The 144,179-nt window shown below is 39.0% G+C and overlaps 1 protein-coding gene across 14 annotated transcripts; it reads right to left on the minus strand.

The window, feature by feature from the left end:
- Window positions 1-44,458: 44,458 nt before the first annotated feature.
- ephb3b (eph receptor B3b) lies at window positions 44,459-108,919 on the minus strand. Of its 14 annotated transcripts, none has more exons than XM_077533347.1 (16): window positions 108,246-108,919; window positions 75,698-75,762; window positions 70,954-71,626; window positions 66,540-66,695; window positions 65,331-65,666; window positions 61,744-61,868; window positions 60,950-61,112; window positions 60,674-60,782; window positions 59,063-59,115; window positions 58,452-58,574; window positions 55,933-56,180; window positions 54,454-54,669; window positions 52,875-53,024; window positions 52,409-52,608; window positions 49,218-49,373; window positions 44,459-45,997 (listed from the first exon to the last, which is right to left on the minus strand). In XM_077533347.1, the coding sequence occupies exons 1-16, from the start codon at window positions 108,307-108,309 to the stop codon at window positions 45,889-45,891; spliced, it is 2,946 nt and encodes a 981-aa protein (XP_077389473.1). In that variant the 5' UTR covers window positions 108,310-108,919; the 3' UTR covers window positions 44,459-45,888. The 14 variants fall into 14 exon arrangements, with proteins under 14 accessions (XP_077389473.1, XP_077389467.1, XP_077389464.1 ...); XM_077533341.1 differs by having other exon boundaries at window positions 58,368-58,586; XM_077533338.1 differs by having other exon boundaries at window positions 52,875-53,060; window positions 58,368-58,586.
- Between the last annotated feature and the right edge of the window lie 35,260 nt (window positions 108,920-144,179).

The following is a 144,179-nucleotide window of genomic DNA, read 5'->3' on the forward strand; positions in this document are numbered from 1 at the left end:
AATAAGTAACCCCAGCCTTTACTGTTGCACCTTATATATGTAAAAAGTTTTAAAATAGGTCATTTATTGAAGGTGCGCCTTATAGTGCGGAAAATACGGTACATGTAGTGTTAACAAGTATGACTAGTGCTGGCACACGCCTGTCAAAATAATGCAGGGTTTCCCCCAGCGCTTTCCTGACAGGCCGCCAGACTTTTCTTGACCCCCGCCAGGCTAAACGTCGCCCCCTCATGGCGACCCACTTTTGAGTCCTGACCTATCAGTTGAGAATCACAGGTTTAGAGTTTGTAAACCACAATACCTGACACATCTCCAGTCAGAGGGTGCTCAAAAAAACTTTACAGGATAAAGAGAAGTTCTTGGTAAAGAAGAATGATACTGACATACTCCAGTGACCATTGCTGTAACTGAGGCCTTAACTCTCAAGTGAAATGATGTTTTGACTCTCTTAAAGAAAAGGCTGTTTTTCTTGATTTCCAATGATAACAGCTTATCTTTATAAAAGGTGCAGACAAGGAGTTGCCTGAGTCCTTGCCTACTGCACGTTTTCAGACACATGCTATGTTTGGTCTCTCACGTTCAGAAACAGATGATCAAAGGCGTAAGATCCCATAAACTAGTAGGCAGTCTGGTTTTGAGGAAACAGAAAGCAGGTGACGTTCCTTGTAAATTCCATCCATCTATTCTCAATGTGGAGTAGTGGGATGCTGGAGCCTTTGGATCCCAGCTGACTTTGCATGGCAAAAGGCAGACTATACCCTGACAAGTCAGTCGCAGGAACTGAACCTTCTGCACCAAAGTAAAAACTCCCTTGTAAATTGACTATTTATTATAGCGTTGTTGTCAAGACCACACCGATCGAGACAAAGATATTATTGAGACTAAAGAGTATTGACACAAGACTTTTTGAGGACGAGACCGAGACAAGACAAAGATTGTATATATCAAGGAAAAATTGCAACAAAAAAAAATATCCAGGATCTTTTTTTTCTCATTACATTTGCAACAAAACAAATTTTGCTATGTTGTTTTTGAAATAGTACAACGAAACAAACCTCAAATCTAAGCACATTTGTTGTTTCACTTCTGATCGCAGTATTACTGGCCTGTTCTCAACCGGTCTTCATCAAAAATACAATTCAAAAGTCCGCCCTGTATGACACTGAGTAAAAATGCCTTTGACTCCGAGATGAGACTGAGACCCTTAAAAAGTTGTCTTGAAACCAGTCTCAAGACCAAGACCAAGACCAGTCTCGAGAACTACAACAGTAACTTTTTAAACACTAAAATTGCAGAAGACATTTAAAAAAGGCACAAGAGTGAAGATGAGAAAAATATACATGACTTTTAAAACCAAATGACTGACACGTGATTTCAATACACGTGATTAAATACAGTATCTGAATTATTGCAGTACAGCTTCCTAGTATTTTTCTGCCTTGCTACTTCATTATACTGCAAGAAGAAAAAAAAACACAGACTCTTCCAAATGATGCATAATGCATAAGCATATTTCTCTAGGGTGGTAGTCAGTTTGTTTCTGTGCTCCGAGTCTAAAACACCAATCTGCATCACAGTAGTTTCCCCTTTCATCTTGATTAATTGATCCTTGTTTGTATCCAGACACATCACACCAGCCCATTCCTGTCTGTTTAATTTAAAACTCAAATGTAGAGCCCAGAATACTGTTAGCACACACAGTATGGCTTTGACGTCCTAACATATAGGCAGGCTATGATTTCAACGTTATCTGGTGTTATCTCTCGCTGTGGGACACTCCCCGGGCCTTCTGATTCCAGCTATGAGGGTGATACATCAGACAGGCAGGGAGGAAAGGGAGGAATAATGATGTGAGGTTATAGGCTGGAGCAGTGCTGGAGCTATCTGTCCGGTCCAGGCGTCAATCCGCTCTGTTTGACTTGGCCAGCTGACGAGAACATCACTATCGTCAAGAATTTTGCAACGTGATATACGGCTGGCCATTGTCACTATCATTCTTGCTCTTTATGACAAACTGTCAAATGATCATGCAGAAAATATGTTGTTTTGCAGCAACATTGCCAATGGAATGGAATGAATATCGTAAAAACAGGAGAAAATATACAGTATGAGTTAGAGTTGACCTGTTCTTGAGCAAGCTGCTGTAAAAATGGTTTGTGGCTCACAACCGTCTCTCGGTCAGGTGTCTGCAAATGTAATTTATAAACCCCACCTTGCACATACAGTACGTTGGCCAACTCGTGATTATTTTGATTCATTTAAGTAGATTTTGAAGCAAGGCTAATTTTTCTCGTAAAGTCACATGTTGTGCATTGCTCAATAAGGGATGGGGGAGCAGCTGCTGGCTGGATCACAATAGCACATTTACGTTTAGATTTCACACTCTGACTCACCTCCTCACTGTGCCCCTGAAAGTGGATAATAAACAGATCATGTTATGAAGCATTATTTTGCATGCACATGTTGTTTGTGCGGCTATTGTTTTTAGACAAGTCACACAAGGAAGCGGCGACTGCCCTGATGAAGGCTCGAGTGACAGCCGGTACTTTTAGCAAGGAAGAGAATTTTCTGCTTACTGGAAAAAAAAAAAAAAAATCTTTCCGGAAAAAAGAAATGTCAAACCTATTTCTAAAAAGAAGACAAGCATTGTCACGTGACCCCTCTTAATCCAACTGTTACATTAATGTAGCAGTTGTTACTTTCTCATCAGTAACTGGTTAGTTCTATAACATTTAACTCTGTGACTAATTCAGTTTTGTTTTGTGAAATAGGCCTATAACATTTTCAAAACTGACATACTGCACAAGTATCAACATGTATCAGTGGTTCAAATAAAAATTAAACTCAATTTTTGTGATTCAATGATTGTGTCAAAAAACAAAATCCATTACAGTATTTTATTTCATTGTTTTCTATAAAATTAAGTCAGCCTATTGGATCAGTGCATATTGCAATGATTCAACTACTTTTCAGGTTGGAAAACTGTCCTAGCTCAGATTCCTGGTCATTTTATTTATAACCAAGTTCCTCTTTTTTCCAACAGTGAAAGTTCCAGTGATGTGTTAATGACTGCACTCACTCCAGCCACCATCTGCTCATGAGATTTTGAGAAAATACAGGTCTAATGTGAGCTTTAAGTTATTAGCAGTGACATTTTCTTCTGGAGAAAATCTGTTGACCATACGCTTGATATTAATTGAAGCTCTTCACAGAATGTTAATGTTAAAACCTGTAGCATTTCTCATGAAACTATTGTTCAGAACAGAGCATATCATTTGGATTCCCCATGAGCATTATATCAGTTTGATTAGTGTCATGTTGCTATATTACTACAGGTCACTGAATATATAAACATTGTCAACTACATGATCAATTTCCAAAACATTCTGTTGAAATAAATTGAGACATAGAAATATAAGCTACTTGTTTTATCTGGCGTTAATGGACGACTATGGGTTGAACCGATTGGTCGATTAGTTGGCATGCCGACTTTACCACACAGAAACGATACTGTGTGCGTATCACGTACATTAATTTTGTAATTTACATTAACACACTGACTATTCGAGAGCAGCAGGTGGGGAGAGGAAAGGTGTCATCACAGAAAATGAGCAGCAGCACCTCAATTGATAATGTGAAAATATTTTACAAAAAAAGTAAGACAGCAAGATATTCAATTCAACCCTGAAATATTGCAGACATAATTTTCGACAGCCCATCAAGTGCATATTGGAGCGTTCACGCATGACATGCAAATGATGCCCGGGGAGAACGCCTGTCTGTAGTGTGTGAACATAATTTTGGACTGTATGTCAAGTACATGTCAGCACATACCCTAACAGTGGTCAGCATAATAAGGTGGAGGAGTAAGTAAATACATAAGTGAATAAATACAATTTCCATGTATGAGTGTGGTCAACGTTGAAGAACCTCAATGCAGTGGGCTATTTGAAGTCAAACACAATCCAATTCAAACGGTTAGACCTAACATTTGTTTAGATTACAAGTTTCCCCTTGTGAAATAAGGAACAGAAAAGTATCTCTTCAATTATTTTTGCAATTGTACAACTTGTATATGCTAAATTAAGTGAATACAATGTACACAAGCAACTTATACAAGAAACTGCTCTTGGTAACTCTTGTGAAAGTAAGAATAAAATCTCAATTTGTTTTGTTTACCACAAAAAAAATACTAAAGCCAATGCAAACATAAATAAATAAATAAATAAATAAAAACTTCACGTTTGAAATTAGGTGAAAATTTTCCATGGCTTTTTAGGTCAAATATTTAAATTCCAACATGACAGTGTAATCACAAATCTTGCCTTGTTTGCATGCCTAAAATTGTTTTGCATCTTCAAAAAGCCGGTCATATCACAGTACAAACGTTACAGACCTTGCATTCCATCTCTCCTGTTTTCAGATCTCTATCAAGCAATCACAAGGTCTTGCCTCAACCCACATATTTTTTTTCCCCAACATTCAGTGCCATAGTACAGTATGTGCAAATCTTTTCATTGTAGCTTAGTACAGTAACAAAAAAAGGTGGAGAGCTTGTGGAAGAATGGCTAAAGTGCAAGTGAAACATAATACAAGTGTTGGGAACATAATCCAGTCTTGGTTGTTCCCTTGTGTTAGTCAAAGATGCTTTGAGAAATACTTTGAGAGTTTCTATAACCTCGACTCAGTCAAAGTGAATTTCTATATCAGATATGATCACTTTCTGATGTGTCTTAAAGGATCCTCCATCCTGAACTTCAATTTCTCACTTATTTATATAGTGTGATCAGTCACGTTGGTTGGCTGTTTGTCTCTAGTTGACGTTATTGGTAAAACCATCAAACTTTGTTATTGAAAAATACATTGAAATACACTGTGTCACTAGCAAATAATGTGCACCTGATAGGCTTAACTATTTCCATTTTATAGCATCGTCGTTTTTATACAATAGGCCCTATGTGCTGTACTGAATTCTATTCTTGATTTGCAGTTTTGACTGTAATTGTCCTCTTTCCTGAATTGTGGAGCTCAGCAAATCCGGCAGACGTCATCAACTCCATAAAAGCATTATCAGTGTAAACTCCCAGTTCACAAGAGGCGCTGCTATCAGTCTGGTATCTGCTGTTTTCATCAAGAGGAAAAGTGACAACAAGAGAACAGGAGAAGATGACGGGAGTACGAACGAGACAGTTGAGTATTATACGTCGTCTCTTGTACCGCCTTGAGCGATACATCTCCCTTGAGAGGTTCCCACTGACAACTTGACATCGAAAGAGGCTGAACATGGTGGGAGACTGAGAAAGGTAATCACCTGCTACAGGCATGAGAGGTATGGAGATGAGCATGGACTAGTCCCATATCACTCAGTCGGCTTCGCTCCAGAATTAAATGACTAACACCCGCTGCATACAGAGTGACCCTCCTAAGAGAATGCATCAATGACTATTCAAAGACACGATCAAAGCATTGTAACCTGCCATCTATGACAATTAAAAGCATAGTCACATTTACATTGGATGTACATTAACCTTAACCTCAAGTCATAAATCCATTCCACATGGATCAGTCATACCAAGACAACTGGGCTCATTGTTTTTGGGGAATGCTGTTCATGTTCCAGCATTACTATTCTCTCGTGCAGTGTTTTTCAAATAGGGGTACGTGAAGGCACTCCAGGGGGTACGTGAGATTGTAAAACAATAATTAAAACGTAGCAATCATGCAAAAATGCTTTAAAATGTAAGTTCATAAAATAAATGGCACGGTAGTCGAGTGGTTAGCATGTCCGCTTCCCAGTTCTGAGGTCTCCGGTTCGAGTCCAGGCTCGGACCTTCCTGGGTGGAGTTTGCATGTTCTCCCCGTGCCCGCGTGGGTCTTCTACGGGTACTCCGGTCTCCTCCCACATTCCAAAGACATGCATGGTAGGTTAATTGGGCGCTCCAAATTGTCCCTAGGTGTGCGTGTGAGTGTGGATGGTTGTTCGTCTCTGTGTCCCCTGCGATTGGTTGGCAACCAGTCCAGGGTGTCCCCCGCCTACTGCCCAGAGCCCGCTGAGATAGGCGCCAGCAGCCCCCGCGACCCTTGTGAGGAATAAGCGGTCAAGAAAATGGATGGATGGATGGATAAAATAAATGTTATTCAACTTCATTGTCCTAAAAAACCTGAATATCCCCATAGCAGAATGGTTCGACCCAGCCTGTCATATGCCATCACCTATCAATCATTTCAAAACTTCATTTAAAATTACAATAGTTAATTATTTTTTTAGAACAAATTTATAATTTAATTTTGTTCTTTTTTTTAGTAACATCTTTTTATTTCCAAAAAAGTTAAAGATATCACTGAAATGAAGTTCCAAAATTTAATAAATCAGACAATGGTGGCACAAAACTCTATTTTAAGTATTTTCTCACCAAAACTATTTTGCGCTGGTTAGGGGGTAATTGGCTGAAAAAAAGTATTTCACAGGGTGTGCATCATTGAAAAAAGGTTGAGAACCATTGCTCTCGTGCACAAAGCAAGCAGGCAGCATAAAGACTTGCAACACCTTTGGGAGGATCCAGTGATCTTGAAGTACAGTACTGGTCATGTCGGTTTGTTGGTACCCTTATATTGTGCTGTTGTTTGCTACATTTCTTAGCATCTCCCCAACACTGAACTCCAGTCAACCCCCCATATTTTCATTATTTGCGGCCTACTTACATGTTTCGACCTCAGGAATGTAATCCCATTGATAATTAATAGCTTAGCAAGGTCTTTTTTGTATTATTTTTGTTGTTATCACAAGCAACTTGAAAATGGACTGTGACTACCTGACTGATGTATTTTTCCAGGTGGGAGTCCTTCAAAGGGTGCGATCCCGTGATTGTGAGTGAGTGACATGCCAAAAGCACATCTGTTTGTCAGATTGACAGACTATTCCTGTCCATCAAGGTGTTTAGGTGGTTATGTGGCTCAGAGGCATGTCACAGCAGTTCATTCAACATTACTTGAGGTTTTATCCATGTTATAATAAGTATTATCACTCTTGACTCAATTAGAAGCTGTGAAACGAATGGAGGAAATATATTAGTTATGCTTTGAGGGGGATTTTGACTGACAGTATAGAATGTTGTCCATTCCGCTCCCACATTGTAATGTGCGTAAGCTAAACAAATGCAGTGGAGCAGGGCTGCATAGTTCAAATAAAGGAGTGACAGTGACTGGTCTAGGATTGTTCAGTTCTGCAGCATTTAGATAGGAACAAATGCATCATATTATTGTTTCTTCCAATGGCTCTTAATCTGGTTAAATTATTCAAACACACACACAAGTGCATGTGAGACTGCACACCTTACTGGAAACTACTGAGACAAATTGCTGAAAGATCCCAAAGTCTTGCCAGATGAGGAGAATGAGGAGGATAGTAGAGGATTAAGAGCTGGAGAGGAGAGGGAAGTTAGCAACAAACTGCCAAGCAAGTATTTGACAGCCCTCTGAGCATCCGCCAGGCTTGCACAAGACCTGCACATGTGTGTGTGTGCATGTGTGTGAGGAAGAGAGAGAATGCTTGAGGCTCTCATCATAAAATACACTTCTCCTAATCTGCTTCCAGCCTCCTCAACTCCACTTATTTATCTGGCTTTTGGGGTCACACTGATTCAGGAAAGTGACAGCTAGATGGAAACCATCACTATGCTGGCCTTTGTAAAATAGAATCACTGTCAAGCAATGAGGGCAGTCAGTGACAGACGTTTGAAAGAACTAATCAAAACAAATAACCTGATGTGTAAAGTATATGTTCAGCCTCGAGATACTCAAAGATGCCATACATTATAAGTATTTTTAACATATATGCACCCTCTGTATGCATAGAAAAACAGAACAAAAAGTTTTTGAAATCGTACTTGACAAATGATTTAATGACATAATGTTACTTTTTTTTTTTTTTTTTTTTTTTAACCAGGATCTACGTTTCAAGTAGCTAACCTACCAAGATAGACTTTTGTCCATCCATCCATTTTCTTGACCACTTATTCCTCACAAGGGTCGCAGGGGGTGCTGGAGCCTATCTCAGCTGGCTTTGGGTAGTAGTCGGGGTACACCCTGTACTGGTCGCCAGCCAATCGCAAGGAACACAGAGACGAACAACCATCCACACTCACAAGCACACCTATGGACAATTCGGAGTGGTCAATTAATCTGCCATGCATGTCTTTGGAATGTGGGAGGAGACCGGAGTACCCGGAGAAGACCCACGCAGGCACGGGGAGAGCATGCAAACTCCACCCAGGAAGGTCCGAGCCTGGACTCGAACCGGAGACCTCAGAACTGGGAGGCGGACGTGCTAACCACTCAACCACTCTCCCGCCCGCCTTTTGTTATTTTATTTATTCATTTATTATGGGGCAGGGAATCGAACCTGCACCAATGCCCTATCTCCAATTTGAGAGCACAGAGCACCACTGGTGATCTAAAGGCACTGAATTCTTCTTTTGTGGGGGAGGAGTGACAGCCTGGACACTCAAGTGCATCAATGGGCGCCATTTTTGCTATGACCAAAAAAAAATCTGGACAACTAAAATGGGGCAAAGCAGTTTAATGCTATGCACATTGTACACATGAGTACAACTGTTCATAGTCCTAAGCCTTGGCACGTTTTCAGCAATCATCTTCAAAAAATGTAGAATTTATTTAGAAACAATTGAATTACCGTAACTTTTTGACATGGTCTTTAACAAAGTAAAGACTATCATGTTTACATGAGTTCCAAATGAAAACACGTTAGCATATACAAGGTCTGTTGTAAACGGTTCTTAACAGATCCAGGCACCAACCTGAACATCTAGATTTATCCACAATGTGCTTTGCCATCCCTCATTATGCTTATCAACATAATTATTTCATGGCATATATATTTTTTTTGTCTAGGTCAAGACTGAAGTAGTTTGATAATTGTTGTCATTTTATCATTTAGGCCCAGAAGTAAGTTATGGATGACTTAAGATTGAAAGACATTGTATCGGCAAGCGCTAGAATCAAGGATTACCTCTTCTGCAAAGAGAACATATCCAGGATCCATATTTAGCCTGCCAGGTATCACTGCTGACCTTCAGTTAAACAAAATTGTCAGCAAAATGTGTAATCGCACGAGCTTTTGTTGTTCAGTTGTCCCTCCGTATTATTAAAAGCAACATCACTTGTAATAGTTTGTGTACCAAATGTTTTCTAACAGCTTGAATCTAGCCATTCAGAAAGGGGTTATGCCTCGACAAAATGGAGAGAGCTGATTGGCTGATGTGAGAGGAATAAAACTGAGGACCAGGTTGAGAGAAAAAATAATAATATACCGCATTTTCCGCACTATAAGGCGCACCTAAAAGCCTTGATTTTTTTCAAAAGCTGACCATGCGCCTAATAATCCAGTGCGCCTTATATATGGATCAATATTGAGCGGCAACAGGTCTCGCTGTCAAGACGCTATCGTGACCCTGCACGATCGATGACGTGCATGCACAGAAGATCCCGCCATCTTGGATCGCTAGCTAATACTAATACTTTACCTCAGAGAAAATAATAAAACAGCTGTTTATTCATTTTGGGAGTGAATGGAGTTGTCAGAAAGCTGGTTTGTAATCTATTAATAAAGTTTGACTGACCTGACTGTTTTGTTGACATTCCCTTTAGTGCAGCACCATCTAATGGATGCATAACGTATCCCCAGCCTCTACTGTAGCGCCTTATATATTGAAAAAGTTTTAAAATATGTCATTCATTGAATGTGCGCCTTATAATGAGGTGCGCCTTATAGTGTGGTGCGCCTTATATATGGAAAAGGTTTGAAAATGTGTCATACATTGACGGTGCGCCTTATAATGAGGTGCGCCTTATAGTGCGGTGCATCTTATATATGAAAAATGTTTTAGAATATGTCATTCATTGAAGGTGCGCCTTATAGTGTGGTGCGCCTTATAGTGCGGAAAATACGGTACATTAAAAACAACAGACAAACAATCTGCTTAAAGTACTTAATGCAAACAATTATTGTTTTTGCACCCAAGAGTCAAACTTGTTCATTAAAGCAACTTTCAGCAGCTGAGAGGTGTCTGTGAAACTGCTTCCCGTCAGACTTGACACATTGGAGTGTCCTCATCGGGCTCATGTTTCCCCGCAGCCGGAAAAACCTGGTGCTACCTCTGGGTCAGGCCTTCGAGGAGATCACCTGTCTGTGTCATGCCTTTGCTTGTTCGTGCCTGCCTCCCTTGACTGCATCTTTTCAGGTCATTCCTCTCTCATGTCCGTATGCTTGTGAAAGAGTTTGCTTCTGTCCTCATCTACTTTCACCTCATTTTTCTCTCGCATACCCCTCCACTTTTATACGTGCTCTGCCCTGCCTTGTCATTGTTACCATGGTTACTGGCAATGTCTAATGCTTTGGAGAGTTTACAGGGGCTGATGTAAAACACAGCACCCTGTGATATCCGTCCCATTCATCTCCAACCCTCTTGCTCACCTCTTAATTCCTTATCTTTTTTAAGGCTTCATTTAAAAGCTGCTAGAGGAAAGTCATCTGAGCTTGTGCCAGACTCACTCTATTTGTCCATTGATTGTTTCCCATCAAGTAAAGCAACACAGGAATTTGGCAGAGGGACCCTTCTTTCATGTCGGGAAGATTTAAAAAAATGAAGTCATGATGTGCTTTTGCTTATCTTTAGTCAGTTGTTAAACAATTTGTGCAAAGTAGCACGAAGCCAGAAGCTGTAATTTTCTCAGAAGTGACTTTGAACATGCATCTATGTTATGACCTTAAAAGGACTCCTTCCTGCCATTCAATTATTCATTTACACTGGTATTTGCGCAACAATTTTGCATCTGTTCCACATACGAATATGCAGATTAATGCATATAGAAAATATCACAATTGAAGTCGGTATGAATGATTGATATTGTGCATATCATGTCTACATCACTTCTGGGAGGACTTTTGCCAACCTTGACTCTAATCCAAAACTGTGTTCCGCTTGTTAGATAACAGGATAAATAAATGCACAGTGCCTGCTGCATGTATTAGATACCTGCAGTGATCCCTCAGCAGCTCAAATGATAAGCGTCTCCCAATTAAGCAAGGAGCAGAGCATGTGCACACAAAGTTGCAACAGTGCAAAATATGATCATTTAAATCTCCACTGGCAAGATTAGTTAGGACCTGGTGCTAATTCACAGCCGGTGTTCTTTTATTCAAAAGATTTGAGATCCAGTAGTCAATGTTTCAGTGTGCATATTTTATTTCCCTGTAGGTTAATTTCAACGGTACTTGCAAACTTGACAAGATGGCGACTCAAGAGGATGCTCAAGAGGTGAATTAAATGTGCAAGTTGTTATTGTTATTGGTGGGAATGTCAGTAAAATCAGCTGGTCCCTCATCGTTTGCCAGTGGCTGGGCTCCATCATCATCAGTCCGTCATTAGACAAAAAATAATATAATAAATTAACTATAACAACATGTGAATTAAAAAAAATGTTTGTGATAAATGAAAAAAAAACATATAAAATGAAACAAAAACATATATGTACAATATATATATATATATATATATATATATATATATATATATATATATATATATATATATATATATATATATATATATATATAAAACAACCTTTTATGGATTTCACATATTGCGGGTATTTTTTTGGGAACGTAACCCGTGTGATAAACAAGACATTTGTCATCCGGCAGCGGCCCGTCCGTCATTGTCAATGTGTAATTATTTATTAAAACAAAAACAAACAAACATATATATATATATATATATATATATATATATATATATATATATATATATATATATATATAGTTAGTGCTGTCAAACTATTAAAATATTTTAACTAATTAATCGCGCAATTTTCTGTAATTAATCACGATTAATCACGATTTATCACAATTTTTTACTTCTGCTTTTCTGCTTTTTTCTTCAAAGTTTGTAACGTCAAAATGGACCAATTCTCAGAACTTCTCGCTTGCAGGTTTAGTTCTGCTTATGAGCATTGGTGTGGCCCCATAGAGGTAACTTGAGCAGTGAATTATTGTGATTCAGCGAAGCAGTGAGTCATACAGCTAATAGCGTTGTGGAATCCAGGTCCACAGAGAACAAATCCTGAAACAGTTTGATTTTAGCCACAGGTGCTTCGATGAGCTTGTTTACCTGCCAGTTAAGTCGAAGCTTTGTGGCTAAAGCCACTCTGTGGCAGGATTTTTACTTTCTGGACCTGGATTCCACAACCCTGCTAATAGGCTATTTGAATTTGGCTCTGCAAAGTGCGCAAATCACTTTAGAGTTCTCCAACAAGCACCAAGCAAGTAAATCATTATTGGATTTATGTTATTGCGGATATATTTCGCCCGTGAAAAAGAAGGGGACCCTGTAACCTGGTTGGGTTGGAGTTGACAGTCGTCAGCGTCACGGGAGTGAGCCATTGTTGGAATGAGAAGGTCCGTCGGTAATGACTAGGTTAGTGATGATTCCAGTGATGGGCGAAAACAACCTCCGTCATTGCCTAGTCCGTCCGTTTTTCAAAGTTTCCCGTCACCCGCCAGCAAAACAGGCGTCCGACAGTGACGGGCTGACAGACCTTCAGTCAGAACTGCCGGAACGCCCACCTCTGGCATTTTGCATTACGATTCTAGTTAAAGGGACTGTCTGCCGGATTCACCGAGGAAAATGCACTTTTTAAATACAGGATGTACACAGTTTAACTTTCTCTCAGTCGACACATCTGTGTTTATGTTAATCTTTGGTGGTGATTTTGTCCGAAACCCCCACCCCCCCAGCCTGTATTTCGCCATTTTGTGTTTGTTTTGTAAACAGCGGGCCGTTTCAGTGGAAAGACGGTGTTTACACCCCTCCAGCCAATCGCAGAACGGGGGGTGGCGTGTCGCAAACGGGGCCGGGCGAACATGTCAGCTGCCGCGGCAATATGAAAGCACGCACGGATTATTTATTTTTTTTCACTCACTCACTCACTCACTCACTCACTCACTCACTCACTCACTCACTCACTCACTCACTCACTCACTCACACAAGCTTACGTGTGTGAATGAGTGAGTGAAGAAAATTGCCGCAGGAGTGACGTCACACAGCCGACACGTTCGCCCAGCCCCGTTAGCGACACGCCACCCCCCGCTCTGCGATTGGCTAAAGGGGTGTAAACACTGTGTTTCCACAGACACGTCCCGCTGTTTACAAAACAAACACAAAATGGCAAAATACAGGCTGGGGAGGGGGGGCTTTAGGATGAAATCACCACCAAAGATTAACATCAACACATGTTTAGACTAAGAGAAAGTTAAAGTGTGTACATACAAAAAAGTGCATTTTCCTTAGTGAATCCGGCAGACTGCGCTTTTAAATTTGTGTAATTGAACATAAGATGAAGATTCAATTATGTGAACACTATTCATGAAGTAAAACTATACAACACAAGAGATCCAGAGGAACTCAAACAGGGGCACATATCAGAGACAGATGAAGAACACAGGGGCAACAAGAAAGGGGAGAAAGACGTCTTAGTCTGTGATGAAGATCAAAGTCTGATACCCAGGGAGCGAGGAAAGAAGAAAAAGGAGGAGAAAACACCCTGACAGTGTTTGTGTGTGTGTGAAGTCACAGGAGTGAATCCTGCGAATAGAAAGGCCAGTGATCAAAAGCGAGATGAGGCGATGGAGAAGGTGAACCGAGTCGAATTGGGGAAGTGTGTCGGAGCTACAACAGGACCATACCAACTTTAACGTTTGGTGTACTACCTTTGCGGGAGGGTTTTTCTTTCATGTCTCTTCCTACTCTGGTTTTACGCATACACATTCCAAACTCTACCTTTCATTAGAGCTTCACATTAGCCATGCACAGGGAGCTCCACAACTGTAAAAGCATACAGTGCCCCACAGCTTTCTCTTGGTAGCCTGACCAAAGACAGTGATAGACAAAAAAGAGGGGGAAAAAGGCAACTGATGTTGAAGATGCTGTTGCTCCCTCCTGTTCGACCCAATTTAGAGTTTCCCTCACTAATGAGCAAGCACACGTGGAGGCCAAAACAGGAGAACAGCAGGAAGGTTTAAATACACACGATTCCCACAAGCGGCAAAGGAAGCGATTTGCATAATGCTTCCATGATTACCCGTCTCCCTGCCTGCCTCCACGTTGACATACTGGTCTTGTGGGTAAGGTGAGAAGGAAGGAATAAAAGAAAGGGAAAAAAACGGGGACAATGTTTTGATTTCCTGTTGCAAGCGATGGGTAATGAGATAATAATCTGCAAACTTGACATCAGTGGCAAAGATCAGGGAGATCCTATTTCCCTCGTCTGCTTTCTGTATTACCATATTCTTATTATTCAAGGCCATGTCGCAAGGTCAGAGCATTCCCTGCATTTTCTACTACTATCATTAAAGCCTTTAAAATGAATAGTTTAACGAGGAAGACAATTGACTAGAGCAGTAGAACCTCTGAGCGAAACGGATTACATTATGGGATGCTATAGCATCCCATAATGTATTGTTATTGTTTTTGTAAGTTTCAATTTTGTAATTTTTTAAGTTCAATTTTTAAGCAATGGAAATATCAATAGCGCCTTTATATTCTATAAAAGATGCACTTTCCCAATTGTCACACAAGTTTAAATTGTAAGTTACGAGTTCAGAAAGTTATGTTATTAAATAAATGTACATGAACTCCCATAATGACAGTAAACAGGATGTTAACATTCATTATTTTGCTGACACTGTATTCATGTGTGTATGAAAACATTGGCAGCACTTGATCAACAGATTATCATTCTGCTAAACAACGAGAAGGCCTGCAAACCTTCCAAAATTGTTCATGACTGTTTTTTGTGACATCGACTTGAACATGATGAGCTCCGTGGCAGTGATTGCAGCCAGATGTCACGTCGGTCCACCCTTTCTGCAGTAAAATGAAAGTTTGTCTTTTTTAAACTCTGGTCTGACCTGAAACACTTCATAGTTGTGTGCTGACATTTAGTTCCTGTTAACCGTGATGACATCAGTGGCAAATTAACACGTTGTCAAGTTTGCAAGCAAGCAAACAGGACAGCTCATCAATCATCAGCATCAGGACTCTGAGGGCCTAACCTTGGGCTCGAGGTTAGACTCTTTGGAGTTGCGGAGATTCTCTTTACACCCCATATGGATGATACACGACTTTGTGGTTCAGTGACGGATGTCAGCCGCAGTGGCAAATGAGTATTGGCCAAGGGCACCGCTGGCCTCTGCGAGTTCTCTGCAGTGTTGACAACTCCCCAGTAAGGAAAGTTGCTATTGGCTGTTCTAAAAGTCGCTAATTTACATCATCGCCTAATTTGCACAATTGACAATTTGCATGTAAATGTATTGTCTGCAGTAGGAGAGAGGAATATCATCGTGGAAGAGGCAAAAAAATAAGTGAAAAAACACCCTCAATATGTTTACAACAACTAACGAACTTTCTTCTGTTGGTTAGTTTTTTGTATTTTGCCTTTGAAATAGGCCATCACTTCTCAAAATAACTTCATGACTTAAATGCTTTATAGAACCACGTTATATAAATCCATCTTGTCTTGTATTGTTTAACTGTTCGAGGCTTTGGAATGTCGCTAGATTTAAGCGAAAAAGTCGCCAAGCTGCCATCACTTGCTCTCTGTAGTGTTTGCCCCTCAAGAGTGGGCTAAATGGCCTCAGCTGAATTAAATGGCCTGGCAAGGTCATATGCGAGTGACACGAGTGTCTACCTTCTCAAGTTTTATTGGCTTTTTGTATACACTCTGAAAAACTGATTCACAAAATTCTGCCTTTACAAAACTAATGTGTACTGGATAACTTTAAACAACTTTAATTTTACAGCATGTGTACCTCTTAGCGTGATGCACAACTGATCTAATGCAAAAGAAGGTTTTGGGGTGCAATGTGGTTAGGCTGATGCGAAGGGATAATTCGAAAGGAATGCAACAGAAGAGAAAGGTGATACAGTCGACAGATTGATGGATGACTAAAAGACACTGAGTGAAAACAGAGCTCACAATACTACAAACTGGAGTTCCCATATTTTGGAAGCTGTTGTGTTAATCATAATAACAAAGTATTAGTTGCTGTTTAAAAAATAATAATAATAATAAAACAACATATGCTAACGACGAGTCTTTCAGATTACATAGCTTGAAGGACTTGACCATGAAAGTCATTTTACTGTTACTGCTTTGATGTAATTGCTCAATATACCATCACGATATAGCTGTTAAGTATTCAGCAACCTTTGAAAGGTCCTATATTAATCTAAGTCATCTTTATTTATTATTACAGAATACTCATTCATGTTCTTCTGCTTATCCTGTTTAGCTGCAGCCTGTGCCACCTTCAAGGCAGAACGCACTATGAACTGGCCACAATTCAAATCAGCGGGCGCATGTACACGCACAGCTATACATATCTCTTAAATCATTGATTCAAACATGAAGTTATACAAGTTATAGAAGCAAATATATACTGTATACAATCCAGTAATGGAAAAATAAATAAATAATAATAATAATAATAATAATAATAATAAAAATAATAATAATAATAATAATAATAATAACAATAATAATAATAATAATAATAATAATAATAATAATAATAATAAGAAGAAGAAGAAGAAGAAGAAGACGAAGAAGAAGAAGAAGAAGAAAGCATTGCAAAACATATGCTCATTAAATTGCATTGCTGGTTGTACTACTGTTTTTATGCTTTACCATTAGAGGTGATCTTATCTTCGAAGAGGATTTTTTTTTTTTTTTTTTTTTTTTTTCCTGGACAGATTTAATTCTTCCTCAAATAGGATCACATTTCTATCTGTCTGTTCAGTCTGAAGGAAGCTCTTTGCATAATGTCTTGTGCATTTGCAACTGGCCTTCAATAGAAATATTTTATTTTATTACAAGATAGGGTCTTTTAACTTAATGATCCAGTGGCATGCAGATTGTTTATAACAAATCAATTAACTTAGGTAAATTACAGCATGAATAAATAACGTACTTACGGTATCTAGAATGCTCACGCTCAATACAGTAATACTCTAAGAAATGTTTTCTAATAAACCTAATGGGTATCAATGCGAAGTGGTACCATTATGAAGCCAATCTGTAATTTTGCCGCAATATATTTACAATTTTGCCTTACATTTTGCACAACTGATGGGAATCTTAACCAGGACACACATTGACCAATTTTTAACATATAAAGCAATATTATAACGACAAGGAACGGTGAATCCGATGTTTGGGCCATGCTGGTAGCATGAAACATATGCTAGATGTAGTTTCATGCTTAATGATGTCAATATAATGGTGCATCTACAAATACAATACATGATGATTTTTTTCATGTTCAAAGACAACATGAAATATAAATGTTTTCATAATTAATAGGATTGTTCGGTATGTATAGCAAATGTGATTTGTTAGAACAGATTTTTCCCCCAGTAGATTTGAAAGACAATATTCACAAGTATTCTGTGTTATATATGGGCATTTGCGTCATTACCCCTGCCATTCAGTTGTTCTCAATTGCCTGCTCTCACGACATTTACTGTGTCTGTCTCGCTCCGTCAACATCTCAGCTTGTGAGGTCTCCGGTTACGGTGCCTAGACGCTATTTCAACTTGGCCGTGTGCCACAAGCCAAATTGAATTTTTTCTTTTCTTTTTTACAGCAGACATTTTGACTTGTTGTTTGACAGTTGTGGGCATAAAACAGAGGTTTAAATAATAACAATAACAACAATAATAATAATAACAATAATAATAATAATAATCATAATAATAATCACAATAATAATATGTAAAAAATACCATCCATCCATCCATTTTCTTGACCGCTTATTCATCACAAGGGTCGCGGGGGGTGCTGGAGCCTATCTCAGCTGGCTTTGGACAGTAGGCGGAGTACACCCTGAACTGGTTGCCAGCCGATCGCAGGGCACACAGAGACGAACCATCCACACTCACAAGCACACCTAGGGACAATTCGCAGCGCCCAATTAACCTGCCATGCATGTCTTTGGAATGTGGGAGGAGACCAGATTACCCGGAGAAGACCCACGCGGGCACGGGGAGAACATGCAAACTCCACCCAGGAAGGCCGGAGCCTGGACTCGAACCCGAGTCCTCAGAACTGGGAGGCGGATGGAGTCCAGCCATCACTACTGTAATTAATCATCATTCCAGATGTAGGCTGCTTCTTCTTTGACATGCCGAAGAAAATGTCTACTGTTGGTTGGTGACCGCCTCCGAAAAACCCAGTTTATATTAATTTACAGCAGTGCTTCCCAGTATGCAAAGTTGCAAACCATTAAACTACTGATGGCCTTCTTTGGTTAATTCATTCATCTATTTCTGAACTGCTTGCCCTCGTGAAGCTCGTGGGTGATCTGAAGCCTATCCTAGCTAATGTTGGGCATTCCTTTCACTTTCACATGCAATATAGGGAAATATATTTTTTTTCTATTTGCAGCCAAACTATTTTGGAGTATTAGCAAATATGAACTGTCAATGCTTTCTTTTGAAACTTATCTGTGCTGTCTTAAACACTCTATCTGTAGAATGTACTGTAGTTGAACTCCATCTGCAGACACTTGAAAAATAAGTCTGTGAAGCCTTCAGTCACTGTGCATGCAACAAATAAAGGAAACCTGTCAGATTTTATTGAAAGTGAACACATGTTTGAGCTGCATTCCATTGTATAAGCTTGCAATGTGCACACACATGAGCGATTTAGCTGTTTGATTGATTACCCTGCTGCCTTTCAGCACCTTTACACTACCACATCTATCGCTTGCTACTCTTGACGCCCACCCCAGCTTACACGTGTGCACACAAGCCTTTCCGGGGGTGACAGAGGCCCAGCTAACGGCATATTAGCCACCTGTGGGCAAGCCAAGTGCTGTGTAAATACCCAAGGGAGAGAGGGGATGAGCTGAGGTCCCCTGTCAACCCTAATCTTGGAGGACACCTAATCTTCACAATCTCCCAAGGATCCCTCGCCATCACTCGCATATAGATAGTAAGAATTTCTGAAGCACTGCTGTGCAATATGAAGGCAGAATTTTTTTTTGTTAGACTGGATGCATGCATTCATTAAGTGTCACAAGTAATGCATATTCTATTCTAAACAGAGAGAAACTTGGCATTTTTTTTTTTTTTTTAAAGAAGTGACAACCTATATGCATGTTTTTAAAGGATTTTGCTTCTTTAATACTGGACTTAATATATGTATAACACTAACCCTAAATTCTAAGCCTTATTAATTTGGTTGATCAGACATCCCGGGTTTAACCGGGAAAGTCCTGTTTTTGAGCCTTGTGTCCTGAGTCCCAGATATCGGCAGCCCTACTGATTTGTTCCACTTTCATATCGGTTCTGTCCCGGTGTTCTGTTTCTTTTTTTTTAGGGTTGTCAAAGTTAAAGCGTTAATAGATTAATTAATCACAGAAAAATGTCACATTAATCACGTATTAACGCAAATTAATCACACTATGTTTTTTTTTTTTTACCAAACATCCCGACATGGACTTTAGATAAAACAAAAGTAATTTGCATTCAATTAATAATAATTGCTGAATTGTACCCAATTGATATGATGCTGTTACATTTTGAGCAATACACGCATGCATGCAATTGCGTACATGCATTTAATCAATGTTTGCAAATGACATTCATATCATAAAATGTGTTGCCAAAATATTACGGTAATTGTATTTATTTTATATTACGCAATTAAATTAGCTTATTAATTGTGATTAATCAAAATTAAAAAGTGTGATTAATCAGATTAAAAATTTTAATCGTTTGACAGCACTAGTTTTTTAGCCTTTTTTTTTTTTTTTTGTCCAGTCAGCAAGCCAAATGTTTGAAGCATATCACATAACGATTCATACGATAAATCAATTAAAAAAGATAACTGTTAAATTCCTTCCTGTTTACCTTCACATTCACGTTTACGCACTCATTCTCATCCGTATCTAATCGCTAGCAGGCATGTTTTTGTCATACTGGAATTAGAACTACTTGCTTCCAAGTCTAAGATTCATAGCAAAGGTAGTCTTACTACCCGAATGCTGAGGTCATGGGTCAGACCCAAATACATGCGGAGCTTTTCTAGTGGCATATTTCCAAAATGCGTGACCAGCGCAAGGTAAACAACACAGCCAGGTTAGATAATGATGAGTGCTTTGACTCGTTTAGTGCTGTTGAACTATAGCATTTAACTTTAGCTAAAGTAATAATACAACCACAGATTGACTATAGCGATGAAACATGTTGTAAATAGTTCCTGGTGAGAATTAATTACAAATAGAATTTCCTGCGAATTTGTAGTCTCCCGGTTTTTAATTTTGAAAATCTACCCTGAACTAAATCAGACTCTTACATTGATGAATGTGATTTTGACTGACTAGATCACTAACTCTCCTTGGTTTGACCCAGTTGCCAGAGTTCCCACACAAAATACTACACAGAGAAACAACTTGTGCTGTATTTACCTCTTGCTTTGTCTATTGCTGGTCATTGTAAGGAGATTACATGACAAAAGAATTTGAGTGCATCAGAAACCAGTCTTTTGCAGCAAAGTGGAGACTGTGTACTTGTATAATATTGAAACATCCAAAGCTAAGGTACAGCAACAGGTTAAGCTCAGGTTATGCGTTCTTTTGTTCGTCTGTTTTGCTTTATACGTCTATGTATCCTCTACAATTGCACTGCAAGGACAAATTTGCTTGACTGGAAACAGTTCCTGGTAATACTTTGAATTAAATGTATTCACATATATAATTTTCCCATTTGACATACTATAGTATGTATGAAATACAATTTAATAAACTAACCATCTGGTGTGGTACTGCCCTCTCCCCCATAGTGCAATTTCTCAGAGGTGCACACTTACCAGACTGTAATTAAGATGGATAAATCTATTTCATGTATTTGAGATGTAGATTGCAATTATCCTGTAATGCAAGATACATTTGGATATGTTTCTAACAGGCAAACCTTTAAAGATATAATTTAATGTTTTTACAGCTGTAATAACCCATTCAGAAAAAGTTGCCTTTTCCACTAAGCTCTCTAATTGTGGTTACTCAGCAGTTTCCTGTTCATAACTCAGTCGAAGTTCAAAAGTGTGCCCTTGACCCATAACCTTGTCTTCTGCGTAAGGATGTGGGCAGGAGAGAGTTGGAGCTAGTGTAACAATAAATAATACATTTGTCTGAATATGCAGCTTGTTTAGTCATGCCTCCAATACAGAATCAGATATGTTGGGCAAGGACACACGTATAATAACTCAATTGGCTTCTTCTGAAGGACATCAAAACATTCCTTTGGTTTAAACATCTGTTAAAGTGACTGGTCAGAGGCGGAGTGGGGAGTGTGTTTTTATTGGAACAAGGACCTTTCTGTGGAAGTGGATCGGAGCTGCATCTCCACCCCGAATGCAGTTAATGCTGTAATAGCGCGGCTGCACTTCAAATAGCACTCAAAAGGTGATGGTGGGGTAGGGGGTGGGGAAACAACAAGCAATTAGCATTTTTCAAGTACCACTCCGACAGTTGGAGTGCTAATAAACAATTCTATGATCCATTAATCTGGAGCTCGTTTGCACACGGCCGCCATCACAAAGTGCCGCTTGAATCTCTGTGGCGCCATCAGAAGTTCTAATGATACAATGGAATTAATCAGGCAAAAGCAAGAAGTAGACAATCTATGAAGTAATAGCCAATTAGGTGACAACTTAAAATATTTTATTGCCTTTCAGCCCCATGGATACCGGTAGTCTTATTTTGAACATGTATTATGCATTCAGGGGTCAACAACAAAGAGAAATGGCGATGGCATTCATTTTAAAATACTGCACTTGCACCACCCTAAAGAATTTTTAAAAATTCATGCAGTCATGATCATGCGCAAGGATGATATTCATAACACATCATGATGGATCCTGGCCAACAATAGGACCTTTTTAATTTGTCATAAAAACATGGTTTGGTTAGATTTTAGTTGTCATATTTTCCCTATTGTCATTGTCTGTCTCGTTAAGATCTACCATGTCCACCTGTGTTCATCAACCCGGTTCTTTGCGTTATCCAATCAGCTACCTTAGCCTCTTGTCTCTTGTTGTCTCATCAGTTTGTTTGTATTTAGTTCCCTGCTTTCGTTCAGTCTGTTCGTTTGTGATGACATGTTGCTGAGGGTTTGTTTGTTACTTTTGGACCTTGCTGATTGTTTTTGTTTTTTTTTGGGATATTCAAGTACCTTATTTGCTTTTTTGTTTTTTGTTCTGTTAAATGACTTTCTTTGAGCCCATACCTACCCATATTCGCAGCCTTTGCTTCCCTGCGTTTACGTCCACATCAGCACTAAACCTGACACATTTAAAATGCATTTGTATTAGACGTAAGCCAGTATTATTATTATTCTGATGGTGTATGATAACTTTGAATAAAAATAATGTGGTTTTATGGCAGGGGTGTCCAAACTTTTTCATTTGAGGGCCACATACAGAAAATCAGAAGGACGCAAGGGCCACATAATGTTATGAAAAGAAATTGTGTTTAGTCCTAAAAATTGTACAAATAATTTATTTGCAATATGGCAGTAGGGTTATTATAGTTTTGTAAATTTTCATTTTAGTTTTTATTTTGTTTTGAGTTTTGTTTTGTTTTTTAATTTAGTTAGTTTTAATTCGTTTTCACGGTGGTTCTGTTAGTTTTTTTTATTAGTTTTAGTTCTTTAATAAATGCTTAGTTTTATTTTAGTTAGTTTCAGTATTAGTTTTAGGTTTTTGCTTTTTTTTTTAAATGTGTATTACTTGTGCGCAATATTTAAAAAACACAGTGGGCGCAACGTCATTATTCCTTTTTATGTCAAAATGAATCTACTCAAAATCACATTTAAAATCATCCCCAAAGGCTCATGCATTAAATTAATTCCCAAAGACTAAAACGAAGGACATTTTTGCTATAATTATAGTTTTATTTTAGTAGTAAAAAATGTAGTTTCAGTTTATTAGTTAGTTTATTTTATTTTGTTAACGATATTGTTGTTTTCAATTTTAGTTTTTTCGTTAGTTTTAGTTAACTAAAATAACCTTTAATAGCAACTGTTTTTCGACACCCTCCCTTCTTACTTTGACCATCTCCAAACATTTTTGTTTTTATTTTATTTGAACTGAGTCAAATGCCATTTTTAGCATATGTCGCGGGCCACTAAAAAATGGACGGCAGGCCGCAAATGGCCCCCGGGCTGTAGTTTGGACATCCCTGGTATAGAAATTCTAATTCCAAAATGTATTAAATCAAAAAATTTTCACAACAATAAAAGTAGTTATTTTGGAGAAAACAAGTACCAGTAGCTTATTTACTTGACCCCATAATGGCATGTTTTTTCAGCCGTCAACATTGCATCATCCGCATATTGAACATTAGATTAGACTGGTCAATGAGTTGTAAAAACACCCACCACACCTTTGGAATAAATAAAAGATTGGTGATATATTTGCATTTAGAAATAATGTAAGCTTTCAAGAATAAAATCTCACTTATATCCAATAGCATATACTTATACAATATAATATATACTTAAGATGGCGACTGTCAAGTATATTGCCAAGTTACACTTAACTGTAAGTTGGCACATCAACACCTTCATAAGTATGAAAATTTTCATATAGACTGTGTAAATGTCTGTACCTGCTCCTAAGAAAAAAACTCAACATAATTTGTGTTGTTTGGTTTGTTCAATAACCTAACAAGACGTGTTTTTAAAGATATTTTTCCTGAAAAAACTAACATATTGCAAAAACAGTATGTTGTACTTGTTTTTAACATTTTTGGCGTGGCCCTACAGCTTTTTTATGTGTTCATAAGCAGTAGTCTGAAAATAAATATAACTGATTTTGACATTAGTCATTACTCTGTAAATTATCTTGACAAGGTAATTGCAATTGATTCATTTCCGCCTTCTATTATGACATTTATTTCACATTCATAGTAAAAACACTTGACAGGGGGCTGGCGTTAATGAGTAAGCACTGAACAACTGTTACACATCTCATGAAAAATTTACTGTTATGGAAAGTGTATTGCTATTTTTTTCATGATATAAATATGTTTATGTGTAGTCCAAAGTACGACTTGAGAACATGTGGTGCTGTACTGAATAATTAATAAAGCCAGTTTGGTGTCTACTTGACCACAATAATGTACAGTTTGTATCCTCATCACACCCCCATGAAAAATCAAAACAGCATTAGTGCCCCATGTGAACTGAATACATTGCCCTCATTGTTCTCCTACCTCACAGAGAACTGCTAAAATACTTGAATTAGATCCCAGAGTAGGCCATGTGTCTCCTCCAACTGGCGTGCAGTGATATGCAAAATTCCTGATCTTCTCAACAAAAAGGGGCAGACAAAGAACACGTCAAACTGTGTGTCCCTGAATTGGGAGTAGTGATGGCGGAGGTGACGGGGGGGATTTTGGTGTCGTGGGGAGGTTATGCAAAATTGGTGTGTGTCGGCTGGCAACTGTATAAAATCCTAATGTTTTTAAGCATGGGTACTTATGTCTGGATGTTTCGATACGCTATCTTCAGTTCCATCAGACGTCACCCTGCCACAACATGTCACACAAGCATCCGCGCGCAAGTTTCACAAAGCTTAAAGGATGGATGGGGAGGAGGGTGTCTGGTGTTACTCTGGGGCCCTAAGCCAGTTAATGATAGCAGGCACCAGAAGCCCCACAGATGGCTAATCTAGCTATTGTCTTCCTTTCCTAGTCCCTCCAAGCAAACTCCATCCCGTTGCCCCCCCATGTAGAATGCTACTTTTTACCCCTATTCTGACCAATTCTAATCTTGTTTAGCAACATAGTAAGATCTCTGAATGGCTTATCCCCCCTCTCTCCTTTGTTTCCCAGCAAAAAAAAGAACAGTATGGCTGTGGGTGAAGGCAGTTATCTTCACAGTGGTGTCAAAGGAGAGATTGGGCTCGATGGTGTGGGCGGAAGGGCACCATCGGGAGGACCAAGGAATGCTCAGAGTTTCTTTCAAGGCGAGTTCATGCCCTCACCTAATTAGCAATTATACTTCATAGTTTTTGCATTCACTAATATATGGGAGATGACAGATATGGTGCTGACATGCTCAGACTCCAGATGTTGGCCTCCCGCCGGGCAGGTCAGCCTTGCTCTCTTCCCATATCATCTGTCACTCTGCATCCACCATGTCAAATCCAGCTACTGTCTTACTCGCTGATACCGCAAGAATTCAGGAAGGTGTCGATGTTTGACAGGTGCCATGTCCATGGACAGATGCACTTTTTTTTTTTTCTTTAGCAAAATAGATTTTTTAATGTGGTTTGGCCTTTTAGGTCAAAACTTCAGAAAGGTTTTCAGTGAATTTGTGTAGTAGGAAAAACTTTATTTTCTTTTTAGTTCTTTTTTTAGTCTGAGGTATTTTGAGTGGTATCAGTGCCTGTTTGCTTTTGTGGCTGTTCTTGGTGATGCAGTTACAAACTGCTGAGAAGTGGGAACTTCTGTCTGTCTGTCTGTCACATACATCTACAGTACATTTTTTTTAACACTACTTCATGCAGGGATTATATAGTAATATGTCCACATAGCAATTTCCATATAGAGCAGATGTTGAAAACTAGTATATCTTAACTGACAAATATAAATATACTTACAATAATAGCAATCCATTTTCTATATATTGTCCTCCCTCATCAGGATCGTGGGTGAGCTGTAGCCTTTTCCCGGCTCACTTTGTGCAAGAGGTGAATCACACCATGAAGTGGTCGCCAGCCAATCACAGGACCCGAGCTTCAGAACTGAAAGCCATTTTTTTCACTTCCCAGTTTTATAAAAGACGAATTACTTCACTGACCTATCAATCGTTTTCTTTGTTTCAATTAGTAATGTTTTACCTTTTCGACAAATGACTTTCTGATTTGCTAAACCGACTTTACAGTTATAGAATAGTGTAGGGGTGTTAAATGTACAGCCCGCGGGGATGATCAGGCCCGTAAAGGGGTTTAATCCGGCTCACGAGATGATCTTGTAAAGTCAAAAAAATGAGTAATGTTGGACCAATTAATCGGACGGCCATAATCAAAACAGACACAATTGTAATTTCAGACGCAATCCTCAGATAAGCAGTGCAACTTGTACATGGACATGGATGTCATTATTTTACACACAACCTTTTGTTATGGTTTGTTCAAAGAAAATAAAAACAAAGACGAATTTAACAAGCAGCAAAAATTGCTTTTAATGATTTTACTGGTCTGGCCCACTTGGTAATATGTTTTCCTCCATGTGGCCCCTGAGCTAATATGAATTTGAAACACAGTAGTGTCACCAGCTCCATCCATCCATCCATCCATCCTACACTACTGATTCTATTCTGGGTTTGTGACATGCTGGAGACTATCCCAGCTGACGTCAGCTAAGGCGGACTCCATCTTGAACGGGTCGCCAGGCAGTTGCAGAGCACATATGTGAGCAGGGCCTCTCTGGCTAAAGAGTCTGCATGTCACAAAGGTTAGTTTCAAGTCATTGACATAGATCACCCGATCTAAAATCCCCAAATCTACATTTTGAGACTTCTACAATAATATCCTCCTTATGGTTTCTATTTTCATTTCCCAGCAGCCCAGAAGTAAAAATTGTAGTCAGTGTATGACAAAAAAAAAAAAAAGTGACTCTCAAAACATGAAATTGAACTTAAGATGCACATAGGATCGTTCCAGCCTTTTCCAGTTTCAGTTTTGTAGTGTGAACAAAATTTCTTTACAAAATACCACTCATCTCAGTGTTTTATTTATTGAAAATGTGTGACTAAGACAGCTACATGGAACATTGTACAGAGTGCCTCAAAGAATTGCAGATCAGGAAGACTTGGCCCTGTGTGTTCACGATGCTGCTCATCTTTTTACTTTTGTTACCATACATATCAAAGCATTTTCAGTTCCTTTCCTCAGCTTGCTAATAGGACACGTTGCCATTTATACCGATTTGAATAAGTGGATAAGTAGCACAAAGGCCCCCACAGAATAGGGAATGACTTGGAACGCTTTCATCGGCTGCTGAAAAGGACATTGTTACTGTCCGACCTCACTGCTGATTTCCACAGACGCCGAAGGGGAGATTACAGGCGACGAAAGAATCCACTTAACACATTTTGTTTTGTATTTCTAGCTTCTCTTCTCCTCCTATTTGCTTGATGTCGGCTGTATGAAAAGGAGGAATTATTGGCAAATGGGATTTGTGCCTGTGTGTTGCGCCCAGGTATCGGCACGCCTTGACATCAAAGGCTGCAGCAGCGCTTTGAAGTTTAGCGTGACGGGCAACACCTGTGTCGTTCTCGTTGTTAAAAAACGTTCGTCACACTTAGGCTCAACACCTGTGCCGGAGCCAAGCTTGCAATCTGGGATTTGTTTTGGTCACAAAATCCATCCATCCCTTTTCTATACCGCTTATCCTGTTCGGGGTCACAGGGGGCTGGAGCCTATCCCAGCTGACTTTGCGCAAAAGGAGGATTACACCCTCAGACGGTCGCCAGTCACTCACACGGCACATAAAGATAGATAAATATTCAAATGCACACTACTACAAAGTGGGAATTGAATTTGTGCTGCCCGCACAGATGTAAAACGAGTAAACCGATATAGCAGCTCCATATGCAAAATATTTGCACATGCGTCTTAATTAGTTAATATGGGATGTTTAAATAGGATCAGATATGTCAACACATCTGCGTTGTCTACCCCTTTGACAATTTTTAAGCCTGGTGAGAAATGGTTAATGAAATTGAAGTTCCTGTGAAGCGCCGTCTCCAAACATTCAGGGTTTGCCTAGTGTCAAGCCATTTGTCTTGACGCTTTGTGAGGTTATCTGACTAAATACGTCCAATGTGGCTTTAAGGTCAAAGTATATCTTCCATACCAATTTTTCTTCGTTATACATACAGGTGGTCCTTGGTTTACAATGTTGGCAGTACTGGTTCTGAACAGTGCACAAAGAACTAGTTTGCACCCCTTAGTACAGTGTGCAAAAATACATCAGTCACTTTTACTGATTTCCATATTATTTGGCCTAGAACTATTTTTCATATAAATGTTTTCTACGATTATTACTGTTTTTTTGTTTTTTTTGCATACCAAAAAAGGTGTTTCTGTTTACACGATATGGACAAAATTTTACATCCCTATATAGATAATTGTATATCCCTTTAACAATATGTATTTTAATAGAGTATTTTTCCTTTCAACAATTACTGTATTCTAATGGGAATTTCCACAGATCTTTTCTCAGGGTATGTATAGAACACATTTTATAAAGAACAACAATTACATGGACCAAAGCTAAATAAAAATACAAGAAAACACAAATGCAGTGGAAAAATATCATTAAAAGTATCAAGTTAGTTACTTTAATGATAACTTAATTTTAAAAGTAACTAGATTACAAGATACTTTAATAGTTACATTCAGGAGATACCAACAGCCCTGCTTAATTAACGTAATTTTTTAAACAGTATTTAAGAATAAAATTTGTTTATTTATTTATTAATAAAATAAAAACAACCCTTTTGGCTTACCATAATTCTTTTTATTTAAAAACATGAGCCTTTTCTGTATTTCACTTAACATAAATGGGTTACATTAAAAAAAATAAATACATAAATAAAAAATGAATGATGAATAAATACAATGGCTTTTCTAGACTACATTTTTTTTTTTACAAATAAATTTTTACGAATATATTTTAAAAAAGGCAGTATTTTTCACTTGATGTAATTATTAATATTGTAATGGTACAACCTAACATTTATAATTTATATTTCTTAGAAATATAATTCAATTTGGGAACCTCCTGCAGTCACACAATCTAGTGTGACTCTTTAAGCATAAATGCATATTGATAACTGCGATCCATTTTTTGAGCCATCCATTTGTGACATAGTGCTATTGAAGCACAGTGGGTGGAACAAACCTGTAACATTCCGTACACCACATTGCAACGTTTGGTGCCATAGGTAAGTAACTGTAGTCTGATTACGGTACTTGAGGAAGATAAATAACTATATGGTGCTTTCATGTACGGCATTTCTTATCATTTATTTGTATTTTTAGGAAGAAGGGCAGTTTGCAAGAAAACAAATGATTCTCATTTTGAATGCTCAGGACAAGTTCTTTGCATTTAAAGTCAAGCTGCTGCTACCTGAGACCTCCAAGAGAGCATGGCAGGCAGCAGCATCAATAGCTCAAACCTGGAATGCGTTTCCCAAGCTTAATGGGAAAGCCCCAATACAATGAAGTTCTGTTCCCTCATTGATGAGCCAGCACAAATGGCCAGCCTCCGCTCTGAATCATTCTCCCAGGAAATGTCCTTCACCACTAGCTTTTTTTTTTTTTTTTATGCAGTAAGTCTCCTTCTGCCCAGACTCCAGGCACTGTAAATGGCATGCTGGGTCAGAGTAATTGAAATCATTAATCGTGTTTTATTCCACTTTGGGGCAAAGGAAGCTTCAATTGCAAGGAGGCTAGTATGGATTATGCTCCAGTGTTTGTGCAAAGTGAGCGGCACAAAATTAAGTTCCGTGCACTATTGAGCTTCAAAGGTGGAATAGATCATTATGTAATCATAGTCAAACAATTGATTTATTGCTTAAATTCACTCCCGTGCTGAACCCAGGCACCTTCAAAGTACATTTTAATATGCACAATATTGCTTTGACATTATGGTAAAAGAAACTGCAATCTTCTGTTTAATGATACCTACTTTATCACAATAACAATTTTGCCTAAGCACCAAATCTCAAACATAGAACAGAATATTCAGATCCAAAGATGAGTTTTGCCCCGACTAAACTGGATTACCATTGCACAGTAGCCCATGTCATCATTTTGTAATACCACTGCAACTTTCCTGAAACTTGTTTCTGAAAAAATAAAACATAGCTGGTTTTCCTGAACAATGCCGAGTGACAATCCTTCCCAGTAAGGCACAGATTTTATATAGGCTTATATACACAAACTGCCGGTTTGGTGTTCCACAGGGGTCTGTTCTAGAACCACTATTTTTTCCTCTACTAATGAACCCATGACCAAACTCCTGTCAGAACATACACACGCCTAAAATACATTGTATGATTTTGTCTTTTAATGTAATGTTTGCTAACTTTTCCCTCCTTTTTGGGCACAGCCTGTACATTCTGGCAGGGTGACTATGGAAATCGGTCATGTGACTATAATATTAGTGCATTTGCATTTTTTAGTAACTATTAAAATGTTTGCACGGTATCTAACGAATACACAATTAAATCAATATTTGAATAGAAAGATCTCTTGAAAAAATAGTTCATTGGTTTTGCAGAGAGGTCCTGTGTATTATTTGATTACTGGAAAGAGGCAGAAGAAGGTTATGGTCCCATGCACCATAAGTTGCCTCAGGATGGTGTTGATGTAAACACGCAGAAAAGTATTAAATACCCCGGCTATCAGCCACATAGTTTCCCATGTTCAACTCAGGTAAGCACATGCTTGTTGACACATTGTCTGAAAGCACGCTAGATAATTTCAAGGGATCGTTGTCCTCTTCATTGCTGCATGGTTTTGTGCTAGTTGTTCCTTTGAAACACTTATGCTAATTGGAAGCACCTTGTGACAAGATAATGTAAGTGCAGGGTAGGCAGTTTTAAACAAAGCAGATGATTCCTCTTGTGCATTCATAGAGAGAGGGTGATGAATTGCATATTGACATGCATGTAGTGGAATATTGCTCACAAATTGCTGTTCACTGATTTGTTGTCTTTCTGTAAAATCCGGACAACGCAGTTCAAAATGACACCAATGACTCATAAATGTTATTGATTCTTGATACAATGGCGTTATAAAATAAATTGTCCTGTGACATCATTTTACTTTGATTAAATTCTATAGATTGATGTTAAACGTTCTCATTGCCAAATTCTTAGTCAGCAACACTCAGTAACCCCAACAACTTTGAAATCTCACACACATTAAGCAGAGCTTCCCCTAAAGTGTCTGATGAACATAAATCATTTTTAAATATGGTCAAAGAGGCATTTAATCTTTTACAAGGTTAGATTTTTTTTTTTATGTGTAGGACAGACAAATCCTATTACATTGAAATTATTTTCTTACAAAGAAATCCGAGTACCTTTTCTTGCTAATGGCTATTATCTGACTAAGCCCCTCCAATAGGTGAGTGAACCCATTTTGCAGCTTGATTGAAAGCTATTCATCACAGTCAGAATTCTCATTTCTTTGGTGCAACATCTCAGTCCGCATGCGACGAGCATCACAGCCAAACGTGAATGTGATTGTGAATAAATACAAATAAAAACAGAATGTTGTTGTGTTTGTGGTAAACATTTTATATTACACCACTCTTGATTCATGATGGGATTCTTTGAATTACTTGCTGGTATTTCATTCTACACTTTATAGGAAGCAAGAGAACACAATAGTGATTTGATCTTGGCTACTTTTTTGAGATTTTAGATCGATCCTTGACGATGTACTCTGTGCTGCACGACTATCTTGTACAACAATGGCTCTTAAACTGGGGTGATTAGTTTATTGTAATTAGTGTTGTTCCGATACCGATACTGGTATCGGCAGAGGTGCCGATACTGCATTTAAACAGTGGTATCGGTGACTACTCACAAGTAACATGCCGATAACATTAATTCCAACGCTAATACAGGATTTTGGATGCAGCATTATGTGTCCTCCTGGTGCACGACATTCATTGATACGTGACATGTTCACTGCATGTCGATTTAAGATATCCTATTGGCCCTTGAATGCCCTGAACCAATAGCAGGACAGCTTTTTCATGTTGAGGAAAAAAAAAACTTAAGTATCGGTTTGGTATCGGCCGATACTGCAAAGGTGGGTATCGGTATCGGTATCGGGGGCCAAAAAATGGTATCGGAACAACACTAATTGTAATCCCTTCATATCAACTAAGTCAAGAGAAAAAGAAAAGAGAAAGTGGTCAGACGAATGTGCAATATGAATTGATGCAGGTTTCAATTCTATTTTTTTATTTATTTATTTTTTTCAATAAGGACGGTTTCAGCAAATATGTGATGAAATTGGTTGGGTTGCCTTCCTGGGTGGAGTTTGCATGTTCTCCCCCGTGCCCGCGTGGGTCTTCTCCGGGTACTCCGGTCTCCTCCCACATTCCAAAGACATGCATGGCAGGTTAATTGGGTGCTCCGAATTGTCCCTAGGTGTGCTTGTGAGTGTAGATGGTTGTTTGTTTCTGTGTGCCCTGCGATTGGCTGGCAACCAGTCCAGGGTGTCCCCCGCCTACTGCCCAGAGCCAGCTGAGATAGGCTCCAGCACCCCCCGCGACCCTTGTGAGGAATAAACGGTCAAGAAAATGGATGGATGGATGGATGGATGGATTGGTTGGGTTTGTTTGTTACTCTGCATTTTAAGGAAGGTTTCAGCAAATATGTGAGGAAACTGGTTGGGTTCGGTACCTCCAGCAAGGTTAAGAACCTACGGTCTACAAAAAAAAAGTCGCTTGGTTGAGCACCCTGCAAATAGGCCTACACTGCCTGGGGTTTGGTTTTGAAGAAACGTACAGCAGCAGATTAGGACAACAAACATGGACAAGCATGTTATTTGTCAGTTTAATAACATGTACTCTTTATTTCCTTAGTCATAAATTTAGGCAGAAAGGATGAGTGGACAAAGACAGTTTATCTGGAGGAACTCGATCAAGGGTTCATAAATGACCCAACCAGATGTGATCTTGCTGAACATGGCCTCTCTTTGACCCTCCGAGGCAGATGGAGTTAGATTAAGAAATAAGTATTTGCTAAAGGAGGAGGCATAGAACTCCGAACATGAAACAACAAAAGATGAGAGTTGTAAGAAATAAGAATTTCTTCAATTGATCATCTGTGGCTTCTTCTTGTATGAGCCATACCAAAGGCATGCCGTCATAATCACAGCTCGTTTCCACTACCATCAAATCCATCCCATTCCTTCTGTTTCTCAAAGTCCTGAACGAGCATCAATTTGTTCAAAGCGAATCATGTGCACAGGCATATATGGTTTTTGCACACATTTTATGTTAAGTGTTGTAAATGTGCACACTTGTGTGCGTGCGTGTGTGCATGTGGGCGCATGACAACGATGTTCCCCGGCAAAGTCAATAAAGTCTGAAGATAATCACCAGCCCACCGAGAGGATGTATGTCCTGGGGAAAGAAAAGCAGTCCAGCCAGTAAATACAACCACATGATGGCAACTACACATAGTGGCAAGCAAAGAGTGATAGAATTGAGCTGTTGACCAGAGGGTCGGCAGTTCAAACCAATTTAGAAGGTCTAAACAGGAAGATGTCTGTTTCTCTCTATATAACTCGCCATGTCAATAATATTCATCTGCCCTCCAGGTATGAGTTGTGAACCCTTAAGTGGTATATGGGTGCACTTAAGCACAATAGAAAAAGTAAACACACATTTTCATGCCAAAGTTATCAAAAATACTTATTTACTGAGATTTTTATTTTATTTTATTTGTTTTATTTTTATTTTATTGTGATTTCATGTTATGTTTAATTTCTGACTTATAGAAGCTCTGTCAGTGGGCTAAAATTTGGCTATCAAAGGTCAGTTTGATGTTCTGCATTGCTGTTCCTAATGGTACAATATTGAAATCTCAGTGAATTTAAAATAATCTGCATCAAAGCACTTCACGAACTTTTTCATGAGAGATCGGCTGATAAAATTGACAAGTAGATTTGATTATATCTGTATCAACGCAGCATAGTTAATGAACATAGACACTAGATATTCATGACTAGAAAATCTGTCTGTATTTTAGAGAGGAACTACCTGGAAAAAACATGGATTGCTGTAGTTGTGATGAAAATGGCTAAAAGTCCAAAATGAAGGTATGCAAAAAATATGTATGCCCATTTTATCCAGATCCTTCACAAAAGATGATTATATATTAGGCTGAGTGTCATTTAATGAGAAGTAATTTTATAACTAACTAGCTAACAAGCTACATTCACAATACCTGTAGCTTGGCGGAACTAATAAAGAAAAAATAAGAGAGCAGAAAAACAGACTTTTAAAAATGCCAAACACATTTTGACAAAAACAATTTATTGATTTTTCTGTTTGACTGTTTGGGTGCATTATAATGAAAATAAACAAACAAGGTCTGTGTGAGTGAGCCAAAACATTTATGAATATGCTCCTTTATCTGGGATCCACAAAAAAAAAAAAAAAAAAAAAAATCAATATGTTCAATTGGTCCATGTCAAATCCCTGTTTTTTTTTTTTAATTTTAACAAATCTTTGTCGAACGTTACTAAAAATAATCTCTAAATTATCCACTTATTTATTCAATCACATCATAGCTGTTATTGTCAAGAGTGAATATGAAAATGCAGACAGCTACGTGTAGATCCGTGTTGCTTTTGGTCTACACTTTCCATGTGTTTAATATGACGGCTCTAACGATCTAGAATGTAATGAGAGGTAATTGCTGCCTCTAACTACACAACTATCGAAAGCCTTTATTGTTCTTTATTGGACACCATTAACATCCTGATAGTGCACTCTGCTAAATTAGGCTTGATGCAAATCTTTGCTAATGTGCGCTATGTGAGCTCTGTGTGTTTAGGCTTGTCGCGCTATCGCGATTAAATACAAAGCTCACTGGTATAGCATGAGGCCAACAACTATCATTAAAGTGTGAACGTCTAATTAGAGTATTCAAATCTGCGCCTCATTTCAATAGAATGATGGCTTTTCTGTTTACCAGCTGTCCTACTTTTTTTTTTTTACTGTACTCATCCTTCCTGGGGAAAAAAAAAGAAAGGACTTTACCCAAGATGCATCACGATATGGCCTGTGTATGACCCCATCCACCATGATGCCAGTATGCGGACGTGGGCGGGGTCACAGTTTTATCCAATCAGAAGCCTCCGCTGTGACCAAAATGGCTGTGAGTGGTCTATTGTCTGAGCCCAATGATCTGATTGGACTGAGTGCATGAGAGCCAGTGTAGACAGTATATGAAAACAAAAAAAAACATTTGAGAAATCGAAAATGCCCTATTTTTTGCAATGTATCTTTTTTTCCCTAAAGACAAAGTGTCTTTCCCACTGTGTTGGCCTCATACTCATTTTTAGCCTCTGCTTTTGTTTCATGACAACTCCGGGCGACTACTGTTTGCAGGTCAAGCAGGATGCTGGAAAGGGAGGTTGAGACTATAATGAGCTGACACCTGGTTCCAAAAAAAAAAAAAAAAACACCACTCTGGCCTCAGAACCCGCACAACTGTGAAGCCCAGAAGAATGTTAGCACATTAGCCAATGCCCCCCGTGGACGCATCTTTGTTTGGCTGCCACTTGACATTAGGCTGCTTTTCTTTGGCCTTATTAGCGGTCTTTACTGAGGTCAAGGGGTAAAACTGGAAACTTGACGAAAGACATGCATGGCTAGTTTATGTGTGAACATCAATTTGGCCACTCAACGTTATTTAATGGCTGCTAGTCACTTATCAAATTATTTAAACAAAGTCCATGCTTACTCTGTTCCTTATGTAGAGTATGTTCTATATGTATTAATGCTGAGACTCATACAGCAAATGCACATTCGCTTATTAAAACTCATTCACTGCCATTGACAAGTATACTTGTCAATTGTATTTTTTAGAGCGGTGCTAAATGGGGGCGAATCTGAGCATGCTCCACAGTAAATAGCAAACTTAGAAACAACTTTACGGATGACCAACCACCGGTAGATGACATCATTGCCCCATTTTATATGAAATAAACACAGTTTCAGAGTCCATGGGAGAAATGGCTGTATTTTGGCAAACCTACATTTTTCTACTGTCAATTATAAAACAACGGGACGGGACAAAATGTAGGGAGTCTATTCTGTTATTTAGTAGATTCGGTTTATATATAATTATTGAACGTAATATCACATGGGTATTAAAAATTTTGAAATTTTCTAAAATGGCTGGCAGTGAATGAGTTAATTCACCATTTCATCATGCCACATAAAGGTTGCCATTTTTAGTTTAAAAATAACTTACTTCCAGGATCCCTTGCTGTAGATTGACAACTGGCAGAACCAAGGATGTATTTTTATTTATTTATTTTTTAATGTTTTAAATCCATCTGTGTCTTGTTTGTCGTAGCCGCTAACTAGCGCTAATATAACCCTATGTGGCATTGTCTCCTCGGTCCAGCATCCAAGTTTGCAACCTTCCTTTGTGCATGGTCGTCATCAGAGGCCAAAAGATGGGGTTTATTTGTTATTGATTGAACAACTTTAATATGATGCTCATTTGCCAGCTAAACATTGCCGTACGCATGCAAACACTTTCGGGTGTCGCATCTCCAAGCGTGGCATGACGCTGTGCATTCCCCACATAAGGATGTACATGTCACATGAGTTGTCATTCAGTCATTCATGTGACAGTGGTACGCACAAACAACAATATGCTGTGATTTACTCTCACTCAAATCAAAAAAATTCAACATTTGTTTTTAATGGCCAATCTGCATCTAAATTCGAGTCACCTCAAATTCATGTACAGCCCTAGTTTGTATGCCTGTCAGGCTGAACAAATGTCATCTTTTGCCTGGGTATGTCCACTTTGTACATCATGTCTGGGCATACAGGGTTTTTCGTGGTTTTAATAAACTCATGAAAATGTCCGTTTTTTTGTTTTTTTTTAAGTAGGTAGGTCAGCTTTTTACATTGTAAAACCTAACTACCCGAATCTTCAAATATGGTGTTGAGCTGTGTTGGCGGGGCAGAATTTTATTTCACTGGAAGCGCTCTGCGCTCCCAAACCAGATACAAGGTTGTGGCGTAGGTTCAATTGTATTTTCTACCAATATAGAGGACAAATATGTTATAATAGTTATCTTTGAGTATCATTTAAGCATCTCGAGGCTGGGCCTTCTATTCTGGAAATCAAAATTGGTCACCTATGCATCCATCTATTATAGGCATTACCGTTATAAAGTCTTTTCATAGCCACTTTCTTTTTGCATGGGGCTCACAAACTATTTCAACCATGCCGGACTGTTTAACACACCACAAATCAAGGACAGCAGGGAGGACGAGGTATGATTGCTTTCCCACCCAGGAAGTAATCACAGTGGAGCTGCCACAGCTCTGATTAAGACTGATAAATATCGACGAGCAGTTAATGAGATGTCAAGCAGGAACAAGGCCCTTACCTTCATGCCTACCGGTGGCACCAATGGAGAGGAAAACTGACCTTGAGATGGCAATGTCCCCACTGTCTTTCCGAAGTGTGAGTAGCAGAGGCAATTTTTTTTCTTTTCTTTTTTTTTTTTTTTTTTTTTTTTATCATTGAAGATTGATTATTTGAATAAAATTTGGGGTATTTATATCTCTTGCACTATTTGTTTGTCTTTTATTATGGTCACTGCATAGGGCACTAACAAATAATTCAAACTTTCTTTTGAAAATTTATACTGTATTTGGTTATATTTTATTAGGAATCAGTGGTATATTTTTTTTCTGTTCTGTTTTCAGCCAGATACATTGGACAGTAATTATGTAAGGCATTAAATGTTTTGAAAATAAAAAAAAGCATTTGTTCAGCAAGTTGAATGCATGATTGTCAATGAGTTTTCATGTAAAGCTATGTAAATTATTAAATCATTAACTATTTAAATTATATAATCATTAATTAGTATTTCTTTTATGCCCCTTTTACTTTAAAATAAAGGGATTACACCGCAATATTGTATATATAGGCATATAATGATCAATTCTTACTTCTTTTTTTTTTTTTTTTTTAATGAAACATGTTTTGCTAGTTATTTTTGTAACGTGGAAGTAAAACCCCGCCTCTCCCCGTGTGATTGCCGTGCCCCCGGAGGGCCGATTGCAGTCTGCTGTTGGAGCTCTGCGTTTCAGCACTCCTCTGAATGCAAGCCATCAATTTTTCAATAAACATTTGAAACAAAACGGCTCCTTGCCGCAAGAAATTGTGGCGTAGGGAGGGAAGAAGAGAGGAAATAAGGAGGGTAAAGAAACCCAAAACCAAACGAGCTGGTTGCGAACCTGGTACATGCTGCTCACAGACGAACCACTACACTGTTCATCCAAGTTCAACAGTGCAAACGTTTTGCTTGTAGTTTACACAGGTGTCAGCCAGCCAGAACGGATTTTAAGACAGCCAATTGTCTTTGCACTTTGGCATTGCAAATGTGAAGTATAATTGATTACTTTGAATTCAATTGGACAGAATGTTTACTGATAAATGCTACTTTTGTCACTATCCCATGGAGATCTCAGAGAACGTGGGTGTGCGTTTAGTCCGCAAAAGTGGTGTGGGTCCGCACCTTATGATGTCAACAAGTGCCAACAGATCGTTTTCTCAGGTTGGGAGGAGCTGATGCTTGGAGAACAGAATGACCTAGAATTTCTCATAGAGACCACTTTGGTAATGTTTTTGGTGAGGAATTAGCATTTTAACACGGCTAAAAGCTTCAAAAAGTTGATTTCTCATGTTGCTGTCCCTTTAAGACTCTAATCTTAATAATGGGCCCCCAGGATGTCTTATCTTCTTGCAGCAGCATTATCATATGTTGTTGAACGGCCCGTTGTACCTGGAGGCTATCGTACCTCTAACATGTGAGACATTCTCACCACCTGTGGAGCTTTGACCGTGAACTTCAGGTCAGATGCTTGAGACCGTGTTGACTGTTGTCCCCCTGCCGAAGCAGACATAATCAACCATCTCTCAGAAAGAACGTGCAGCTGCACCCAAACAGTCAACAATAGGAGGCTTGCAAAGTCCTGCTGCTCTTTTGGAAGGTGAAGGGCATAAGCATAAATAAGATATTTGTTCTATATTTTTTCCTCTTCAAACCAGGGCTGGACAAAATTCAGAATTGAATTGAGAATGACCACTAACTTTTGATACAATTCTTAAATTTCAGGAAGTGGAATTGAAATTCCACGAAATTCAAAGAAATCCATAATGCAAAATTAAAGTGTTTAACAATGAGGCTTCACATAATATAAGCCTATTTACAACATGAATTCTTAGAATTTTGTACACAATAATTATAGTAAATAGTAAAGTGTGGTATTTATTTATGTATTTTCTAACTTTGAAAACCTACTGCGATAAAACAGATAATTAAAATTGTAAAAACTTTCAATTGTTTGATATGATGGTAGAACAGCATTTCATTTCCCAGGATATCTTACTTTCAGCCTTTAAAATCGCTGCCCAAACATTTTGGGCATTTTGTTTGGAGTACACGAGTGACATTCTTACTGTAATGAGAATAGATTTCTCTGAATTGCACTGAATTCGAATCAGTGTGAGAAAAAAATAAATAAAAAAAATGAAAGTTTATTTTTCCCCGCATTCTTCACTTTAGTTGTTGAATTATAAATCCAAATGCTTTCAACCCCAAAGTGGGACCGTTTAAGATCAAATTAGTGAGTCAAGCCAGTCGTGACTATGTTAATATGTCAACATTGTTTATGGTAACAATTAAGGCTAGGAAGCCAAGCAGAGCCTTTTCACTTTACACTGCTCTGTGGTAGTGTAAATTATTATTCATTGCATTGCTCAAGTTTGAAAGCATATTGGCATGAGCTATCAAGCCAAAGTGCATTTGTGACAATTGTTTTTACACGGTAATAAATTCATTTATATTTTAGTTTTTGCAGTGCTGGAGTGCTTCAATAATGGACAAAAACAAAGATCTGCACTCTGAGTAAATCTTTGTTGGGACTTCCTGCCAATTAGCAAATTGTGCAGTTGGAGCGGTAATTGGGTTTTCCAGTCGACTGGAGTCTGTGCACAGCTCGGCTGAGCGAGGTCCGACGCTAAACACCTTGCTATTTGTCCAGCAATTATGTCGGGTCCCTGTGTCACCGTACAGACGTGACCAATTAGCAGTGCGCAACTCCAATGAAAGAGAGGGATTACTGCAAAAGCGCAAAGAGGGGAGGAAAAAGTAGGTTGTTGTGTGAAGCTTGTAAGGGGGAGGATGAGGCGTAGTCAGTTGAGGGATGATTACGAGTGTGTAGTGGTGTGCGTTTCTCTTGTGTGTCTGTTTCTGCATTGATCATCATCCTGACCGGCATGTGGCTCAGGCATGTTAATGCACGCTGATATTTATGCTAATATTGTCCCGTTGACCGAGTGAGGATTAGAAATTAATCTTTATTGACATCCTAATCATTTTATCCCAAATTACAGTATATAACATATTTGGGTGAAACAACACAATCAATAATTTCCATTTTGGCGTACATTATGTCAATAGATTAAGGAATGTTTACAGTGCATCGGTTTATCTTGCAACACGTTTACTGCAAAATTACATATTAAGAAGCACAGGGATGGGTGAGTGCTGAAACCAGACGTCAATATTGGGCCAGTACTTGCAACAGCCACACTATTGTGATCTGAAATTAGAAGAATAGAAATTTGCCATTCATTTCATGACATTTTAAGGGAAATTGCTATATTGGGATGTATGAGTCTAAATTATCTTTTTTTTCTTCTTTTTTTTTTAAGGAAATTTAATGTATCAAAAGTACTGGTGGTGTGGTATCAGTATCGGTGATTAATCAAGAGTTGAGTACACACGCCTGAAATAATTGGTTTTGAACTTCTGTAGTTTTAAGTATCTGCCGATCCAGTTTCCCAATCTGATACCTCAAATGCATAAAGAAAAAAATAGTGCATGCAATTTTTCTCAAATTAATAATGAAATAAATATACATACAGATATGTATGTATAATGTATATGTATTTTTCCTGTGTTTTTTTTTTTTTTTTAAAGCAAGAAATTAGATGATACACATATTGACCAACTCAAAATGTGTATTGGACCATCTTAGACTACATTTTTTGATGTCATCGATTTTTTTTTAACTGAAACTCTTTTAGTTTTTAGCAATAAATGGAATGAAATTTATGCTAATTGCACACTATTTTTAAGCACTAGCCTATTTTGTAGCTTTATGACCTTTTAAATATTAAAAATATGAATAAAACCGATATTTTTCACTCGATACTAGATCAGCTCAAAATCACGATCGGCCTCAATTTCCGATCACGTGATCGGATTGGGACATCCCGACAAAATAATGATTTCTCCAAAGTAGTACAATTCAACACGTTGAGATTCTGATCCTGAAACTGTCTCAAATATAAGATATTTTCCTTTCTGCCAAACACACTACACAAAAATATGTTTGCTGCTTTTACGCTGTACATCAAGGGGTAGAATGTGTTGCAAATATCTGCAGCTATCCAGACTCTGAGGCCATAGATGCAAGGCTCTATATTTTCTGTAATTGGACCGGGAGAGGAAGAAGACAGGAGCCTGGGGACAAGGCGGGGGTTGGATGAGGAAGAATCTATGATCTGAGCATCTTTCTCTTATTAGCTGAGAAACAAAACCGTTGGCTCAGTGCCCTCAGAGACTAACTCATATTAATTGGTGGGTAGGAAATACAATACAAGGAAAGCCTGTGTTGCACCTTATTGGCACGCTGTGGATTTCAATTTTTTTTTAAACCTTATTGCAACAGCCTGAAAAGGTGTAGTTTCACAATTTTATAGAGTAATTTTGTGTTTTTTGCTTGTCCATCCATCCATTCATTTTCTGTTGTTTCTGCTGCCAAGAATCAATACCCACTCAAGATGCCTGTAGGATTTCTGACATATATGTTGTTCTTTTACCAACCATTTAAATGCAGATTTGATCAAGCTAATTGAGAGAACAATGCATTCCAAATGTGTGTTGAAGTGAATCTTAAGTCAAAAGAAAAATTGAAGTGTTATGCTATTAATTCAAGTCATAGCTGTAACATACAGTCCCCCCATTTTTCCTTTTTTTTTCAATTTTCTAAGCATAGACGGGAGATAGGCATGTTCCTTAAAATAGTTTAAATACAAAAGAGTAATTTAAAAATATGACAAAACTTTTTTTTTTTTTCCCATTTGTTGTCTATAACATCGAAGTACCGGTAATTTTGTAATTACTTTTTAAAGAGGGATTTGATCACCAACACTTCCATAGTACATCTTATCTTCCGACAATTTGTACCAAACAATTTGCAATTTCATATTCGTGCAAACTTTTTTCTTTTTTTTAAGTGGACATGTCTGCTGCGGTGTATACTTGTATATACACCCGTGTTTTTCCCACCCTTAATTATTATCCTTTGTCTTATGTTACACATACAGTACATAGCCAAGTTTCCACTACAGTAGTACAGTTCAGCTTGCAACAGCACAAATTAGAACTTGAAGTCCTGATTTTTATTTTGTTAAACCAGCAGGATGAGTGGGCCATCATTCTAGTGCAACATAGAAGTACACGATAGTCAAACTAAGGACGAATACTGTATGGATGACATCCAGCATTTTGTGTTCTTTCGCCTTGTGGTTCTGATTTTATTCCCGTTGTCACTTGAGCAGTAATTTGGTACCTTTTTGACAATGGAAGCACAAGCTTAAAATCTGTATACTGCATTTGTATTTACATTGAATCTGATTGAGAGGTGAACTGATAATATTATCCTGTCATCCTAAAAGGCTAATAGGCTACACTAGTGTAGTAAAGCATTGCAAAATAGGACCCACATGGTTCTTTTGCATTATTTCACCTATTAACTCATTCACTCCCAGCCATTTTCATGTTCTATTGCTATAAAAACATGGAACCTACCAACAGAAAAATGTCTCTTCTTTCATCAGGAAAAAAAGAACACGGTATATTTTTTTAACTGTTAGAATTAGCGTTAGAATTAGCTAAGTTTCATCATTATTCACAAACCTGTTGAAAATACTTGGAAAAAGAGCTTGTTGCAGCATGGACCTGGTTGATCTCTTATACTTTGTTGCCACCTGCTGGCCGTTTTTTTTTTTTTTTTTTTTGGTAATAACTACCATCGCTTTAAGCGACCACTTCAGGTCAGAAACTGCATCAAAGCCTTCATACAAAAACTCTAGCAAACAAAAACCTAAAAAACGTATAAATATGTTTTTGGGAGTGAATGAGTTAATGAGAATCTATACGGGAGAGCCATATGCATGACCACTAACATCACAATATCACGTCAATACACAACTACATTCACATACAAATGCATTCACCCTCTAAACTTAAAGAAGACTGTCTGGAAGTTGACAACTCTGACTCCCCAAATGGTCTGTATGAGATTAATGCAATTATTTAGTAAGCTGGAGCCGGCAGGTTATGCTAGTGTGCATGCCAGGGCTGTTGATTTGCAGAAGGCTGAGCCCGAGACAGGATGATTGCAAGCCAGACAGGAAATGAAGAGAGATAATGATAGGTCAGCCTGCCATATGTCTGTGTTCACCGTGTCCCAGCAAAGTCAGACCGGTTAGAAGCATTAATGGACCTGACAGACAAGACCAATGGGTTTCACTTCTGACAGCTCGGGATTCTTTGATGAAGATTCTCTTGTGGGGAAGTTTATTGAGGAGCCTTGTATGGAACTCTTCTTAGGAGTAGTTGATGAAATGTGCTTTAGTTTGACCTACCGCTGACTCTATTCTACAAATTCTACATGAAACAAGTTGATTAAAACACATTTTGAAAAGGGGTTTTCATGCCAACATTATTTTGACTAATCAATGCTTCTTTTCGGTTTTTTTGTTTTGTTTCACCCATAATGAATAATGATAATAATCCATAATGAATCATTTTGTTCCTCAAAAACCGACATCGCGCCTCGTAATCCAGAGAACCTTGTGAATGGATGGATGTCTGCTTTTCAGTTTGTCATCTTTGATTCAAATTCCTTTCTGTTATGTTCGCATTCTTATTTTCATTTGCATCTAATAGCTAGCAGGCGTCAATGATTTCATCATACATGAACTAGAACTACGTCCTGCATGTGTCTTGCCCGCCCTCGATATATATATATATATATAAATTATATACATCAGTAAATTTGAACTATTTTACCTACAGCATTTATTTATCGAACACGCACAACCACCATGTCTCCAGTTTGCAAATAATTCTGGACCACCGACACAATTTAGGACCTTAGTTGAACGCTCAGGAAGTGAGGACCATAAAAGCTGACCTACTTTTTTCTTTTAAAAAATAAAACACTTTTAAAAAAAATATGTAACAATCATAAAACATATGCACAAAACACCTTTTTCCCATACACCGCTCATGATCAACTTGAGTAGTCCATGGTCTCGGATTGTTACCAGTCATGGGCCAAAGAATCTGGTATTCTATAGTTAACTTATTCGGCTTCCTACAAACATGTAGTGGCTGTTTGCAACAACAATAGAAATACAATATGCAATGTACGGTATATGTCATTTATTTTGTTTAATCATCAATTCATCAGCTGAATCCTCTTTGTTTCCATCTGATTGTTTCAAGTCCACTTTCCCAAATGGACTTGTGATCCATCTGGGAACGGGTGGTAGGGAAGTGTGGGAGAGGGGGTTGGGGCACAAATAAATACATAGGGAAGGATGTCAACAAATTAAAACAATAATTTTGATTATTCTGAATCCAGGTACTAGTAAGTAGAAAGTTGTCCACAATGGGTTTCTCTGCATACGTTATATGCATATATATGTTTCTCCAAAGTTGACTGTGACTCCATAAAAAAGATGTTTTTTTTTTTTTTTGTTTGTTTTTTTTTTAACAGTTGTCCACAGAATATATCATAATTGTTCCAGATATAATTGCTCCTTGTCATGGTTCAGTTCATGCGTTAATTCTCCACAGTGGCAAATAGCGGAAGCTGTATTGTACAGTATACTTGTGTGCAACGTGACACACCTGCACATCCACGCACACTTAATTACACATACGCACACACACGCACACACTAAAAAGGCCTAGTGGTCTGTCTATTGTGTTGCCACAGTTCTTGTGTCCCCGTCTCACAGAAAGAGTCCACTTGGGGTATTTCAGTTTGACCAGCCATTTTGAAACCACAAATCTCCCTAAAATGTAACAAAGTCAAAAAGAAAGGAAAAAGTTCAATGTGGACTAACAAAAATGAGGAAAAAAAACAAAAAAAAAAACAGTTGATGAGCAAGTGATCCTGATCTTGTAAAAACCCTCTTTCAGGTCAACCGGAGTCCAACAGTCCTTAAACAAGCATTTGACCGACCTCCATGATAAACCTGCTGTTTTACTCCTGTCCATCATAGTACCTCAACCTTCTTCGGCAAGTCCCCTTTTATATAACGCACCTTCAATATGAAGATGGAAACAACACGTGCACAGTGAGACAACTTCAGGGAAAGAATTGTCCTCTGTCTCCTTGTAGTTTTTGTCTTCCAGCAAGTTCATTCGTGACTGGTTATGTCCATCAAAGATGGGTTGGGGTGGGGGGCTCTCACATCAGGATCACTGTGACATTTCGCTTACCAAAGCCAAGCTCCCTAAAACACACGTTCATGCAATGTCAGCCTACACCAGACTCGATGAGGCTCAAATGGGATGGGTACGCCGACCCCTCTTTCAGAACACACACAAATTGTGATTGAATAGAAAAAAAGTACGATGAATAACAAAAAAACAGGACGTGGTAGTGGTGAAAAACAAAAAGTAAACAAGTTTGAGGCACTGCAAGTCAGTTTTGTAGTGTCAAATTAATTGGCAGAGATGGGTCAGGCAGCTTGGATTTTTCCAATGGCTCGATCTGGCACGGTTCTTCCCCCTTTCTTCCTCAAACTGACCGTCTTGCGACTGCACCACTGCGGATGTCTCTTTCCTCACACCTGGACAGGAAGCGTTTGGTTCATCTGTAATCTCATGTCCTGAATGCTACCTAGAATCTTCTTCTGGTGGCCAGCCAATGTAACCCCTATCCGCAGCAAGTCCCTGAAAAGAACAAAAGAGGAAGAAGGGAAAGTGAGTGCAGGTGGTTCGGTCATAAAAAATTAAATCAGGCAAACATCACATTTCAAACGTTGAACTGTAAATCTACTTTGGGCCGCAAGTAAACACAGGCGGGATGATCCACCGTCTTGGTCATCACCCATAAAATGCCTCATTCAGTTTAAGTCAACAAAACGGGGGAGGCAGGAACATGCTGCTGTTGCTCGGCAGGTGAGCAAAAGGGCATGAGTTTAACTGCCAGAAAGTGAAAGCTAATGATTACATTGTAAGTAGAGCTACTGTTAGTTAACCTGACATGCCTGAAAGCTTCCGTTTCTAAGAAGGTACCATCCAAGAGCTTTTGTCTTTCTTCTGGTAAAAGTTGTAAAGGGTATAAAAATACCCAATTTGTGAGACTATAAAGATACCTGGCCAACAGAGAACCAACACAGGCAATAATAATAAAAAAAAAAAACAGGAAGACAAAACACCATGGTTTGTGATCATAGACACAATTCCATATCACACCGCTTTTCTATGATGCACAATATTTCTGTAGAAGCAGGCACATGCACACATCAGACATTAAAGCGAGCTTGAGTCACTGCCCTTTTTGCTCGTGAAGAATTATCAGTCCTGTTTTGGAACAGCTCCCCATATATGCTCCTCATCTTAAAACATTTTTTTTTGTACTGATAGAAATGTATCAATACCTACTCACAGACAACCCTCTAGGTCAGTGGTTCTTGACCTGGGTTTGATCAAACAGCAGGGGTTCTGCAAGTCAATCTCAGGGTTTCGGTGGAGGTCAAGGCACACACCCGAGCCATGTGATTCGTGATGATACGCCCCGCTTGGCTATCATTGGCTGCAGAAAATTTTGTGTGCTCAGTTGTCGACTTGTGACAGTTGTGATGGTATGTCCAGATTTTATTATTTTAATCCTTTCATACTAACTATGTCAAGCCAAAAAAGAAAAAAAGAAAAAAGAAAGCGCTCTGACGAATCTGTAAGACTTTAAGAATTGACATGTATAACGGAATGTATGGTATTCCACAGGGTTCAGTTCTGGGGCCTCTGCTGTTTTCATTGGGAATACAAGAACACAACAATTTCAAGGTGAAGAGAGCCAGATTTGATAACAAGTCTACCCTCCTTGTTCATTTTGTTCATCAATAAAAGTATTAATCCATCAATGATCATATCCATTTATGGAGAGAGAGAGAATTGGAATTGTTTTCTGTTGCATAGGTCAAGTAATAAAGCAATTCATTTCAATTCGGCCAACAGAATTGCCAAAATGCCAAAAAAACAAAAACAAAAAACATCCAAGTATCCAGAAAATGAAAGACAGTCTGATGCTATATTGATTCTTATTTCACAAAACACGATTGTTATAGTAAGTTATTGTAAATATTTCCTTCAGTGAGTATTTCATTTTATTCATATATTCAGTAGTATGCAAAACACACAAATGCTACAACTACTTTTGTTGTTGCTTACTAAACACCCAGTGAATATAGAAAAAAAAATGGTTGTTGTGCAGCCAGAGTATTTTCAACAATTGTGTGAGTGAAAGGGTGTTGAAATATTGTAAATAGATGAGTCAGAGATGAGTGAAAGTAAGTCCTATTATTTATTTATGAATAAATTACAAAAAGCCTGCACATCCCTCTGCCAACACAAATCTTAGTTCCAAATCTACATCAAGCAAAATCTACTTTACTGCTTGATGTCGGCATGGCAAACATTTTTTATTTTTTTATTTTTTTGCTTTGATTGCTTGTTGTAACATATAGATGTTTCCATGCAGGTACACTCATTTTAGGCCAGGAAAAGTGCATCATCTTCATTACTTAAGAGGGTCTAATACAATCCCTCTGGGGACAACAATTAGTTTACTGTTGAGGCTCCGCCACAATCTGCGTCCTCCGCGTTCAATCACACACAAATAGTGGATAATCTAATATTACACTCAGATATCTATAACACTGTGCTTGACTCAGGGACCTTTGGCTTTATCTATGTGAGCCAAACCCGCAACCCAAACATGAAAATAGAGCACGTCCATGAGCAAATATACAACTATTCACACCACTTGTTCATCCTCTCCAAAGCTCAGTGAGGCCGTATCGCTGCAATTACGCACAAATACAGTAAGGTTTTTGTTTTTTCATAGTTTGTCATCCGCATCAGCACAGTGACAGAGGATGAAATGATAATAAATGGGTGCCATTAGAGAAATTACTGGCCATTTGGGGCAACAGAGAGCCACAGTACACCACACCTGTCAGCCTGACCAAATTGAAACAAATTACCCCCACCTCTAGTGCCTATTACACAGCTAATGAGGAGGATTTATTTATCATTACAATCCTAATTCATTTACTTGATCATCACCGGGATCCTATTTTCATAAGTTCCATTACATAATTTCCTCCTTGTAAACAGCAGCAGGAGGCAGGTGAATTTTCAAGGTCAACAATTAGTTTGGAAAACAAATAAATAAACAATGTGAGTCCGAGTTTTCGAGACACAACATGAAAATGATACACAGTGAAGCAATGTTACTGTGTTATTTGCATTTGCTATTCATGTGCTAAACTTACACCATGACCACTTCTTCACTATCATCACCACCTCATCATGTTTAACTCATTCAAACCCAAAGACATATAAATACGTTTTTCCATACTTTTTTCTTCACTCCCAAAAACATACTTATACGTTTTGTTTTGTTTTTTTTGTTTTGTTTGTTTTTGTTTGTTTTGTTTTTTTTATGCTAAAGCATAAAGATAGGGCTTCTGGTCGTTTAAAGCAATGGTAGTTATTGCAAAAAACGGCCAGCAGGTGGCAGAAGAGTATAAGAGATCAGCCAGGGCCATTTGCAACAAGCTCTTTTTGCCAGTGTTTTCAACAGGTTTGTGAATAATGATGAAAAATGATGAAATATTCTAATGCTAATTGCTGCAAAAATGGAAACGGACATGTTTTTATAGCAATAGAACAGAACATTGTGTGGACCTTGCAAAGTCAGTCAAAATCCAGTAAAACAGACAGGAGCAAAGGGGGTTGCTTCTGTGAAAATGGCTGGGAATGAAAGAGTTAATTTAGCCCTGCGCCTTTTTAAAAGTCTGGCAAGGTCAAGCCTCATTCCACACATTTCGCTCTCAACCTCAGATCAATCACTTTAGGCCTGATTAGCTGAAACAACTCCACTCACTCTGCTGTCATCTGGGCAACCAGGTCAAAGGAAGCAAATCCGGCATTGATGAAATTGTCATGGTAGCGGCTCATCTTGATGGCGTCCAGCCAGTCTCCCACTGTGGTGAAAGTTGTATAGTCTGGCACGCAGCGGTCAAGCAAGGGTTGGGATACCCTGCGTGGTGGAAGGCAGGTCAGGAGGAGAGAGAAACAGAGAGAGGGTTAAGGTGGTTACTCCATTTCCTCTATCGGCTAACCTAACACCCCCAAAATGCCCCCCTGCTGAGCGCCACCTCACCACCTCTCCTCCTCTCTCCTTTCCTCTCCGCCACATGGCATGGGTTGTGCATGTGTGTGGGGGGGGGGGATGGAGCTAGGTGGGCGTCAATTGAATGGGTGGAGAGACTGGCTGGAGGTTAGGTTGGTGGATGCTGGCGCTGCAGCTGGTGAGGGGGGTGTTATGTTCACAAATGAAATCTTAGATATATGATGAAGATAGAAAGCATTTTTGGAATGGGATTAACAAAAAAAAAAGACAGTAGATCTGGTAGTTGGACTTTGCAATTGTTAAGTTGGAATATTGGCAGGACAACTGTCACCATTGTATACAGAATAGAGACCCAGGAAACATCTAACAGGCAACGCAAAAGGTGCTTTTCAGTCTTTCGATCACGGGGAGGCAATTCCAGTCCTCGAGAGCTGTTCTCCTGTCTATTTTTAGATGCCTCTCTCTCCAACACACCTGATTCAAATGATCAGCTCATCAGCAAGCTCTGTTAGAAGCCTGGTGTGTTGGAGAGAAACATCTACAACAGGCAGGACAGCAAGTATCGAGGACAGGAGTTCTCCTACTCAGATTAGATTAAAATGCTGTTACACTGAGGGAAAAAAAAAAAAAAAAACTGGATACATGCAACACTTGAATGGAATAAGACTGGCTGAGTATGGAAAACCCTTTGAATTAGTAATTGTAATCTACAAAAAAATAAAAATAAGCATTGATGAATGAAAATGGAAAACAACATTTGCAGTAACAGCTTCCAATCATCTGTAAAAACTTGCCACAGGGTTTTGCAGTGTGCTTGTGAAAATCAATGGGTATTCATGAGTTAGAGAATGAATAGCACTGCAAATGTGGAGGACAGACTTCATCCAAATGAGTTTGTGGAAGTGTATGTATTTCTGGTATGAATTACGACAGGTGGGCAATTTACAACATTTTGCTGGTCTGTCATTCGTCACCGGTCTGGGCACTCTTCCGTCATCGTCAGTCCGTCATTTTTTCAAGCCGAACCGAACCATAATCATCAGTCTGTCATTTTATTTTAACCACACTTCCGTGGTCATTCCTTCAGTCCGTCATTCGTTAGTCGTCAGCAAAATGCTCATCCGGAATTCCCGCCTCTGTGAATTACAATTTGATAGGTTGTATTTCGGTGACAAACTGGGTTAAAAAAAATATTTATTTATTTTTTTATTTTTTAGGTTTAGCACTATATAGGTTGTTAGTATACATTTGCAGATTTCCATTAATGTTATTTGTGAGTGAATATACGTGTATCTTCATATTGATATATGCTGATTTATTCCTTCAATATTTTGCATAATCCTTCACCCATACAATATTTCAAATCGGACCAAAGAAGGTCCCCTTTTTAAAGGACAACTCAAGCCTCTTTGCTGATCAGTGCTCCAGATAGACGGCCCACCATGGAAGTTTAATAAAACTGTAACGACTCTGAGAAAAGTGGAGCGGATGAAAAAGAGGCGGTAGAGAAGAGTTAGTGGGAGGTGTGTTGAGGAAAGAGTTGGGGGAGAGAAAGAACCGGGAGCAGCCAGAGAGAAAGAGCGCTACTGTCTCCCCTCTATATGCTCTGTTGATTCTTGTCATCCTTTTTGATGGCATTAGATTCATTAACAATTAAAAGAGGAATGAAGAACGGTGGAAAAAAAAGAGAACAGGCAAAGAACTGTAGCTAATAACCGTGATACAGAGGCTCCATTGAGTGGTGTAGATTGAGTGATTTTTAATAAGAGCTATGCTTCGGTGCTCAAGGCCTCGGGGCTGCCGTTAAAGCCAGACCAGGGTTCTTCTTTAATGGGGTATTGTTGGTGCGCCTTCTCTACAGTTAGCTTCGAAAAGATCCAATATGTTGCTGGCCATGTGTAATCAACCAGTAGGAGCACAGTCAGAATGCAGGCTAATGTCCGAGTCTCTCCAGTGGTGATGACACTGGCCACAACTAAAACGCCTAGCGCAGTTTCTCCAAACTTAGCTCATTATCTTTTTGTTGCGACTGCAAGCCAGTGGGTGTTGGGCATTTCTGTTTGTAAATCTTAAGAGAGAAGCAACATTTGAGAGAAAAATACATAAATGGACAAATGCAATGTGAGCCGTAAAACTAGTATTTCAAATACTTTTGCTCATTACTCTGACCACCTATGGTGAAGTCTGTATTCATGTCAAACATGATGATTTTGCATGATTCAAAGAACTTTTCCCCAAACTATGTTAGGTAGCCCGCAGCTAGCCTTCAATGCCAAACAGGACGACAGTCTCTCCCTATTGTAGATTTGTCGGCAGGAGGCCACCTCTCTGCTGGCCCGTTTTAAATCTTGTTAGTGGCTAATTAAAAGGCGCTCCCATCTTCTTTTTGCATCGCCTTAATCGAGCTAATTAACCGCAAGCTTAATCTTCTAAGAACGGCACTACAGTGGCCAACCGAGACCCTAGTTTCCCCCATGAGCAAAAACCCACGATTGTCTGCAGACTTCCCGTAGGACAAAAAGACCCTGATGCAGGGATAGATAGGTAGGTCACCCCCTCCTCAATCCCAATCACTTAAACTCTGCAACTTTATATCCTTCGGACTCTTTCCAAGAAACAGCTTGAAGATAACTACATTGCTATTGACTGTACAGAGAGCATAACACTCTTCGTTTGATTTAGAACACATTATTGTCTCGCATACTGGAAAACGGTGGCTCTTTGAGTGCTTGCACAATAGAATACTCTTTTGCGGTAACTTTGGGTTTTGCGTAAGTAGTCCGTTACTGATTAGTCGAATAGGCTAATATTTTTGTTACAATTATTGTATTTAATGTCTAAAGTAGTTTTATGACGGGTCCAGTTTAACATCAAGGATTTTTAAAGGTCCAATCAAATCAAGCAGTCATTCCTGCTATCTCTCAACCAATCCTCCTGCTTACCCGGTAGACTGTGTGCTGTTAGTGACGACTTTGAGGCTTGCGGCGTTGCGGATTAGCTTATCCAGGGTGGCAACGATCTGGGTGAATTTTGGCCGTAGGTTGCGCTCTTTCACCCAGCAGTCTAACATGAGCTGATGGAGTGCTGTGGGGCAGTCCATCGGCGGAGGCAGTCGATAGTCCTGCTCCACTGCATTTATCACCTGTGGAATGGTCAGAAAGAAACCAAAGTCACCTCCATTTGCCAAAAACTTTGTTGAGGCAAGGGAAAGAAAGAAGAAGAAGGAAAAAAACAGATATAAAAAAACATGAGAAAAACCTCAAAAGATAATAAGGGAAAGGCTTCAGCCAGAATCGTGAGAGAAAACGAAACAAGGTATTCCAAGTGTGCAATGCAACATATTTCAACATAAAACTTTGGCAATCTTAAATACGTCTGTGCATTTTGCTTGTCACTTTATGAGCTTACATCTTGATTGCTCATGTCCCAATACGGCCGCTCTCCATATGACATCACTTCCCACATGACAATGCCGTAGCTCCACACATCACTCGCTGAGGTGAACTTCCTGTAGGCAATTGCCTCGGGTGCCGTCCATCGAATAGGGATCTTCCCTCCCTGTGGATATGCGAATGAGTAGGTGAGCATGAAATACTGGAGGGATGGAGCACAAACACAGAGTCACACACATACAAGAGGAAAAGAGAGGGTGAGATAAATGCAATCCGAGGAAACATTTATGCACAGACACAAGGGTGAAAGGCGTGCGACATACAAGGTTAGTACTATGGCTACAAAACAATGACATGTAGGAACATATGAAGTTTGGATAACATCGATATGTACAGTATGTCAAATAGTATGTATGACAAATAAACTTTACTGTTTAGCGAAATAGACTGCTTTTGTTGCCATTGTATTTAAAATTTTTGATTGTTTTTCAATAAATACAACAAATTAATTTCATAATTTAGGTAGTGCCCTGCGATTGGCTGGCAACCAGTCCAGGGTGTCCCCCGCCTACTGCCCAGAGCCAGCTGAGATAGGCGCAAGCACCCCCCGCGACCTTTGTGAGGAATTAGCGGTCAAGAAAATGGATGGATGGATAATTTAGGTATTATTCAGTGTGGATGGCTCCCCTTGGTTGTTTTTTTCCTCACATAGTTTCTCTGTGCCCCACGATGTCTTTTTTTCAACAACAGTTCTGCAGGTTGTGTACGTGTGTGTGAGTGCCGGTGTGCTCATGGGGATGTTGGAGGGAAGTGCGGGTTTTGTTTTTCTGCTGTCATTTGGATGTTCTAACCACATTTGCAAACTACCGTTATTGCTGACTATTGCTGAAAATACTACACTTAGTGATAACAAACTCAGCATTTAGCAAAATTTGTCCCTGAGTGGTTATTGCAGGCACACCAGCGTTGAATGACAGTTAGCAACATCAACCTCTACTTTATTTGAGGGGAGGCTGCGGCTCAGTTGGTGGAGGTGATCGACCAGTGACTGAAGGGTCAGTGGTTTCCAATCCGGTTCCACTTGTCTACTGTCAAAGTTTCCTTGGCAACATAAATTGCCACCAGGTTGGATTGTAAATGAGAACGGTTCTCAATGATCGGTTATAAACAAAGATGAAATAAATCAAATCAAACTTTATTCATATAGGAATTTTCATGCATACAAATGCAACTTAAAAAAATGTGGTGCAATTAGCACATGCAAAAAAAAAACAAAAAACGAAGCAATATTATAGAGTATACATTACTGGACTATGGGTATGATTTCTCCCAAAACATCTGTGAGAACATATTGTAGCCTCTTTTATCACATAGTTCTGCCGTCCAGATTGAGATCAAAGTCCCTTCCCTCTATCCCTTAGTTGAAAAGCATGTTGGTAGTGTCAAGTGCGAGTAGACTTGCTACAGTCTCATGGATTCCTTTTGTGAGTTTGGCTCAGATGTATAATTTATTTATTAATCCATGATTTATTTATAAGTAAAAAATGTTAGATGCAGCACAAGTACACACACTCACACACATTGTAGAAGCTTACCAGTGAGCTTGTGTAGGTAGGGTCTGTAGGGTCATCCTCAAGGAAACGAGATAAGCCGAAGTCAGACACCTTGCACACCAGGTTACTGTTGACCAGGATGTTACGGGCAGCCAAGTCTCTGTGCACGTAATTCATATCTGACAGGTACTTCATTCCTGCTGCGATGCCACGCAGCATGCCAACGAGCTGAATCACTGTGAACTGCCCGTCATTGAGCTGGCAAAGGAAAAGAGAAAATATAGATGAACTGGATTGCAGAACAAGGTCAATGTAGTCATTACTTGTCTTTTCTTTATTGAACATTCCTCTGTCAGTTATGCATACTTATTTTGTGTACATCTTCTCATCGTTCACTTTACTATGTCATTCATACTTCATACTTTGCTATACTTTTTAACTGACACCATTTACAAGAATCACAATGTATAACCTTGACCTTGTATCGACAATTTAAGTGAAATGAATTAAAGCAGATTTTGGTGCAAATATTTGCAGAGTGGGGTCTAGTTAGTGTTGCAGCTAGTGCTGTAGTCAAGACCACACCAACCAAGAACAAGAAATTATCGAGACTACAGAGTACCTAGACTAAGACAAGTCCAAGACTTTCGGAGGTCGAGATTGAGTCAAAATATGTATTTATTTATTTATTTATTTCATTTGATTTTTTTTATTTTATTTTTTATTTTTTATTTAATTAGTTTTCAGGGTGGTTTTGTTAGATTTTATTAGTTTTATTTATTAAAAAAATACTTTCAGTATTAGTTTTCATTTAAAAAATGTGTATTACTTGTGTGCAATACTAATAAACACCATGGCAAAATGGAAAAGTAACACATTTCTTACCTAATGTTGCATTTCAGCTGAATTGCCGTAAATGAAAAAGCGAGCCGAGCCATTGGAGCCAAAAGTCACGCATGCAAAATTGTCGCACAGGAACGATGTCATTTGAAGGTGCTTTTCTATTGGCTGCTGCTAAATGACGTCACTTCTGTGTGACACACTTTCAAACGTCCCTATTCCGGTTAATATCTAAATAATTATAATTAAAATCACTTTCAAAAATCGGTAATTAATATAATGCATGAGCCATTGGGGTTGAAGACTAAAAGAAAGGATATTTTCGCTATAATTATAGTTAGTTTTAATTAGTTTTGAAAACGTAAAATGTAGTTTCAGTTAGTTTTCATTTTTATTTTATTTCGTTAACGGAAATGTTTTTTGAATGTTGGTTTTAGTTATTTCATTAGTTTTCATTAACTAAAATGATTTTGGATTGCAGTAGTACTGGCCTATTCTCGACCAGTCTTAATAAAAAATCCCGAGTCTGTCCTGTTCGAGACAAGATCAAATAAAAATGCCTTCAATTCTGAGACGAGACCTTTAAAAATTGTCTTTAGAACTACAACACTAGTCAAAGCATTTGGGAAACTGAATATCTCATGAAACAAAAAACAACAACAACAAAAAAAATGTTCTCACCCTTAGGAACGAATCCAGAGCTCCATTTTCCATGAACTCGGTCACGATCATCACTGGTCGACTCTTGGTGACCACCCCTTCCAAGCGGATGATGTTGGGGTGGTCAAACTGGCCCATGATGGACGCCTCTGAGAGGAAGTCTCTCCTCTGTCGGTCAGTGTAGCCCACTTTGAGAGTCTTGATAGCAACAATGATCTCACGGCGGCCGGGCAGCTTGAGGCGACCGCGGCACACCTCACCAAACTCTCCTGCGAGAGCCCAGGTGGTGACAGCCAGATAGAAACAGCAAAGAAGGAGAGGAACGATGGCAAGAGAGAGAGAGACAAAGGGTGGGGAGAGATGTATGATGGAAGAGTGAAGGAGAGTGGGGGAGAAGAAGGGAGAGGGGACAATTAACTGGTTAGAACCAAGGAGCCAGGGAAGGGCAGTAGGTGTGAGACAGGGGCAACTGCACAAGAAAGCCAGGACTCAAGGCCATAGTCAAAGGACGGTGATGATGGAGGAGCATATAGTGATTATATGCCAATTAACTAAAGCGTTTGATGCAAAATGTGAGCTGATGCAGAAACATAAATAATGACGTGATGGCGACAGGATTGGATCGGGGAGTGATTAGGAAGGGTGTCGTTTACAGGGGGAAGTGGAGCTGAGCTTTGCAAGGGTCGGAGAAGTAGGCACAGGAGGAGGAGATAGGCGGAGATAGAAGTTTGGGTGTTCGGGGGGCGGTGGATGGTTTACGTTTCGATTCTACACCAAGCGTGATGGCCACGGTAATGCGTGTCAAAAGGAGTCAAAAGGTGGCACGGTGAAGGAAGTTGTGGGCAACGGAGGCAGGAATGCAAGGATGGAGGAGGGCGGGAAAAAGGAGAGGAGGGGGACATGGAAGACGGGGTCGTCACTGCGAATGCTGGAAAGTAACGGGTTTCAAGTAGTAGCCTCAGCAGCAGGAGAACTGTTGTAGCAGTAGTAGCAGTAGTAATGGTAGTAGCAGAAGCAGCAGTAGGAAATCCCTTCTCTGCCATCACAACGGCCTCTATTTTGGCTCAGATACAATAAGAAAAATCAAGCTCACTTTGCACAATTCTGCAGTATTCTGACCAGAGATATAACTACGAAATATATTCAATTAAATTCATTGAAAATTATTGACCATTTACACCACAATATAAAATGTCAGGGAAGGCTCTTCAAGGAGGAAACAAACCAGAAGAAGTATTATGTGCAAGGATTTGGTGTCAAAATAAAATCTCGCTTCGCTGAAAGTATTCTGAAATTATTTAAGTGGAATCCAACCAAGTTTGGAAATGGGGACACTTTAATATTCTGGCCCTTTCAAAAATATCTTACATTCCCCCCAGATTCTCCTGGAGTAAAAGTCAATGCTACCCTGTAACTAAACAAGTTACGGTAATTGTATAGAGCCCATGTTTGCCCCAGGAGATGCTTTGTAGAGCAACATTTTTACAAACTAGAAGCATCTGACTGTCAGTAGTTTGAACCTCAATTTCATTATATTTAAAAGGAAGCCCAGAACGGGAAGGAGTGTGAGACTTTCCAAGAGCCTGCTCTATGTTGCCATGCAATACCCCTTCACAAAAAATATCTTTGTCCTTGCACAGCTACTCTCTGGTTCCTTGAAATGGTTTCACAAAGAATAACTTTAGGCTAGATAATAGATCAAATATATGACAAAATAGATGTTCCACAAAACTTGACTTCAAACTCGACTTTGAATGAAACTCACAACTAAATCGCAGCAATGTTTCAAAGCAGTGAGCAAATATCTATCATGAAAGTTGAAACTGCGGGGTCACTTGACAGCCGATATTACATGACTTTTAATCTTTCACCTTTTTTTTAACAACTTACAATGAACAGAATAAAAGTTCATTTCTGAAACAAGATAACCAGATAGAAGGGTCCAGGACAAGTCCAATTTTCATGTGACTTTTAAAGTTCTAAGAGACATTTTGTGTGGGCTGTACATTGTGCCGTTTCCTCAACTTTATGCCTTTTTAAGAATTATTGACTTCGGAATAGTAGATAGCTTTGTGTGTAGTCAGTAATGCCATTTTTACATATGGCTTGCATTGACATATATCATGTCACTGAAACATTGTTTTTGCAGTATGGCAGTTTGAAGCTTTGATAATTAGCTTGACAGATATTGCTAAACTGTTTTGTGTGTGTATATGAAAGCTCTTTGTGAAACCAGTCCAAGGACTGGACTCAACTTCCCATCACAGTGAAACAATCATCTAACACAAATGGTGTTACATCTGCCCTAAAATGAAAACAGAAATGGGGGGAAATGGGGGAATCAAGGTGCCTCTGAGATCAGATTTAAATCTATGAAACTAGAGAGAAATTTCTAATAGGCGACAAGTCAGATGGGGGAGGGGGTAAGGGCATACCGATGAATTGAGTGAAAGTACCGCTTGGTGTGAAGTCCTCTAACGGTATGGCCTGGAGGGGACTAGCAGTCTTCCCCCTGTAGCTCAGGAGCTTTGGTGGGTTACCTGCGCCGATGACCTCCTCGATCTTCACGCAGGAGACATCAATCTCTTTGGCAAACTCCCTCACGGCTTCGTTGGGGTCCTCGTAGGTAAACGGGTCAATGTAGACCTTCATTCCCGGAGTGACTATAGGGGATTCAGTGGCAAGAACAGGAAAGTGAATCTATGTTGTTGAGTTGAGGACAGGTTTAGTACTGTACATAAGATAGCATTTAGCTTTACCCAAAGCAGTAACAATTAAAAAAGTATTGCACCAGTTTTTAATATTGAAAATCACAATCAACAACTGAAGTGGCTAATCCCTGTCAACCAATTGTCTTTCATCACACTGCAGTGTCCCGTGCTCCACCCTTGAGGTACCCTTTATCACAGAGCAGGGTACTAAATAATGACATATGAGTCAGTTATTTTGGCAATCCACACAACTTCAGTAAACAATGCAGAATTGAGCTGAGATGCCGTGGTAGTGATAACAATGCTTTTGTGGTGCTCTGAAAACATCAAACGGCATCTTAAGAGTTTAGAGATGCTTAGGCATTTCTCAGTGGGAAATCATGCCTTTTTAATTAATGACACAAATAGGAAAAAAAAAACGTGCCAGCAAAGATACTTACTGTATTGCTGTAGTTTCTCAGTGTATTCTGACTCTGAACCATTCCTTTGCTTTCTGTGAAAAGATAGTGATTATATTAATAATTAATCATGTGGGCGACAACAAGGTTGTCGCAGACACAAGACCTCAAGACAATATGGTGACAGTGCGGATACAGATCACTATTGATGTCTGGAGCAGCATAACCACATTGCTTTGGAAACAGAGAAAGAGATTGCATCAGTGTTGGCTGGTGTCACAACATTGTCTGAAACAGCAAATAAAACTCAGTCTCTGTACTTTCAAAGCTGCTTAGAGAACAGACCCAGTTTGCCTTGCACTGTCATCAAACTGTTTAATTTGCTTTGCCCTATCTGTGTTTTTAATCCAACCAACAGTTACATTTTTCACCATAGCCCCTTCTTTCCTTCTGTTAACAACTATTTTCCATTTTACACCATCTGTACTGGGGTAGGTTGGTGGCTACGAACATGATGGTGTGGCAAGGGGGCAGGGTTTTTTTTTTAAATTACATCTTTATGTGCTTCCTTTGTTGTGTAACCAGTAACCAGGGCAATAATACCCGGTGGTGATTTGCATCTTATTTCAAATTCTCATTTGGTTCCGGAATATACCCAAGCCCGGCGTTTTTGTGTTGTTATTTTCTCTGTGTTCTTTTATGGCAGTCGAAGCAATAGTTAAGCTGAGACCCTGTGAGAGACACAATGAAACGGTGTGAAAATAAGAGGAGAGTGGAGGGTGAGCAGAGGGGGAGCCGGGGAGATTATTATTCATTGTAGCGTGACCGATGCCCACGCTTGTCAGCCACTGCCTGAACAGGCTTGAGAAGGGAACAGAGTGGGCGCCTGTCGGTGGTTGGTGCCAACCTTTCACACGTACATTTGCGCTCATGTGGCAGTCTGCTAGACAAATAAGTTGTGTAAGGACAAACAAATATGTTTAAACCAAAGTGATGTTGCGCTTTTTGCAAGGTGTGAAAAACAGCGCTTAAGACCCTGCAGACGAGGGCCCACCGGGCTTCTTTGTGGTCAGAAAACTGCACACTTGGTGCTGAGATTGGATCTCGAGCCTACTGGGTCAAACAGTGTGCAAATGTTTTCATCAAAGATGTTTACTGTTCACAGACTTACAAAACTGTCTGGTATTCAGTGGCCTTATAGGTGGCACACAACAAGCAATAAACTGACGTCGTCCTGGGTTGGATTGGAGGACATGTAAACAAAGTTGACATTTGAAGCTATCTCTGTTCATTCAACTTGAACTGAAAATGTCCTCTCCAAAAATACCCACTATTTGAACATTCTGAAGGCCTGTAAGTTTTGCAAAAGTGATTTTCCTCAAACTTTTATGCTATTATGAATTCATCAGCACAACACATGAAGAAATTGGAGAGTGTGTACTACTGTGCTCTGCGTTTTATTACTGGTTGAGGAAATTTTGTCATATATCAGTAGACTCACACTGGTTTGTTTTTATCTATAAATGTAGAATTGGGCTCCTCCCTTCTTACCTACTTCTTGACCCCTGTTCTATAACAGGTCTTAATACCTTGGCGGATATATAGTGTCTTTTTTTCAAAATTTTTATTATATATGATGAATCATATTTCTACCTGAGGCAGACAATGGCGATGACCACGACGGCAATAATGAAAACGAAGACTGCAGTGGCTGATCCTACGATGAGGGGTAGTTGCTCCTGCCACATTTTTGGTGGGTCACCTTGAGGATCAAGGAGAAAGAAAAGTTCAGATCCCAATTGCGTGAAATGTATGAATGTGTAGGCTTATAGAATTTGCCTGTCACACCACCATAACCATTACGGAGTTTTTGCTCCTCAGACTCATATGTGCCATAAAAAAAATAAAAATGGTATGAGGGTGACATACTTTGCAGGTTGGTACTGAAGTCAGCCGGGCTGCTATAACGGCCGTATCCAGCCACTGTTCGTGCACGGACCTGCACCACATAAGGCGTACCAGCTTTGAGACCTTCGACACGGGCATTGCTCCGTTGAGCCGTCATTGTATGAGCAATGGCTTCACCCTGATCCTTCAGAGAGACACAACCAAAGATGAAAACCAGTGAAAAACACCAAAAGATATCACATACAAGATCCCTGGGTTGTCTCATTAATCCTCATCCCGCTCCAATGAGCTACTGTTCCTAGCACGGCTGACCAATTTCACTTTGTTAACTGGTGAAAAGGGAATGAAAAAGTAAGAAGCAGAAATAGTGAGACATGTTAGAGCTGGCTTGCTAATCCATTGGGACGAGGGCAAGACAACAAACAGCAGATATACACTGAATGCCTTTGTTTACTCCCTGAGGCACTTCTAGTCACAGTTCTGTGCATCCCTGAAAAATAATTTCTAATGGAAGGATGGGGAGAAGACGGGGGTTATAATATGGAAGGCAAACAGGGAGAAGAAGAATCAGTGGTGTACAGAAAGCCAGAGCAGAATGGCGATATAGTAAATACTCGGGCAGGGAGAGAATGAAAGAGGGGAATAATTCGGGGAGGATTACTTAAACAAAGATGGGAAATGGTGACTTGCTTCGTTGCAACCATGTGTTTATCAGCCCTGGCATTGTTTTCCTCATTTACAAATGCACAGATGACACGGTGACCATGAGTGTCAGTGAAATTGGATTGAATTAGAGGACTTACATTTCTGCTTACCTTCTCATGGTATTTAATCTCATAATCCAAAATGATTCCGTTGGGTTTTTCTGGAGGCAGCCAGGAAAGGCTCATGGTGCTCGCTGTGGCTGCCATCAGGTGAACTGTGGGTACTGCAGACGGAGCTACAAAACACAGAATGAAAAAGGCAAAATAAAATATCAGGTTTTTTTTTTTTTGTTTTTTTTGAGAATTCAAGTCCTAGCCTATTTTGTACTCACAAAAAAAAACAGTGTTGAACTTAATAAAACCAATCATCACCAGTATTGATGACAAATTAGAGGCCTTGTAGAGTTAGGGGGGAATGTAAAATCCAAAAACCACACAAACATGTACGATGCATGGACCATTTACTGAGCATAATGATATACTAACTATACATTATCAAAGAAACAGAGATTAAATATAACACACAGCTATCCCACCCACCTGAGTTTTCAGGCTTTATTTGCCTTTTCAAGTTACAGTAAGTGATCTCTATCTTGGCCTCTCTTCCCTCTCATCTCAGTTCAGGCCTGATCTGAACATTTGACTCACTCTCTCCTACATTCAGGTCCGTTGTTTCATAACTTCAGCTGTTTCACAGTGAGTCTTAAAACTTCTCCCTTTTTCCACACTTATACATCACGTTGACATTTTGCCATCTGCCAATCTTAAATTTTATCACCATTGCAGTGCAGCATCACCCCTTTGTCTTAAACTTTCTCTTTACTCACCAGCACACAAGTCTGGCAGGCTCTCCATTCTTGTTAAAACAGGGCATGCACACTCCAGTTTTTTTTATTTTTTTTTGTTCTTTGATCCCTCACCCCTTGTGTTTTTCTACTCCAAATCCATCTTGTGTCTGGGCCAGGCATCCTTCTACCCCACCCCACCCCGTCCCTTTGCTCCCCAAAGTCTTTTTTTTTTCTGTCTCCCTCCCATGCAAGCCCATCCTCTCCCAGACCTCCACCACACCTCTTTCTTTCTCAAAAGACAATGCTTCCAGGGTAGATCCCCTACTTACTCCTGCCAGGGGATTATGCTCTGTCCTGCAGGAGCAGATGTAGAAGTAACCATGGTGGTGGCCTCTGTGGCTTATCACCAGCCTTGTATTTATTTTGGTTCTTAAAGTTGAATGCACATGTGGGGAAGGTCTTGGGGTCTGCACCGGTAATAATCGAATCACAGATGATCCACTCTTGCTCATCTTTTCCTGCTCTGATCTGACCTAGGCTACCATGAATACACACTGGTTTCTGTCTTCGTAGTGCAGCACCCTTCATAAAACAATGAGGGCCTATCATAAGAAACTATGGAACCCTTGGGTCCAAGGCCCAAGAAGAAAAGGAATTTCCATAGCATTTTTTTTTAGAAGAGCAGGGGCTCAAGAGTAAAGGACAAGTTGAGGGGGATGGGGACACAAATAGTCCTTTATGTAGTCTAAGCCTACAGAAAGAGCAAATTTAACCAAGCGGCTAAATATATCCAAGCTGAATTTAAGAGGCCAGAGAAATCTCAACAAAGACCATTTTGACAGATGTCACCATCAAGTATACCAAGACAGAATCTTAAATTTAAAAATAATAATCATAAAAATCGTAATGATAATAATAATAATAATAATAATAATAATAATCACCAATAAAAAGTCTACCTTCAAATGCATTGTATTGAATCTTATAATCCTCCAACCTTCTCTTCCAACACAAACAAAACAAAAGAATGACTGATTCCATTGACCTAGTTACTTCTGTTGCTGTAGGCTGGTGGAACAGTGGGTTAGGAACAGTTGGCTACTAGAATATTGAGGGTTCAACATGTTGAATACACTCCCTATTGCCACTTGGAGTGGTGGTCGAACAAAGCAAGCTGTGGGTGTGACAAACGTCCTTTACAAAGTATATATTCTATACAGAACAGTTTAGGCAAGGAATTATTATGTTTAATATTGCATTTTTGGATTTTAGACTTAACCCATGTCTTTTTTTTTTCTTTGCCTCTTTTATTTCACAAGGTGCGTTCAAAATGTTGATGATCAATGTGTCCTACAATATTTAATTCAAATTAGTTTGCAGTTGGTATGGACCAAGTGATCCACTGCTAAAAGTTACAGTTGGGTCTCTTGTTGCTGGCTGCGCCACCTGTTCCGGGCAGTGTGGCTTGGTCGGCCTATGTGGTATTCTGAAAAAGGAAGACTTCAATTTCTTTTTTATTCACTTTATTTACAGCTCAGCACACAGAGCTAACAGAGGCTCAAATTACAGCAGTTCATTATAATTCAGGGTCCACTTCCACCTAAATTTGATCTCAAGTGGGTCGGACCAGTTTGTCCGTGGCCTAATAAGCTATAATTAGTAATTAGAAATTTCTTAACATAACTGAGTGTAACTTTTTTGCCTGAAATCCCGAGTAACAACCAAATTTCACAATGTCATTTATGTGGTCATCAGTAAGCCCTCCAATGGACAAAATTAGCAAAAACAGTCCTCATGGGCCAGATTGGACCCCCTGATGGGATGGTTTTGGTCCACGGCCATATGTTTGGTACTACTGAATTCATTATTTGTTTAACATGTTTATCCACACTACTCTTCTTTATTCTTCATCTTTTTTCTGATCTACAAACTCTTTTTACATCGAACTCTAAGTATTCAGACAGAGACACCACAGTCAAGTAAACCTGGGCTTCCAGGAGAAGTTGACAAACTTGTGTTCAGAAAAGTCAACCTCTAAAACATTTTATTACTTCTTCTACTGGTTGTAGACATTCGTTTTAATTCTTAGTGTCTTAATGCATGCCTTGATAAATGTTTAAACTCGCAGATATTGGTAACTGTATTAGGGGACTGCATGTTTGTGTTCTATTTTAGTTTCATTAGTCTTTTATATTTTTTGTGTGTTTCCAATATAATATACTGTATTTTGTAAATAAATTGAGAGAATAACCATTCCTTAATTTTAACTCATTTGCTCCCGATAACGTGTAAATAATTTTTTAAAAATATTTTAAGTGTCCCAAAGACGTATTTATACGTTTTTTTTGGTTTTTTGGTTGTTGTTTTTTTAATGCTAGAGCATACAGAAGGCTTTGATGCAGCCTCTTAACTGCAAAGAACGGTTGCAGAAATGGTAGTTATTACACAAACGGCCAGCAGGTGGCAGCAGAGCAAAGGAGATCAACCAGGGCCATCTAGAAAAAAAGCTAAATTACTTACAATTTTAAATAGATTTGTAAAAACTGATGAAACTTAGCTCTCTTCTAATGCTAATTGCTGCAAAACGGAAACAGATAGAAACATACTTTTTTTTCTGATGAAAGAAGAGACTTTAATCTTTCTTTTGATAGGTTCCATGCTTTTATAGCAATTGAACATAATAATCTGTGGGCCTTGCAAAATCAGTCAAATTCCAGTAAAACAGCCGGGAGCGAACGGGATTGCTTCTCTGAAAATGGCTGGGAGTAAGAGGAAAACGTTATAGAAGCCAATATAGGGATATAAAAATGTGTCCATAACCACAGCTCTACTAGCTATGCAGACACACTATTGATACAGAAGGAAATTGTGTAAGATCAAGTGACATCCGAACTGCACAGTTGCACCTACCGGCCTGATTAGTGGTGATGTTGACAGTAGAAAACTGAGGTGTATATGGGCTTTTGTTGGAAACGCCATTGAGAGCCTGGATCTCGAAGCTGTACTGGGTATGGGCTTGTAGGTTGCGCACCGCCACTCTGCGCTGGGTCAAACCCAGCTGGCGCGGCGAGATATCCACGTTGTCATCGCAGCGGGAGCACATTCCCCGTTCAGGCAGGCACTTCTTACAGATGACGCTGTAAAAGGTGTCGTCGCGGCCGCCCAGATCCCGCGGTTCACTCCATTCCAGGACCAGCGAGGTTTCATTCACGCTGGAGATGACATTGCGTGGGGAGGAGGGAACAGCTGCAAAAGACGTGATGGGATGAGGAAAATAGGTTGGGAAAAAGTCTGAATTAAATCTCCGTGTATAATAGGTGTACTCAAATTTGTCTTTGTGACAGTGCAGTCATGTACGAGACAATAAGCGTTCCGATTGCTTCATTACACTTTAATTTAAAATGTATTCAATCGTATTTGCAATCAACTTGTGACCCACAAATGCTCCCCTTTCGCTGTGGTATTGTTTTCACACATTAATTGGAACAGATTTTTCTTCTTTTTAATGAGCCTGTTCCACCAGCTCAGTCGAACAAAAATGTTTAACTTTGAATTGCAAGCTGACTTCCACTCCCTGTGTGTGTAATTTGGGATGGAGGACAAGTGAAAGAATCTATTGGCATTTCTTATCCAATTACCAGAACCTTATCTCTCGTTGTGCTGGGGAACACACATCCCCGTACGCCACCCCACTAACCACCTCACACCAGCAACAGACAGGAAATGTAGATTCTTCACAGTTCTCCAGTGAATGCATGTGCTCCTATGTGTGCATGTTTGCATTTAATAAAAGCAGTCGAGTCTGTAAAAAACACTGAGGAGAGATAGACTTCTCTTTGAAGGCAGCTGGGCCAGCATGATAACGTTTCAGATAAGAGTGGGAAAACAAGCAGAAGTGTTTGCCTTGTGTGTGCCCTGGTGGGAACAAACTCCTGTTCCGAGTGGTGATAACACTGATGGCCCAAAATCCATGAGGGAAGTGAAGGCCTCATGACCATGACTTTAAAATTAATTGCCAATCACTTTTCACCCCAGGATCAACTGTGACAGGTCCGTTCACGGCAAATGGAGAAAAGGTCAGAAGGATACATTTGAAAAATAAAAACACTCGTCACTTACTTGTGCATGCGGAGTCAGGTGTGTCCGTGTCCGAGCGGTAATAACCGTTTCGACAGGAGCAAACGCTTGCCGCTCCAGCACTGGCACGGCTGTTTGCGGGACAAGGCAAGCAGAAGCCTTCCCCTTGCTTGTACTTGAAGGTGCCAGGGCTGCAAGCTAGAAAGATAGAAACCAAAAGTGTGACTAATCCTGATTTACTGATTCCAAAAAGAATTTGAATATTACAGGATTATGTACAATCATTTTTGGTCAAACATATGTCACATATTCCAAATGGGAAATATGGATCACTATCTTCTATGAATGAAAACATTTTCAAAGGATTAGCGGCACAATTTAATTACGCAACTCTGCTTTTGCAATCATGTGGCCTACATTTGAAATACTGTTTGAGATCGCATGACTCGCATATTCGCGACAGTAATTGGTTAAGCTTGTTTGTTAACGTCCATTGGTGTACATTCACACGGAAGGAGACTGGTGTTTCAAATTAAGCCAACAAAATTAAAAGCTCTTTGAACCAAACCATGGACCCTAATTAGACATGCACATTTTTTTTTAGATTCATAAACCCCAACCTAACCCAAATACTAAATGATGATGTAGCCTGACCTTAAATCATTACTGCATCTCTTTTACCACCATCCTACTTGCATTTTTGAGGAAACGAACGAAGCTTTGGCCAACTACCAACAATTGCGCAGGTGAAGCTTTGGTTATTGATTTTTTGCTACATTTAATGGACAAGTTGTTTCAAGCTAACTTTAAACAAGGACTCAAAAAAATTGATTTTTTATTATTATTATTATTTTTAAAGCTGATGCCTATACCGATTTTGGCAGAAAGAATACTGATAATAAATAAAGACTACAGAGTCACCGGCTGGTTAATTTTAAGAAATATAAACAGCATATATTCCCCTCCGATGTATTTCAATGGGTGTCAATTATACACAAATTTGAGCTATTCTTGGACCAACCTATTCCTCCCAAATAGCGGATGTCAACTGTCAATATAGTGTTAAAAAATATATATATAAATACATAACTTTACTTCTTTTCAGTTCCCACAAATTACTCACTGAATTTAATTAATGAACTTAGAAGGACATTAATCCTTTACTAAATGTGTGTATGTGTTACCAGTAGTTGAGTGTGGGTCATATTTAATGTATTTATGTTTGATTTATGTTGCACAATGTTTTTTTTTCCACTTTTTTTTTTAAGCTGTGACATTAGGCTGCGTGTAAAATAGTGACATCCAGGTCACTTCCTTGCACAACTTGCATTGCTATCCTAAGCATTGAAGATTTCCTTTGTTTTGAATGGTCGGTCCGTATTATCACTTTATCAACAGATTTCATTATGATATAAGGTTATTCTATAGATTTATGTGTAAATCATGATGCCACTGTTACTTTGTGTGCAAATCCTGTAAATAGTTAGTGTACATAAAGGTAAAAACAAAAGGCTAACATCGGCCATTTGGCTGATTATTTTGGGGGATGTTTGAGGGGCTATAATCGGCCGATTAAATTGGCCAGCCAATTTCTGGGTAAGGCTATACTTTAAACAAATTATACGCACTGTATATTGCAGGCATGCAGGTAAAGTGGAACGAGCAAGACAAAAATGCGGCTCAGTCATGACTGTCACAGCTCCAGCTGCATAAAATTGTCTCTCACCATGTCTGAGTTTGATTTATTTTGGTTTAGACTTCCTGTTCAAAGGTTGGAGGTCACAGGAGCGGACGACTTATTGCTCCTGCTGCCGCGTTCCTTTTCTCCAAAACTCAATATTAGCACATGGCCGCCAGTTGGCTGGGTCGTGTACATTAGCACTGAGTGTGTTTGTTCTTCAACCATTAATCAAAGTTATCCACACCACTGGCTAAAAGGAAGTAGCGCTAGATAAACACATAAAAATGACCTTGACATATAGCAGGCAGCTTCTTGCATAGCCACCAGTCGGCTGTGGAGCCCTGCAGGTTCATTTTAGTTCACGCCAACACAAAGAAAAGCATAAGCAATTTCCCAACTCAAGGGAGTAAGAAGTAGTATAGGATTTTCAACATGTTAGCCAAATCAAAGAGGTTGAGGCAGCGTCCCCATTAAATTAAGCTTTTTCCCCGTGTTTTAAAGTGCTGATCAATCACTTCTTGCGAGGAAAGAGGTCATCCTCTGCCTTTTATCCATTTTCCCCTAAGGAACCAACTAAAGAATGAGAAAGAAAGAGACAAGGGGGTAGAAAAAAAAAAGGGAGGAGGAAGATGTGGAGGCAGTGAAAATGTTAATCCCGCAAGCGTTCCCCCTTCCTCCTCACTCCCCTGTGTCTTATCCTCTCATGCAGAACGTAGAGCTTAAGAAGCTGATTAAAACCAATGGTGAAAATTGGAAAGTGTGGCGCAAATAGAAAAAGAAATAGCAAAGCAAATGAGTGGAAAGGAAAGGAGAGGCTCATCGATTAATAGCGATGCATGTGTCCTTACTGTAAGTCGGATGGTGTATTAATGAGAGAAACGGCCTTCAGATTAGAATGAAATAAGGTGAGGTGGGGTAGTAGAGAGTGAGCGGGAGAAAAATTGGAGAGCTAAAGGAGACATTGTCCTTTAGATGGGAAAAAGGGAGGTAAAAAAAAAAAATCATAGGAGAACTTATTATTGAGTAAAATAAAAACGGAGTACACAAAAAAGTCAGGACCAGGGAAGCTTGGTTAAATAGAGTCCAGTCTTCGGAGTCTTGACCATCTGTTGCCAAGAATAAATAAGCTACTAACCAATCAAAATACAATGTATTGACACTAACTGGTCGAAATCCAATACAAGAGGTAGTTCACAATTGCAAAACATGTTTTGAGAACTTTTTTTTGGTCTTTAATCAGACATTTTAGCAGAAAAGTTGCATAAGGTTGGCTGCATTTCATGTTTCGAGCTGTTTAACTGCCCACTAGTATAGCATTTAGCTTTAGCTATTTGATTGACAAGCAGTTAAATTTGTTATAAATAGTTCCTCATGAGAATTTATTATATGTTTGATTTTTATTGAAATGAGTGTTCCAGTTTTTAAGAGTGAAAATCTGTTCACCCTAGTTTCAGAGGAACATATGACAGTTTTTATGCTGCTGCAAAAAATCAGTCTTCTGAACCCTAACAGCAAAGTGGTTGTACTGAAAATGCACAAAGTGTGCATACACAAGCAAGTCTCCATCACCTCTGCTCATCAATAACTTTGCCAGCTCCCCCCTTATCTCATCCTACTGTCTCTATTCGTCCTACACAACCCGAGCCTAATTTTACGCCCCCATACCCCTCAACACACACTTTCCATTTATCCTTCCCTCTCCTGCTGTCACCTGCACTCCATTTCAGCCGAGACCTTGCTCGGCTAAATTCACCTTGCTCTCAACCTCTGTGAACTCGCTGTGTTCTCCATCAGCCTTGAAAGTATCAACAGGGACCTCCCTGCTTTCATAAATAGGCAGCCTCACCTGCATTTCCATTTATTTAGCAACCAGGTGCCGGGATAAACCAAGGTCAGAAGGGCAAACTCCTGCTGACAGTGTCATCTAAAGTGGATTGTTCTGTCTTGCAGACATTGGATAATGTCAATAATGTTGCATAATTCCTCCGAATAGAGTCCTTTGTGACCAGGATTCAAACTCTATTAATATATAGTTTGAATTGGGAAAAAAAAAAAAAAAAAAAGAGGACCAATTGTTTTGCAGGGTAATCCTTTATGAAACAATTAGAATATGACTCCACAAATGTTATATATATATATATATATATATATATATATATATATATATATATATATATATATATATATATATATATATTAGGAGTGTTACAAAAATCGATTCGACAATATATCGCGATATTACAGCGTGCAATTCTCGAATCGATCCAATAGGCGGCCGAATCTATTTTTAAACATTCATTTTTGATGGAAAAATATTCTACAAAACATCTTACTTAGGGTTAGGGTTCAAACCTTAAGCATGGCTGATGACTTGAATTGACTTGACTTGAAGTTTCAGATAAATAAACATTACATTTTCAAACAAATCTTACAGCGTACATGTACAAGTTTACTGATTGTTTTCTAAATGTGAGTTAAAAATAAATAAATAAATAAATAAATAAATAAATACATAAATAAATAAATGGAAAATCGCAACAATCAACTTATACATTCGTATTGGGATTAATCGGTATCGAATGGAATCGTCAGGTACTAGGCAATTCACACACCTAATATATATATATATATATATATATATATATATATATATATATATATATATATATATATATATATATATATATATATATATATATATATATATATATATATATAGTGCAGTTTGTAAGATTTGGCCTCATCTATTGCTACATGTCAGATGCAAGTACTCACCTTGGCATTGTGAATCCTTCATAGCCGGCTCAAAACCAGCCGAGCAGGTGCAGGCACCCACGGGAACCATCCATTCTCCATCTCCATTGCAGTACAGCTTTAGTGGCACAGACACCTCCAAGGCATTGGGGACACAAGTTCCAGGTGCAATCACCAAAGACGTTGCCTCAGCTCCAGTTGCTGTTTCGGGAAAAACTGCAAAGTTTGCAATAGTGGTGGAGCATTTCTTATAAAAAACCCTCACAGAGATGAGTGACATGCAAGCCCCAAGGTCCTGGAAGGCCAAGTAGAACCCAGCTTTGGACAAGGGCCCAAAACTTCTGACTTTCGTGTTAACCAGTCCGGAATCGAGCTTGGAAAAGCTTGTATCTGGGGCAATGGTGTCCACTTTCACATATGGGTTTTCCATCCAGAACGGACTGGTTGCCGTGGCTGAGTCCGAGTCAGACTCATAGTAGAAGAGGTTGAAGGTCTCTTTGCAGGAGCCTGGGATGTTTGGGATGCTGTTGCAATCGCGTACTGTGAATTTCATCTCCACGTATACGCGCAGCACATCCTTCCGTGGGATAAAGTCACTGCGTAGCCAGTTATTCTGGTTGAGTTCTCTTACATTACATACTTGGTAAGTCCGGATGGGATTCATGGCGTCATCATAACCACTCACTTCTTCCCACTAGAGAGAGACACAAACATTGTTAGACAAAATTATTTTTATCTGTATGTTAACTTATGGTGACCAGACATTGACCGGGACAGTCCCAGCTTTGAGACTTTGGTTTCGAGTGACTTCACTTTATTTTTTTTTTTTTTTTTTGCCATATATGTCATTCAGACAGTTAACATAGTGAGTCATACGAAAAACCCAGTGAAAGGGAATTTAACTGTTAAATTCCTTCCGATTTTACATTCAGTTTGTGTTCTCATTCTCATCCACATCTACTCGCTGACAGGCGTGTTTTTGTCATACCGGATGCTTTCGTGTATACGAATTATCCTACAATTCTAACATTGCGGTCGCCGGTGTTTCACCCAATGCAAGTTGATCTTTTTCGCAGCATATTTTGTAATCTGAGTATCATGCAAAAAAATCCCCCCCCCACACACACACTATTTGTGAGAATTTATGTTTGATTTTCAGCGAAACTGTAGTGTCCCGGTTGTTAATTTAGAACACCTGGTCGCAATTGGACTAAGATGACCCACCTCAAATGGAAAAGATGGCTAAATATCTGAAACACTGAAACAGGGGAGTTGCAAAAGTCTGAAATTTTCCCATTAATGTCAATCAAAATCAAACATTACTAGGTGTATCTAATGAAGCGGTCCATGGTTGAATGTTAGCGTGGAAAAAAAAGACGAGAACTACAGATTCATCACAATCACAGCACTCTGATAGCTTAACCCACACAATCACGGCTGAACATGTAGCACAATTAGTTGCCTGTTTGGAGGGAAAATATGCATAACCAATTACACTTGAACTTAAATGCAATTATTGTGACATCCTCCAACAGAAAACCTTCATGTTTGTCTCATTTCTCGACATGGTTCAACGCTATTGCAGTACCCTGGGGGTGAATTGCTTAGGACAAAACTAGATTAAAATTTTCTAAACTTTGATTACCAGCTTCATTAAATGAGTGATCGCAAACCAGGCTGTAAAAAGCTTTTGTGTGAGACACTGTAATCTAATGCAATTTTCAGTCGCGAATGAGGACACCACAATTAAATGGTCTGACTTCAAACGGCGATTCCTGTGAGTATAGTGAGTCTGTGTGGGTGTATGTGCTGGGGACCTGCTCTGCTTTCCACACAACAGCGTGTGTTCATTTAGTAAGCTTAGCTATCGTTTATTTGCACTGCACATTTAAACCACAAAGGCAACACCAAATGTTTTATGTGTTAATGTTCTGGTTTAGTAGTTAATCCTTACAGATGAAGAATGTTGCTTTCATTATACCTTATCTAAAGAATCAGATTGACCCTGTGACCTTCTGCTTACAGAAGGATTTTTTTTTTCTTATTGTGCATAAAGAAAGGTCTTATATGTAATAAATGAAAAGCACTTAGTAAAGAGGTTCACATAGGAACATTTAAAAGGTATCAGTTGTTTCCTTTTAAGTGCTGCACATGTTAATGAAGGCTAAAATATGGACGTGAGTGGGACAGGGCTATTCATCTAAGACCTGAGGGGCTCTGAGGTAGAGCGACTTGGTGGTCATAGCTCAGCCCTGGGATTAAAACTATGGTCTGGCAAGAAGCAAGTACTGCAGAAGAACAAATCCATAATCACCTGGCAGACCAATCGGCTGGCTAAGAGCAAGAAATGCCGTTGGAGATTTATTTATGTGTTATACATCACTCACCGCAAAGTGCTACTATGGGTTCGCACGGTCCAGAACAATATATTGTACTTTATATATGTGCTTACAGAAAGGTTGCCAGACACACACAGGGGTAGAATATATTTACATGACCATTTCCAATGTCTAACTGAAGTACATTAGTTTGAGTGTATAAAGGTTGAAACGAGAAGTAAATATTTACCAATATTAACATTTCAATAAGTACTATCGCAATTTTGCTGAACTAAAGATGCAGATAAGCACACCAAAATAATTTTTTAAAGTACAAAATCTATTCTCATGCATGCAAGAGCCGACAAAAAGACTTAAAATAGCCTTCTTAGTTACAACTTTATGAATAATTACTAATAAGGGTATAACAAAAAACAATTAGAACCAGAAAGTTGTTTGTTATTTAAAATATGTGAGTGTATAAAATCAAACTGAATCATTCCACTGTGAAATATAGTCTATTGAGATACGTATCAAATTACGTTTTGTTTTTTTTTGTTTTTTTTGTTGTTGTTTTTTGAGAGGTATAGCTTAGAAGCAAATCACACATTTACAGTACTGAAACGTTTGTTTTAAAAGGTATATAAAATGACATAAAAAAGTTATTGAATCATACTTTTTATGGGCAAATGACATTCATTAGTCACTAATAAATACTGTGAACACTCACTCACTAGCTATACTATTGGATAAATCTTCACAATTTAATGAGATCCAATAAGTGGTGCTTTGGAAATTCTGCCTTTAAAAAGATCCTGCAATTAGACTTACAGAAATAAGGGTTATGTTGCAACCATATTAACAGAACTCCATCAGAAACCAAGGAACCCCTGAATACTGCATCATATGTCTGCTTTTATTAGATTTGTAATGCCAAAAGTAAGCAGAGGGAATTTAGTGTTGCTTTTTTGTTGTTGTTTTGTGCAACATTGTAAAACAAGACAGAGACATCCTGACTCAGACAAGCCAGGAGAGCCTCTCGGGAAAGTGTGGTGTAGTCTGCGAGTGAGTCTATTTTGAGGCTTTTTTTACAGTTCCGTATTTGACGTTTCTCTCTCTAGCTTCCTGGTCTCAGTATTTCACTATGTCATGTCAGCTACTGTACTGGCACCTCTAAAACACAAGTCTATCATAAAAAGCAGCAAACAAGAGTCATTTGCCAATAAGCACAACATGCACATTCAGTGGTGGTGAGCTTGTAATGTAACTCCCTAGGCTCTAGCAATGGTGATTTTGAAAATCTGGAGGCGCTATAGAGACTGTCCATCATTTTAAAAGGAGCATCTGTTGCTCAGAGAGGTGTTTTTGAATTTATATGCTATGACTCATTGGTCCTTTGCTGCCACGTTGAAGCATTGATGGGGAGGAGGGTCCGAGAGCAGGGGAAGAAGATGGACGGCTGTGAGGAGGCAAAGACTATGGTGGGGGTTTGGCTATTTGATTGTTGCAGCTAGAGTAATCTGGTTCCATTAAGGATGAGTTGCTTTTCTTAAAAGAAAAAGCAGAATAAGAAGGGTGGAGGACTTGGAACGGCTGGGGTGGAATTTCCCTGTCAATGTACTGAGGTGTAAACAAGATATAAAAATGGGGGCCCCACCTTTCAGAGCGCAAGGGCCACAGTGAGAAGGCCACACAAAGGCAATGGGAGGAGTGCTGGTAGGCTTTGAAGTATGGTTGAAGAGAGGTCAAGACTTTTTTTTTGGCCGCCTCCTTAACCCATTGTGGAAACCACATGGGAAAACAAAATGAAACTGTCACTGGTACTTTGTGTGTGGGAGATTCCAGTGCATGCAACAGGTCAATACCTTGAGAGAGCTTAAACTTGAGATACTAACTGGTTTTTGCATTTGATGCATACAATGCATCAAATTTAGCCAAAGCTTTTTATTTCACTGAATGCTGTTGCTGTGGTGACGCACAGTTCACCAAGAAAAATTAAGCCTCAGAAAAATTCCGAAGTTGGTCAAAGTTCGATATCTGTTTGAAATTGTACCTCAAAGTCAAGTTTGTCTGTTAAAATAATTTTACTCAAATGACCCATGTACCTGACAGGTGACCTGCACTGATTTGATGAATTTGCATACACATCGGAAAGTCAATATTACACTAGGCAATTTCAAAAATCTGATCCTAAATACACATTTTACAGTGTCCTTTTGCTGTGACTACTCCACATCTGATTTTTGAAGTATATACTGCAGTTTGGGGAATTGGTAGCTTAGCGTTAGACAAAATTGAACTAGTACTCAGTGTTCCGTTCACAGTCATCCTATAGTGGCCAGTCCAGGAGGGATCCTCAAGCTTTAATTTCATGGTGCGTAAGTGTGAAAAATTGAATAAATAAATGTGGCCTTGTACACATCAAACAGGCTGAACAAAAAACTCACCCCAGTCTCAGGGTGTGAAGTCCACGCTAATTCTGTAGTGGCCCACTTGGTGTCCATCAGTGTTTCTGGAAACGGAAGCAGAATATCCAGGTCAGGAAAACAATAACAATGATGGATTAGCTCAATAGAAGTTTCACTAGATTTACAACCATTGTCATAAAACTGAGAGTCTATTGCGGCGTTAAGAACTACTGGAGATAACATGAACGTCTACATGATACAAGGTGTGTATTTGGAGCGGTACTGTTGGGTGAGACAAAGAAACGCTGTATGTGTTTGTGCGCTTGAGTGGAAGAGGTCCGACAGAGATCTCCGTGGTAGATCTGTGAAGTGATGTGGACCATGTTATTGCACCTCCTTGTTAAACTAATTAGCCCTAATTAGACATGTACACAGAAAGGAGTGAGAGAAGAACACAACTATGGGTAGCACCAAGAAGAAAAGGGTTCTGCTTCTCACACAAACACACTCTACAGTAAAAGGTTGTAAAACTCGACATGATATACAAGCCGACAGAAGGCTTGAATAAGGGGCGATAAAGTTGGGTGACACAAAGGAACAGCTTTAGACTGGAACAAAGGTCAGCACGCTTCAATTGGTTTCGCTTTCTGCCAAAATGACATACTTTAACTCTTAACTTACAAATAAACACTACACTTCTCAAACACAATATGGTGGGCAACATACACTACTGCAAATCCTCTTTTCGACTCTCAACCTCCATTTCCTGGTCTCGTGCTTTTTCTGCGTTTTCTTCTTCCAGCTTTGTGCTAGCAGGGAAGGAGGAAAATAAATGTAGAGTATTTTATTACCTGGAGCTCAAGGCACGGCACGAAGCCACTGTTATTATTTCAACCACTGTGCTGTGCTACGAGATAGCATAAAATGATGAAATGGTGGTGCTGGTTTTTGGCCTTGTGCTTTACTTGAAATGCCTTATCTTTCTCTTCCTTTGTTTCTTCGAGTGACTGAATCTGGTCAACAAATTACACTAAATGGATACAAGTATTCACTGATTATACTCAGAGGTAACTGATTTTGGACACTGTACATTTTCAGTCTATAAACCTTTTTGAAAGGACACGAAAACGCATACAAATATGAATATGCTCCAGAATAAGACCACTGGGTTACCCTAATATTTGGCCATTTAAATACAATCAGAGTACCTCCATTGAATGGAACATTTGTTTGTGTTCTGTACATGCTCTTTTGGCAAGGAATCTTGGTCTTTCGAGGGCAGGAACTCCTGGTATGTGTGGCGGCCGTCTTATGTTGCCACTCGCTAAGCGAGCCTAACTTGAATATGTTGATTTCTTTGCAGCTTTTTGACGTTATTTTCTTTCTCTATGGTGAAAATGCCACATTGTGTTGTTAATATATATATATATATATATATATATATATATATATATATATATATATATATATATATATGCATTTATATGTGCTTATATATATGCATTTATATGTGCTTATATTAGTACCTGCGTCTAGCGTGCAACCTACCGGAAATACACAAGCAGAGGCAAACTAACATGGAGAAACATTATGACACAACACAGAACCAACGAGTGAGTGACATGAATGTCTTTTATTGACCGTTGAAATTTAATCGTGGAAATGATATCTATTTGTGCCATGACGTTGTCCGTGCGTCGCCGTTTATATCGGAATATGTAAGCGGGAGTAACTCTGTCCACTCACACATGTCAACGGGTTACCCCAAATTTTCAGAAACCAGAATTTTGACATTCCCGATTTTCACAAATCCGAATTTTGACCTTAATCTGAATATTGACTGCTTTGGTCAAGGAAGACCCAATTGAATGCCAATTAGGATGAAGTTGCATATCAAAGATTGATTAAGTTTTTAATGCATAAAGTGTATTTTCCTGTGTAAACAAACCAGTAAGTACAGCAGTATGTTCTGTGGCCATCAACATACCTTCCAATTACTTCTTCTGTAGAGCACCAAAAGTGACCAACATAATTCAAGCCAAAGACCTTGTGAATTACGACTTTAGATTTAGCATGTGTGTGCAGCTGGGAATTCCTGGTGAATTACAGCCCCCGTGTGCTTCGAGTTAATGTTTCGGACAAGGATGTGCGTCTGCTACACTGCCGAGCACAAGAGTTAAGAGTTAACAAGGTTTATGACAAAAAGTAACATAAAATCTGATTGTGTATGTAGGTTTAGCTTGTCCCGCCTCAGGTGTAATGGCGTGGAACTGCGAAGCCACTGAAAACTGACACTGAGTCTCTCTATGGGAGTGGCTCCGGGAATTGAAGTGAATAGAATGTACATGCAGCTGTACAAAGTGAAAGCCTGCTTGCTTTGTCAACCATTCTGTGCCTCTGTGCTGATGCTGAAAATGCTTTAGAAAAAAAAAGCAAATTACAAAAGCAGTTTGCTTTTGTTGATGCTCTCTCTTTGTATGACCACACAGCATTTGTCCCAAACAAGCGCAAACTTGTGTTTTCATCTCACAAAGTGTGTCAATGGATATTAGCGGCAAAATTTCCCATGACTCATAATACGACAATGGGTGATTTGAGGCTTGTTACTGATAGCTATACAGGTAGTAAGTAAGCTGAGTGGTGGAAATGATACACCTCCGCTGACTGTTGTGTTTTATTATTATTATGACTGAGCCGTTTGTACATTGCGCCAGGCTTATCATTATGGCTGACCTTGCTGAGAATAACACACACGGCAATACAGTATGGCGTGGTCGGAAGTAACAACAAGGGAGAAAATGAGTGTAGGGAAATTGAAAGGGTGATATGCAAAGCACACACCTGTGCAGTTTGACTTTGTGGTTTGGATCATTCTGGAGTACACTCACACCATGCTGTCTTTCGTGATGCATCTGCATTGTTGAAGCTCACCAGGCCTGAGCCTGCATGCAACAGGATTGTGTATGTGTGTTTGTTTGGTGCAAAGCCCTGTATTGTGCCAAAAGTGGAGCACCAATTCTGAGTCAATGGGGCAAAGCAAAAACCCTGGATGACCACCCTCTAACCTTTCTGTGTTGTTTTGAACAATAAATTAGACAAAGCAATATTCATGACCACATCAAAGCTAAAGTCACCTGCACTGTTAGAGGAGAGTTACTTTTGTTGACATTTGTTTGAAATATTCTAAAACAATGCTCTCAGTGTGCCAATAATGGGCGAGTTAAAGAACCAGGATGACAGTTAGGGGGTGGGGCGAAGCCCAAAGTCAATATGAGACCCTCTCAAGTACAAATAACCTGCTTCGGTTTACCTTTTAGTTTCCCTATATTAACATCATTTCATTACGTGCTCAATTCTGGGATGTGTGAACTGAGCCGTGGAGTGATTGCAGCTTAGCAGACATGGAAAAGCAAACAAAGTAAATCATGCGAATGATGATGCAAAATGTTGGCTCACAAACACACGCACGCAGGGTATCCTAAACCTCTTATCGCTTGTTGTTTACTTTCTCTGACGTGACGGCTTTTCAAAAGTTTTTACTTATTCAAGGTGTGTTGTTTGATAGATGTGACCTGCAGCATACAAGAGAATGTTTTTCATGCTACTCACAGCCTATTCAATTAGCATGTCACTGTCTGAGCAATCTGAGGTCAATTGCACATGGGATGAGCATAAACAAACATTGTAGTTGCATTTGTTTTCACTGCATGGACGGGAAAATGTAAGAATACAAATGCAAAAGATCGCAAAGGTGGTGGACGCACACACACACACAAAGGTAAGGTACATGCAAAGCACCCCTTCACCATCTCCTTAATCCTGTAATGACAGGGCTGGGCTAATAACAGGGGAGGGCACTGAAGCATTCATCCCTATGGCCGCTTCCACACGCAGATAAAAACTCAACACACAGACACGCGGCACTTGGAGTAACAAAGCCTCTTAAAGTATTTCTTTGTTAAAACAAGACACTAAAGAAGGAGTAGAAAGACTTGAGGGAGAGTAATGTGGCCTGGTCTCAGTTTGAACGTCTCTGTCTCTGGTTGAAGTTGCAGCTACAGCAAATTATCAAGTCACCAAGGCAGCACTGGAACACTCCACTCCACACTCAGAGTCAGAATAGCATTGCCCATGGGTATCGATAAGAACACTATGGCTCATGCGCACTGTGGGCCAATGAGAAGTAACGTCGTCACAGGGCGGCCATCTTGGGACAGTGCTGCCTGAGCATTCACAACACTAGAGCACGGACTCTCAAATAGCTGTAGATTGCTCAACTGTTCCAAATTCTCAACTGATTTTCATTTTTGTTGTTAGGTATGTTGTCATGTATTAAAGTGGACAAATCATCAACCTTGACACCACACACTAGTTCAACAGAGCTTCCCCCTGTTCTAAGATGGCCGACCAGTGATTCGTCTTGAGCAATCTTCATTCTTGTAGATATCTATGGCATTGCCAATGTTCTTGTCATCCTCCATGAACCAGGAAGTAGCATGTGGACTAACAAACAGGTAGATGAACAAACACAAATATGATCATCTGAAATGTTTGGCCTTGGTGGAGGCCTGTGCTTGACCAAGTGCCCGTCTAGAAATAAGGAACCTCATAAGCCAGGGTGCTACATGAATGTTACTGGTAATGTTAATGTAATGATTTTGTGTTACAGGAGGCTTGAGTGCTCTGAGTTGCGCTCTGCCTCATTGTTGCATGATATTCCGCAGGGTTCAATTTTGGGGCCCCTGCTGTTTTCATTGTATTTACTGCCCCTGCTTACATCTTAAGAAAACATGGTATTTCCATGGAATGCTATTCAGATGACAGTCATATTTTATTCTATAGCTTTTGACACATGAGACTACTGATTTAGCATTTTATGTTGTTTACATTTTATGTTATTATGTTATTGTTTTAACTCATTATTCCTGAAGATGTTTTAGTTGTATAAATAAAGTTGAGTTAATTGAGTTACTCATTGGCTTGTTTTTATGGGGTGCACAACAATATGGCTAATCCTGACTTCAGCAGGCATATATGCAGGATGTAAGATGAAGAAAAAAAAAAAAGCCATATTAAGGGCCTTTAAAACCCATAATGACTCCCTGAAATCCTTCCCCCTGGGCCTCCTCCTCCTTAGCTTAATTATCTTCCCCTGACCTTTTTTTTTTCTCTCCGGATTGCTTTTGTTACGTTGCTCCGCAGTCAAACACGACGAGCACATGGCAACCTGGCATGGGGTGGCCACTCCATTAAAATACTGCGGCGCTTGGTTGCCAAACACTTGAGCCTCTGTTTAGCCACAGAAACAGTGAAATGTGTCAACATGGAGTGTGAGGACCCCACACTCAACTTATTAGCGCTATTAGGCTGATTGCTTTGTGCGCTATCTTTGTTGGCTCGCCTTTTGTCATCTGCAGAGGAGTTGTGGCACAGAAAGAGGAAGAGGAGGGACCAAAAGAGAGCAAGGGAAGAGGTGCTATTGAAATTCAAATTGTTCAAGCAGTCTTTTTTGCCTTTGTATGGGGCCAGAGAGCCATGATTAGGAGAAGTCCACCCCACTGCCAGCCACCCCCCCCCCCTTTTTTTTTTTTTCAAAACCGCCACTTTAGTGCACCCACACCCACACATCGGGTCGGTAATTGGTTGCTGTGACATAGACCGGCCAAAGGAGGTGATTCCTCTGTGGAATTCCTGAACAGACTCGCCTCCCATGACAAATGCCCCCCTTCTTCTGTCTACACACACAAATACACTCGCACTCACACACATACTTCACCCCACTAGCACTTTGTGTCAGTCATGCCACAATGGCTGTCACACAAGACGTTTGCGGTGTGTTTGTGCTAACAGGGTTGCGCTCCTGAAGCCAAGCAAATAAGCTCTCTGCTTACCTCGCTGTCTCTGTCTTCCTCGTGCATCATCGCTCTCACTGGGGAAGTCTGATGAACTGTCTTTGCCCTTTGCATTCGTCACAAGGCTCTTGCCCTCAATTATTCCCTCAATTGTCAAGCTCATCGCTGCTGGAGTTGCAACAGCATCTCTCTCCTTTCGATTTGTCATGTTTGAGTCAACAGAGGTCATTTGTGACACACTGCACAGCACAAAATGTGTTAATATGTGTATGTTATGGCAGCCACTCTTGATATTGCTCTTTTCAAGGACTAATGAAGTCTAGCCTAGTTCCTGTATTTCTGATGGAATGGGCCTCTTTGTCTTTGCCTCCTCCCCCATCTTTCATCTCGTTCCCCTAAGCCCGCCGCGAGTCGCCTTCCCCATCCCCTTCTCTCACTAACTCCCCTAATTACAAAGCAAAGAGGATCTGACGAACAGGTAGCCCCGGGGCCAGCTGTCTGTTAACCAGGTGTGCCTCTCTATGTATATGTGAGTACACGCGCGTCAGGATGTTCCATGTGCAAGACCTCGTGCTTATGTTAACGCATTAGAAGCTGTCCTTTTTCAGTTTGGATGTATATGTACAGTATAGACATAGCCGAAATTAGAGCTCCATTGTTTTTACACTGTGTCAGCTACAATAATCACGTTTACAATTGAATTGCCAGTTTAGTTGTTTCATGGTAATTGGTATATTAGTTTATTATGATTTAATCATACAAAAATAGCATGAAATTGGAACAAATATTAAAGTAGAAGTCAAGTCAAAAATGTTCTATGCACCCCCCACTAGTCAAGGCATTCTGATTAATATTGCATTTGCGGAATATTAATTGGGCATCAAAATCCTCTCATTTTTATCCATCTCACAGGACGGCCATGTTGACACTTGCTGTTTAACACTAAGATGACATCACAGTTGATCCGAACTCAGGTATGACCAATCATGGCTCAGCTTGCAAACATATGACCAATCTCATAAAACATGTGTGCCGTGATTGGTTGTTGCCTGAGTCCTGAGTAGCTGTGATGTCATCTTCAGTTGACAGCAAGTGGCAAAATGGCTGCCCCCTGTGATGGATAAAAATGGTGGATTTTGCTGTTTAATTCATATTCCACAAAAGCGTTGTACCATCAGAAAGGCGTTTTTTGGACTAGGTGGAGCCACATAGAAAATATTGTAAAGGTTTTTTTTGTTTGTTTTTTGTTTTTTATTTACTTGACATCCTCTTTAACAGACAAAATGTCAGTTTTTATAATGAAGATTCATGAAATACCACCAGATTATTGTTGCCAACAGTCTCTTCATGACTGTAACATGTGTATATTGTCCCAGCGGTATTTTAAATTTCCATGTTTGAATGTGTTTGAAAGAATTGCAGCGCAACTCATTCAAACTAGTGACAGTTTAACTAATATATACATATACACAAATGCAGAAATCTCTAGATAGCGTGTGTGATTTATTTCTGCATATTCCCATTTGGGAGTATTTTGTTATTTTCTAAGAGCAAATGAAATATTGATACAGTTACTGAATGTGTTTGATTGCTTTGAACCTTTAACTTTTGAGTTGCTGCACAGAACAGTGTGTAACGTTTAATATCTGATAAGGTAATGTAAAAGGTTTCGTTTTCCATCCTTAACATTCCACATTTATCTTCCTGTCTCAGCTTGCCTCTTCACCGAACATGCGCGCTGTTGTCTTGATGCGTGTGTGCCACTTTCACAAGAGCGCTCAGTCGTGACTTAATAACAGAGTTCTCATGTGCGGGCTGACAGCATTTTACATTTTACATGAATCTGCCTCTTATAGTGATGCAAAGCTTTGAGTCTTGCCTGTAAAATGGCATCAGAAGGAGTCATTCCTGCTGTGCTGATTTATGAGAGGTTGTTTGACATTGTTATCTTGTTACGTAAAATTAGGATTTGTCACAGGACGCTAATCGCATGTCTTGTGCTGACATCATCTATAAATACAGCTCTAGTCAATGCAAACCTATAACCCTCTGTTTGGATTTCTCTCAACAATACGGGCTATAAATTAGACCCGGCTAATGTTAAACAGTGCCTTTTCTAGGAATTAAAGGTCTCACAATGAAGATCACATCACATTTTGGAAAGGTGCCTTACTCATTTGTAAACGTTAAGGGCATCAGGTCTGTATTTAACCACATCCAGGATATCGGCACAGGGCCAGATTTCTCACTGGGCATGTGATGTTTACATGACATACATGGAACCGCTGCCAAAAATGAATCAGCTCTTACCCTTGAAGTGATTCCTGCACTCCTATTTTCGATGTTTTATATTTACCAATTCATTTCAACTCCAAGTTCCGATTCAACATAGAGGCGACAGTAAATAGTGTTTCAGTCATGAATTGGATTGCTGTGACCAAACACCGGATGACTTGACACTGTGTTTGTCTCTGCGTGAGACGCCTTGATGCCATCATCTGATTTTCTGCTGAATGACTCAGTCGTCTGCGACTGAAAAATGCAAACAAGCGGGCAAGGAGCACGTTCGCCTTCACCCTGCGGGTCTGCGTATGGAAATAGCGATCTCCTTGTCGAATTCTGCGGGCGTGCGTTTGTATTAGTCAACGTGAGAAAGGAAGCAAGACGGAGTAATCTAGACTGCGTGTGTGTTGGTTTGTAAATCTACAGCTGTTGATTTCATTCCTTTTCACCTCAGCCCCCCTAGGGAGGCTGTATTACCTGGTCTAAGACTCATATTTAAACCCCAATGTGGAGTAAGTGCATCCTCAGCAAGCCCTGATTGATTTATGAGACTGTCACGGAGATGAGAGGCAAACACACAGCACGCACAGGCAGAGCACATCTCAAACTTCTATAAAAAGACTTGAAACAAACCAAAATAACAAGCAGGCAACACTCATCCAAGCTCCCAACTTTATCATTACCAACATTCAACCATTCCTATTTATAAGATGTACTGTAAAAAGTATCTATTTTGTGTTCCTCTTTGAGAGACAAAAGAAATCACCTGGTATCTCTACTCTAAGCAATAGTGGACACTATTTTTGTGATTCCTATGCAAGAATTTACAAAAAAAAAAAATAGGCATCTTCCAAACCAGTTTTATTTCAGACCTATACCAGTATGACTACTCAAATCTTGAGTAGACACGAATACTGATACTAAGTACAGATACCATTGGTACTGTCACATGAGTGAGGATTTAGGACCCAAACGCAGATAAGACACGGAAGTTGGTAAACTAGTCTAGTCAGCTAGTCCTAATATACAAAAATACATAACAGTATACCAAAAAATAAAAAATAAATAAATAAATATATATATATATATATATATATATATATATGTATACAGGGGGGTGTAAAGGTAACAAAGGAGTCATGAGACAAGAAGAGGAAAGAGGTGTTCAGCTCTCTCATATTCCCTAAAGCATCAGCTCTGCTTTCATTGCCACAGTGTTTTTGGCATACTGACATACATTGGCCTTCAGAGAGATGCTGTGTGTTTGTGCTCAGACAGCTACAATGTCTGCTGTAGTCCCTGAAGAGTCTGCATCTCACATGCAGCCTGGTGGTGCCTGTGTTTTCTCATTGCATTACTTTAGCCCAGGGAAAAAGTATCTATCATCGACTTCGCTAGCGTCCTCCCTGTGGTCGCTACAACGACATGTGCCTGATTTTTTGTTTACTCTCCACTCCTGTGCTAACATCAGTATAGACACTCAGAAAATAACCTATAGATCTAGCACCCCACAGTATGTGATAGAAGCAACATCTTTTTGCCTGAATTTTAGTATAAACAGGTTGCTGCAATGTTTGTGTGAATGCAGTCACTAGAGTGGATGTGAATGAATTAGTGTGCTCTTTTGACCAAGTCTCTGGTTATTTGGCTGTGTATAAACGTTCTCCAACACACATTTACAAACACTCGCATACTTTTTTTATTTTTTTAAGTTATTATCATTATTATTTTTAAAACAGGGCTGTTGAAGAAGATTGTGTGCGAGTGGTTTACTCCCAGCTTCAATAGCCAATTTTACAAAATCTTATGTGTCAGCAGTCCTGACCAACAAAGAGAACTCAATGACGTGGGAACTGGAGCTCGTATTGTTAACATGGATAATACTAATAAACACACACTGTGAACAGTGCATTATTTATGTTTAGCACTCACAAGTAGAAATAGAGAGCGAATGAGAGAGAGAGACAGAAAAAAAAGTCTGGTTCTCTCTGGGTGGGTTTCCCTTTTTTTCTCTCTTGCGCTCTCTCTCCCTTACTCACTCACGCATACACACACCAATGCTGTTTATTCATTGGGCTGAACCCTACCTAGAAAGAGCTGGAACTGCTCTATTGAATGAAAGCCACAACGTTTTGAATGGCTGGACACCACAAGAAAAAGGCTGAGCACCGGGCTTCGTCTCTTTGTCTCAATGGATGCTCACTGCTTTTCTTTTTCGCCTCCGTGCAGTTTTTCCTAATACAGTCATCCGCAATGGTATCAGATCACTTTCCAATACACTTCCAGAACATCAAGTAATGATCATGTTGAATCTAATAAAAGATTTCCACTTCCTGTTCCACCCGGAACAGCTGCCTGCGAGTCTGCAATAAGGGGTAAAACCCCAGTGCGGTCTGCATGTTCCACATACCAGTGGCTTCCAATTACTTTAACACAATTTGAAAAACACTGCGGTGGTAAAAACCAAAAGTCTTTGAGGTTTGCTTGTTTCGTTTCTGCTTCTCATTGCAAATGTATAGACAGGATAAACAGAGAACAGATTGAAAATTGGACCAATTTGTGCAGATTTGACGTGGAAAAAAAGATGTCTCTTGACTAATTATGTGGTGATGTATTGAGATGCTGTGAGGTAATTATTGAGACTGATTATTAAGGCCTTGTTAATTTTCCACTATGCCCTTGTTACCTGTAAGGAAGAAAATTAAAATAAGGAAAAAAATTGCAGGTGGGGAATTTTAGCAGATGAGTAATTACACTCCACCTCTGCTACCATCACTCATACAGACCAAATTAAGGAAGAAAACAGAGATGTAGAAATCTTCGGCTCATTAAAAAAAAAAAAAAAAAAAAAAAAAAGAAAAGGCAGATGGCTTGTTAGAGCTTACCTGCGTGCCCACTCATTAGGAAGTCAGGTCAAAAACTATGAGAACAAAAGGGAGGTTAGGGCAGTTAAGGTGCGGAATGTAACCTGGCGGGTCAGGGCTCTGAGGGCGTGTGTGACTGACATGCAGCGACACACAAAACCCTTTTCTATGGAAGGCACGCAAATTCACATCCGCCAAGATCATGTTAAAGTGCAGATATCTGTTTCGACGTCCAAAGAAGCAAGGGAGTGTCACTCAAAGAATTGGGACATCCCTATGGTAAATACCACAGACGCAAACAGGAACAACCGCACCTTTGCCGCAGCTATTTATAGGAAACTCTGGGCAGGTAATGTTTTGGAATGTCTTTTGTGTTCACATTGTGAATATGCTTCTGCTTCTAAGCTTTGGAGTAAATTAGTGCCTAAAAAAAAAACCTTGGCAACAGCACTGTTATAAAAGGGATAAAGCTTAATTTTAGTCTGCTTGTGTGTGTTAATTGCACTTAAACAATGGTTTATGGTCCGTTATGACAAAGATGTGGCAACTAAAAGGGGTTAATTTATTTATTTCGGGATTGGATTCCTTTTCTTGAAATAGGTACTGGCAGATAAATGTCCTTTGTTTGACATTAACGACTTTAAGCGAGTGACATATGGCAGAGATTACCATTATTTATGGCTCATTTGTTTTTGGATCCATTAAATGTTTGAGTAAATAAGAGTTGCTGACACGTTATGCGTCTCTCCCCCACTTTCCACTCTCCTTCTACTGCAAGATCTTCTTGGACCTTAATTCTTAATCCGCCACCAAGTTAATTAATCTCACACTTGGCTGCTGTAATAACTTGACTTGTTAGACCTCTACTGTGTGAATGGAAATCGCCTCTTGAGCAGCTAAAACGGCCGCTAATGAACCAGAGAGGGAGAGGGAGATAGAGAGAGAGAGAGAGAGAGAGAGAGAGAGAGAGAGAGAGAGAGAGAGAGAGAGAGAGAGAGAGCGCAACAAGAGCAGTAATAATAATAAAAGAAAACAGGGAACATGGTCACACCATGCTAACATCTGATTAGCTTAAAGAACATTTTGTCAATGTAATTCTAAACTCAGCAAAAGTGTCTTAACATCTGAAAAGGAAAAAGGAACCACTGTAGGTTTTGTCTCATTACATTGTTATGATTTTACCACACAATTAACTGAATCGCTGCGCTCGTGATTGGCATTAATCTTCCACAATAGACTCAGGCTATGTTTATGCTACATTCGCAGGTTCACAGCAGCAATGCAGGACACTTTTTTTTTTTTTCCTCCGTGTTCAAAACTATCAGGGTGGTCATGGAGGAGAAAGGGCTTTTGAGTGCCAAACTGAAGTGTGGGCATTGGCCAAGTTTGGAGCCTGTTTGTGGCACAAGAAGGAAGCACCAGTCGACATCAGCGAGGGAGCACAAACTGATGCTCAATAAATACTTGACAGTTGTAATGTGTCACCGACTAATTTACTAATCCATAGCTTGCACCAAAACATGCAAAAGAGCATGATATTCCTATACACACTGCATACTCTCTCTCTTTCTCTCTTCTTTTCTCTCTCTGTCCCACACTCAGTCAATATTAAGCATTACAAACAGGTGTCACAACGGCCTTTGTTAAACGCATGGCTTAGGTTTGAGTTGAGTTGCTGGTGGTGATTAGGGATTAGAGATGCTCAAGAATTCTTCCCGTCCTACTACAGCCTGCCTCCAAGTTTTAATACGCCCGATTATGTACTGTCAGGTTTAGTTGTGTTCACCTTGTTTTACTACGGTCGACAAGGTTTTTCATCTGCACTGTGACTGCCATGGCAACTTTTTTGACAGCTTAAAATGTCGCTGGTCCTTCCAGTCCTCCCACGTTGTCTCACAACCGTTCCGTTTTGTCACCAGTGGCCACCAAGAACAGAGTGTAAACATAGCCTTAGAGGCCTGTTACAACATGAGCAGCAGGACAAAGCAGACACGCAAAATCCTAGAAGTGTCCTCACATATTCTGTTTCTGGAATATGAACTTTTGCCCTCCGGTAGGCAATGTTGAGCCTGTAAATTATACAGTAAATCAAATTGTTACATGATCTCGTTACTCCTGATGGCAATCTACTTTGAATGAACAATTTCCAATCAAATAAATATTATTATTTGGGGCATTTATTTCTTCATCCTTTTTCACGCACCACACTGTCATGTTTCAGTTTTGGGGGGTTGGGTTTTGGTTGTTTTGGGTGTTTATGTTGTCTTTTGTCCGGTTTTGTCTCCCCTAGTCTCGTCATAGTCAACCTCGTCCACCTGTGTGTGTGTCGCCCCTTCCCGGATGTGTTGCTATTTAGTGCCCTCTGCCTGCTGTTTTCCCAGGTGTGTCTTGTTAGTGTCTCGTTAGTGTTGTATTTAGTGAGTGGTGTTTGTTCACGCGTCGTGGGAGCATTGCTTTGCCTTGCCTTGCTCTGTTGAGGTGTGCTGTGCTGATAGTGTTACGTCTAGTCAAGTTTCTCCGCATCTAGTCAGGTTTCTCCACGTCTCGTCAGGTTTCTCCATGTCTAGTCAAGTTTGTCCACGTCAACCCAAATCCTCCACGTCAACCCAAGTTTGTTCACATCAACCCAAGTCTGTCCATATCGAGCCAAGTCTGTCCATGTTCTGCCAGGTCCGTCCTATCATGCCCAGTCTGTCCTGCCAAGTCTCTCCACATTCTGCTAAGTCTGTCCTGCCAAATCTGTGCATGCCATGCCAAGTCTCTCCACGCCCTGCCAAGTCTGTCCACGTCATGCCAAGTCTGTCCACGTTCAGTCCGCTCACGTCCCATCCGGCCTTCTAATTGGTTTCAGTTAAAGTTATTCTCATTCGTGCCTTTCTCCCTGCCTGGTTTCTCCGCCTTTGGGTCCACCCACCACATCCATACCCCATATATCATGACGCACACTTCTCTGCCATGACTATAAATAGTATAATTTGTCTCTAAAATTGTTACTTAGTGCACCTCTGCGGAACACTGTATCCTTATTGACATCTAAAAACAAAACAAAGAAAGAAATATAAACCTGCTGAATAACTTTAGCATTGTTTATAATTCCTATGCACACTGACAATGAAAGCGCCACTGCCACCTACTGTAGTGGATGTGCAACTACAATTTATTGTAGTTGCGGCAAAAAAAATAAAAATATGTTTCCCTAGGGTCACCACGCATTATGTCGGGTGTGTTTATATTCATGTATACATCAACAACGTTACACCCCATGATGTTCTATTCTTTTTTTTCTTTTTTTTAAACTGGTAATCCACTTGTAGCAAGTATGAAGATATTTGACAATGTGCACACTTTCCATATCTCTATAGATAAGAATATGCATTATTTTCTTTGTTTTGAGTTGTTTGTGTGTGGAAGAGTATGAGTATATTGGTTACAGTTGTTTCAAGCCAAATTTTCCTGAGGGTTTATTCAGAATCTGACTAACTTGATGTAACAAGCAACTGGAAATTACACTGACCCAGTTACATCATTTCATGTTACATGGAGGTTCAAGAAATTTTAATACTCTTAATACCTCACAGTAATTTGATATTTAAAAAAAAAAAAATGAAGGACAAGAAGAAGTGAATGGAGCACGGCGCAACATGTAGCATCCTGAATTTGACCGCATTATCTGGTCAGTCTCCCGGTCAGGGAGTGGTGTGGTCCCAAGGCCTATTAGATATTAATGTATTTAAGCCATGGAGAAACCACTGGATAGATAACCCGGGCACATGTTCTGGGCAATTAAAAGAAATTGACGGATGGACAGACATCCAATTCTTCTGGGGTCCATATGGCAAGGGGGCTTTCACAGGCCCGCTTCAATTACATAAAGACCTCTGTGCATTGGCAGGAGAAACAAAAGACCCAGCAACAGAAGAAAAACACAATATAACCACACACGTATGTAATTTGTGTGCACAAAAACAGACTGGCTTTGCATATTAAACATACCCAGAAGGTGGCCGATCGATCTTTCTCTACCACAAGCACAAACAAATTCATAATGTCATCATCCTGGCAAGATGGATGTCTAAATAATAGCATCATGATTACAGAAACTCTTGCATCACTAACCCATGCACAAGGACCCTCTCGGTGTATGGCGACTCGATTAGATTCAAAGCAGCCAAGCGGCCAGGAGTTTGTCTGCTTTATGGCACTTTCATCTGGAGGTGTCCTGTTGTCCTCAAAGCCCCCTTGAGGTACCATAAATCTCAGAAGAAAAAGCGAGTTGTCGTCGTGAAAATATAGGAACATTAAGGATGGAACAGGAAGCGAGGTTATGTTGAAGTTTCACACCTAGAATGAAAAATCCCAAAGTGTGAAACTTCTTGTTTCCCCACAGGACCTTTGGGATGATAAAATTATTAACCTATAGAGTTGAATATCCTCCCTCTTTGACCCTGTTTGCCCTGAAGATAGATCTTGTTTTTCCTCTCCATTTAATCATCTGTCTAGCTCTCCACCATTTTTTTGGGCAAGGCAAGAACACTATGTGGGCAATTCTGCAGGCTAATGTATTATTCACCCTCCAATGACGTGTTACTACAGCTGGCAACTTGGACGGAGAGGGATGTCACCCATCATCGCCACGCCACATCTATCCTCACACGCACACAAGGCCAACAGACAGTGACTGATCGAGCATACAAAGCAAGTTTGTGCATTCCCAGATGTTTTCCTCTCGAGTTGAAACACAGATTTACATGAATTTTGGCATTCAGTGAACCAGCAAACTTCAGTAATAGTTATACACAGAGGTAGCCACTTTCGTCTCTTCCCGTCGTTGATGGATGCCCACATTTTTTGGCAGGCGTATTATGACGGAAATATACACAACTGACATGGATCAATGGGCGAAAACCTGCTTCAGTCAGTGTTCAATCTTTGTATTTTTTCAAGGCTTTGCGTCACAACGCATTGGCCGAAAAGTGTGGTCACTCGCCAAAAATGTGGGTATCGTGAACAACGGGAAGAGATTAGAGACGGAAGTGCCCAACTCTGGTTATACAGTTATACAAAAAAAAAAAAAGAAAAAAGTTTTTGTTACATTATAGTTAAGGTTTCCCCTAGAAAGCCAGTACGACTGTGAAACCATAAAAAAATGTTTATCTCCACATACTGTCACCCCCTTAAAATAATTACTTATATCATTTGTTTGCAAAAATTATGTTTTTGCCTGAAAAATCTGAAAAAAAAAATACTTTGGTGATTATTTTAAGAAGGCGTCAATATACAAGACGACTGATGGATAACTAGTTTTAAAATCATACATCAAGGATAATACTGTAGTTTGTTCAACTATTGTTCAAGTAACTGTAAAACGGGGCTTGGTAGCAAAAATTGCTTGCAATATCTAAATATTATACATCCATATGATATTAGTCCAGGCTCGGACCTTCCTGGGTGGAGTTTGCATGTTCTCCCCGTGCCCGCGTGGGTCTTCTCCGGGTACTCCGGTCTCCTCCCACATTCCAAAGACATGCATGGCAGGTTAATTGGGCGCTCCGAATTGTCCCTAGGTGTGCGTGTGAGTGTGGATGGTTGTTCGTCTCTGTGTGCCCTGCGATTGGTTGGCAACCAGTCCAGGCTGTCCCCCGCCTACTGCCCAGAGCCAGCTGAGATAGGCGCCAGCAGCCCCCGCGACCCTTGTGAGGAATAAGCGGTCAAGAAAATGGATGGATGATATTATTTAGAAATTTTGGTAGCGATTTTGGAAAGAATCATTAAATTTGGGGGCCACATAAAATGAAGTGCAGCCTACATAGTGAAGTCCTGCCTCTGACTACCATTTTCTCGTTTGTTTTAATAACAGGTGGATGTAATTTATTTTTGGAATTTTTGCCATGTTTAACAGGCTCATCTATAAAAAATAAATAAAAATAAAATAAAATAAAAAGGTAAATCAGTGAGAATTACTCGTAATTATTCATTGCAATAAATATGATGAGCTGCAAGGTCAAATTATTGAGGAAAGAAAGGAGAAAATAATTGACTAACTTTGTTAGTCACCAAAATGTTGACCTCACCTCGCCACCACTTCTAGTGTGATCCTTGAAACAAGTTAAAAAATAACAATCTTCCTGTTTATGCCTAATCTGGCCCATTAGCACAAATGTGCAGCGGGACAATCCTAAGAAAATGAACAACAACCTTGCTGCTCTCTCTTACAGGAACAGGAGAAAAATGTGTTTCCAACGTCCATTCAACAATTCTTTTCCATGAACATCCCTGATGTCACAGCACAATCCTGAGTCTGACCTCTTAAGAGTCTAGCTAAGTTACATGTAGTTTGCAACGCTCCAACTGCTGGGTGTGGATCAGCATTGACCTGGTTCGTCATTGGCCCTGACACTGAACCAATCCAAGTGGGGAGGGTAAAAATGGCACCCCAGGGATGATGGTCGGCAAATTTGACTTGGGACTCCTGGTAATGGGATTCAACAGATTGGACTATATTGTCATCATCATTGAATGGTTGAGCAGGCAAAAAGGCTTTTTTAGGATGGCTGTTTATAATGGTAGATTTGTGGTTTGAGTAATTGTTGGATGTGAGTAACCCGTTTGACTTTATCGACTGGTCTAGCTCAATCAAAACTATAACATTAACAGCCAATTCTTCTTAACATTTTCAGTTGGCTAGAAATCTCACTCTTCACTAGAAGTTAAGATTCAGTGTTTGAGAAGTCACTCAATGTATTCAAACAATGGTCTAAAGTTTGAAAGTATTGTAATAAGTGCATACTAAAGAGCTAAAGAGAATGACAAAGTTGTGACGACTAAAAGGCGCAGTGTTACTTCTTCAGCGCTCCTGTTGCTCTGGGAAAAGTGTTAATATTTCACAAACACCAAAGCCTGCCATCCTGAACCTCCAGATTGTCATCCATTTTTAATGACTGTCAAATACAACATCAGCTACTCTATTCTTAGGTTAATGAATAGGTGAGGAATTGTTCAGATAGATTGTTTTAAGTGTTTACTTATGTGAGGCACTTAGTATTACAGGAACACAATGCCAGAAAGTGCTTTATGTAATATCAAGGTCGCAAGGGGCTCTTTACATAGACAAAACTGGGGTCATGACTATTTCTGAGACTGTATGGATTGTCTGAAAGAAGCACCATTAGTAATGGACTAATTAGGGGGAGACCAAAAGATTTCCAGTCCCGGTCGAAGCAGAGATTCATAAATAAGTAAATGCAAGGGCAGTGTGGCTGCTTAATTAACAAAGTGTGGAGAGAAAAAAAAAAAGAAAAAAAGTGTATGAATCTCAAGAGGGTCTGACCGGAATATTGGCAGCGGTCTTGTCTATCTTCGAGGCATTGATTGATGGTAAGCCAAATTGAATCGCTAATCATCACCACCCTCTTAGTCCCCGCCTCCCCGGGGATTGAGAGAGGCCAAAAGTGGCAATGGAGGTAATGCTTTTGTATCCCCTTCCCGACACCACAGGCCTAAACATTATAATTCTCAACAACTCTCCACGAACCACACCCCGACCCCCCACTTGACCCCCAGACCTTTCCTTCATCTGGCTGGCGGTTATTTGACTCCTGTGGCTGTGTTCACACTTACAACTTTCTTCTGCTTATTTTCACACTTTTCCCTCTTAGGCATTTAAAAAGTAGACACCTCATACCACTCACTCATTGACACCCTGTGGCAATGCATCTTGCTGTGGTGAGGCGCATTCTTTTTGCATTACAACCCACTTAGTCAAACTTCGTACGTCATGTTGACAGATGTCAAACGTATTTGGAAAAAAGGGTAAGAGCAGCAAGAGGATAAATTGAACACAACTGGAGCACATTATGTATGGATAGATGTCAGCTTTTCAGTTTGCCGCCTTTAATTCTAATTCCTTTCTACTATGTTCACATTCTCATCCACCACCGCTAATAGTTAGCAGGTCTATGTTTTCGTCATAACGGAACTAGAACTACTTCCTGCTTTTGTGTCTAAGAATCATGGGAAATGTAGTCGGCAGCGAGGTTTTAATGTTACAAGGTGGGACTGTGAGGTAAATGACACATCCAGCTTCCAATAGGTGCCAGGACTGAGCAAAAAAGGTTGGATACTAGTGAGTGCATTGACTTATTTAGAACTATTGAACTGTCATTCACGTTAGCATTTAGCATTACCCAAAAGTAATAAATAATGATGTTCAATTTTTTAATTTGTCTGTCGGAGGACCTCCTCCTCCATTCAAAACAACCCCTAGTGTAGATGCACGACAAAGAAAACAAAACAAAACATGCGGCTCTATATGATATAACCTAGCACAATTGTGCTAAAGCTATCACATGAGCATACAGCACAAACTATTTAACATCCACTTCGCAAAAATATTATGCAAACAAAATATTTTAAAATAGCTCAATAGTCCGAATGAATACAGAAAATTGACTTGAGGCGTGCGTACGAAACAATTTCAATGGAATTGTGGGGATTGAATTTTCTTTTCTTTTTTTAATTTTTTTATTTTAAGTCTCTCACTCAGTCCACAATAGAGGAAGTTATAGTCATAGTGCCCTTATCAGGAGTAGGGACATCTACACATAGTAAATACTGTAGCATCTGTCTCTTGTGCCTCCTAAGATTTTTATATCAAAGAGGCCTAAGATAACAGGGAGAAGACAATAATACTATAATTAGGGCCCACTGTATTCATGATAAGATGAAGCAGAAATGACGAGTGGTTGCAGCGGAAGCGTGGCAAGGAAAAAAGGAGCATGACATTTCAAGAAGAGACATTATAAGCTTGAGGCAAGACTGGTTGAAAGAGAAGCCAAATAAAATGAATGAAAGGTGAAGCAAATAAAAAGACGCTTTTTTTTTCTGGATATGCTATTATTGGAGCCCATCTTTAGGCTGTATGTCAGCCAAAGGTCAACACCGCCTCCCGATTTAAAAAGTAATCACATATTAAACAAAACCTTTTACTGAAAACTGATTTGATATAATGAAAATAGAGCGTTTTGAATATTAAATAAAAGCTACACTCTGTTACGCTTGCAATCACTGCTCAAATGAGATTCTTGTTTACTCTCTCCCTCACAACCTTTTGTTCAACTTTAATTATTTTCCTCCCCAAATACTCACACAGAGATCATGTTTTGAAACTGTCACACAATGTTACCATTGATTAGTCAGATTCATTTAAAAAAGAAAAGAAAAATCATCTAGACGCTCCCAGTTATTGCCTAAGCCAGCCAGAACTTTCATCCTGGGCTGTCAGAGTATATGCCAGAAAGAGGAAGAGCCTGGCAGTTAATGAGTCAGAAAGGTATAACTGTGCAGTGGTGCAGCACTCCCTTGGTGTGATTGGGGAGATCCCCTCATTACAACTTCATTTTATGGCCAGTAGAATGAAATATAAAAATATTATTTATGTATGTGTTGTTTAGTAATATATGTTTGTGTATGTTAATCATAATAATATCATCAGTATGTATATACAGGTGCATCTCAATAAGAATGTCGTAGAAAAGTGAATTGATGTATAATGTTGGTAGTTCATTAAATTCATTCAAAACACTAGTTTCAGAAGCCCAATTTAAATATCAAAATAGTAAATTGTGGATTGTCATTAGCTGTTAGCTACGTATATCATAAAAAATTGAGAGGAGAAAAATCACGGCAAATTTCACTCTGTGTAGTGAATCTATATAAAAGTATAGTCACCGATCATACTTTTGATACATCAAATTTCCTCTAGCCTATATCCCCATAGAACATCCATCCATTTTCTTAACCGCTTACTCCTCACAATGGTCGTGGGGGGTGCTGGAGTCTATCTCAGCTGGCTTTGGGCAGCAGGCGGAGTACACCTGAACTGGTTGCCAGCCAATCGCAGGGCACACAGAGACGAACACACATCCACACTCACAATCACACCTTGGGACAATTCGGAGCGCCCAATTAACCTGCCATGCATGTCTTTGGAATGTGGGAGTAGACCGGAGTACCCGGAGAAGACCCAGGCAGGCACGGGGAGAACATGCAAACTCCACCCAGGAAGGCCGGAGCCTGGACTCGAACCCAAGTCCTCAGTACTGGGAGGCGAACGTGCTAACCAGTCAACTACCGTGCCGCCCCCAGTAGAGCATTTTCCTTTGAATTGCATGAAATTAATGGCAATTCTCTATTTTCCTAATTTCCAATATATGGATTGTAAAACGGACACAAATCGTGTACCGTCACGGGTACCGATGCCTTCAAATAAGACCTGACATTGCCCTGATACCGATACCTCGTACCTAATTATATTTGAAGGTCCAATAAAAAGTATGCCTGACCGTGAACCTTTGTCTCAAATGTTCCTCCCGCTCTCTCATGCCTCCCATTAAGTTGAAAGTTTGAACACACAACTTTTCCTGATGTAAAAATGCAAGGTCAGATTGCAGGAAAAAACTCCAGAAGGAGAAAAGTTGCCTTCTTCACTCTCGTCAATTTCAAACACGCACGCACACTGCTACCCGACGTCCAAATGCCATAATTCAGGAGGAGTACAGCAGATAAGAAACTCGGAGTCTTTGAACTGTCTGTATATTTCAAACCCCTTCTTCACTCTCGATCTGTGAGCTCCCCTGCTGCTCTGTTGCGACTGTGAGGAATGGGCTGATCGATGGGCTCTGACAGCAATGAAACGAACGGTACCAGCTGATTGATTCATTAGTGGTGGAACGGGTGGAGGTGGATGCACAGTTTGACCCTAAGAAGCAGGTGGGTGTGAATTTGGAGACTGATTGGTGCGTGTGCATTGAGTGAAGGTAATGTGCGCATGTGGATGGCCATCTTATTAAGCAACTGCCACTTCTTGTGTATGTGTGAGGGAGAAATAAGAGGTTAGAAGGGATTTCGGTGGGGTGTGAGAGGAGAAAGGGAAGCTGTTTGTGGCCTGACTTGCCACAGTGGCAGGGGTCAGACTGTTTTGTGCAGCACTTTTATCTGGTGCACTGCAATTAGGCTTCACAGCACTCATTGGTGAAAGGCTGTTAAAATTAGTGCTAACAATCGCCATGTCACAAGCATTGAAATGAACAACTGAAATATGCTTCAGGAACATATAATTTGAAGAAATGGAAATGCAATGTGCAGTTGGTGACATAAAAATAATAATATGCACCACAAAGGTTTTTCAACACACATCACAAACCTGTACATGGAGCATATTATTTCAAATCGTACTCATCCAATTAAGTTAACAGTAAGTGTTAGTATGTTCATTCAGACTCTTAAAGAGACAATGTGTATACATAAATATATATATATATATATGTATTAAGTATGTTGATGTGATAGAACATATTTTTTGCACATTATTGAAATTAATAGTTTTTTTTCCAAATGAATGCACATTGAAAAAAAAAAATCTCAAATATCTACACACTGTCCCTTTAATGACCATTTATTTTATTTCAATCTCTTTTTCATAATATATTTCTAACTTTAAATTGTGTATAAATGTTGAAATTAAAACTAGACTATGGGTGTTCAAACTACAGCGTGGGGGCCATTTGCAGCCCGCCATCCATCTTTCAGTAAACCACGGCATGTGATAAAAGTGATATTTGACACGGTGTTGGAAAAACGTCGGTGCCACTACTACTAATGAATTTGTTTATATACTGGAGAGCTTTTCTGGACACACAGATAAAAAATAAATTAATAACTTTGTTAATAAAACTCCATGGTGAAGAAAGATAATTCAATTTTTGAAGCAAAAATTGTTTCTTCCATTTTCAAACATTAATGATCCTCAAGTAGTTTTAAAAATGGTCACATCATACTGCATTTGCTATTGTTTTTCTTTGTTTTTGTTTTGTTTTGTTTTCTGAATGTGGAGATGAAATTTGGTCACTGTTCCGTGCAGGCTTGGATCGAGTCTAGTGGAATACAGGGCCGATGGCCACCCCAAAATCTTGAAAATCCTTAAGTATTTGCCTTATAACGGTTATGTAACCAGTTTTTCAAAACAACTGCAAAAAATAAACAGTGTAACATTGCTTGCTTGTTTGATTTCAGTGTGTTTAATAAATTCAAGTCAAAGAATTTCAAAGCTGTACTTGCATCCTTCCAATTTTCTGTATGCGGCCCTCAAATGAAAAAGTTTTGACACCCCTGGCATAGACATTTAAACATGATGTTTAAGTCCAAACAACTCGAATAACACCTTCCGTTTAACAACTGTCCCGCTGTTACCAAATGGACTGGTGTCATGACATGACTGTCAGAGTCATTAAACACCCTAAGAAAAAATAAATACAAAATCGGCACCTCCACATTTGCTCAATTGCCCCATAAGACGAGCGTGCTGACTGTTTAAGCTATTTGGTCTTCTTATTGTCCCCTTAGTGTGGTTTCCCCTTAAACATTTAAGTCGGCGTGTCAGGGAGACTCGGCTCTAACTTGAAGTAAGGTTAAATAAATGCTGCCGCAGCTGGCAGTGTCTGCAGGAGGCAGCTCCATGGGACCGTGGGGATTATGTAAATATCACGACAAAAGGTCACGTGTGATTGGTACCGCTTCAAACTGAAATGTGCTGGAGTGAGCGTTAAAGATGTGCTAGTAAACACATTGCACTGCTGAAAACATGAGACTGTTTAAAACCGCTGCTGTTTTTGTCCTCCAAAGTGACAAGATAAATTTGTAATAGAAGGTGAGATCTCCTTGAGCCCGTGTGCCTTTTTTAAGCACTATAGGTGAGGAATGTTTTTGACAGCAAGCATAAAAGTAAAATAAATGCAATATGAAGCAGTGAGGTAAATGTGCCCATTACGAAAGCATAAAATACACACCACCTTTCCAAAATGTATTCTGGTTAATTATTGGATATTGAATCCTACAAAATTAACACTGACCTCATATTTTTCCTAGAATTTGTTCCAACCATTATACTTCTTCTTCTTCTTTTTTTTATAATGAACAAAAGGGGTCTTGAATTGTCTTCAAAAATGCCTCTCAACCTCCTTTCATGTGTTTAACAAGCCCTGCTAAACTGAAACCAGGTAAAGTGGCTTTTACTCCGCCTGAAGGCACTCAGTAACACGGCTACGGCCACTCTCCAGACAGCTGTAACTGTCAATGTTTAAAAGACATACAATATATCAAAGATCTTTTTTTTCCCCCTCTGCATCGTCGGCTGCATTTGTTCGAGACGTCTGAGGGTGGCAATGAAACTGTGGACGTGAGCCCAGAGGTGGTTTTCCTCCTGTTGAACTCCACCCCGGCAACCTCCTGCATTGCTCAACTGTCCATGAAATTAGAAGAAAGATAATGGACATCACATGTGGATAAAGGTCCATGGTCCAATTCAGTATAATAGGCCCATGGTAAGTCGTTTTGGAATTTTTTATTTGGTTGAGTCCTGTTTTTTTCTCTTTTCTCATTTTTCTTCTCTTATTTTTTTAATTTCTAGTTAGTTTTAATTAGTTTTCAGAATGGTTTTGTTTCTCATACTAGTTTTAGTCTTTGAAAAGTCTTCATTTTAGTTTATTTTTTACTAGTTTTAGTATTTTTTTAGTTTTTCGTGTATTTGTAGTGCAAGATTTTAAAAAAATCACAGTAAATATGATGTACGAATAATATAATGACATACAAAGTATATATTTTTTAAAACACTTTAAAAACAACCAACCACAAATCCAATATAGGTAGCCTACTTTACAACAGTCCACAGACTTTGAAGTGCAATAAGTGCATTATACTGCTTACAACACCACGAGGCATTTTTACAAATATAAAAAAAAAAATAAATAAATCTGGCGGAAGATAATAGATCAATTTAAAATCCTGTGATCCCCTCAGGGAACTATTTAATGACTTTAGAAGAGATGCTACTGACTGACCCCTGGAACTCTCTGCACCTTTTGTTTTTGTTTGAATTTGAATCAAAGTTACATGAAAATTAAAATTGCCTCTTTTTTGAGGTGTTGGAGAAATGTATTGACTGTAGAAACTATATTAGTGAGGTGTGGTATATTTACTTACTTTTTTACATTTAAAATCAACCAAAGGCTTATGGCTTATTAATTTAACTTATTATTTTTTATTTCTTAATTAATTAACAAGACATATTGGCTGTAATTATCGTTAGTTTTTGTTATTTTTGCAAACGTAAATGTAGATTTTTTAAATTATTTTTATTTTGTTTGTAAGTCAAAATGTGTTTTTTTGTTTTGTTTTTGAAATTTTAGTTTTAGTTATTTCATTAGTTTTGTTAAATAAAATAACATTACTATAAGTACACAAATAGTATAATGTGCGAAAAGAAACATTGCTACCAAGGAGGGAAATTTGCTCCTTTGTGTTTCCATACAGTTTTTGTTGTATCCAGTGTCAAATAACTAATCGGTACATATGCAGCACTCTAATACATTGCAGTGGTAGGGTGGACCCGGATACCTTCCACTTATAGACACTGCATAGATAGTCTTCACTATTGTAGGACAACAGGTGACAAGCCATTTGTCTTCCCTGCTGACAAATACTGAGCTACATTCTTCTTCTTTTTTTATTGACGTTATTGTTTAGTTAAAACATCCATTGTGGAAACATATTAGTTTATCATTCCAAGCAATCCCAAGGCAAACTAAACTTTAAACTGTGGGTGAAAACATCGCTTGGATGATAAAGAGACTCCCGTGTTTGACTGTGTCTTGACGTGATGTATCAACAAACTGCAGGAAGTTGCACAGTCGGCCTATTTAAATATACACATCCTCTTTCACTGTATTTTTATTCACGACTGGAATATGATAGCCCCGGCAGCTTGACAAGTCTGCTTAAAAAGAAACTAACCAAGCCTCAGTGGTCCAAACAGGGACCCCTGATGATTTCCAGTTGAGGGTCACAGTACGTGGACAGTGATTGGGTAAAACACACAGCAGGTACTAAATTGGATCTTCTTGGACACATTAGGAATGCATTTTATGAACATCGAAGGAAAAAAAACAACAGCTGTACTTAACTCATTCGCTCCCAGACATTTTCACAGAAGCAGTCCCGTTCGCTCCCGGCTATTTACTGAATTTTGACTGATTTTGCAAGGCCCACAGAATATTGTGTTCTATTGTGAAAAAAGCATGGAATCTATCAAAAGAAAGATTAAAGTCTCTTATTTTATCAGGAAAAAAAGTAGGTTTCTATCTGTTTCCGTTTTGCAGCAGTTAGCATTAGAAGAGAGCTAAGTTTCATCAGTTTTCACAAATCTATTTAAAATTCTAAGTAATTTAGCTTTTTATCTAGATGGCCCTGGTTGATCTCCTTTGCTCTGCTGCCACCTCTGGCCGTTTGTGTAATAACTACCATTTCTGCAACCATTCTTTGCAGTTGAGAGGCTGCATCAAAGCCTTCTGTATGCTTTAGCATAAAAAACAAAAAACAAAAAAAAAACGTATAAATACGTCTTTGGGACGCTTAAAACAAAAGAAAAAATCTTATTTACACGTTATTGGGAGAAAATGAGTTAATACCACGGCAAAGGTATCAACAGTATTTGGAGCCTCTCATATTCTCTCTGAAACAATATTCTGACCTCATGAGAAAACAAAAAAAAATGGTTTACGCTTTAACTAAATGTAACTAAAAGTTTGCCCTCTCAAATATAGCTCCCAAGTATTAAGCCCCATACACACACTGTATGCCACCCATCTTGCTTGTGCTCACTCTTTTTCACCCGCTTGAATTGCGTGTGTGTGCGTGTGTGCCCCGTTCTGCTCTGCTGACTCCAGACAGCAGCAGCGGTGGGCAGGCTCAGACACATTTGGCCTCCCTAGCTTGGGCTCAACAGTGGGTGTCAAAGACGTGCCATCCCGTGAGGCCCCTGGTCTCCGTGGGCTGCCAGCATGAGATCAGCCAACACACACACGCACGCACGCATACGCACTCTTGAAAAAGAGCATCCTCAACAAACTCCCCCGTTTTTTGGTCTCCTTTTGGACTACAAACTGTGGTTTGGTGACATAAAACGCACAAGCTTGACATGGGATACAATAATCAGTCAGGAGATGTCTTTTTAAATACCATAAACAAAGATTAGGATTGTATTCATCAGACAGTAGCAGACGAGTATCTTGGCCAACTTTTGCTATTTTTTTTTTATTTTTTTGACTATTTGTAGCCAAGAGATTATTCCAATTGCTCTCAACTGTGACTGTAGAGTTAGACCAACACTCAACTTTTTAAATGAATAACAAATACATTAGAATTGTTTCTTGCTCTTTCTCATAGAGGACTGAATAAATCACAATGTGCTTATCATTATGTATAATGTTTAAAAATTGCAATTATTTTCTACTTTTTTGTTGGAAAACAGTATTTTATTTTTCATTTTTGAACAATCCTTTCATAACTACTGTACTATACTACCTTTGTAGTTTTGCAAGTTTTATGTTGTTTTTTTTTTTTTTGTTTTGCTTGTTTTTTAAATTACAAATTTACAATTAAGAACGAGAAAATTTAAATTTGGAGAATAGAAAATTTACATTAATTTCATGCAAATTTAAGGGTAAATACCATACTGGGATATACAGGATTTTCTTTAAAATGATCTGGCACTTTACTGTACTTTAATTTATTTAATTCAATCTCCGGTGTAATAACCTTATTTATTGATTGATTGAATTTTTATTTTTTTTTCTTATTATTATTATTATTAATTAAATCTCTGGTGTAATAACCTTATTTATTGATTGATTGAATTTTTATTTTATTTTTCTTATTATTATTATTATTATTATTAATTCAATCTCTGGTGTAATAACCTTATTTATTGATTGATTGAATTCTTAATTTTCAATTTATTATTATTATTGTTATTATTAATTCAATCTCTGGTGTAATAACCTTATTTATTGATTGATTGAATTATTTATTATTTATTTATTTATTTTTTTATTTTATTATCTGTTCTCATTGCTGCTGGACATGTAAATTTCCCAGAGGGAGCCATCCCAAAGGGATCAATAAAGTCAAGTCTAAGTCTAAGTCCAAGTCTAAGTCATTGTTTTTTGGGGAAATTTTAATATCAAAATTACAAGTGGTTATAGTATTTGGTATTGGTATCGGCGACTACTCAAGAGTTGCGTACTGGTATTGGTCAGAAAAAAAGTGCAGCTGTGATACGCTCTAGTTTACCCATGACTCCAATGAGGACTAGTGCCATAGAAAATGGATGGATGAATAGATTCTTTTTTAACCAAATTTGACATTTATCTTATAATAAATAATGCCTCAGAAAATACATTTAAGTCCATTTATAATGCAGTACAAACAGCTGAATCTTTGTTTTTAATCATTCAGCAGTTAATTAGATTTATTGCTGTTTGCTAGCATTTATATTGTGCAATTCATGTCAAAACACAACCACTTCACGTGTTGGTGATATAGCATTTTAATATGCTGATGCGTGTGTTTGACTCACACAAAAAAATCAGAATGCTACAACTTTTATATTCCACTGATCATATTTTAATGTGGCTAAACTATAATTCTATAAAACTGATTAACTGACAAATCTTCAGATTTGATCTGCTATGATTTTTTTTTTTTATTATTATTATGAATAGAATATAAAAATAAAATGTGCTGTGTCTCTTCTTCAGCATGGTGTGTGAAGGCACCAGCTGGCCAAAGATGGCCGTTGCCTGCCTCCATGTGAGATTCCAGCTCGGTAAATCTTTCCACGCCACCATTTGAGTCATGAAGTCGAGCTCTGTGCAAATGAGCACTCATACAGACCCGGATAGCGCAAAACATGTCAACCGTGCTGCTTCCTGGTCCAATTCTGCCCCACGCCGCCATTGCACAAAGACACAATAGCCTCCATATCATCATCCCATCCTGACACGTTGCTGTCTGACCCCCACCCTTCTTCCTTCCTGAGTGTCTTATGCCCATCTGAATCTAAATCACTGTACATCTGCTCAATAGAGCTGCTGTCAGACAAATGAGCGACAGATCAGAGGGAAGAACCTGAATACAAAGTTCCCATGCTCCCATGGTTGAGCTCTACATTGCTCACACAGCTACTGGCTCGTATAGTTAAGAGGATCATCCAAACAAATGCAGATAAACAATAGAACAATAAAAACAGGAATGGCCCAAAATTGAGCACAAGTCCTTTTCAAACCACAGCACCAATTTTTGTGCTCCTCACAGACACCTATTTATCTACATTTGACCAAATAAAGATGCTCTCTACTAAGTAAGAATTGAATGAAAGTGTCAAAAATTGTTTGTCTTAGTGATATTAGTTGTGGAGTTCTTGTAGAAAGCTAACAAACCGACTGCAATGCAAACAGTAAACTCAATAACAAACTACTCTAATAATAATGGTAATGATGATGTTGTTATTATTATTATTATTATTATTATTATTATTATTATTATTATTATTATTTAGTATCATCATCAAACAAAAACATTACGCAACAGCAAGAAGAATATTGCATTTTTATTTGTTGTTTAATAGTTTTGAACTTCTATTACCGATTTACCGATTTCTTGCTTTTTTTATTTATTTATTTATTTTTTTTAAAGAGCTGCTGAACAATGAGGCCAAATCATCATCCATCCAATTGATTCGGGGCCAGTGATAAATAGCCTTATGAATTGGTAATTGCTCCTTGCAAGAGCACTGCAAGAAAGTCTCCCTCTCCCTGCATCGAATTCCGCCTTTTTAAAAAGGCTGAGCAGCATTGATCCACACGATCTATACGGAGCACATCAATTGACACTTTGGAGAAGCCTCCATGTGACAATTACACCCGTGGCAACGCTCATAGATATATCTATAGATCTATAGATAGATAGATAGATAGATAGATAGATAGATAGATAGATAGATAGATAGATAGATAGATAGATAGATAGATAGATAGATGATCTTGTATCGGACAGTTGCCGCAGCGTTATGTTTTTGTTTTGATAAAGTTTATTTCGTGCAATAGGCCAACTCGCGTTGCGTCATCCAAACGGTTCTTATTTAATTCAACCCCTCGCAAAAAAATGATTTAGAGCCACTTCTCAAGCCGTGATAATTGTAATAACATAAAAATGATGACACTGACAAGGACCCCCGCTGTCACCTACACACACTCGCAGGCAGCATAAATCATTCGCCAAGTGTAAACGGGCCCAGGAAGGCTCCCGTGGAGGTGTGATCTCACCCACGTAAACACAGAAACATGTGTGTATATAAGCGCACCATTTGTGCCCAATCGCTCCATATTGCGCCATAAATAGAGCTTCGATAGAACAACTGAACGCCCGTTTGTCTTTTTTTATTTGCAGAGGAAATGTGATTTTCAAGAATGAATAAGTGCCACCATCTAGTCAAAGGCTTCCTGGACGAAGAGGTATTGCATCCCACTATATGGGCCATTATGATAAAATGAATGCACATGTAATAAACATGAAAATGAATACCAGTGCTACTGTAAATTACAGGGATTGGAAACGTTGGATGGATCTTTAGCCCGCAAACTCAAGCGTCTACGCACGTACACTTAAAATCATCTGGATTCACTTTTCGCTGGCCTGGACCATAAGCTTAGTTAGGTTAAAATAAAAAAATAAAAATAAAAATAAAAAGTATTTCTGGCCGAAACCCCTCGGAGACTTTTAGAAAAAGTATCCATCAACTTAAATAATTAACTTTTTTCTGCATTGTCTCAGATTAATGTAATTTATGGGATTTGTTAAACTCATTTCGTGAAAATATTCTCGTTTGGGACAACAGGTCACTAAAAATTAGCCACCCCGAACTATTGCCCGCGAACCCAAAAGTGGATGTAAATTATTGTTTCGCTGCCCCGCATGGGGAAACCCACAAGGCAACTTGAAACTCAAAACCTTAAATGGAAGTCGCCTTGAGTTGAGAACAAGGAGAGAAGGAAAGAGAGGGGGAGCGAAAGAAGGAGAGATGAATCCATTAATTATTCCCCGGGCTGCGTGACCTCGGACCCAGGGAGTCTCGCAGTGGGGCCGGCTGAACTTCCCCCGCAAGACTCTTTTTTTTTTTTTTTTTTTTTCCCTCTCTCTCGCTCTCCTCAAAGTCCAAAAAAAAAAAAAAAAAAAACAGTCTTTGAGTGTTCACCATAAATCACGATGGTGTATTAAAAGCTTCTAGGTAAACCCTACGCTGGGTCGGCGGGACACAATTTATGACATCACTTTTGGAGTAAAATATATTGTTCAGTGAAATCCATCCGTTTCCAAAGCAGAGACGCAGATCACTCGTTGGTGGTGTCAGGGAAAAAAATACTATTGTAGCTCTTTTCAGCCTCATTCTGTCTACATCTGGAGCTAACTTGAGCACAGCAAGCCCCCAATTCATATTCGAACCATGTGTTTTAAAGCATGGGTGTCCAACTAGGGTCCGCTGACCTTTATTAGATCACTCGGAGGTTCTGGGATGCTCTCTTGTAAAGATTTACCAACTATGCTTCATTTATTTGCTTTAAATAAAATAATAATAATAGTTCTTCAGTTCAACATCAAGCACGACTTTCTTATCAATAGACCAATGAAGCACAACTCGTATCAAGTTGGATTATTTCACTCTCAGAACTTCCGTTCATTGCACGTTTTCCCTCTTTACAACAGCACACAATGTTACACGAGGAAAAATCCAATATGGGGCCGGACTGTTAATTAACAAGACAATAGGCTTTCATGACTTTCCAAAAAAACAAAACAAAAAAAAACAACAACGTTATTTATTATTTCTTTCCTTCGGAATTGAACTTAAACTAATGTAACTTTTGCTGTAAAAAAAAAAAAGACCATTGCACGGCACACAATCATGCGCACAAGCCAATGTCCCACTTTTCACAGCACCCTCGAATCCAGCATTCATTTAGGAGTCATTTTCAAAAAGTATAGGGAGAGAAAAACAAATTCCCCAAATATACATAATAATAATAATAATAATAATAATAATAATAATAATAATAATAATAATAATAATAAGCTGGAAAAAAAACTTGGGCAAAGTGCAGCAAAAGTGATCCTATGTCCTGTGTTGCATTACTCAAAATTAAGACTAAACAACAATACAACAAATCTTAAACGAAATTTAATTCCACGTTTAAGATTCTTCAAGTTTTGTGGATTCGATGCATTTTCAAGTTAAACGATCGCCCGACTTTGCATGTGTGACGATCTACATGTCAAAAGGCCACGACACAACCCGAAAAGTCACGCAGTTAACGTAACGCGTACGTTGAATAAGAAAAGTGTTTTTAAAGTGGAGGGGGGGTGCGCTCACGACCACCACCAGCAGCGCACCTCGACTCCCCGGTGAGATACAGTGTGGCGCTAATTTCCTCTAAAAGACCAAGAAAGTCGCAGCAGGCGATGGCTAATGCTTCACGAAAAGAGAGAGAGAATACACATTGTGGTGCATATAATGCGCATTAAAACTTGCACATGCTGCCCATTCTTTGTTTTTAATTGCAGACTGACAATGAAATGCATGACTCGGTCAACTTCGGCCATCCTGCATTTAATTTGAATTAGAAGCTGTAATTTATGTCTTACCTTCAACTGCAGTGGCCGTGGGCAGCAAGAAGCTGCACAAGAGCAGAACGTAATCCATTGTCATAACGCGCGCATGTAAACAGACCCACGAGAGGGACCGTGGACAATCCCGGGCTGGTCACGCTCCACGCACAGTCCGCTCCTTCCAGTTCCAACCTTGCTACACCCACGGAACCATTCACCAAAACACCAAAAGGTGCGCGTTCAGTGGAAGAAATGACACCATCGGGTGTTAAAAACACAGCAGCCTTCTTTGACTCCACCAGAAGAACCGGTACCAGAACTCCGCTTGGTGTTCTCCTCCGTGCACTCAGCGGGTCAGCTGCGAGCAGGTAGTCCAGTCCGGGACCACACCATTGGCGCAGTAGTTCCACAATCAGGATTCCGCTTCTGAACAGTCACTGAGAAACCACCCCAAAAATATACAACACACTTCAGCGTGGAATATCCGAAAGCCACTTTCTGGTTCCGGTCACAAAACAGAAGAAGGGCGCACTTGTGACATCACCATAGTGCGCGTAGTCCACAACAAGAAAAATCAAAATAAAAAAAAAGATAACGTGTGAGTCCGCTTGCGTCCAACGATTACTCCAGGAGTTGGGTTTGAAGTGGCACAGTATTTATTCCCTGAGCGGATTGATCAACGCTGGCTGCTGCTGTGGACCGTCTGCCTCGCTGTGTGCACTGGAATGAGGCAAACAGCCGTGGAGGAACAAGGAGAGAGAGAAAGAGAGAGAGAGGCAGGAGAGAGAGAGAAAGGGAGGGGTTAGGCGGCTGACAAATGTCAACCTCACCATCATGTTACCTCTTGTTTATTCTTAAAATGAAACTAAAGTTACAACTTTTGTCTTGCAAACAATCTTTTGGAAACAACGTCCAATTTTCTCTTGAAGTCTAAATGTAATTCATGAACATTTTTAGAGCGTTACAGGAACACCAGGCGAGACTCAGTGCAGGGTTTTATGCTAATGTTGATAGTTGTACTGCTTTGTGAACGTTTTTGCAGTGTGGCGCTGCATTTTGTTGACCGTCTGAGTGAGACTGAAACACACGCACAGACGCACACGAGCGCCTGTGCACAGGCATGGACACACAGCGCCCCCTGCGGATCGCCTCGGAGAGAGAGAGAGAGAGAGAGAGAGAGAGAGAGAGAGAGAGAAAGAGAGAGAGAGAGAGAGAGATTGACAACTTGAACTATACATACAATGAACAGTCACCAGTGCACTCGGATTCGCGCACAGAGTGATTTAGCTCAATAGGCATAACAAAATCTTTATTTTTCCATCCTCGGCCCATAGACCTGCAAAGTGTTTTCCTTTTCTGCTCAAGCTGACAGCAGGAGGTGAGAGGGTATCTGCCACGGCAGGAACTTTGCAGCCGTTCTCCTCATTCCCTTGTTTTGTTGGATCACTAAGTGCTTGGGGTTCCTGCTCAAAAGTGTGCCGGACCCTTTTCCAGCTGTTTTTTAACAGTTTTTAACTGTTTTTAATTAAAAAAAAAAAAAAAAAAGAAAAGAAAAAAAACCTCCACTACCATTTTTAGATCATATTTAATCAGTATTGACCTTTGAATGATCTAGCCTTCTTTGAGCTGGGCTGAACTTGGCATAGTCGCATTAATAATGAGCTACCAAATTGCACAAGCTGTCGTCATAACTAATTATGTTTAATATTAATGTGTTCTCTGCTCTATGTGAAGATATGAGTGAAGCTGAAAGTGGACTATTACTCTCTGCTTTTAAAGATATGTCAATGTTAATTCCGAAATTACAGTATGCAGACCACCTTTACTTTTTTTCCACTTTATTCTGTTTAGATGAAGCAGCATTGATGTCAATTGAAGGGAATGCGTTGCCTGGGAAAGTATTTCAAGAAATGAATATAAAGAGTTGAGGCATTTGCGGGGAAAGTCGACCTGTGAAATGTTGCAGTGAGGCCAAATGACGGCTCTTATAGTGTAAAGTTGAAAGGCGATTGGATGTCATTTCCTGGGAGGTGCAAGCAGACAGACGTAAGCGTGTGGTCTGTTGTGTGTCTCTAACACGGACGCCTACACACTGACTGCTGAAAAATATTTTGAAGACAAAAACAACATTTGTGTGTTCATTCACTTGCCTACTTCTAGTCATTAATCTATTGATGTAAATTTTATACACTTTTATACTTACAATGTTTTGTTTTGCTCTTATTTTACTTATCTTACTCTTTACTGCATGATGTTCCATGTTTCATGTTTCGTGTACGGCACTTTATATAGCGCAATGCTTGTTTTAAAGTACTTTATAAATAAAGTTGAGTTGAGTTTTAGTTTTGGCCTATATTTAAAGGGTCACAATAAATAGTTGGGTGTTAAAAAATTGACTCCTTTGAATTTTCTATATATGTATGTGTGAAAATGTATATTGGGATTTTTCTCATGAATCAATATTTCTTTTTAATTATAACGTCATTATAGTAGTAATAACTTAGTAATAAACTTGTTACTAAGCATAACAAAAATCATGTGTATTTTTCTTCTATTTTGATATAATTATCACCATGGCTGTCAATATTGAACATTTTTACAATTGATTAGGATATTGATTATTCCATTGATTAATCGGCTAATCAGATATAAATTTAATTCGAATTAAAGTGCATTACAAAACCATGTTTCCCCAATTACTGTTTATTAACCAAATAATGTTTATTATTTAGTATTTTTGTAGTAATAAATTAATAAACTGTTGAGAGTCTGAAACTGTAGTATTTGGACAATTTTAAGTTAAACACTGGCTCTAAATGACTACTTGGTTATTAAAATAGTTGTCAATTAATTTGACAATCTATTAGTTGTTCATTATGGCAGTTTTTAAAAATCCAGAAAGCATAAATTCTGAAAGTATTGCTTTTATTTACGTTCAAGTGCTACTACTACCAATAATACATTAACAATAACAATTATAATTGCAAAATAATAGTTGAATTTCTAATAATGATTTAAACCAAGCAATTGAGTGTAAAATATATTTAAAAGGCTTCCTATGTTATGATTAAAAGTTGGAGTGGAAAAAAACTTGCTGTGTTGATAAAGTGTCTTAATGGTAAGAGGATCTGTGGCCGCTTCAAAGCACACCATCTGAAGACACCGAAGCTCGGACCCGGCTGCCTGCTCGCCATGAGAGGCCAGGATTACAAGTGCCAACCCCGGATTTCAACACACGTCGGGCCGCACTGACTCCGAACAAAATCAGCTAAGACAACTTCTCAAATGTAGATTTAGATTGCAAGCCTTTAGCTGAGATTTTGTTGGTTATGTTTGTTTCAATGATAAGACGGTAATACACTTTCATGTTTTATGACGTCAAGCACAATTCCCTGGTATAAAATAAAATATTCAACAATATAATATATATTTTCTGGCAACTAGAACATCCGCATTATTAAACTGATGTTTCTGCTTTACAATACTACATTTGGTACAGGTTTATTTTTCCTTTTATGGAGTGTTCCTAAAATAAATTCCAGTAGTAAACCTTTCTAACTTTTCCCTTGGTTAATGGGTGTTTCAAATCAAAAGTTCATTGTTACCGTGGGAACAAATGCAAAATATTACAATATATTATATTATCCAATACCCTTTATCCTCTGTCTTCTAACCACAATAACAACAACTTACTTAACTAGACAAAGTGCAATTTCTGCAGAAATTGCATGGGAATGCTGAACGTTGAATGCTAGTAAAACATTTCCCAAGCGAGATTTGCTGAGCAGTATCAGGAGCTGGTAATAATGAGAAGTTGTATGTATGGAAGTGGGCGCAGAAAGTGGGACTTGGAAAAAGTTCAATGTCAGTCCCATTGAAAATGAATGGGGAAAAGTTGATATTTAACATTAAATTGTACGAGTACTGTAAGTTATGTGGAATCAGATGATATATACCCAAGATGGTGTGAATTTTTGAAGCAAGTTGAAATTTGAACAGTGGAAATCAGATGTATTATGTGGGAGTTTTTTCACATCAAAAAAGGGTGGAGAATAAAATGTGCCTGAAATAATAATAAAGAATCCGAATAACGTGGGATTGATTTTCAGCATTCCCACAATAATATATTAGCCCCATAACAAATACATTTTGGTCTGATCTGTTTTGTATTGTATGACCTTATAAAAATAGCAATTTTCTGTTTCGACACACATACAAAGATTACCGTTCACAATTGTGATCCAGGATACGACTGGCACATATTGGCAAAAACACAGTTCGCAAAGTGGTGGACATTTTATTGCCATATGGAAATTTTTCATGCTTACACCTAGTGGGCCCTCACAAAGCTCAGTCGTTCTTCCTCCCACTCATCTTGTGCCAGGGTATCGGTGTCTCTGTACGTTCTCGATTACACACACTCAAACACACGCAGACCATGGACCTTTTTTGACACACTGAAAACTTTTACTTCTCTTCCGTTGTTACAAATCATACGCCTGGGCTTAAACACAAACACACCCCACCTCTATAGCTTGTATAAAACACACACATACACACACTTTAGCGCTCATGTCTGGGTTTGGTCTAATAGCAGGACTAATGTGATGTGAGTGTGAGCGGATCACTTTACTCCGGCAATATTAAGGGAACGGTTACGTTCGAGTGTCTTTTGACGTGCGCGCGTGTGCGTGCGTGAACAGGCGTTGAGTGCTGCTGGTAGTAGTACTGGTGGCGTAGGAATGGGTGGTGGGTGGCTCTGGAGAATCTCAATATGTGCATGTGTCGGGGGTGGGAGGGCGGTTCACAGAAGTTTTGTAGCCGAGTGGGGGTAGGGCGGGGGTTCGCCTAATCCGTCAGGCCTTCACCACTGACCGAGCACTTAACACGGGATCGCAAATGCAGTTGGAACTGAACCCTCCTGAGGATTGCCGTCTACCAGCCTCCTCTGAACACAGCACCGCAAACACGCATGCAAACAAACACACCGAACGCCGCACGGCCTTTTGAGGTCTCACCTCTTGTTCCAGTCCCCAAATTACGAATCATCACCTCTGTGCTAACTACTCAGAGTTCCTCTTCTTTTACAACACCACAACGTCTACGGCATCAAGTTACCGTCTGACACTGTTGACTAAAACGCTGTTTCAACTCCATTTTGTTCACTACGGTACAATTTGGAACACACAACAACACACAATTACATTCCTTATTGGGACAGTTGCGAGTCAGCTGAGTAAATATGTTTGTTGTTATGTCAGTACATGTGGACCTGTTAAATTACGCAAGTAATTAACTGATTCGAAAAAGAAAAGAAAAATGATCGTCATGTCATGTTTTGGATTGAGGTTGGTGGTTTAGTGTATGAAATGACCAATTATACTGGTCTTGTGTGAAAATAAATAAATAAATAAATAAACAAACAAACACACAAATAATTAATAAATAAACAAACAAACAAACAAATAAATAAATAAATAAATAAATAAATTCATACATACATACATACATACATACATAAAGTTCAATATGCAGATTTACCAGTTTGCCACTGAATAACATCAAAAATGTTTACACTCGTTCAGACACATTTTCCAAAATACGGTCTTTTTCACACTGCACTTAGTTTTCTTGATGTTACAGCACCCTGGTGCATGTTTGCCCATATTTAGAAGTGCTTGCATAGCAGCCAACCAGGAAATAACAGGGAGGCTTTTCCTGCTTGTTGGTCAATTGCTGTTCGCATTCTGAAATCACTCTGCCAGACGTTAACCCTAACCCTATTTAAAACTTTTTTTTTTTTTTTTTTTTTAAGACACATCGTGTTGCAAATGCAAACAGAATCATTTGTATTGAAGTGACAAAAGTCTCTATTAAAATCAAATATAATAAAGTATTGGAATTTATTGACTGTGAAAAAAAAAGAGAAGGATGAGAGTGCAGTAGATTAAAATATGTTGAAGACATCTTCATAACATTAAATGTCCAAAAAACATTACCACATATGAGATAAAAATTAACATATAAGAGGTGCTCTTTAAATTTGGCAGGCAAAAAATGTTAATGAAAAGCCTACTCTAATTACCAACATTTACATTGCTGCTTCATCTATTCATCTTCCCTTTCTTTAGTCTTTCTTCTGGTCTCTTGAGAAGAAAAAGACAACATTTACAGTGCTGTACATGGGTCATTCCATGCCAACTCACAACTGCCAAGCAGATTTTGATTTTAATAAAACTTGCTGTACTTGCTGATAGTGACGGGACAACGCAAAATCTTAAATTTTGGGTCAATCGGCGAAGGGGTTTGAAAGCTAAGGCCCACTGGAATTTGACATTTTCAGCAAAAATAGGTGTGGCATCCTTCCTTTGGACTCCTTTCTCAGGAACTACTGGACCATTCTTCAAAAAACAGGTATTGTGGGAAAGGGAATTCAGCAAGGATTTAGAGCATTGGTGCATATTTTAGTAACCTTTTGATCTTTTGTTTAATTGACCTTGACATTTTTTTTATTTTTAATATAAGATACGTGAATATAATATTGATTGAAAAAAGGTCGTCTTCCACAAGGTCAATTAAAAACAAAAGGTTACTAAAATATACACCAATCTTCAAAATGATTGCAGATTTAGAATCCTTGTTGTTTTCCCTTTCCAAAAATGTGTTTGTGAGATAAGAGGGTTCAAAGGGTTCTAAAATCTGCGATAAATCATTCCCAAAATGAATGTTTACATTTCTACTTGTTCTCACTGCAACATATTTTCGATTATATAGACAAGAAGCTTTTTCCTCTCCATATGGAGCTCATTACAGAAGCTTATGTTGCTTAATGAGGAAAACGCTTTGTCCATAAAATCCAGAATGGGAATGAGATGTCCATAATTTACCCGATACGTCATGTCATATTACAAAAAACTCGCAGATTCACTTTGAAAAATGTGCGAGACTATTCAATGCCAATATTGACGTGTTCGTCACGTACAGGCCTGTGTGTCTAATATTTTCAGCAAAACTGCGATAGACTGATGCAGATGACTGGCCATCAATCAAACAAAATCACACAATTGTTTCTTATATTTTTAATGTCTTTGTGACAAACAACATTAATATTTCACAACACAAACATGTCTACTACAATGATAAAGTACATCTCAAGTCGGGGGACACAAGCGTCTTGGTGAGTGGGCCCCGCCCCCATGGCCAACCCGTGCGGATGAGTGTGAATAAACGTACATAATCATACCATACAGCAGCAAAACAAAACTCTCACTGCACTTGGCTCGTGATTCTATAAACAAAACAGTCAAATAAATAATTAAAAACTAAAACATTTTGAATAAAAACAGTAGCAATGAAACACTACAAAAAAAAAATCATATCTGAGTTAAAAAATAAGAACTGGGTCGAGACATACACAGCAATGCAGTTCACCGTATGTGATAGTGTCGGTCTCTGGTGGATAGTGAGCATTTCATTTTCAATAAATTGCATTCACTTTCCATTGCAAACAATTTGCTGTGTTGTAATCTATTGTGTAATATATTGTACGCCCAACAGTACGGAATAATCCTTATAACCTAGAAGCACTTCTCGGCAAATTCATTTTGTAATCTGAATGCGGCTATATGACTCACCGTCCAGTCACAATGACACTCTGACTGACAGACGCACACTCATAGCCAGTCATATATTGTATGCATAAGAAGGAGTCTGTGCCTCAGGTAATGACCCATACTGGGGACCAGCGATGAAAGAATCAATCTTTCATCACTACCACAGGATTATGTGGGGAACATTGGAAGAAACGCACATTTGTCTGCACGCTACTTGGATGGGAAATGGGAGTGTTGCGGATGAGGTGGCAGGCAAGTGATTACATTCGCTCCCAACTCAAATGGCATGTAGTTATTTCCCTCCTAAGAAGTGTTCAACTGTTATGAAAGGCTTTCCCAGAGAGGTTTTGGAAGACAGAAAATCGGTTCTTTACTTTGTCAATAAGCCATTTTTGATGCCATTAAAAATAATGTGTTTATAGGGGAATTACTCCAGCAAAGATTAAACGGCGTAGTGTGTCCTGTGAGTTCAGAACAAGAAAAACAAGAGTCACTCTTTGCTTAAAAAACAAAAACAAAAAAACAAACAAAAACTACACAGTACGGATGATATATGTGCAGATTTTGGCACTATGAAATCCAACCTTGAATCCAATGGAAAGTTGAAGGTGCGAGTATAAAGTAGATCTGTGACATCCAAACAAATTTAGACATCACACGTGGGCCAATATTCCGTTTAAGCAAGTGTGATATGGGAAATGGATGACTTTGGTGAACAGGGGATCATTAATTGTCGTTAACATTTGAAACACGACTTTCTAGCTATACTGTCAAGTATCGGAGCGGGTGGGTTCAAGTTCACATCCATACAAGCCAGCACAATCTGCACAATACAACACTATGGAACACATTTGCAGGCATTCTGTTTAAACTACCTGTGCCATTGCAAATACAAGGTCTAATTAAAATGATTTACATCCAACAAGTGGTTCTGGCACTATACTACCAACCACAAAAATATTTTACCAAAAGGGTGGAGCTAGACATAATGGAGTCTTTTGATTGTTCAGCAAAGAATAATTCTGACTAAAAATGCACATGGATTCCCTTATTACTGTGACATAACTATATGTGAAGTACTAATATTCATTCATTTTGTCACAATGATCAAGTAGCCGAGATCACCACAAGTTGCTTATTCATTTTCAATGACATATTCATTCTTGCTTTCAGTAAGATATCCTTTCATTACATTTCACATCACTTCAGTGATGACAGCAAGTACTGTCTCAACACAGCAGACACGTCCGTGTCAAAATTGATCAGTAATAAATGTAATAATAATGCATATATTTGTGGAGACTGGTGTCAAGTTGTATTTTATAATTTTAAAAACCTGCAAATTTCACTAGTTACTTTATGTTAAAGATTAGCTAGCTCTTAATATGAAAAGAAAAATGCACTGAGGTGTCACTAACATCTTATAAATGCAATTATGCCTTCTGGTGTCAGAAATATGACCAACACAAATCAATATCACACTAATTTCTTACAATACAGTACATCTTTTTAATTTTAACAAAATTTTATGAATTATTATGAAATTACAAAAAGATGCAGCCATATTTCTATTAGTTTAACATTTCACCCCACTTTTATGTTAACAGAATATGAAAACTTATTGTACATTTTATTGTACATTTAGAAGACATATAATTTGCGATTAATTGCGCGTTAACTATTGAAGTAATCATTAATTACGCTAAACAATTTTAATCGCCTAACACCTTGAGTTCTAACATATTTCCAAGAACGTTTGAACATACTTGCAAATAAGTTTCGAATTATTTGCAAAACTCTCCTAATGTTTATTCCATGTTGGAAGTTCCATGTTTCCGTAAAAGTGTTTGAAGAAACATACAACAACATAGCTACCCTTGGATCCATCCATCTCCTTATGATTGATTGAGGATTGGTCAGTGTCTGCCTCTTGTTCTGGTTCAGCTGGGATAGGTCCAGCTCTCCCTGTGGCGCTGAAAAGGATAATCGGGATAGAAAATAGATGAAGGGATGGAGTCCAGCGTGAAGGAAAGCGGTTCATGCAAGATGCTTAATGCCGTCGCCCAGAATCAAAGGTCCAGAATGAATAATCACCGGCGCTGGTCCAATAACATAATGATTGATTGTCCCTCAGTCCCACACTGTCTGAGATAACATTGCTCAAAGTGTTCAAACACAATGTCAACACGGTGTCTCCCTCGTGGGGCCCCTGTTCGCGCTCTGTACCCAGAAATCGTAGGTTGGCCTTTGACCATTCAGCATGTTCAGCTGCAAAATACAACGCTCCCTGCAGTCTGCATAACCTCAAGGGCAGGCAACAGTGGCAAATGGAGGCGCATGCTGTTTACTGTAGGTCAGCGAGGTTCTCTGTCAGTATCACTTCAAAAAAACAAACACATTTACAGAGTATTGGTCATCTCCAGTCTCATATGGGTGACTTATTTGAAGACACACAGTGAAGTGCAGGTCAAAGCTTTGGTGCCGCCCTTTTATGAGGATAAATTTGCAGCAACAGTGTTCTCTCTTAGGTTAAAAGGAGTTCAGGTCACCAACCACCACCAAGTCTCCCAGAGATGGTTATTTGTGACAAACTCACTAACCTTTAAAACACAATGGTTTCAGCTGAGCACTGGCTACCATTCAAAATGGCTCCCATCTGCCCACTCTCTGGTGCAAACTATCCATCCATCCATTTTCTTGACCGCTTATTCCTCACAAGGGTCTCGGGGGCTGCTGGCGCCTATCTCAGCTGGCTCTGGGCAGTAGGCGGGGGACACCCTGGACTGGTTGCCAACCAATCGCAGGGCACACAGAGACGAACAACCATCCACACTCACACGCACACCTAGGGACAATTCGGAGCGCCCAATTAACCTGCCATGCATGTCTTTGGAATGTGGGAGGAGACCGGAGTACCCGGAGAAAACCCACGCGGGCACGGGGAGAACATGCAAACTCCACCCAGGAAGGTCCGAGCCTGGACTCGAACCGGAGACCTCAGAACTGGGAAGCGGACGTGCTAACCACTCGACTACCGTGCCGCCTGGTGCAAACTATCATGAACCAAATGCTGTGTAATAGGGGACAGAGTACTTTTACCCCTACCTCAACCCCAAATATAAACACAAGAATATGGAAATGTCTCCCATATCCCAGGATAAATGGCTAACTACTGATGTAAAAGCCAAAACAAAGGCATCGAAATGAGATAGTTACATGATTCAGCAAGTGAACACATGGTGTGAGCGCACACACACTCACCTGGCAAGATGTCAGTCAACGTGTGTTTATATATGTGTGCCAAGCCCTTATTACCTGTATGAGTGTGTTCAGTGGTCTGTGTAGTGTAGCCTATGCACTTGCATGCAAAGTCTTTATTACCGAGAGTATGTGTAATGCACCAAAGAGCTTATTATGACTTGGGCATTGTGTTGTGTGTGTGCGTTGTCCTTATTAGCTTCTTCCTTGATACCAGATGACGCTCTGTGATCACAAGCTTGCGTGTAAAGAAAGGAACATAGTGGAACCAGACCACGACTGTTACAAACATGTAAAAGAAGCAAATCCGGGTTCAGTGTCTCGCTCAAGGACACTTCGACATGGTCACCAGTGGTGAGAATCAAACCCACAACTTCAAGGATGGGACACAACCACTCTACCACTGAGCCATGCCGCCCTTAATATTGTGCTTTATTGCTGTGGCATTGATGTGAATGCTTCTGTAAATTAACTATTCCTTTGTCGTCTATATGAATTTTTGTTTAGATGTCTAGCTATAACTACAATGTTGACTTTATAGAGTAGCATTATTAACTGGCATTCCTATTGTTAAATGATCTTGGTCACAAAAGCCTTGTTCATTGTTCCTTTAAGGCACGGTTGGCAGTACATTTTTGTTGGATTGTTGCAGCAAAGTTCTGTAAGCTATATTATTTGTCAACAAGCCATTGAGCGTAGAATTAATTTGACAAGGGGAACATTTAAAGAATATTATTCCAGTCAAAATTTCAGAATATTTTACGTTTGGGTTTCCCGTACACAATACAGTCTACCGTTAATATATAATGTGGGTCTTACGCTCTACGGTACAATATTTTGTCACTCAGGTGGTATCAAAAAAGATTAAATGAAACTGTGCATTACACAGTAAACATTTCATCTTTACAGCACAGGAGTAACTTTGGAGCCCTTAAATTGTACAAGTAGTTTCTATGGAGTCTGATAATTAGCTCTATGGTTTGTCTATCGATTTCACCTTTGTGGAACAGAAATGGACTGAGATGTAAGACACCACAAGGCACCAAGCAAACATTTGTTATCTTTGGAGTTGTACACAATAGCAAATCAGCAAAACAAATTCAGAAAACGTAATGTTCTTGTTTAGGAATGTCTGAATAGTGTGAAAATGTTGGGCAAAGTCTGTTTCGTTTGCATATTGGCCAACAACCACATTCAGTCTTGTTTTTCTGAATGATGACTCTAGACCAACCCCACCTAAAGGTGTGGAGGGTAATTTCCGCTCACTCTGTTGTCGGAGGAATGTGTTTGTTTACCTTCTAATAAGATCCTCCTGGTGCGGTCTACTTGACAAATGTATGAAGTTTAATGTACAGGTAAGGGAAGGAAGTTCATAAGCGTTGACAAAAGTTGCTGGAAACCATTCATAAATTAGCAGAATATATGTATGGATATTTTTTTATGACTTGAGTCCAACAAATAAGTCTACTATGCATATTGCACAATAATGTTGCAGTTTCACAGTTAACTAGTTGTCACAGCCTGACTGTCATTATTTTGTTGCCGGGCTCCGGCATGTCTGTGCCTGACGAATTGTGATTATGACATCATCAGTGTTTAAGGAAACAAGTGGAACTTGTGTTACTAAGATGAAACTCAACCAGTGAATGCGGAGTATTTTTCATTATGATTCAAACATTATTTCTTTTATGGTTTGTGTGAGAGCAGCCACTACAAACACTATTAAGATGTTTTAGTAATTTAATGTAATTCATTCCTTCACTGTCTATCACTCAAGAAAAGAAAGATACCGGTGAGAGGTTTTCTGATTCTTCTGAAATTGTGACGATACATCTTATGTTCAAGTGTGCAGATGAAGTTTGATGAAATTTATTCCAAAACACAGCTGCAAAAATACTATAGTACGCTTGCAAATGAAAGGAAAGAGCTTGCAAAAGGCAAGAATCAAAACGACCGAAACAAGAATAAGTACCTTATTTGCCACTTTGTTTTTGTTTGCATCGTTTCCTCGACACCTTGCGTCCCTCCGTTTGTGTTCGCCATAACAACTCCTGACACTTAGAGCTTATAGTCAAGCAATCATTAACACTTACATTCCACCTATGGACAATCTTGAGTGAATCTTTCATGTATTTGTTTTTTAATTATTTAAATGCGAGAGGGTGACATAGCACCCGGAATAAACCACCCAAGTATGGGCACAACATGCAAAGGACCTGACCAAAAGTTGATGTCAATTTGTCTTCATTTCCCCCCTTTCTGTTTCAATCCATCTCAATTTCTGTAACCTTGCAAGCTGTGATAACCTAATAGGCAGCACCCCTGGTAGAGTGAGGTCATAATTCAAGAACACTCACTCATGTCCGGACAAGCTTATGTGGTGTTCACATGGCAGTTGGTATGAATGCATCCAGTTGTGCATGCATTCACAAGTGACAGTGTACAGCAAGAATTTGACAGACGGCAACACAAATGGGGTAAAAAGAATTGCTGTACTTTCTAAATGACATCAGCAGTGTTACAAAATATCAACAATTTGTCCAGAGGGAAATACATTGATTTTAATGATGTGCTGTGAGAATGACATGGTAAGGATTTGATCATGCATAACACATTTGCAATAGTTAAGGCGGTAGCAGACCTAATGAAAGCAGGATGTCACTCAGTCTTGCAGCCAAGCCCGAATCATCATTCCAATGAAATGATCACCTACATACTGTCGATACCCACCTCCTGAATGCTGTCATTAACATTCATGTATTCCTGCATCCGCTTGTGCATCAAAATTTAATGGGCTCTTCCTTGGCCTATACCTCACCCATCCACTGTGTCTCGCAGAAGTCAGCAAAGTAGTTTTGACAAATTCTTGGAAACAACACAAACAAACAACAAATCAAACCTAGCCCTGCCGGTGCCGGTAACAATAAAGATGTCTGTACTGCCACCCTGAACAATTGTTTCATTTGTATGAGTTTGTATGTGTGTGATGTACCAACCAGATACTTTTTTTTTTTTTTGCTGACGAATGAAGCACTTGAAGTGTGTGTCAACATCTGTGAGGACAATCGTGCTATTCATCAAACAGAGGAGGACATCAAAAGACAAAATAAAAAGACATGCAGGCTTAGGGCACATTTGAGTTTTTCAAAAGGTCTGTCAGACCACAACGTTGTCAAAATCATCCCCATTTGGCTGCAAAATAGCCGGAATATCCTGTCGTTTGAATAATGTACTTGCACGCCTGCACAGTTGGTGCCTGACCACCAATTGCTTATCCTACCAGAACTATCCAAAAAAACATTTTTATACTTAAGTCTGCACATGTTGTTCAGGTTTGGGAGTTCTGTGTTTTGGTTTTCGTTACAATCAATATACATTTCGCTGGAAAAGCATCATCAAGCTCATCATCTTGAACGCTAAATACTAAAACAAAAACATAGGTATTTTTACTACCATATTTTTCGGACCATACATCATATTTGCAATCCTTTAATTTTCTCAAAAATCAACATTGCGATTTCAATTGACATCGCTAACAGGCCTCTATGTACTATGTTCGTCATACCGGAACTAGAACTACTTCCTGCTTCCGTGTCTAAAAATCATGGGAAATGTCCAACTAACCTAATGTGGACGGACGCAAGCTGAGCGTTTTTGTTGCCACATTTGCAACGTTACAACGTGGGATCACGAGTGTGCTTGTTCAAACTTCTCTTTGTCGGACGGAGGATGTCCTCCCCTTCGCTGCGTAAAGCAAACCTGTTTTGTTGCACGACAAACACGTTATTTCGTGTATGAACCGAGCATAATAGCGCTAAATCTACCAAATAAACATGCCCTACTTTGTTGCTCTTTAATACTTTTTTTAGTCTATACAAATAAGTTCATGGCTTTAAATATTAAGGTTTAAAATGTTTCTTTGTTATAAAAACAAAAACAAAAAAACAAACATATTTCTGGTTTCAGCAGACGTACTTCTGGTTTGCCAACTTTCGCAGCGATAGATGTCTGCCTTTAACGAGCAGTATGGAAATGTTATCCATTTCCATCTACTTTAAATGATCAGTCAGGAGTTGCATTTTATTGTACTTTATGCATATGAGTGTGGATATTAATGCCTATTTTCGTCAAACTGTCATTATCAATAATTGGAACTCCCTCTCGAGGAAAGACAAACTCATGTAGCTTTCTTTTACTGGTTTAATGACGGTTCTCTCCATCTGACTGTGAAAACTGTATAGAAATAATAATACAGTACAATTAACAAAACGTGGCTATATTTGTGTTTGTTTGCAATGTCGCTGTATGTAGAGCTTGACTTTAGTTTTGTGCGCTTAATAATCCATAAAATACGTTATTTTGTTCTTGATACAAAGTACCCTTAGTGAGAAGACTCAAAACTTCATTTTGTTGCACATATGTTGTAGTTTAAAATGTTGGTACAAACCATATTGGTGCTGTGCTACTAAACAACCAACATCAGTTGCAAATTTTCACCATTGTTGCATTATTTCATGTTTCCCTGCTGAAAGTAATCATTGGGTGTTTAGTGACTTTGCGCAGTATTTCCTACATTGGACTGACACGCATACACACGCACACACGCACACCCAGGTCTGTCACCCATGGCGACGTGAGTGATCTCTGTATGGACGCTGCTGAGGTGCACAAGGGGGGCATCTGGTCTTTTTCCCCTCTCAGTTGCTGAAATGTAAACACCCCAGTTGCCTGGATTTGCCAAATGAGCACCTGGTATTTCAAAGTGGACTTTTTTTATTTTCATGTTGGGGTGGGGGCAAAGCTGTTCAGCATTATGCAGACTTCCACACAAACAGGCTGTTGCACATTTGCCGTTTTTCACCACCAAACATATCACAGGAGGGGGGAAAGTTGCAAGGGTGAGACAGGCCAGCAGGCCCACACATGCACGTTACTCATTGATTCACACAAGCACTTGAACACCCCGCCATCAAAACACAGTCATTGGTATATTCATAATTCTCACACACATACACAGCAAACACTTTGTCATTCTATCACCTGGCCGTGTGTTTAGTCTATATGCAATGTAATGGTATATGGTAGGATTACTGTGATTCATCTACATTACATTACATTGGGTATGTGTCAAGACTCCTTGTCCCAGTGGGCTGCTTGGGCTTTGCCAGCAGCGCATTTTGCCAGAGATGAGCCAGATCCCAAACCTTCATAATGTGAGAAATAAACAGGGGGCAGGGCTGGACTGGCCATTTGGAATAAAGGGCAGATGCCTGGTGGGGCGGCGTTCTTTGGGGCTGATACGGTACTATGCAATGCTAACTTTGTGCCATTTTACCCCAAAAGAGGCCCACAATTTAGAAGGTGCAGCCCATTAACTAATTTGCTCCCCAAAACGTATAAATATGTTCTATTTTAAATATTGCCAGTGTCCCAAAGACCTATTCATGTTTATTTATTTATTTATTATTATTTTTTGAAATGCTAGAGCATACAGAAAGCTTTGATGCAGCCTCTGAACTGAAGAGAACGGTTGAAGCAATAGCAGATATTGCAAAAACGGCCAGCAGGTGGTAGCATAATAACAGATCAACCAGGAACATGTTGCAACAAGCTGTTTTCCCCAGTTTTAAACAGATTTGTGAATAATGATGAAACGTAGCTATATTCTTATGCTAATTGTTGCAAAAGGGAAACTGATACAAATATATATATATATATATATATATATATATATATATATATATATATATATATATATATATATATATATATATATATATATATATATATATATTTCCTGATGAAAGAGGAGACTAATGTTTCTTTTGGTAGGTTACATGTTTTTATAGCAATAGAACACGATATTCCGTGGGCCTTGCAAAATCAGTCAAAATTCAGTAAAACAGCCAGGAGTGAAGGGGTTCAGGGAAAATGGCTGGGAGTGAATGAATTAATACATGCAGGAAGTGTTTCATCCATTTTTAAAATAAAAAGAAGGGATGGAGATACCTGGCATATTATACTGTATCGGTACTTGCACTGGTAGACGATCACCTCTTGTGGCCGTTTTTGTCATGTTTCGGTTCAGTGGTGGTGGTTTGTATTTGGGTGTTCATGTTGTCTTTTGTCTGGTTAGTGTTTTTTTTATATGTTCCTTGCCTTGTCATCCTTAACCATGTCCACCTCTGTGTGTCTTTCCTGCCCCGTGTGTTGACCAATCAGTGCCCTCAACCACTTGTGTCTCACCCAGGTGTGTCTTGTTGAGTCAATCAGTATGAGGGTATATAGTCTGCTGTTGTTTGTTCAGTCTGCGTGGGTGCATTCTTGATGTTATGTTGCAGTCATGGGGTCCTTGGTGGAGTTATTTCTTTGTTGATGTTTGCTCTTGCGTTGGGTTTTGCCTATCTAGTTCCTGGATTATTGTTTTGTTTTTGTCTTATTAAGCAACCACTTTTTAAGCACATCTGCCTCCTCACTGTGCCTCCTTGCACTTGGGTCCTCAACTTCGCCTCAAATTGTGACAGTTTTATGACCAGGAACAAGAAATTAGGTTTTAGAAGAAAAGAAAATTGACATTAATCTCATTGAGTTATAAGGGGACATGCTATATGAAGGATAGAAGGGTCTTTCTTTAAAATTGCATTTTTATTTATTCTTTTTTTTTTTTTTCGGGGTGGTAATTTTATGTATCAAAAGTAAGAGTGATACTGTGATACTGATATTGGCATCTGTGATTGCTCAAGAGTTGAGTACTCGTACTGGTATCAGCCTCACAATAGTAATATTGAACATCTCTAGTAAAAAGTCCTAATCCTGCTCTCGCTGGTTAAAACAAATGTGTAGAATGTCGCATCATCCAATCAGCTCGAATTATTGTACACAATGTCCCTCCTTTTCCCGATGAAATTACTGTGGAGCTGTACCAGATGTGGTCATTGCCAGGTTAAAAAAAAAAAAAAGTCCACTTGTTATTGTAAAAAGGCTTAACAATGATGTAATATCAGCAAAAGGCATTTCTGAAAGAATTTTGCCTTGTTAGGTTATTTTCAAGCATTTATTCTCATCGGTGACTTGTGTAAATCTGTTTCACTTTGAAGAGAAAAACTTCAGAGATTGAAGACTTAGGAATTATATTCCTTCAAATGAAGACATTATACTCTAATTGAAAGTTACAAATCGCAACTGATTAATAAATAAATAAAGTTATTGTCCTCTGATGGAAAATAGTTTATTGGGTGAAAATGACTCCCTTGCCCACTCATTCATCTCCCTTTGATGAAATTAAAGAGTTTGCATGCTTGCTTTTTTATTTGAATTGGCTAACATTTTTTTTTACCAGGCTTCAAAAGGTTTATTGTACCACAACGGAGAATGTCCGCTGGTGTAATTGTTGATTGTGTTTAGGCTGTTACTTGCCAAGACAGAAATAGCAATATTTTGTATTCTTACTAGTTACTAAGTGTTTATCGGCTGTTTGGTGCTGTATGAGAAAACGATCTAGAGCAGGGGTGTCCAAACGTTTTCATTTGAGGGCCACATACAGAAAATCAGAAGGACGCAAGGGCCACATAATGTTATGAAGAGAAATTGGGTTTAGTCCTAAAAATTGTACAAATAATTTATTTGTGCTTTTGCATATTTAGAAAAATGCTACAGTATATAAACCAATTTACTTGTAATATGGCAGCAGGGTTATTATAGCTTTAGAATTTTTCATTTTGGTTAGTTATTAGTTTTCAGGGTGGTTCTGTTAGTTTTGATTAGTTTTAGTTCTGTAATAAATGTTTAGTTTTAGTTTAGTTTAGTTTCAGTATTAGTATTAGGTTTTTTTTTACATGTATTACTTATGCGCAATATTTAAAAAACACCATGGGAGTGACGTCATCTGAAGGTGCTTTTCTATTGGCTGCTGCTAGATGACTCCACTTCCGTGTGACATACTTTCAAACCTCATTATTCCGGTTGATATCAAAATAAATCTACTAAAAATCACATTTCAAATCATCCCCAAAGGCTCATGCATTAAATTAATTACCAAAGACTAAAACGAAGGACATGTTTGCTATAATTATAGTTTTGTAAACATAAAATGTAGTTTGTTAGTTTTTGTTTTTTAAAAAGCATTTTCGTTTTTATTTTATTTCGGTAACAATGTTGTTTTTTGAATTTTAGTTTTAGTTTTTTCATTAGTTTAGTTAACTAAAACAACTTTTATTGGCACCTGTTTTTCGATACCCTCCCTTCTTACTTTGACCATCTACAAACATTTTTCTGTTTATTTTATTTGAATTGAGTCAAATGCCATTTTTAGCATATGTCGCGGGCCACTGAAAAATGGACGGTGTGCCGCAAATGGCCCCCGAGCCGGAGTTTGGACACCTCTGATCTAGACTGTTGGTACATTTCACTATTACATCTACAATAACTGAAATTGGAATAAAATATGTCTTTGTAGCTAAAACGGCTTCCACGCTCTGGGTAAGGGTCCTTTGTGGGTCAATTGAGTTGTTCCACATTAAACTTATCTCAGCAAGCTTTGTGCATCGTAGTAGTCATACTGAGACATTAAAGGGCCTTTTCCTTGTTGCCACAAAGTTGAAGCATGGAAATGCCCATAATGTCTCAGTTAGATCAAGTGTTAAGATTCAAGAGGTCTAGCTCAGCCATTATAAGCACATTCAAAAATGTAATTACTGTTGTCACAGAAGTGCGATAAGAAAAATATCCCAGAGAGAACATCACCAGTTGGCCCAGGGAGCCTTTTACTCATCACCCTTACGTTTCCCTAAAATGGAAAATGCGGTCATGTTGCCGTCAGTGTTGTGATTTGTGGTCTGTTGCTTTTGGGGCTGATTCACATTCATGTGATAACAGTCTGTCATGCTACTGCATGCCTCATACTTTAACAGAGAACGGAGAACACTGGCTGTCTGTCATCAGCGCACACTGACACTTCCTGGCCCACACCCTCTCAAACCTGACTGTGCCATCATTGGATGAACGTCAAGGAGTTCTTTTGGATTCCTAAACACATTCCATGATACACAGTCACCCAAATTTACAGTCTGAAGCTTTGTGTTTTAGCTTGTGTGCATGCATTTGTGGTTGACAACACAAATTATGGCTCCAAAATTACTATTTTGCCATTTGAGTCTTTAGCTACTTTTATGCAATTAGTGTAAATGAGAGATTGTTGGCTATAAAATGCACCTGACTGCTCCATGGAAACAACATAGAGTCCTGCCCAATAGTTGGCTACCAAAATACTAACAAAGCTGTATTGATGCAAGTGTGAATGGGGCAACCGGAATATCTGAGCAGATCAAAACAATGAACATGTTGAAACGCCTCTGTTGCAAAATGCCATATGACTTTAGTAATGTAGCCTACTGTCTGTATTTATCCACACGCTGCCGTTGATAAGTTCTGTAAACTCTCAAGACACCATAATGATAGGTTAGCTTCACTGGGAATGTTTTGTTGTGATTCCCGTGTGGACCCAGCAAGTGTTAGTGATATTTTAGAAGTCTGCATGAATGACAGAATGTTATTATGAAAACATCAGGAAAATGTACTTCCTTTGCATGTCTGTTCATATGTTGCACCCAACAGTAAATCCACCATTTTGATTTTATTTTGAAATTGTGCACCATTTTGGCCCTTTTATAGATGCCATATTTTAATCACTCCTGCAAAATGTATCAAATCATCTTCTACCTTTGGGTGTTTCATCTAAAAAAATCATTTAAGATATAAATCTGCTGAAAGCTTTTTATTTCGTTGCATGCTGTTGCTGTGGCGATACACTGTTTGCAAAGGAAAATTATGCTGCTTTTGAGAATCTAAACTAGTGTTGTCAAAGTTAAAGTATTAACTAATTAATTAATTAATCACAAAAAATATTGCATTAATCATCTATTAACGCAGATTAATCACACTTACCGTAATTTCCAGACTATAAACTGCACCTGACTATAAGCCGCATGTGCCCACATTGAAACATGAGATATTTACAAAGAAATACGGTAAACAGAAAGAGCTTTCAAATGTTTAATAATATGCTGCGTCACAGTGCTGTGACGCGGCAGTAACACAGTAGCAATACGGCAGTAACTAACAGGGGTGGTTAAAAATAACATACATAAAAGTCATAAAACATAAAAGTCACTGAGACTGAGACTTCTTGTATTTTCCATGATGAGGGTCTGTTCATGCTCATTTTATTCATGCACAAAGTGCCAATTTACATTAAAATTGCGTCTTCCTCGACACATATATTCCACCTGTCTCACTCTTACCTTTTCTGCTCGAGCGCCCTTGGCGGCCATCAGATAAAAATGCTTATATTAGCCGCGTCATTGTATAAGCCGTAGGGTTGAAAGCGTGTGAAAAAAAAGTTGCATTTTATAGTTCGGAAATTAGGGTAATTTTGACCACGGATTATCCTTTAGTTTGACAACTGATGATTATGTTAAAGGTAGCATAGGTTGTGTTTGAGCAATAAACATAACTCCATGCATTAAAGTAAAGCATTTAATAAATGTTTGTATATGATATTCAGAATATCTGTTCATCAAAATATTGGAGTCATTTCTTTCCCCATTTTAAATTATTCAAGTAATTAACTGATTAGAAAAAGGAGAATGAGCAGTGAATCAAAAAATGTTGATGACGACCACATAACATTAAATGTCGACAGAATTAACACATAACAGGTGCTCTTCAAATTTGGTAGGCAAAAATTGTTCATTAAAAAAAAGCCTTTTTAATTAAGCGATTAATCGCGATTAATCAAAATTATGTGATGTGATTAATCTGATTGTAATCGTTTGACAGCTCTAATCTAAACCTAGATGAATACACATGAAATGTTGCACACACAAGACTTGGCAAAAACATTTCAATTTTAGAGGGTTCTTGTCAATGCGTCAGTATCCCAACATGTCAGGACTCCAACGTGCAAGTACCCCAATGTGGCCAGGGTGGCAAGGGACATTTAATGCAGAGCTAGGCATTATTGTGCTTTATATTCACTATGTACTATACACAAAATTTCGTTACAGCTGCAGTTTTGTTGTTGTTGTTTTGCTTGTTTTTAAAGGTATTAGTTTCTTGGCTTTTCTTCCTCATTTATGGCCCGTTTTTTCATATATGTAGAGCGTCTATCATATATCTGAGCATGTTTCACCAAACCCCCACGGGCCCCCTTTTGCCAATCCCTGTTTCATGTTGTCTGATATTAACTAGGAAGGGTTTCTACTTATGTATGAATGAACAAACAAATACATTTTATTTCCACTTTTGCTAACTGTTCAACCTTGGCAGAGGTCTGTGCGGAATACTGAATATCACAGTAGTTTATTATTTAGTAGAACATTTAGAACATTTTCTGCTATGTACATTTAAATCCTAGCAACATTTCAAATTTAAATTTTAAGACCCTTCAAGGTTGTCGGGCTTTCACAATGTTTGACTGCCATTAGAATGCTTAACTTCCCTTTTTATCCTTTTGCCCTTTCATCCTCTGTTGTTCATCCAAACTTTGGCAAATTTGGAGCTCTGTGGTGTCCTCCTATGTGCCAGGGGCAAAGGTGCTCTAGATTAAAAAGAAAATTGCAAATTGAATTCACACTTGATGAAACAAACAGATTTGCATGAATCTATCCATCTGAGATGGGGTGACCAGCTCCAGGCAAAGAATTGTCCCACCTCTGAACTGTGTAATGTACTAAACTAATTACTGGGATGTAATTGAAGAAATGTGTCATCGAGTTTGAGGCGAGGTCATAGAGAGTAGTGTGACCTGGTCCAAAAAGGTCACAGCTCTTGCTAGGTATGAACTAGGTGAAGCATGCTCTATATTTGATAAGATTTTTTTTGTTTTTTTTGTTATTATACATCATGTATCCATCCTTTGTGTGATTAATTTTGGTTTGTATAACTATATTGCAGAGACAGCTGTGTATTTATTATTATTGTTTATTATCTTGTTCCTTTTATCAACAAAGCATTAGCATGAAATCTCAGCTTTCTGGCTTTTTGTGGTCGGTCACACATGAGACACATAAAGCATGTTTGGTGCTCTTCGCTGTTGGTCTTAATGCTGCTGGTTATGTTCAATGGAGAGGATAAAACCCTCCTGGCTCTCTCAGGGCAGGATAGGAGGACTCATGGGGCAAGTGTGGTCAGACAAGCTGACGTGTTTCCTATGTCTTGTTGTGCTTTAAGCCATTTACCAGATAGAGGTCTCATCCCAGCAGGAATTTCACACCCTATTGACAATGTGGCTTCTGTCAGCTGCCGCTCAGGGAGCCTTGAACATCCTTCCTTCCGTCTCTATCCAGCCTCTTCTTAATTCATCGTGGGACTTCTTTACGTTGTTAAAAGAAAAGTCAAGGGTCCGGATGACTGGTCATGAGTCAAGGGATGTTTGCCCAGGGTGGGGCTTCGTTTTTTTAACGTTGCTTTAGTTGAAGGAGGACATTGTTGTTTCACTTGATGTTGAAAACATAGCGTGGTCAAGGGTCAAAGCTATCTGGTTAGGTAAAGAAGATCGCACTTTGCTGTTTGAGGAGGATGGTAAAATACAGGAAACCTTTCTGTCATTCCTTGTTGCCACTTCCTCCACTTACCGTATAGGATTCGGCGATAATTTTCATTCAACTGTAATTCATGAAAACCAAATTTTAAAACATTTACCATGAGACTACATCTAAAAGTGGGATATTTTTAACTCATTGACTGCCATTGACGGAAAAAGACGTCAAATAATGCATTTTTGCTGGGCTGGCAGTGAATGTGTTAAACACAATGTGCCAATATATTTTGTGATTATATTGCAGCATCCTTTTTTCCTTTTTTTTTTTTTTTTTTTTTTTTTTTTTAAGGCAAATGTTTAAAAATCCATCAATTTTGGTTACATCTCATCTTAAGTCATTGACTGCCATTGACGGAAAAAAACGTCAAATAATGCATTTTTGCTGGGCTGGCAGTGAATGTGTTAAACCACCAACCTTGTCACTCACATCCAAATATTGGCCAAAAAAAATGCTCATTTGCAAAAGCAGAAATTTGTCACATAGAGAAATAACAGTGACTGTTATGTGTGTGTACCACTAAAGACAACATTCAATAACATTTCTCCAGTGACGTGTACGGTACATTTACTGTTTGTTTTGATTGGATAGTAGCAGGTATAGGTGCCAAAATAGTAAATTTGGACATTATATGCAATACTGTAGCTACTCAGAGAGTGACTGGAGACCAGTGCAGAGTATGTAGTCTACCTCCCCCCCCAAAAATGCCAGGGTAGGCTCGTGACAGCTAGCTGCAAAAGGAAAAATAATGGTTGCTTTCAAAACCTGCTTTAAGATTTGTCATCAAATGCCATTTTCAGCAACAAAAAGCTGTTCTAATGTAAACAAACACGTCTCAGTTAAGTTCTTTAAGTTATCTCTTAATGCCATACAAAACTTGTTTCCTGTTGAGATCAGCAAATGGAAGCTAGTTGTATTGGTTTGTTGATCCAACGTAAAACACAGCAAATAAACCAAAAACACAATTGTTGTTCAAAAGTAGGGCAAGCGGATTCCCTTGACTAAGACTGTCATAAAACATCTCTCATCACAGATATGAGTTCCTTCCTGAAAAGAAAAGGCCACATCCTTTCCTGTCGTGAGACACGTGCCATGAGGAAGGTGAATGTTGCTTTCTCCTCCCGGTGTGCTCATGTGTCATTGTACATGCATACACAGACAAGATTAAAAGGTATATGGAGTCCATGATGTTTTTTTAATCAGTGGCTGTAAAACAGATAAATTAAGATTGTTGCTTTTCAGGGGGTTTGTAGAAAAATATTTCCTGGACACAGCAGAAATAATTACACATATGAGGTGTGCCATTAAAGTTCCAGGTTCCAGTTCCAGACTACAAACTGAGTTGTTCCTCTTAAATGAAATTGAACTGAGTATGTAACTACGACCTCAGCTTTCTGCAGCCATTGAGCTTACCCCCCTCCATGCTTTGCGTATCCACTCTGTCAGGCTGTCAAGTAATGAGCAGAGTGAGTGATGAGACCAGTGAGAAGGGGACCCATTTTGAAGATGTAGACGGTGTTAAGGAGTCCATGAAGACAGCTGTGGAGAGACCCAAAGTAATCCTTTCATGGGTGTATGGACGTTACAATGTCAGCTCTACAGTGGGAATTTTGTTTCGGACATTTTAAGTGGCGTTTTCATGTTCTCACCATGCTTGCTTAGGTTTATTGTGGCTTCCTCCCACATCCCCAAAACAGTGCATGTTAAAGAGATATTTGACTCATTGAGCCACATTCAGCAGTAAAAAGTTTATATTTTGTCCAGAATGAATTTGATAACTACATTATTTTTTTGTGTACAATTAGTACCTTTAAAAAATAATTCTTTATTGTTGTCGACTGAAGACGATATCACCTGTTCTGAGGAAGTGGATAACGACCAATCATGGCTCACCTGTTTTCTGGGTTAGGTCAGCAAACTGAGCCGTGATTGGTCATTACCTACTTCCTCAGCACAGGTGATGTCATCTTCAGTCAACAGCAAGTGAAAAATAAATAGTTTTTAAAGGTATTAATTCTACATGAAAAATAATGTTATCAAATTAATTTTGACCAAAATATTAACCTTTTCCTGCTGAAAATGTCTCAATGAGTCCAGTATCTTTGAATGTAACAGGGTCAGAGTAAAACTATTCAATATTTACTGTACTGTATTCTACACAATCTGTGCAAGGATAAATACCTGGCGTGTTATTTTACAATATCCTCCTTGTTGAAAGGTGAAATAAACATTTTATGCATTCCTTTACTGCCATTATTAATGTGAAACTGCCTTTTAAGTTGTAGCCACGCCTTTGACTCTCCCTTTTTTCTATTGCTGTTCATGTGGGAGGTAGGCATATTTAGCTGGAGAAAATTTAGTTCTTTTAATTTTCAAGTTTAAGGGCTGAATCCATTCAAGGTTTGCATGGCTTTTGTGTGGCACCAACTGGTATAAATGGAGCAATCCGTGAGTATCTAATCCATGAAGCATGGTGCCCTCGCACCCCGTATCCAGCCAGGCCTGATGCAGCAGCCACGGTGCCTTTTTCCAAGGGCGCCCCCTTGGTGCTGTGGAATACCGTGCCACACACTGGCCCTTTATGGCAGCACCTTCCCTTACTTAAGAACAACAGCCACTCGAAATCCTCCCTGTTTAGGTGTAATTGGCCAATGCCAAAAGTTTTGATGGTCTTATGTCTTCTTATGGTCTATGTTTTTGATTGTGGTTGGCGCATACTTTTTGGCACAGAGGTGAGCAAGCTACAGTCACAATTTGTTGTTTATCCTTACCTTAGCGAGTTCCCAACTTGTACTTTTGGTAGTCAGCCAATAAGGACGCATAGGTGCTCCTCTGCATGGCCACTTTGGCACGTTCCCCCTTCTGCGCCGAGTGAGGCAGCTCTGAACTTCCTCCTTAGCTCCGCCTTGATTGTTCCCCAAGCTCAAACTGCTTCTGCAGTGAGTCCAAGGAAGGGCACAAATCTGCCTTCAAATGCCAATATTCAGGCATCCCATGCTGTCATTTTCATCTCCAGCTTGGTCATTTTGGCCTGCAACTTGGCCAGACCCTTGGCCAAAGTGCTGTGTTGGGTGGGGGTGTCTCAAAGTGGGGTCAGTCGGGGGTCCTTGGGCCACGTGTCCACCAGATGTTTGTTTGCCAGATATTTGCTTTTGGTGCAGGTTATGCTTGTTCTGCAGTATAGTGGCGCTGCACTTTTGCCCAGGTGACCAGATTTAAGATTTTGTTTTCCTCGATTTTGACTGATTTTTCAAGGCCCGCAAAATATTATATTCTATGGCTATAAAAATATGGAACATACCAAAAGAGAGATTAGAGTCTCTTCTTTTATCAGGGGAAAAAAAAGTATACTCCTATCTGTTTCCGCTGTGCAGCAATTAGCAATAGAACATAGCTACATTTAATCATTTTTCACAATTCTGCTTAGAACTGTGGGGAAATCAGCTTGTTTTTCATATGACCTGGTTGATCTCTTATACTCTGCTGCCACTCAATCATTTTCTGCAGTAGAGAGACTGCATCAAAGCCTTCGCTATGCTCTGGCATAAAAAAACAACAACAACAAAACGTATAAATACGTCTTTGCGACACATAAAACACTTAAAATATGACGTATTTATACGTTTTTGGGAGCTAATGAGTTAATTATGCCAGTCTAGGGGAACACCTAAATTGATTGATTGATTGTTCCACTTTTCAGTAAGGAGGATGTAGTTAAATAAGACCACATATTTGTCCTTGCAGAGTAAGACAGTACTGTAAGTATTTCAAAGTTCTACACTGATCCATTAGGTCAATAGAGTACTCTAACTTTGCCAGCAAGCAGAATTCTCACGGTAGTTGTTCACAAATACTACGAGAATACATCTTGTATTGCTCCCACTGATACATTCTCATCCGACCTTCTTCAGGTTGGGCCAATCAGGCATTGTTTAGGGTGGGACGAAACCAAGAAGTGCTGATTGCGGGATGGGGTGGAAACAAACAAACGTAACAGAGGAATGGACATTGAAATTAATTCTTTTCTCGCAGAATTACTCACCGTTTCCTTATTGCAATTTGAAAAGCGAGAGGCGCTTCGTGCATATTTATCTGCTAAAGGAGCAGACACAAGCTTTACTTCTTTCTGTGCCCTTGAATTTATTTTACTTTAAAGAGTGAAATAAAATTTGAATTGAATTGAAAAGATGTTCGTGCTTTTCTTTCTTTTTTTTTCTTAAGATGAAGACGAGACATTTTCATCCATTGCCGTGAATGGTCTAAACAAATGTGCACAAGATGCCGCATTGTCCAGTCAGCTCGAAGTATTGTACAGAATGTCCTGCCTTTCCTGAATGGATCTGCCAAGTGAAGTTCCAGATTGATAATGTGAAGAACTCTTTTGCATGAATCACAATTATCAATCTGGCTTGTGAGGTTAAGAGGACTCTAAACTGTCCACAATCCTAATAATAGAAGTAAGAAGGACAGACATTAAGCAGAATATAAATAAAGATTTCCAAAACAATAATTCAATCAGTAAATTTAATAATAGTTATCAAAACGGATGTAAAATAATTACATGTTTATGATTTTCAAACTTCTAAAGTGTACATGCACAATGAGGAATGAAGTCATGTCTTGGAAATATAATATTTTCCGTCTGTCCATTTTCTATATCATTTGTCCTCATTAGTGTGACCTGGAGCCTATGCCAACTCTAATACTATCATTATTTGCCTTTTTGCAGGCCATTGTTTAGGCTAAAGTCCTCTCGTTTACTCCTGTTTCTGGGAGAGCTGCATGAAATACCTTAGACATGATTGAGAATGGAATTTGCGATGGAACAAAATTAGATAGAATTAAATTGGGGAAGGAAGGAAGAGTTAATTAGCTTAATAAGACTTGGGAGATGGGGAGTGTTTGGAAAAATGGATGTTGTTTTTTATTGGGTTATTGTCCCTTTGCATATCTCCAGAACATGCGAGAGGTACTGTGGGGAGGTAATCTGGCAAATTGAAAGGTACTTTCACAGAGCCGTGGGGGTACAGGTGTGGCATGTGGCCTTTGATGCATCAAATGTGGGAAAATAAATAAATTCTTGGCTCCTGAGATTCAATCCCCTTTCTTCCGCCCCTTGATTAAAGCTGTAATGTATACACAAGCCTAGCATGTGATGAAGTTTGGAAAGTACAAAAAAAATCTATCTATCTATCTATCTATCTATCTATCTATCTATCTATCTATCTATCTATCTATCTGGGTGGGACTGGGTCTCATTTCATTTTCAGCCCCCGGAGTTGTAGTGCTCAGACTGACCCACTTTAGTTCACATTTTTATGAACAGATACAATTTTACAGTTTGTGTATCAATTTAAAATACACAAGCATTCCCTCCAAGCACAGTCTTTTGTTTATTTGAACAAGTATGTGAACATAAAATGGGCAAAAAAAAAAAAAAAGGACAAAAATAAACCAATAAGCAAATGTACATTAAATGGGATGACATTTAACACTTCACAAGACACACTTACCAAATGAAGTTAAACCAGCAAGATTAAGGCCGCTAACACTGTACTTCCTGCAATACTCATATTTTGAAATGTGTTCTCACCACTTCTGGTGCACACTAGTGAGCTGACACTAACTTGAAGAGAGAACGGTAATATTAACTCATTCACTCCCAGCCATTTTCACAGAAGCAGTCCCGTTCGCTCCCGGCTGTTTTACTGGATTTTGACTGATTTTGCAAGGCCCACAGAATATTGTGTTCAATTGCTATAAAAGCATGGAACCTACCAAAAGAAAGATTAAAATCTTTTTTTCATCAGGAAAAAAGTGTTTCTATCTGTTTCCGTTTCGCAGCAATTAATATTAGAAGAGAGCTAACTTTCATCAGTTTTCACAAATCTATTTAAAATTCTAAGTAATTTAGCTTTTTTTTTCAAGATGGGCCCCCTTTGCTCTGCTGTCACCTGCTGGCCGTTTGTGTAATAACTACCATTTCTGCAACCATTCTTTGCAGTTGAGAGGCTGCATCAAAGCCTTCAGTATGCTCTAGGATAAAAACAAAACAAAACAAAAAACGTATAAATACGTCTTTGGGACACTTACAACATTAAAAAAAAGTATTTACACGTTATTGGGAGCAAATGAGTTAAGAGGCTTTCCCAGTATGCTTTGTTGTTGTTACTAGTAATACTTGTGATTCTGTTTTGCCTCTTTTATGTACTACTTTGGTACAGACAAGGTTTAATATAGTTATATTGTTTATTTTGTTTCTATTCGTGGATTAAAGTTTTGCTACTTTTGATATTAAATTATTGTAACTCTGTGACACACTTAGTAACAAAGGAAGGCAATCAGTGCTATATGTAATGGCCAGTAAAGGTGGTTGAAGTTACAGTTGATTGACACTGAGACAGTCAACATAAGATGATGTTGATCCTCTTTATTTATGGGCTGATTATATGTGGGCTGCTGCTTGCATGATTTTGAAACGTGTGGGCTCCTGCCTGCCGATTCGCGGACCGAAATATAGGAGGCCCAACCGGGAATTGTCCCGTCCCTTTAAATGGCCCAGTCCTAGTCATGTTATGTCAATGAGCACTCCCATCTATCCCTCTGTCCACCTAAGTGACTTTGACATGATGCAAAACAGACCCATGAACAAAGCTCATGTTTTCCATATAATTACATTGATGACAATGTTTTGAAAGATCTATCATTGGGAGACCTTCAATTCATGTTGTTTTGGTCTAGGTAAAATTCCATGTCATGGATCTTTGACAATTGGACGATGGGGCGAGTGTTGCCTGCGGTTACCTTACAAACAAGACAGAGAACCAACTGCCAAAATCTAATCGCAAGCATCAGCAGTAATGTAATGACCTCATTCCTTTCTTTTGGCTTATTTACCTCTGTCTATCTCTATGGTTCTCCCCTCGACAGTTTCCAATGCATGATCAAATTAACAATTAGTCTGGAGTGAATGTAAACCTAGGCTTTTACTGTTTAAAAAAATAAGTAAAAGAAGGTTTATTTAATGTAAAATTAGCTGTGCTCTGACAGTATGTCCAAGGAAGAAATCATGTTCTTGATGTGACTGAATTTGTTCATAACGCAACTTGTATGTGTGGGTCAAAGCTCGAGACATCCCATTCTTAACAAAACACCTAACTCGCACTGTGTACTGTGGCAGCAGGCCAATAGAGTGTTTGGAGAGGTTCTTCTCATGTTCCACTATTTCTGCTTTTAAGTCACTCATTTTCCCAACATTCTTTATCTCCCACATCAGAACGTGCATGCACTTAATCATTGTAGGGTGGCTGATTTGACTGCAATGCAGTGGACTGTTTCTTTAAATAAATAGTGGTTTCAGTGTATGTTTATTTATTTTAGATTCATGTGTGCTGATCATTTCCACCCACCGGATCGCTATACTGTACATGTGATGTCACCATATGCATGACAGCCAATTTTATACACTTTGAACTTCTTTGAATGTATGACTGTCATTTTGGTTGTTTTCTTCTTTCTTTTCCTTTTTTGTGGAAACTGAAAGAGCAACTGAATTAAATGTTCAAAATGCATAATGTTACACTGCTATAAGATTTTTTGACAAATTCAGTTGAAATTAACAGGTTCAGTACATTTGCAATCATTTTATTAGGAATGTTTTCAAATGTTAATTCAGGTACAACTTCAACATTTCAATTAAATTAAAATATAAATTAAAATATAAATATTTAAGCAGTGTTAATGTTAACACTGCAAATCTTAAAATCCAACTTTTACGAATACAACTCTTGCCATGTTTTTGATGAAAACTTAGGCCTAGTTTCCATCAACTAAATGAACAGCATTATTGGTTGATATTGTGCCTTTTCTGCAAATGTATATGCTGGCATATGTGACATTTCAGATGATCGTTATATATCAACGTATAGCTTTGAAATTGCAATGAATTTGTTTTACGTGGAGCCATTTTTTTGGACATATTATTTTTTGACTCTCCAGTTGAGAAAAAAAAAGTTAAGAGTAGCTAAAGTTTAGTTCAAAATACCAAGTGGAGATTATTATTGTAGAACTTGAGATCAGCCTTGGGGCATCTTGGTCTCCTTGCGTGTCAATCAATTGTATCGACTCGCTCTTTCTTACTCAGACATTACCGGGTTCAATGTTTATTGCCAAGAAAAGCCGAAATCAAAACTGTTTGCTTCCCCTACAGTATGTATTGTATGATTTGTTCAATGTGATATTATACTTATACTTATAACTATACTTAGAATTCAGCAAATATTTTTGTTGTGGTTCATAAAGTAAACAATAAAATATTCCCACACCATATCATGCAGGTTTGCCGCATATATTGTAGTTTCTTAATTCTCACACTTCTGAATCATAGCCAAAACAAGTTGAATATAATTTCCCATCGACCTCTCCTGTTTCTTCTTTGTGGTGATCTTGGATTTAGGCTGGATTTACACTACATGGTTCAAGTCAAACACTGTTTGTTTGTTTGTTTGTTTTTTCTTTTACATGGCACAATTCATCTATGTACCATGAAGAGTAAAAAACATGGAATTGAATATCCTCACATTGGACACGGGGTTCATCCAAATGTGCATAAAAACCTGCATTGGATATCTGGCAATGCAACTGCAGCATAAATGGATAGATCGGATTATGAGCTTGACACCTCTTAAATATGTGATGATTTACCTACACTGGCATCTGCCTGAACAACTCAAATAAGACCATTCAAAAACACCCGTTGTAAATATTAGCTACAGAAAAAGCATTAAACATTTACTATGGTCTAAATATGTTCATTACAAATGTGTCTATTATTAAATGAGGATGTTACCTCATTTAAACACGAGGGGTTAAGCCTAAGCCCAGGCCATCTAAATGGTATGTAACAACAAGGTAACAGCAACATTTTGTTACGTTTAGCTTCAAACAATGTTTTTAAAAACTGGCAGGAATTTTTAAGAGTCACTTTTTGCCACATTTACTATTTGTCGACTGAGGTACACCCAAATGCTAAATGTGAATGTTAGATTTAAATCTAACTACAAATGTCTAAATATGTGTTAACTCTAAATATATAGAAAAATAGATAGTTAGATGTCTAGTAAATATAAATATTAATGTTGAAACTAAAGCTAAAACGTAAATGTTTAAAACGTTCTAGAAAAAATGGGTAGAAACCGCCAATAAATGTTTTCCACGGCAACGGGTTTGGCTCTGCCTCCAAAATAAATAAATAAATAAATAAAAACAAGCAACTTCTCCCCAAAAAGTATATTAATAAATAAATAAATAAAATAAAACACACACACGAATAGATGAACCCATGGATAACAAATATGCTGGGGCCCACTGTAGCCTTTCAATAAATTTGGGATTGTCAGGAGTCAATAGCCTGGAGTGGTTTTATGTGTAATGCCCACCCATCCCAGTGATGAAACCACTTCCATTAACAATGGGCATCAGTCAAATGGAGAAATCCAGGTAGTAGAGTAGATGAAGTCCCCAAATGAAATGCAAGCTCCAGATTTAAATGTCTAACTGAAGGCTCAGTGTGGATTAGTCATTGACATGCAAACCACTTTCCTTACAGCGCTCTATACCAAGAGATGAAAATTAACATACATTTTGATTTCCAACGCATAAAACCAATGCGCTTTCAGCAGACGTGCCGGGGTTGGAGATGTACTTATTTACTATGCAGTCATTTATTATTCATGTGCCACATAACTGCTTTCGTCAGTCGGGTTTTGGTTCTGGTGAGGGCTCTTTTGCTGTTTTACAGATTAAACCCTTGAATTTTGGTGACTTGGTAGTAATCAGTGTACGTGTAAGTATATCTGGGGAGAGCATACATTGAAAAACAGCTTGCTATCGTAAAATACTTCACAGCTCTGGATGAACAGGCATTCATGGGGAAATAAACCTTCCCAGCTTTAAAGCAGTAGTTCTTAACCTACTGGATGTATTGGACCCAGCACTTTCCTATACTCATCCACTGAACCTTTCTTTACTGAAAAATAAAGTATAGATATAGGGTTAACTGCTGAACAAAATGAACAATGACAGTGGCCTATCTAATCTGTCTCTCTTCACCTTGCATTCAGGCATGGGTTGAATTAAATTCAATTAAGGGCAGCAACATTTGGGGTAAAATCATTTTCAGCTGCAAACCGGAAGTGAACTCAAAGCGCATGTCGTGCCTTACCGCAGAGAAGGATTATTTGCAACACGAGTGAATTCAAAGTGATTCAGTCTATGACACACTTCACAATACTCAGGTAGTTAATTATTTTCTCGTACATCTAATTCACCAGACTGAAAGTTTAGCGGTAAAACATTTTATTTTATTTTTTTCCTTCCCAGCGTGACCAACAAGAAGCACCTCGGCCGATGTCCCTTTGAGAATGACTCACACAGGATGCCCTCACACTTCCTGGGTCATCTGTCGCCTCACTTTTAAAAGGCCCACACGCTCTCGCTCTGTGTGCTTCGCAGTACAAAGGATGTCTGCTATTGTAAAACCTCCAACCCCTGACCATTTGTGCTTATTTGTCATAGCAAGAATACACATTCCAGGCACATTGTGTGTGTGTGGGTGGGTGTGTGTGTGTGTGTGTGTGTGTGTGTAAAAATTCTTTGAAAGTCTAAAAGTGATTTTTGCTCGAGTGGATGCTGCCACATTTTTTTTTTTCCTATCGTCAAGGGGATTTGGTTTAAAAAAAAAAAATGAGGCCAGGAGTGAGTGGGGTTAAGGATTATTCCATTCAAGTTGCCTTTATGATGGATGAAAAAACTGAAACATCTCAGTAATGTACTTCTCCGTAGACGGTCTTTTATTATTTCCAGAAGTGCTTCTGAAATTGTGTACACACTCACTTCAAAGTCATGCCATTCCTCCAGGCTGTCAAGAGTAAGAACAATCCCATGACTGGCGCTACCAGAGTAATCCTTGACAAATTTCACACCAACATTTACTCGCAAAAGAAAAAAAAGGAGGGGGTGGGGCGTTGATGTGTATTACCTGCCATGTACCGTATGTTCATTTTGCATTTCAAAGGATCAGACTCTCTGATTTGCCACAACCAAGTTAACACTTTAATCCTGACATAGATGCAGCCCCGTTGCGTTAATAGCAATCCTGGCTGCCCAATAGGGGGGCTAGTAGGGACGAAATGGAAGCAGTGGCCCTTTGGAGGTGGGAGTGCGGGACAGGTGGTGTGTGGCCTACATTTATTTGTGAGAAGTAGCACCAAGTGATCATCAGTGAGGCAAGTAGATTAGCGCGCGTGTGTTTGGGTTAGGTGGGCAAGTGGGGAAAACGTATCCTCACAGACTGGAAGTCAGGAGGTGACATCAAGGCGAGAGGTGTGGGAGACATGAGAGCGTGTGTGCTCAGCTCAGTTTGCTCAGCTGCAGTATTTGTTCAGCCAGAGGTGACAGTTATAACCCATATGCCTGATCCCACTTTACTTAACCTCAATGCATTTTTCATAAAGTAACCTCATTATTACCTATACATTATCATCCACCCTTGGGACATCTGCAGTCAGTCACTGCTCCACTTTTATGTAAAGCGAGATAAACGCTCACCAAAGATGGAGTCTGAGATTCTCTTTTAATGATTCCTATCATAAGAATACATTTGCAAAAGAGTGAGATTGTAAATTATTTCTCAGTTTAGGCCTACCCCGTCACAGGAATGCACCTCTGATAATGTTTCCACCAAGTACAGGTATACTGTAGTTAATTTCACCATGATGTGGTTCAGAATAGTAAATCCGAAGGGACCTGACAACTATGAAAATGGTGAGAAATGGATGAATTTGAATCTTCTGTCTGCTGTCATGACATCGTGTTTTTTTTGTTTTTTTTTGTTTTTTTGTTTTTTTTAAGATCCCAGCTCCCCCCCCCCCACCCCCCCCCCATTATTTCTGTTTAATTAAAAGTCTTGTGGTCTGTGATTGTTGTTGATTGTGAGGAAGTCACACATGCCCAGACTAGATAAGTGCATATTTTGCATTCTCACAGGCACATTTAGATCAGGGTTGTTTTTTGTTTTGTTTTTTGACAATAATAGAGATCTTTAGCGTCATGCAAAGACACAATTTTCTTTTTTTTTTTTTCTTTTTTTTTTTTTTTTATAAGAGAGACACAATTTTCAATAACACATCATGCACTGCAAATAAACTGTCAATAGGTCTAGTATGAATATCTAACTCATTTAAAGGGATACTTGAATCACTGAGCCATTTTAAGTAGTAAAAAGTTAATAATTTGTCAAGAATGAATTTGTTTTCCTACTTCCTCAGCACAGGTGATGTCGTCTTCATTCGACAGCAAGTGGAAAAATTTGTTTTTAAAAGTACGAATTGTACTTAAAAAATAATGGAGTTATCAATTTAATTCTGGGCAAAATATTCACTTTTTACTGCTGAAAATGGCTCAATACGTCAAGTATCCTTTTAACAACGCAACTCAGTATGAAT

The sequence above is a fragment of the Festucalex cinctus genome, chromosome 10 (assembly GCF_051991245.1).
Source record: "Festucalex cinctus isolate MCC-2025b chromosome 10, RoL_Fcin_1.0, whole genome shotgun sequence".
NCBI lineage: Eukaryota > Metazoa > Chordata > Actinopteri > Syngnathiformes > Syngnathidae > Festucalex > Festucalex cinctus.

Bases quoted from the DNA above. Each gene is read 5' to 3' on its own strand.
- ephb3b (XM_077533334.1), bottom strand. From the start codon at position 108,309: ATGACAATGGATTACGTTCTGCTCTTGTGCAGCTTCTTGCTGCCCACG. The intron at 75,763-108,245 runs GTAAGACATAAA...TTCCGTTTCCAG, and splicing joins CACGGCCACTGCAGTTGAAG to AAACACTGATGGACACCAAG. The intron at 71,627-75,697 runs GTGAGTTTTTTG...GTCTCTCTCTAG, and splicing joins CTTCACACCCTGAGACTGGG to TGGGAAGAAGTGAGTGGTTA.